General features: G+C 39.9%; 5 protein-coding genes across 12 annotated transcripts; 4 read left to right on the top strand and 1 right to left on the bottom strand.

Moving 5' to 3' along the window:
- The first annotated feature begins 2133 nt into the window (after positions 1-2133).
- Positions 2134-40250, top strand: ablim1a (actin binding LIM protein 1a). Of its 4 annotated transcripts, XM_089011498.1 has the most exons (26): positions 3378-3954; positions 14699-14836; positions 17694-17877; positions 18091-18200; positions 20356-20482; positions 22006-22099; positions 24649-24736; positions 25427-25491; positions 26806-26850; positions 27393-27470; positions 27684-27842; positions 28028-28072; positions 28457-28492; positions 28606-28735; positions 29151-29270; positions 29728-29832; positions 30354-30401; positions 31404-31538; positions 32214-32299; positions 32770-32893; positions 32984-33045; positions 34177-34237; positions 34491-34498; positions 35011-35085; positions 37862-37942; positions 38621-40250. In XM_089011498.1, the coding sequence occupies exons 1-26, from the start codon at positions 3720-3722 to the stop codon at positions 38732-38734; spliced, it is 2553 nt and encodes an 850-aa protein (XP_088867624.1). In that variant the 5' UTR covers positions 3378-3719; the 3' UTR covers positions 38735-40250. The 4 variants fall into 4 exon arrangements, with proteins under 4 accessions (XP_088867623.1, XP_088867624.1, XP_088867620.1 ...); XM_089011497.1 differs by lacking the exons at positions 3378-3954; positions 31404-31538; positions 37862-37942; positions 38621-40250 and adding an exon at positions 2134-2291 and having other exon boundaries at positions 34491-35686; XM_089011494.1 differs by lacking the exons at positions 26806-26850; positions 31404-31538; positions 37862-37942; positions 38621-40250 and having other exon boundaries at positions 3379-3954; positions 34491-35686.
- A 1002-nt stretch (positions 40251-41252) lies between these two features.
- On the top strand, positions 41253-46852 carry LOC148889545 (factor VII-activating protease-like). Of its 2 annotated transcripts, none has more exons than XM_089011499.1 (13): positions 41253-41410; positions 42222-42381; positions 42463-42558; positions 42660-42770; positions 42846-42962; positions 43042-43152; positions 43645-43816; positions 44393-44484; positions 44594-44960; positions 45040-45182; positions 45426-45560; positions 45694-45839; positions 45930-46852. In XM_089011499.1, exons 1-13 carry the CDS (start codon positions 41270-41272, stop codon positions 46092-46094), a joined length of 1956 nt encoding a protein of 651 aa, XP_088867625.1. In that variant the 5' UTR covers positions 41253-41269; the 3' UTR covers positions 46095-46852. The 2 variants fall into 2 exon arrangements, with proteins under 2 accessions (XP_088867625.1, XP_088867626.1); XM_089011500.1 differs by having other exon boundaries at positions 44597-44960.
- A 141-nt stretch (positions 46853-46993) lies between these two features.
- LOC148889546 (tripartite motif-containing protein 72) lies at positions 46994-51972 on the bottom strand. Of its 2 annotated transcripts, XM_089011502.1 has the most exons (7): positions 51771-51972; positions 51408-51626; positions 51233-51328; positions 50883-51116; positions 50782-50804; positions 50576-50709; positions 46994-48696 (listed from the first exon to the last, which is right to left on the bottom strand). In XM_089011502.1, exons 1-7 carry the CDS (start codon positions 51969-51971, stop codon positions 48098-48100), a joined length of 1506 nt encoding a protein of 501 aa, XP_088867628.1. In that variant the 5' UTR covers position 51972; the 3' UTR covers positions 46994-48097. The 2 variants fall into 2 exon arrangements, with proteins under 2 accessions (XP_088867628.1, XP_088867627.1); XM_089011501.1 differs by having other exon boundaries at positions 51408-51972.
- A 1199-nt stretch (positions 51973-53171) lies between these two features.
- Positions 53172-61362, top strand: aldh18a1 (aldehyde dehydrogenase 18 family, member A1). The gene is made up of 17 exons (XM_089012541.1): positions 53172-53317; positions 53756-53863; positions 54484-54635; positions 54714-54863; positions 54945-55049; positions 55133-55291; positions 55674-55764; positions 56026-56150; positions 56245-56389; positions 56487-56560; positions 58111-58210; positions 58451-58671; positions 58740-58877; positions 58945-59140; positions 60226-60347; positions 60420-60702; positions 60777-61362. The coding sequence occupies exons 2-17, from the start codon at positions 53767-53769 to the stop codon at positions 60956-60958; spliced, it is 2340 nt and encodes a 779-aa protein (XP_088868667.1). The 5' UTR covers positions 53172-53317; positions 53756-53766; the 3' UTR covers positions 60959-61362.
- A 1277-nt stretch (positions 61363-62639) lies between these two features.
- On the top strand, positions 62640-93302 carry ate1 (arginyltransferase 1). Of its 3 annotated transcripts, XM_089012424.1 has the most exons (13): positions 62640-62798; positions 64938-65001; positions 65113-65175; positions 65299-65402; positions 65516-65722; positions 66958-67172; positions 69260-69388; positions 70483-70611; positions 72570-72602; positions 77719-77900; positions 81010-81109; positions 87469-87589; positions 91329-93302. In XM_089012424.1, exons 1-13 carry the CDS (start codon positions 62699-62701, stop codon positions 91505-91507), a joined length of 1626 nt encoding a protein of 541 aa, XP_088868550.1. In that variant the 5' UTR covers positions 62640-62698; the 3' UTR covers positions 91508-93302. The 3 variants fall into 3 exon arrangements, with proteins under 3 accessions (XP_088868550.1, XP_088868551.1, XP_088868553.1); XM_089012425.1 differs by lacking the exon at positions 70483-70611; XM_089012427.1 differs by lacking the exon at positions 69260-69388.
- The last annotated feature ends 26148 nt before the right edge of the window (positions 93303-119450 follow it).

The raw sequence follows: 119450 nt of genomic DNA on the forward strand, positions 1-119450 counted from the left end.
TAGTGCCCCGTTTTTTTTTTCACCCTGTGTAACCGGCGGTTATATTGTCATTGGTTGCCATGACAACAACAATATAATTTATTTGGTCTTGTTGTTCTGTAAAAGTGTTTAACGTTTCTATGCGAACCTTTATATGTGTGTTTTTCTTAAAATCATCTTCAATACTTTATTTATAATGTTCTGTCATTATCACTTCCGCTCCCGTGTCATGTGTTTCGATGTACCAGAGTAATCGCTAGAGACAGAACGAGAGTAATGCTAGAGAGAGACAGAACGAGAGTAACTGCTAGAGAGAGAGAATGACAGTCTAAAGTCTACGTCAAAGTTTATCTACTTTCGGTTAATAAGGTCCACACGGTACATTATTAATTTGCTTATTTACTGTATGTCTTGTCGAACTTATTGTAACAGTAATTGTCGTTAAATGTCCTTTCAAGTTGTCACGGTGTTCCAGGTCTTCCAAGTGTTCTACAATAAATGTTTGTGACATCAGTACGGAGTGTCATCCTTGACCGGGGTAGATACACCTTGTATTTCTTGCATTGTAATATGTGAAAATCTACAGTATACTGTATTGGGCTTGCTCACATAATATTGTATTCTAAATAAATAGTACAAGATTGGCAAGAAGTTGCATTCTTGAGCGTTGGTGTAAGAGCGATTGGCCTCCGTTTGTGATTATTTGACATTCCATCAACTGTTCAAGCCATTACTGTGCTCTCAGTCTTTGCCTCACTTTCTAGCCTCCCCCCGGTACAGAATCAGTCCAAGGTCAACCGTCTTTACCTTGGAATTGATTTACTTCCATTAGTGACCCAATAAAAGTAATATACTCCCTTGTGGGCTTGCTGCTCTACCCAAATCATCATATTTTGACTGTGCTGATGTCTTTGATCGATTCTTTGTGTGAAAATGCAATATTTTTTATTCCTGTCCTCATGAAGGGTTTGGATGTCAAGTTTCCACCAAATAATTACAGTTTTACCAACATTTATGATCCTTACAAACCGAATGGATTTTTAATCCTTGGTTACTGCTCAGTATGTAGTTTGGTGGTTCATCAGTGGTCGGGTTTATTGTTTTATTATTTTAGTCTGTCAGATCAGTTCCATTATGGGATCTTCAACTCAGCAGAATCAGAATCGTCTTTATTGGCCAAGTATGTAGAACACAAAAGGAATTTGTCTTCGGTAGAACACGCTGCACTAGTATCATCATAAAAAAATTGCAAGGAGACACTATATAGTTATACTTGGGTTACTGTTCAGAGAGTTAAAGGCTTGGTGCTTAGTGCTCATGGATCGGTAGCGCCTGCCTGAGGGGAGTCGCTGGAAAAGGTGGTGGGCAGGGTGCGGAGGCTCCAGTAGGATTTTCCGCGCCCTTGTTTTGATTGCACTCTGCAATTACTCAAGAGTGAGGAGGGCAGTGCCAATGATTTTTTTTCCACCATCCTTACTGTCCGTTGAAGTTGGATTTTGTCCATTTTTTGTGGCGGCCCCAAACCAAACAGTGATGGAAGAACACAGGATTGATTCGATGACAGCTGTGTAGCCGTCTCGTAAGCCACTGTTTTTTATTTCACTTTGAATTGTGTTTCTGTTGACACGTCATATTTGGTTTCATATACCAACAATCCTCTGTGCTGTGAATGGCGGATGAAAAACCACTTTTTAGTTATGGTTAGTATTGGCATATTTGACCGGTACACTCAAAAACAGGAAAATTCATTGACAAGTGACGTGAATGATAACCGTTACCTTTTGGTACTTTCTCTTCCCCATTTCCCAAAAGGTGCAGGGAAAACATCTCCATTTAATAGGCTGGTTTTCAGTGACTAACGTGCTGCGCGATTCTTCAATAATCTAATTAGCCAGCAAGAGCTTCCTGGTACCCCCTCCAAGTCCACGTTGCCTCCTCAGTGTTAGAACATCATACAAACTTTATCTACTGCACTTAATGGGGCGATCAATGATAGATTACAAAGAAAGCTTTATCCTGCAGTAACACAATCCGTTGCCTCCTCCATATAGGGCCAGACAGTGGAGAGGAATGCACACATCCCTTCAAAACGGTCTGCATAAGGGGGACTCTGCAGGCGCGTGTGCAAGTGTCCTGGCAAAAGCATGAATAATTCATGAGCAGGCAAGAGTGAATGCAGGGCTGGCCGGGACGGCATGTGTGTGTAAGATAACTTGTAGTGACTGGGGAGAGGAACACAGTGATGCAGGACCAAGGCTACGATGGGCTGTGCAATTACGCCCAAAAAATCACCTCCTGCTTCGGACTTGATGGTAAGAACGGCTGAAAAAGGATGATGTTCATGCACAAGGGCGTGATTTGGACTGTGTGTGTATGAATGTGTATTTATGCGTCCAGGCGCAGCTGACTTGTTCTGAACATGCCTGTGTAAGTGCGAGCATGTGGGAAGATGTGTCGTAGCTACATTTGAGAAGTGGGTGACAGTTGAAGGGCAGCGCCTCACTGCAGCACTGTAGCATGTCCTCCTTAACTGTGTTCCTCTAATTGTCTTTATGTGAATTGTTGAAAGCTGAAAGCATTGTCTGAGATGTACATTTTGTGTGTCTATCTATCTATCTATCTATCTATCTATCTATCTATCTATCTATCTATCTATCTATCTATCTATCTATCTATCTATCTATCTATCTATCTATCTATCTATCTATCTATCTATCTATCTATCTATCTATCTATCTATCTATCTATCTATCTATCTATCTAAAACCCGAATGGTAGTTTAGTTTTGTTAGTTTACTCATTATTATCATCATCTGCATTTCATCTCACTCTCAGTGGGCACGTCGTAATATGTCACATAGTGAACCAACACATCAAAATGTTGCATTTTTTGCCGGGATCAAAATTAAGCATATAAATTATGATGAGTTTTATGCACAAAGTCAAATGGCTTAGTGGTGTATTTCCAATAGATGAAATGTCAGTGCCACTGATTTGACTTTTTTTCTGTTCATGAGTTAATCAGGGCTCGTGCACGTTTCTGACCTTGTCATCATGAGTCAGTCCGTCACGGAAGTCTTAGATTATTACGCAATCCATCCATTTGTCCTTACTTGCACTCACCAGTACTCGTTTAAGTCACTTTAATTGCTCTTCGGTGCCTCCAAAACAGCCTGCACACAGTTTTTAAAGTGTCCATTAAGCCAAGCTAGTTTCTGGCAGATGTGTGTAAACAACCGATCGTCCCATCAGGGGAGCAAGTGTCCCACAGTACATTGAACAAACCTGCTGTGGAACTACCTAACCCCACCCAGAAGATAATCATAGGCTCAACGTCAGCCATAAGCAGCTTAAGGCTCCGGTCTGGTTGGGCTGAAGACACTGCAAAGCTCCTTTAACCAGTGTCTCATTGGGCTCCAAATCTTACCTGATGTTTAACTTCTCGTGCGCATCAGCACTCACCTTTTTGCATTTGCATTAGATGTGAAAAGATGAGATCATAACTGGGAGATTTCTTGGGACAAGCTTGGTGGATATCGCTGGATTTTATGATGCAGTTCCTGTGTGGTTGGAGTTCATCATTACATCAGATTTGGAACATTTTGAGGACTTTGTTTACCTCATGTCGAAAGTCGGCTGCGTTTTAGTCAGGGTTTGAATCTAACCCCTCGACGCTGGCTGACGCCTACCTGGAATGCTTCACCCGCCTTTGTGGCACAGTCGAGGGGGAGCAAAGCGTCATGCCAACCCTGCCCAATCTCAACAGCCTCGGGAGGCTATGCAGCTCCAGCCGCAGCCACGACGTAGACCACGTGCGGGTGAAACGCAAGAACTCCATTAAACGCATGTCCATCATTGAAGATGGACAAGTCGCCGAGGTCCTGTACCTCATTCCGAAACAGTACATGGAGCAGCTGCCCTACCTCAACCCAAACGACTATTACCTGAGTGAAAGGCTGCATGATGTTGCTTCAGGTAAGATAGGGAGGGAGATTCAATGTGTTCATTTGCCTTCTGAATTCATCGCACGTCGCACGTCTGTGTGGTTTCTAACCAGTACAGTCAAAATACTTTGTTTATTCGAGCTCTCTGGAAATCTTGTTTGCTCTGAATTCTGCACGTACATGGGCACAATTCAAAAGTTTGAATGTTACCCAGAAATGGCGACATTTTCATTGGATGCTCACATCTGACGCGTGTAAATGCATAAAGACTACTGTGCATGTATTGCGCAATAACCCCCCCCCCCCTTACACCCAAAAGTGTTGCTGCAAATGGTGAAAAGAGAGTAAGTTAATCACCTGCAGTTACATAATATGTGTCCACCGCGCAAGGCCAGACCTGCTGCATTTTGCCAAACAGCAGCGCATGACCATGTGACATGGTGTCTTACATCGGGATTACTCGTGGGCATGAGTACAAATTGAGGTTTCCAAATCGTTACGCATACTCGGAATGCTTCTGACACTAACTCGCAAAAACATTCAAATGACTTCTACTAAGCGTATTTTACAAAGATTCTGTCAGCATATAGCTATATTTTACGTTTTAAGACTCGTGCTGAATATTCAGGAAGTCTTGTTCTTGAGTTGGTGACGAGTCCGTACGTGACGTCACTGAAGGAACGCCCCTATCCAAAAAAAAGACACATTGTAGCAGTCCTTCCATCACGTCAATGTATTTTGCTGTACTTGTTTGGTCTGAAAACCTCGTGTTGCATCAAAACGCCGCCAGAAGGGGGCGACCAATCTCCATGGAAGGAATTTTTCAGCCTTCGGAAACGGACTGATTAATTCCTCAGAGGAGCTTGGACGCCATTTTCTGCCTCTTTTTGGGTGATACATTTCCCCCCAATGTTGCCTCAAAATGGCACGGAATAAATTATTTAATCGATTGCAAACATGTATGCTTTCCTCTTCAGAACTATTTGAATCATATTCATAACTGGATGTGTAACAAGAAAGCATATTCTCCGACTCTGAAACCATTGTTTTGATTCTCCAGCAATGCAAGACGTCTTGGCGTGACGTCAAGAATTGGGGGCGGGACTTTCTGAAAATGCCCAATTCTCAGCTCAATTCGCTTATAAATTAACTGTATTATTATTAAATTTCTCCACTGTGAGACTAATAAAGGCATATCCAATCCAATTATTATTATTATTATTATTATTTAAAAAATTCCAAATTCACGGCACACCTATTTATAAACATGCCTTGTATTTACATTATAGAAAAGTTCAAACTGCTCGAAAACTGCAATGAAGCAAAACTACTCACCATTTAAAGATGCAGAGTACCATATTTTCCAGTGTATAAGGGACACCAGAGTATAAGGCACACCTCCAATGAATTGTGCATTTTCAAACCTTTTCAATATATAAGGCGCACCGGTCTATAATGTGCATCTTTAAAGGATGAAAAAAGTTTTCAAAATATAATATATAAATAAAGTTTTCCAAATATCAGGCACACCACATTATAAGGTGCTACATTAGACGCTGGGGTTACGCCCTACTTCTTCTATCGGGGGAAATGGAGTCGGTGGCTATTGACAGTAGTTGCAACACCTGTTGTGGCTCAAAATTATTTCACATACAATCCACACCTGCGTATAAGGCGCAGAATCATCTTTTGAAGAAAAACAAGGCATTTGGGCGCGCCTTATACATTGGAAAATACAGTACTTGTAGTGGTTCAATAGCATTAGAAACCAAGAAATCAAACTGAGTGGATGACCAAACCCTTATACTGAAAACCAAAAAAACAAAATGAAGTGGCGTTCATATCTGTCTAGTTTAAGCACATGGTAAGAGTATCATAATTATACATAACACACAGTTTTATGAGTGGAGAGAAACAAATAGAGGATTTTCTCTCTCTCTCTCAACATTTCACAAACAAGGCGGAAGTACATTTTATGCATGTGCGTGTTATATTTTCATATTATTCCTATCACATTATTGCATGGTGGCATAAATTTTCATGTGAAGGCAAGCGGGGCTGTATCGGGTTAACACGCTCCTCTGTAGTAAGCAGCTTTATAGGTGGGAACACACCACAAACATTTACACTGGTGTAAAATATATCACGACAAAATATATCTATGTAGCACCGTGTGCAAATATGTGCCATGTGAACACCTGTAAAGACAGCCATTAAAAGCAACAAAGCAGAAGGCAACGCTGTCATGGTTTTCGTGCATGCAGATTGCTTTGTTGGTTACATATTATTCATGACAAGAGCACTTAAACGTCAGAGGATAGACTCTAGAATGCCACTGAGTAACGGCAGTGCACACGACAGGCAAATGTTCTCCCGTGCACTCTTTAATTGGATTCAGAAGGCCCACTAAATATGTTAATTCAAAGCTCATGCGAGAGGTCATGGCCATTTTGACCTCTGACTGAAAATGACCCTTTGTGTCCTCTCTTACAGAGCATCGCCTGTGGAAGCAATTAACTCATTCATGCAAGTTGAATTTCAGAATTTTAAGAGTCTTATCTGTTAATCTCCATTTTGATATTCTGGTCGTTGAAATTGAAATGGTCACAGATTCAGAGGTGCTAATTTTCATTCCTACCGCTCCACACTCAGCTGCTTGCGGCTACTGTCAGGGTTGAAGATCACGGAGGCAAGTACGACTATATCTAGTTGATACTTCTATGCCGAGCATACCAGCTCAGAGGTGACATTCCAGGGTTCCTGACAAATATAAAACACTTACTAATAGTAACCTAGATAACCTGTAAAAATGTCTCATGGTGTAAATTAGTAAAGCTCCTGTGATGGTCTCCCTCTTGTTTCCTGACCTTTTTTGTTATGGTATGTCAATGGTCAGATACCAAAATTTAAATTAAATGGACCTAAGATCCAAGTCTGATGTATTTCAGGATCCACTTTGGGATTTGGGGTTCTGGGTTTAGTTCACACAGAGGCAGCAGCAGCCACCAAATTGCTGCAGTGAGGATGTGGCTGACACAACAGAGGGGGGAGAGAGAGAGTGAGGGAGAGGAGGCAGGAGGAGTGTGCAGAGGAGGCGGAGAAGAAGAAGAGGGATGTGGCAGCGAAGCAGGCGAACCCCTCACTATAGCGGTGTTTTCAGAAGGAGAGCATAACACCTGCACTGCCCCTCTTTCTTTCTCTGCACTTTGAAAATAGCTACTGTGTCATTGCTGTAGGATACTTTGAAGCTTTTTTTGTTGCAGAATCATTGGATTCCAATGGTCATGGTCAAAGAAAAAGGTATTGTGATATTGGTGGTCGTGGACTATGGTGGATTTATGTGCTGATGTGAACCATTGTCTTTTACATTCTATTTATTGTATTCGGCTCTCTCTCATATTGGAATATTTATCGTGTAAATGGGTTGGTTTGTGGGTGTGCGTGCTAACTTTGAAGCAACGTGGCGCGTAAACATGCTCTCTGTAAAGACTTGATGCTCAGACCGTAGTGTGCTTAGTTTGGTAGTGTCAGGCTTTATGTAAATGGATGTTGGAAGAAAGCATCTGGCGTATTATAAGCGGGCATGAGACCATATGGTGAAGAATAGGCAACGAGTGTTTTGACTTAAAGGGATGCCTCTCCGAATGTATGTAATGCAGCTCAGACTATAAAATGTAAAAAAAAGTGGAACAGTTATATAGAGAAGCACATTGCGCAGAGCTCTCTCTCTCTTCGCCTCTCCCTCCAATGCTGTCTGCAGCTGTTGCCATGGTAACCAAGCAAAATGTACACTTCATTGTTATCAGCTGTGGTCTCATTCATAATGGCCCGTTAACACAATCAAGGTCACCGTGCTGTTTTAGAGTGGCATGGAGAATATTTCAGTCATATGAATACAATACAATGCAATACAATACATATTGATTTATATCACGATTTAACATCAGCTGAAGCTGTAACAAGGCGATTAACATGGAAAACTATCATATACAGGAAATAAAGCATTCACAAAGATAGTAGAAAGCACCAGGGAGTAAACGGAATAGTTCATGTCCCTTTACTGTCAGGAAATGCTCCAAAATATCGATACAAATTCCGGAACACAATCTGACATGTTGTACTTTTATTCATCTAAAAATAAAAATATAACTATGCTATAAAAATGCTATCTAGCTGGGTATCTAGCTAGCTACCTAGCTGACTATCTATTTGCTATCCATTTGTTATCTATTGGCTATCTATTTGCTATCTATTAGCTATCTGGCTGGCTAGCCATTCTCTAGCTGGCTATCTATTAGCTATATAGCAAGCTAGCTGTCTAGCTGGCTATCTATTAGCTATCTATTGGCTATCTATTTAGCTAGCTAGCTTTCTATATATTTGAGTTACTTCTGGGTTGAGTATACGCTGAAAAACTTATTCTGTGACTGTAAAGTGACCTTGAGAGTTTTGAAAGGTGCTTAGAAATGAAATGTATTATTATTATTATTATTATTATTATTATTATTATTATTATTATTGGGTTCTATCCTTTCATATTATTGTTTGTAAGAACTTTGCTGCAATACTGATTTCTGATCAGCTGTTCCGTGACACAAAAAAATAGATCGTAGATATGTGTCATGTGACACGTGCATATTGAGCGCAAATTAAATCTGTTAATATCAACATAAATTCTCTGATGTAATTGAAAGAGAAACATCATATTTCCAAACAAAATCTACCTATCAGTCATTGAGATCTGTGTCATATCTTAATTTCCTTGAATAGTCGAATGTCATACTGGCCATGTGTCCTGTGTTTTAGAAAAACACATTTTCGAAATTGAACTTGTATCTTGCGCAGATGGCTTTGTTTGCAACGTGGGTGTAATGTGAGAATCCTGGGCGGGGTTAGAAAAAAATATTTCCTTTGACCCAAAATAAATAAATTACTCATTTCTTGACCCGTGCGTGTGTCGGTTTATTTATTTATCTGACGGCGCTCTACGACCCAGAAGCTGTAACCAGCTCTGAAATCCTTCTCTTGATGTGGACTGAATTGGCCACAAAATAACGGCCTTGCCACTAAGACCCGTGCTGGCAGAACTAGCAAAAATTCTGGAAGCCACATGTTCAGTCAGCACAATGCCGCTGTAAGTTTTCCACAGACTCACATGGCCATTCCCCCTTTGGATTCTTGGAATCTGTCAAAACAAAGATTTATCCACATCCAGAGGCCTTTAGTTGTTGTTTTTAGAATACATAAAGAACGTTAACGTTAATTCATCAACACAATGGTGACACAGTGGAATCCTTCTTTCCCTCATTTGTGTGCATTTGCTTTCTTTCTACTACATTTATTACATACAATAAGCATGCTGTCTTATGCATTCATTCTTGATATCTATTGTATTAAAGCACCACTATGACGAGACATAATTACCCAGAATTCCCTCGACTAAGGAGCTCATCAGTTCTACACAATTTGATCTAATGTAAATCTAATGTAGCGTATTATTTCAGAGCATGGTGACTTCTCTTTGTTCGGGTTTTGTTTTTTCATGCTTGAGTGCCGATAAACCGCTGGCCATGGCCTCTAGTTATGTTTTTTTCCACAAGGGGGCAGCATTTTCCTTCTTTCCATGTTAGCGCTTTGTTCCAGCTTCAGCTGTTGTTCAAGCGCTGTATATAATAGTATGTATTGAATTGTATTTTGGACAGCCACCCTCATTTCAAGATCATATAACTCCAGACCCGTATCATTTAGGAATGAACTTTTTTTCTGATGAAAGAACAGGGTCTAAGGTTTCTAATGCTGTACTGAATGGTTATTTAGTCCGAAAACTCAATATTCTGTGAGTCCTGGAATTTAAGTGACAATGACAAAAACCCTGGCACTGGAGTGGACACATTTTTGCACATGTATGGCAGTGAATGAGTTAATATACCATTATGGACATTCTGACGGCAAAACTAACCCCTCTCCTCCAATATTTACATCAGAATGTGGCATGTCGACCTCTCATACCTGTTGTGCTTTTGGCACCATACTTGTATAGCTGACACACTCGACCAAAATATGCAGATGACATTAGTGGTCAGTCAGGAACGGAAAGTCATTGACATAAAGTATAGATGTTAAACCAACAAAAGACATCATCGCGCTAGTGTCTCGTGGTAACAGGAAACAACGCAGTGGGGTGCAGAGACATAATGGACTGTCAGTTTGATTCCAAAAGTAAATAGCTTTTATCATTTCCACGTAGTCACACGCAGTGGTTCTGTGGTTCATGGACCAGCCATTGTCTCATGACAGACAATGAACTGGTCCCTCAAAGTGTTTATCTGCAAAATGTATGGTACTTGCTTTGCATTGTTATGAATCATTATTCCAAGACAAGGTCCCTGGGGAGTACTTTTGGGGGTCTGGTGGAGTCTGATAGGGTCACACCCCCACCCGCCCTCCACCAGCTCACATTATATGCATGTATTTGAAGCCCTTTGTCTGGGGTGCTGGTAGTGGGGCGGAGAAGCGGGTTGGCTGCCATCCATATTCATTGAATTCAGGGTTAAGAGCTTCTTGTTGGCTCGGCGATAAAGAGCTCTGCACACCCTCCCCCATAGACACACATGTGCATCTCACCATGCATTGGGATTTAATGGTGTCATCACACAACTGTAAATACAGTTTGAGTCAAGTATTGGTGGAAACCAATATAGTGGCAAAATATAAACAGATACTGTATACTTTAAATACTTTTTTGACGAATCCCTGAGTGAATCTAAGTACTAATATGTACAGTACATGCAAGTGTATTATTTTAGTTATCCATTTGATCCCATTCATGAGCGTGTATTATATGATAGTTTATGGTTGTAAACTAATATTTAAACCGGGATCGTGTAAACAGATATTAACTTACAGAGTTGTGACTTTGCTAACATAGTTGACATTTTCTTTGAATGATTACCATGAATATTCTACGTATTCAAAGGTTAACTTTTTTTATACAAATTTCTTCTGGTTAGAGTAGTTTACCCAGAAGAAATTCCTTCCCCATAACTGAATTCCACATCTCCTGTTTGTTTAACTTCCTGCTAGTGCACAGCGGATGTTGAAGATCTGTTTCTTCTCTTTTGCTGAATGGAAACCTAATATTCCACAGTTCAGGTGGTCCAAAGCCAAGGTATTTGGCTTATGGGTACATTTGTCAGTTGGAACATGACCGGTTGAGTATTTGGAATTTCTATCCACTGGAATGTTGCAAGAGTTGATGTGCCCAAAAAAACTGATCCGAAAAATACATCACCCATAGTACTTGTCTTGCCAAGCACCAGGCCTATTATGACCTTGCTGTCACTCCCAATATGGCAATGATTCATGTGATTTATTTTTAATACCAGCAACTACAATGTACTGTAAATTAATAGTCTTGTTACTACCGCGGATTGAACAAATTTAAATCAGTTTACAAAAACAAATACTTGTTTATTACATACGGTGGTGCATCGATGAAAAGGTTTCTTCAGCCGTCATCTGTACTTGTTTGATTGTGTCGGACGTTTTGCTTCGTTAGCGAACTATTTGTTTTTTGCTGGTAGCTCTGGCCCTATATAAATACCCCTACTGAGGTTTAATTTGGATTGTGCTTACAACACACTTCTGAGATTGTTACCACATAGGCTTATTTATGCTGATGAGGTTATAACAGTGCAAATGGGGCAATCAGGCCAGTTATAGACCATAATCAGTCAGGACAATAGAAGTATTCAGTCAGGACAATAGAAGTAATCGGTGTAGCCTCAGGAAATAGTCCTGTGCTCCACCCAACCTTAGAGCAGGGACCTATCAGAGCAGGGGTCTCGCACCGCCACCTCTGGACAGTAGGATTATGTATATAGGGCCAGAGCGACCAGCAAAAAAAAACTTTAGCTGACGAAGCCTCTTGTATGATGGGTGAAATGTCCGACACCTTCAAAGAAGTACAGATGACGGCTGAAGAAACATTTTTATCGATGGACCACTCCTGTACGACTGAGAGCTTACACAGACATACTGCGGTGCAATTCCTTATCTCTACGAAGTTTCTTCTGTTTTCCATGCTTTTTCTTTAAGAATCAAAGTAATTCAAAAACCATAACGTTCACTTTGGGTTATACGCCAATATTTTTTTTCAGCTGGATAATGTGTTATTTGTACAGTATAATAACAAATATAATCGTATTATGGTACTTTTTACTTTTCGGAATTAGCTATCATGATCCTTTGTTGGTCCTGACATGTTTCCCAGCTGTTCCCTCCTTTGTGAAGGTGTCACAAAGAATGCATTTAGAAAATAAGGTCAAGGACTAGTTATCCATGAGTGGTTGAGCATGGGCAGACAGTCACATCTGGGTCCCTGTTTTGTTGGAAGCAACCTCTTTGTCTGTTTTACGACCAACATTCACATACTCCTTTGGGAACATTGTCTGTCTCAGCTGGAGACACTGTACTGTATATCTACCACTCGTAAAAGGCAATGGGCAAATGAATATTTTATTGGAGCTTCCCTCTCATGTCTGAATTCCTTTTTCCCTGGTGTGCTCGCAACTTGCAATTAAAATCATGCATTGCAGTGATTTTAAAGTTGTAATTTAGAGCACTATCACTGTCAATATGTTCATTAATCAACAAGGTATGAGGACGTGTTGCGGGAAAATTAGCTCTCAGGGGACTGAAAGCTTTCCTGCGTTGACAGGTCGCTTTCCCTTTTGTTCTTGCAGACACTGTGATGCTCTCATTTTATGAGTGCAGGGCGGAAGGCCTTTAAGGGTGAGCTGAGAAACCCCCACCCCTAATGCCTCTTCACCAGGCTTCAGGATGCCCTGCTGGTTTTTGCTGCTGCTGGTTTTCACTTTCTCAGCACCCTGTGGTTGCATGCGTGGATGCTTTTGTGTGTGTGTGTGTGTGTGTGTGTGTGTGTGTGTGTGTGTGTGTGTGTGTGTGTGTGTGTGTGTGTGTGTGTGTGTGTGTGTGTGTGTGTGTGTGCTTGTGTGTATTCATTGTGTGTTTACGCTCATATCAGTGACATTATCCCTGTGTGAAGAGCAGGGCGGATCACAAAGTCAGTACAGCTAATACTAACACAACAAGATTAAGGAATGGGTGCACGAAAAGAAAATAAAAACAATATAACAATATATGTGTATATATAATTTTTTTCTATACATATATATATATAGCTAGCTTTATTGTACCATACACTCTTGTTAGGCGGCTGTCATGAGAACAACTAGTTTGCAGCAGAGACATATTAAAAAATCATGTTATTGTTGTTGTTGCAAATGAAGCTGTTGCAAAGAGAGTTTGCATTTAAACCGATTATATGTCTCAATGTGCTTTTAGGTCAAACCTTTTTTTTGTTTTTTAAAATTTTGAAGAACCAGTAGTGTAGCATGCCTTTCTGAGCTCTATTTTGTCACAGAATATCTACCCTGAGTACACTTCTCTGAAAGCCCACAGCTATTTAAAGTGGAGCAAGGACTCTGCATTGATGCGGAAAAAAATCTGCACACCGTCCAAACGTCAGTTCTGAGCTTTGAATCATGGAACTTTTAATGGTGGGAATGGCTCTTTCATGTTATAGGTTGCTAATGATATAGTAGTCTTCCCATTATAATGTTGGAGAATACATAACATGCATGCTTCTTGAACCCGGCTAAAAAGGGAATTTATCACCATTCAACGACAGGAATCTACTTACACAAAAATGATTTTTTTACAATAATATTAGAGTCGATCACTAGTTTTAATTAATCCTCTTTTGATATTGATTTTACAATGCGGTGAATGGTAAAGAGGTGAAAGCAGTTTTGGCAGTGCTCAGTAATCCAGATGGCTTGTGATTGTTTGGAGTTGCAATGTCACACTCGGAGCTGTGTATGGTTCATCCAGAGATGACTCATTGTACTACTGAGTGCATAATTTTGTATCTATTTGCGTTCTCTCTATTCAAGCCATTTTCCTCTCAGCAAATAATATAATTATTATTTCCCCGTAAGAATAAATCAAATCTCAAGCAAAAAAAAAAAAAAAACATCACAACATTCAGTAGCCTTTAAACAGCCTCTCTTGGGCTCTTAACGTGGATCCAAACTTGACAGAAGAAAACGCTGTGAACGTTTTGTTCCTTTCACTCATTCATCCATTCGCTATCTTCACAGGAAGTCTGTTTTCTTCTTATCTGAGCTGATTGCCAGGATCTGCACACTGTCAAATATTTGACACTCTCTCAAACAACCCAAAATTAACACCTCTATAGCCAACAAGAGGGGTGGTGGTTGATAGACAATATTTTTAGAATCTGGTTGAGAGTTAAAACTTTTCCAAGACATTCTATCTTTAACCTTTGACCTGTATTTTCCCGGCTTTGCTGATGACTTACTATATTTAGATTGCTGTTTGCAGCCACTGTGTCGGGGGTGCTGCTTGTGCTGACCCGCTGATTGTTTTCCTGCATGTAGTCCTAAAACTCAATATTCTGTGGGTCCTGGAGTTTGAGTCACAATGACAAAAACCCTGACACTGAAGTGGACACATTTTTGCATATTGTATGGCAGTAAATGAGTTAATGTTAAAAAAAGGATTTTAAATTGCATTTTTTTCCATCAGGCTCATGTAAACTGTTGCATCTACCGTATGTGCTAAGAACAAGAAAAAAAAGGATGAAAAAAAACACACACCGAGCAGCTGAGATGAGTCATCGTCACCAATTTTGAACCCATTAGTCATGCTAATGTGTTTTCTCTTTGCAGTGGCTCATGCGCAGGATACGCAACACCACTCCATGGAGAAACCCCTGATCCAGTGTTACAAGTGCCGACAGCCATGCAAGGGGGAGGTGCTGCGGGTCCAAAACAAACACTTTCATTTAAAGTGCTTCACCTGTAAAGGTACAGTAACACGCTGCTGAAAACACACAGAAACAAACTGCAATACATTTTCTTCTATCACAATATGTTTTACTGTCATCGTGTTTTTCCAAAAGGTATTATGATGCATTATATGTATGAGAAGTAAAAATAAAGAAAACATTGTGACTTTTTTTTCAATTAGGTCATTGGCATTCACATGGTTGAAACTCATTCAGGCTCTTTCACACCAAAATCCTCCTGTACAATACCCTGGATGCTGAAAAGTGCCTTCCTCAAGGCTAAACGCTAAATGTAGTTCAAACGGCAGTTTCTTAGTCATGAAAGTAATTATGCTGACTTTTTCCTGACTCACTGTCCTGTGTCGGCCAAGGAATTGGCTCATCCCTTCCAATCCTCCGGTTTAGGAATGTTTGCCAGGCAATGTGGTGGCGCACGATCTTGATGAAAAATGGGTAATTAAAGGTCATTCAAGGTCACTCCAAAACAGTGGTGGACGGTGCATGTGCACCCAAGGTCAGTCGCGCGATGTCTGAATCAATCTGCAGCTGCGAGTGTGGTATGGCCAGTTTGCTCTTATCACAAGCGGCTAGTGATGCTATGATTGACTAGTGACTAGCCAATCATGTGACTAGCCAATAAGCGAAAACTGACATTTCCAGTGTATTTGAGCAGCGCTGGAGTTGCCGACTCGAACTCTGATTGGTTGAAGCAACAGTCTCGACATTGATTTTTATGCTCCATGGCCTGCAGAACTTATTATGAAGGCGTACAGGTCAATTCCTGACCCTGAATTTTAACAAATGATGGCTGAAATGTGATTGGTTAAATGCTTAAATACAAAAACACACATCTGGAAGCAGCAGTTGAAAAGTAATGAAAGGAAGCTGAATGACAATTTGGAATTATTTAATAGAAATTCATGGAAAAAATATAATCCACATTAGTCTGTGATTTAGATATTTTTAGGCCAGCAGAGGAAGTCTTGCAGGCCCTGATGGCCTACTACTGCAAAGGATTACTGATGCCATTGCCACAATTGAGGAGGCTACGCTACAGCGAACATTGCAAGAAATCGAGTGCAGTCTCGATGTGCTTTGTGCAACTAACAGTACCCATGTAGACGCGTACTAAAAGAGGGAAAACAAAAACGTTTTATTATCCACTACATCAGGGGTGTCAAAGTCATTTTTTGCCGCGGGCCACATTGTAGTTATGGTTTCCTCTCGAGGGCCGTTATGAATTTAGGGAACCCATTAGAATGTTTAAATCCCTTCAAATATTACATATAGAGCACACAGTAAATTAATGAATAACTCGTTTTCAAATCTGAAGTCAAGAATAATGACTTTTATTGTGGTTGACATCCAAAAATATGAAATTTTGGCTCAGATTTTAGCAATCATCATGGAATTTAACAAGTTTGATTTGCTTTCGCAGGCCGAAAAAAATGATGTGGTGGACCAGATTTGGCCCGCGGGCCTTGACTTTGACACCTGTGCACTACATGATCCAACCATGCTGCTATGGGGTGCTGTGTGAATTGAATCCTACATCTGACAGCCCGACTTCAGTGTTAACCCTATTAGTGATGAATTTCAAGCATGGTTACTGCTTTGGTGCCCTCGACTGGCCTAACTGTCTCCTTCTTAAAGGCTCAAGTTGTCGTAGTGAAACATTTGGTGGTTAATCTGTGACTGGTGCACTGTTACAGCTATCACAGAGTACCGAGAATAATGAACTCCTATAAGCAAATGCTGAGATTAGTACCTATTTCTGTCCTCTGCAAGTGGATGTAAATGCCATGGTGGGGTTGTACAGCATGTGTTTGTACTTGCACCTGCAGGAGTTTGCGTGGTTCTTGAATTGGAATGCTGGTTAACTATATTCAAGTGTTTTGGTTTTGCAGACGCTTTTGCACACATGCACACACAGATCATTTCGCAACGATAAGGATGAATTCATTTTAGGTTAATACAGCGATTGATAATTCCCCAACATTACACATGAGATTACCCTTTTGTTGTTAAGAAAATGTGGATGCAATAACGTCAGATCTTTTAGTACAAAATGATGGTCACCATTACAGTATAAAGGCTACTAAATCTCAATTCCCGGGGTCACTCCCCAAATCAGTTAGCTTTCATGTTAATCTTGTCATCACTGAGCCCTAATGCAATTAAATATTGGCCTTTCCCTCACTCTCTTCCATTCATTCATGGGATTTAGTGGGATTTATTGCATAACAATGATTAGAGAAAGTTATCGCAAACATCAAAATATTTCACCATCTTTCGAAAAGCCTTTTGAATCACAAAAGCCACGTGTTGTGGTTCTGAAATTAAGAGTCGCGTGACCCTCGATTACTGTATGATCTGACATACTAAAACAATTTATAACTATATTTATAACTATAAGCATTATGTTGCAATGAATCCAACCGCTTTTATGTTATTTCACTCATGAGGTTGTTTTTTCTCAATGCGGTTCGTGTAAATGACATGGTCATTATTGTATGGACGGAACTAACTGCAGTGTGAAATTTTCAAAGCCAACTTATCTTTTGGGGCAGATTGAGGGTGTTTCCTGAGCTGTACAATTGTTCAATTGTTGCATTGGGGTCTCAACAGTAAAAAAAAGGGACAGAGCTTGAATTGCCATTAACAATAAAGCTAGTAGGTACGTCGCCTTTGGAAAAGAGTAGCGTCACAGATCTCAAAGACACAATTAATATTCGATCTATGTTATTTTCCTCAAGCACCAAGTGATCCTTGTGCACGAGTAAGGAGTTGGGACAACCAAGCACCCTCACTGCGTGTTTCTTGTGCTACGGGCCGAGCAATAAAAGGCCCGTGCCACTGTGTGTGCTTTTGTTCAGCGTGCGGATGTGACTTGGCCCAGGGCGGTTTCTTCATGAAGAACGGAGATTATCTGTGCACGGTGGACTACCAACGCATGCACGGTACTCGCTGCACTGGATGTGGAGATTTTGTGGAGGGGGAAGTGGTCACTGCACTGGGCAAGACCTATCACCCTGCCTGCTTTGTTTGCACTGTTTGCAAGTAAGATTCCAATCTATGTTGTGGTGTCATAAGCAGAATAGCATGGATTACCTCATAATGAATGCAGTCCTATGACAATAAATCGAAAGGTACCAGGAAATACATTTTTGTCAATACTGTATACACTAATTCCTTGTCTGTTGTGACCATGCTCAATGAACTTAAACCATCGCGTCTCTGCTCACTTTGTTATTGATGTAATCCCCTTTATAGACGGCCATTCCCAGCCGGAGACAGGGTGACCTTCAACGGGAAGGACTGTCTATGTCAATACTGTGTTGAGCCCATGTCTCCAGGACCAAAAGACATATTGGGTGCCAGCAGTAAGTCATTTTTCAAAGTTAAAGCATTGATTTGACTTTTACAGTCTATAATTTGACCTTAACTCATTCACTGCCAGATGACGTGCAAAAATGTGTACACTCCAGTGCCAGGGTTTTTGTCATTTTCACTCAAATAGCAAGACCCACAGAATATTGGGTTTTAGGACTACATAAATATTCAATGCAGGGTAAGAAACCTTAGACTCTCTTCTTTCGCCATAAAAAAAATTAATTCCTAAATTATATGGGTCTGGTGTTATGACCTTGAAATGAGGGTGGCTGTCCAAAACACAATGCGATACACATTGCAATACATACATATTGGTTTATATGGCGCTAAAGCTGGCATAAAGTGCTAACATGGAAAAAAGGGAAATGATGCCCCCTCGTGGAACATTGCCAGAGGTCTGACCAGCGCAAGAAAAACCCAAACCTGAACAAATTCGGGAATGGCGCTCCACGCCATATTTTCGATTCCGGAATAAATTTGTGGATGGCAGTGAATGAGTAAATAGCAGCTAATCTATTTCAAAAATATTATCGTCCTATGTGGCTTTTGTTTTGCTGTAAAGAACCGCGCGGGGTGGGGGGTGGAGTGAGGGCAGCGGGGGGAGGGGGCAATCATCACTCAGGATGATACAGTAAAGTTAGTTTCCAGCGCAAACTCTAGTCACAATAATGAAGACATTGTTGACACATCGATGACAAAACGCACACTCAGCAAAAAGCACGGGTTGACAGTGTTTGCTGATGTGTTGCGCCAGGATAATTCTGCATGTCTCATAATGAAGCGAAGAAACAGCTCTGCTGATCATGCAAAGCTTGGATAGCTTGCATAATGCAAGACGCGCAATACCACCAGCAAAATATAACACCGACTCACCCCCGAGTCATGGAAGTATGCACAATTCAGACATTTGAGTGGGGCGAGGGCATGCCACCCTTGGCCAAAATGGCCGCAACGACACTAACCCTTAGCATCAGCCATAGCAATGTCTAAAAAGAAAAAAAAAAACAGCAGACCCCCCCTTCTTTGGGGACAACTTTCACTGGCATTGATTCCCCCCCCCCCCCCCCCCCCCAGTACCAGCCCATTAGGAATTTGAAGATAGAAAATCAGAATCAGAATCAGAAAACCTTTATTCGTCCCACAATGGGGAAATTTGCACAAAAAAAAGCCATGGGCATCATTCAGTTATGCCGCTTAGCTCATGTGACCCCGGGTTATTTATTTTTCTGCTTTGAACATGTTTTATGTAAAAATAGAGGCGAACCAATGATGTAAGACTCAAACATGATTGATGTTTTTTAGGAAGGTTGCTATCTTCTCAAAAATATATTTCGAAATGAAGCATTTTTTATCCGGTAGGGCACATAAATTTGCAACCCCTGCTCCCTCGCCCTTCTTTTCCTCTTCTTTTTCTCTCTCTCCTGCCGTTGCTCCCACCCTCAGCAGTTTCCCTGCTGGCATTTGGAGAGTTTTGCGACAAGGTCATCTATGAATAAGACATGCTTATTCTCTTCACGTCATTCTCCACAACCCCGTTACGCCATACGTGCTCACATCCCCTGCGGTTGCAGCTGGCTCTTCCTCGCTTTCATCCACTATTCATTAAACAAGAGATGTTCATTACTCAAACTAACCTCTCCTTCTCTTTCAACCTTCTGCAGGCTTGTTCCATATGTATGTCGTTTTTAACCCTCATATTATGTTGAAAAAAAAATCACGATTTTGTTGTGGGTGATTTTTACTCATATGTAAAAATCCACACAAAATAGTCAAATAATAGGTGAGATCCGCAACAACTGTTTCTGAGATGCTATGAACGTAATTGAAAAGAGTTTAATTAGCTATCCCATTGGGATATTTTAGAATTGTTTTTGAAGAAAGGAAAAAGAAAGGATATCCAGTGCTTTTGTCAACATGAAAACAGAAACGGGTAAAATTAACCCTTAACATAATATGAGGGTTAAAGTAATTTTCGTGATAGAAGGGGCAGCACCTCTTGGCTGACATCTTTAGTTTTTGATTTCACTTTGCGTACACTATTATCGCTGTTCAGAATCTTAATATTACTTAATCGAGCGTAATTGTGCTCTTGTTTCAAGGTATTTTTTTTGACAGTGACGTTCAATGCATTTTTTGTTTCTTTAGATTGTGCAGGATGCGGTCGAGATATTAAGAATGGACAAGCTCTCCTAGCATTAGACAAACAGTGGCATCTCGGCTGCTTCAGGTGTAAGGCCTGCGGTAAAGTGCTAACCGGAGAGTACATCAGCAAGTAAGTAGCTGTAGCTTAAATTGGTTGGATTTTCTATTTTTGCCATTTTTGATCATATAGGCTACACCAGGGGTGCTCAAACTTTTTCGGTATTGGAGCTACTTCTGAAATGTACCAAGTCAAAATGATCTACCCATTACAGTTATTGAGAAATATATTGACGATTCTTGCAACTTATGTTGATGTATAACCGCATACGTTGCACAACACAACATAATTATGTTCCCACCTTTCAACGCCAAAAAGGCGGGAAAGGTGGGAATCCCCTTTACGCATGCGCATGTTTGGTTTCCGTATTATTTCTATCTCGTGATGGGAATTCGGGCTCTGATGGCTGCCAAATGGATCTCGTTTTTTTTGTTGCTTAAATGAATTTACTCCCCAAAAATGTATAATAATATGCTAAACGAATTACTAATGTAGGAAATATACAATATAACATTTAATTTATATTATATATACATTGCAAATTTCCCCATTGTGGGGCAATTAAAGGCTTTCTGATTCTTCTGAACATACTCAACATGGAATACAACAGAGTGCTACAAAAATACAAAAACAAAGACACATCTCAAAACTGTCAACAAAAATTTACAATCTCTGAATGTGTATATTTATAAACTTTTAACTATTTACAGTAAAACAACTTAAGTTAGCTTTGATTACCACACAACAAATTATAAATTAAAATTAGTAGAAAAGAAATCTATGTAAAAGTATTAGCAAGTCATTCGAGAAGATGGGCATTAAAAATAATCTACCGTACTTTGAGGGGGTTGATCCTAATTGCTCAATGTGCCATTGTCCCCAACCCCTTCCCTTTTGTGTGTGTGTGTGTGTGTGTGTGTGTGTGTGTGTGTGTGTGTGTGTGTGTGTGTGCGTGTGTGTGTGTGTGTGTGCGTCTCTATGTGTATGTGTGTTTGTGTGTGTGTGTATCTGTCTTCCACCACTGATTTTGACCAATCACATGTGGTTTTAACCAAAGTAGGAAAAAAGTCGGCTCCTACAACGGCTCCTTATTAAGAGCCGGTTCCAGTCGTTCACTTCAATGAGCCGTCTTCTAAAGCCGGTTCATTTGCGAACGACAGATCTCTAATACCAATACTTTAACAGTAGTACCTTGGAGATCGACTGGTAGATCGCGATTGACGTATTGAGCACCCCTGGGCTAGACTGACCCAAGAAATGGATTTGGCACATTCCACTTTTTGGGTACTCGACACTTATTTGTTCCCACAACAAAAATTGGTCAAATATACAGACCGATGTTTGCCTCTGATTGTGCTGAAAACTGGCTAATAGATCTATAATACAACATGAACGGAGGTGTGTGTGTGTGTGTGTGTGTGTGTGTGTGTGTGTGTGTGTGTGTGTGTGTGTGTGTGTGTGTGTGTGTGTGTGTGTGTGTGTGTGTGTGCGTGCGTGCGTGCGTGCGTGTGTGTGTGTGTGTGTGTGTGGGTCCGTATTCTGAGTGTGTTTCAAAACACAGTTCCTAATGTTCAACGTTGATTTCCTCCATTTAGGGACGGTGCACCGTACTGCGAGAAGGATTACCAGATACATTTTGGAGTCCAGTGTGAAGCGTGTCATCAATTCATCACAGGCAAAGTGCTTGAGGTAAAAGACACAAAGCCATTTGTATGAGTATAGGGGAATCTGCCAACTAACCTAAAGTCGTTGTTGCTCTGTTTTTATTTCAACGTGAGGATTTACGTAACATGCTGTTCACATCTAAATTTCAGTTTGCCATAAATGTAGTTTGTTAATCTGTGTTGTAATCTCTCCAATGCAGAGCCAAACAGTCTCTTGACATGAAAGTGTTCTGCTAAAAGATTAATTCTGGGAAGCTTTTCAGCTTTTTATAACTCTAAATGCTTGCATACTCAGGCTCCTTTTTGCCATCACTTACATAAATATTACATAAAATTTCTAATGTGATGTTTTGCATCTGTAATGAAACCTGTACCAAAGCATCTCTAAGGCTATTTAATGTAGCAGTTTCTAAAACTCATATTTGTCTGCAAATGTAATTGACGCTTCAAATCTATATTGCCACACGAATGCCCCATTAAGCTCGACTGCCCAGCAGACAATGATCCAATCAGTCTGTAAGTCATTTACTGGTATGAAAATGTTACCGCCAGCTATCTGGGTTTACGTTAATCCGGTATTAAGTCTGGACTATGTGACAATAGGAAAAGATCTCTGCATCTCCCTGCTGATCTGATACCAAAGCAAGAATTCTGCCAAAGTGATGCCAGGCTGTCTGGCAGTTTAATCGGGGACACAAGTGACAGGTTAAACATTTCTTGAACTTGACTGGATTGATGAGTACCACTCTTTCTCAGTACAGTACGAAACCCATGTACTGTGTTCGACCACCATTACTATGGTTTATTGAATATGTTACGAGATTATTATCACTCTTGCGATCTGTTAAAATCAATTTAGTTCAAGTTGGATAAATCCATGATGCTCTGTTTTTTTTTTTTTTTAATGCACGAGGAGCTCCCATTTTAATTTCAGGACAGCTGCCTCTCTTGTTCCTAAAACAAGGAATTACGATTGGGTGGGGGGGCTCATAATGGAGGTCTAGTCCAAGTCTTGATTAATAACTTATTTTTATTAAGACTTTTTTTGCAATATTTTCTGTACTAGTAGCATATTCCCCACTCAAGGTCAATTGCTTTACCCATGGATTTGAATTGCAAGGAGTTCTGCTACCTCCCAAATACTTCTCCGTCAAACTGATTTACAATCTCAAGTAATGTAATAACACATTTCCAATGCACGCTATGAGTCAAATTTAATGAATCATCTGCACTCCATATACAGTATTTTTATTCTAAGGAATGTGTTCTTTTTCCCTCATGAGTGTGTGGTGGGAAAATTATGCAAAAAAAGAAAACAATTACAGATTAATTCAAATACAACTGTGGAGTCACTAAATGTGTTGAACAAGTATGAATGGTATGCTATTAATTGTCAAACTGTCACGGAAAATTCAACACGGCCATCGTTAAATTGAATCATGTGCAGTGTTCCTTAAAAGACAACCGACGTCACCGGACAAGTTGTGTCCATAATTTGTAAAATGGCTTCAAATGACTTCTAGTGAGCGTATTTTAATAAGATTCCACCACATATAGCTATATTTTACGTTTTAAGACTTGCGCTGAATATTCAGAAAGTCTTGTTTTTGAGTTGGTGACGAGTCCGTACGTGACGTCACTAAAGGAACGCCCCTGACCGAAAAAAGACGCATTGTGGCGGTCCTTCCATCACATCAATGTATTTTGCTGTAATGTTTGGTCTGGGCACCCCGTGTTGCACCCAAAAGCCGCCAGAAGAGGGCTTCCAAGCTCCATATAAGGAATTTATCAGCCTGTGGAAACGGAGGTGGCCACAGGAGGTCGCCATTTTGTGCCTCTTTTTCGGTGAGAAATTTCCCCTCAATGTTGCAAAATGACAGGGAATAACTTCTTTAATCGATTGCAAACATGTATGCTTTCCTCTTCAGAACTATTTGAATCATATTCAGAACTTCAGAACTATTTGAATCATATTCATATTCAGAAGCCATTCTTTTGATTCTCCAGTTATGCAAGACGTCTTGCAGTGATGTCACGAACTGGGGGCGGGACTTTCTGAAAATGCCCAATTTTTGGCAGATTTTGGACACTTTAAGTCATTTTTATTGGTGTTTTGCATTTGAATAAAAATATCATACTGCGTGTTTTGGGTATTTTAGATGCTATAAAACGTTTTTCGGATGTCAGTTAAGAAACAAAAAAGTGACGTCGGTTGCCCTTTAAATGTATTAAAGCACCTAGGATCATGGCCCACTCTTGCATTTTCAGTGAGCTTTCGATTTGAACAAGGGGGTTTTCACATTAAATTCACATTTTTATAGCCAAATTTCAACCAGACAACAAACAACGAACGATAGCACTTCACATTTTTTTGCAAGACATTCTAAACGAGCTCTCATAAGTCCCCTTGCTGAATCCGTTGAAACGTGTCAAATTCGAACAGGCTTAGGCAGTTAAAGCATAGCTGAGTGAAGTGAGATTATTGGGTTTATTTCCTGGCTCACTGCCATGGATGTCATTGATCTTGCCGTTTCTCTAAAGTCAAGTCTTTTCTTTGTTCTATATGCTTTGTAGGCAGGGGATAAACATTACCACCCCAGCTGTGCGAGATGCAGCAGGTGCAATCAGATGTTCACGGAAGGAGAGGAGATGTACCTCCAAGGTGAGCGCGCTTCATTGGATTGGATTGGATGTGCCTTTATTCATTTCGCAATGGAGAAATTTACATTTCACTGCAGCAAAGTTATGAAAGGAAAGAAAGAAGTAGAACAACAAAATACAGGAGCAAGCTGCTGTCGTTATCGATAAATTCTTTGAAGCTTTATAGTTTTAATCCCAAGTGTGATTGGTGAATAACACTGAAAGTGCTACAAAATTCTCAACTCACCTGTATTCATAGAGCACTTCAAAACTGCAAATTTCCCCATTGTGCTTGGGATGATTAAAGGCTTTCTGATTCTGAAAAAAAACAACCATCACTGTATACAAAATGCTGTACTTGGAGCAAAAATCATTTATGCAACAAACAATAAAACAATGTCAAAGACAGTAGAAAGCACAAAAACCGTCAAACTAAAAATTAAGTCTCATGCTTAGTTTGGCTTCCACGGGCTCCTTGGCGAATCTCGAATACCATGAAGATAAAGTTACATTCTTTCTATTACTACATTATTTCAAACATACAGGTCCATTGTCTAATAGTCAAGTTTTCCTCATGCCAGTCTCATCACTAATGCAAAGCTTTACTACCTAATTTAGTGACATTTCTCTCATGGTCGATACGAGGCTGACTCTGCAAGAAAGTGATGAGTAGTTAGATTTGGGAAACAATCCTTACTTTGTCTTTCTTCAGGATCAACAGTGTGGCATCCTGGTTGCAAGAACACAACTAGAACAGAGGAGCGACACAGAGACAGGGTAGGAATCTGCATGTTCTACTATCCTCAACTAAACCCTGATAACATTCTATGGGAGTAGGAGGGAAATGCTGCATATGCAACTCAGATTTGTGGGAGAGCAAACCTTTGCTGAATAAAGAAGCTTCATAGTTTTTTTGTGGTGTTCACTGCTGGAAATGTTTGACTTGATGTACACCTATTTGATATTGAATTTGGAACACATTCACAGTCTATTTTGATTCAGTATACAGTTATAGCTTGTGTCAACAGAAAAAAAGTACTTTTTTTTCGATTGACACCTTTTTAAACATGTTAGATTGAGTGCAATGGAACACAAAATTGATTGTAAGCATTAGAAAATAATAATATAAAAATGTGGAGAATCACCGACAAGTGGAAATGCCTACTTCAGTAGATAACCATATGACTGGCACATGAATAGGTTTTCTAGGAAATAAAATTCTCCAGAACCGTGACTGGAAGATAAAGCATCTTAAAGGACTTTTAAGTTATGTTTGTGATGTAATGTAAGGAAAAAGATGTCTATTTCACGGTAAGATCAGAGCCTTGTAGTTGTTGCTTTTTTGAATGTTGCTGTGCCGATGACCATTTTGTGTTTGGGAGCATTTTCCTGAACGAGTTGCTTGATCTGTAGCCACAAAGGGACATAAGTCTTCTTGCGCCATTCCCAAGCCCGGATAAATACAGAGGGTTGTGTCAGGAAGAGCATCCGACATAAAAGCTTGGCCACAACAAACATGCGGATCAAACATCTGAAGATGGAGGATACTGCTTCGCTGTGGCGACCCCTTGAAGGGAAAAGCTGAAAGGAAAATAAGAAGTAGATAGCTATACAGCTAGCTATCTAGCTAGCTAACTATCTATGTGCGTATTTATTTATTTTTATTTATTTATTTATTTAATCCTACTTCCTTCAAACATATAAATGATGGTAAATGACTGTTATTACTTCCTGCTAAATTTCTTTAATCTGTTTATATGTTCAATGAACAAACAAAGCAGTTAATAAAATCTTCAAACCAATTGAATGAACACAATGTATTGCCACCTTGACAGTGTCATTCAACACTCATTACCTTTGTAAGGCTCATACATCCGATTGTTAGGCTGCCCAAGTGTACATCATGTTTTGGCCGTTTCGTGTATCCACCGGCGCCATTAGGAAGAGAGGGTCCTGTGTATGACAAGGATCGCAAGAAAATACATGGTGGGGTCCAAAATCACTTACCGAAGCCACTGAGCATCCGAGTCAAACTGGAGATGAACAACCCCTGTGCGATTTCCTGTGAACACTTTCTCCCTTCCTCCACAGCTACTGCCTCCGTCCCTCTTATTCCTTCAAAAAACAGAAAGGCAGGTACTGTATTCGCTATGGGCTGTGAGGCGCTTCATTGTGTTCCACCATGTTATACATACAGAGCACGACAATGTTTGCTTCCATCTGCTGGAGACAGCTAGCAGTGCCCTTTTCGCGATTCTTCACGAAGCCATTCAGAATAATGACTAATTTGTATTCTGTAAAAGCATCATTTTCCCATTAGCTTAAAAGCTCATTTAATTGTACTACATTCAAGATTGCTTCTGTCATCCAAATAGTTCATTTCTCATAAACAGGCAAAGCAACACAATGGCTACCTCATTCACTTTGCACATTTGCAAATGAATGACCTCATCTTGACATGTTGAAATGATTTGAAATCAATTTTCATAATTTCTGAAACGTAAAGCAGGGGTTGCAAATCTCTACCATCACTCATGCTCATAACGGCTAAATGATGTTGTGTTGGAGGGTTTTGGTTGCTCTGAAGTCAGTGAGGGACTTGTGGGTGAAGACAAGCTAGGTGTGCAAATGAGGTGCTAGGTCTAAATCTTGTGTCTTTATGCCTTTCCCTCCTGCAGCCAACGAGGTCGTCTTCTGAAAGTATTTGTTCCAGACCTGGTTCAAGCATACCTGGTTCACCGGGTCACACAATCTATGTAAGATACATCTCCTGCACATCCTGTGTGTTTCAACAAGCCTGTTTATTCTTTTTCCTCTTTCCGAATGAAAAATTATCCTTTCCGGCCCCATTTACGTACAAGTAACTGTCTGTTATATTTGTGCCTGATTCAAAAACCGAATGGTTTTACATGAGCAGTATCTCTTTGCTTATGTCTGTGTATGCATGTTTGTCTTATTTGTCTCCTTAGGCAAAAGTAGACAATGAGATTCTTGATTACAGAGACCTAGCTGCCATTCCAAAAGTCAAAGCCATTTATGACATTGAGCGCCCTGACCTTATTACCTATGAACCTATGTACACCACTTCCTTGGAAGAGAGAGAGGAGAGACGTGAAAGTGTAGGAGAGGTAAAGCTGACCGCATGTTTCTCACAATGCATGCACGGCATCCTTGTGGTCATGTTGAACAGCAAGAATGCATTCCCTAAGATGATCCTTTGTTTATTTATGAAATGTAAAATAACTGCTTAATGTTTAACATCATGACCGGGGTACCTTTTGAATGTGCTAATGTAGTAAACTGTCCCTCGCAGCTTCTTCATGCCAGGAAGGAGCGTTCGCCCTTGCCTGATGAAAAGGTGAGTTGCATCAGCTGCTGATGTATCTATCCGTTTTCTATCTTGCTTAACCCTGTTCAAGATCGGAAGGAACATAAGGAGTTAGAAAGAGCGGTGTCCATGTACAACCTGGATTCTGACACTAAAGACTGACAAAACACATTCACTCATGTTCTCAAACTGTAGGAGGATCAACATAGTATAGATTTACTTTTTTTTTTGTTTTAATCACATGCAGTGTCCTTGAAGGTCTGCAAAGTTGTTTATAGATACGTACGATTGATTTTTACCATGACCACTCAAACTTTGACAGACACAGCAGCCCACTCACATCTTGCTGTGAGGGACTGTCCAGTTGATGACGAGGCGGAACTTGATTGAAAATATGCTTTGTCTTATTTCCAGTCTTTTAGAACCATGTCTCCAACTCTATCCAATGAGGTGAGTTTAATATTTTGCCAAATTTAAATGTTCTTCTTGTATGTAGATTGAAAGTAAGGCATTGTTCTTACCATCATCAAACACTATGTCGGTCTCTTTGTACTCCATGTCAGGGAAGTTATGACAAAAGAGAACGCATTCTTCAGAGGTCCACCAGTCAGGGATCTTTAGGCTCACCGGTTTATAATCGCCATGGTTACACCCCCACTCTGTCACGGTCCCCGCAGCATTTTCACAGGCCAGGTGAGTCCTTTGTGGACGCTTCCTGCAATTGAATCGATGATTTGCGATTGTTGTAGTGAACTGAAGGGTTCTTGCTTCCAATCCTTTTTGTTTTGTGAAAAGGAAACTTCACTGGAATTGACTGATTGGTTGTTTTCTCTTGTGATTGAATTGAATGAAAAAAAAGTGTTGTTTTTGAATAACAGCCAGACAGCCAATTTTCCTCCTTAATGTCACACTCCCCTTTTAACTATGCTCACGAATGCCATTTGTTTCATTTCTTTTCACCTGGGTTTTCATTTCTTTGTATTTTGAATGCTTGAAAATCTCCCTTTTCCAATTTCCTCCTCACATTTTCAACCTCTATCACCGTCCCACAACCGGTCGCTCTGGTGGCTGCTGCCGGGTGCCTGCCGCACTCGCTTCCCCACTGCAGAAGCTCTGACAGGCATGCAGAAGCTCTGCTCCTCCTTGTGCAGTAACAGTGTGGGCTCCAGAAATAGTGATTCCCGGCCCACCTCTCCTTTTAGACACCACTTCCTCCCCCATAGTCAAGGTAAGGTGCCCACCACCTATGCCCCCCCTCCACCAACCACGCCTCCCTCGCTACCCCTGAGATAGTCCATCCTCTCAATCACAGCCTGGGGTGCAACTTCATGCTGGTCTCTGTCATTTTGGAACCATCGGCATGTCTCGTCAAACATCTTGTGCCTTCCATTCGTGACACTGGCAGATGAAAGGCTCTTAGTGTTGTTTATTTGCTGTTTATATGCCATTGAGAGGTTCTGGTGTTTCACTTTCGACGATGGAAGTTGAATGCCAACAGTCATGTAGCTATAACGAATAACAATCATCTCCATAATGTACCACTCAGCATTCATCTGCGACGGCAAGACTAACAATAACCCCAAATTCGCCCCACTTGTCCATCTGCGTTGTCCCCATCGACACTCAGGATCCCCCTAAGCATCCCTGTTTACATTCCTTTTTTCTTTTGGTTCTTCTCACTGGAGGCACTGACTCACCAAGCGGCCGGAGCTCCCCTCTCCCGCTTAGGCCCGACAGCCGGCCGGGCACCCCGCCTCTCTGTCTGACCCCTAAACATTTTCACCTCCCAGGTAGGAGTTGGAGCACACCCTGCCACTGTTCATCTAGCTATCTACTTACCTACCTACCTACATTCAGTATCTAACGACCTACCTACAGTACCTACCTACCTACCTACCTACCTACCTACCTACCTACCTACCTACCTACCTACCTACCTACATACAAATACCTACCTACAATACCTATCTAATAATAATAATAATAATAATAATACATTACATTTTACATACATTTTACATACATTACATTAACCTTTCAAAGCTCTCAAGAACACTTAACAGTCACTAGTTATCTACCTACCTACCTACCTACCTACCTACCTACCTACCTACCTACCTACCTAGCTATCTACCTACCTATCTGGGAAGCTTGCTTGCTTGCACTTTTATTTTTAACCATACAGAGAGATGAGAACTATGCTGCTCCAGTGGGTAGAACTACGATAATAGTGCAATGTTGATACCTCATAATTGTTGCATAAATGCCAAGGGATCTTTTCATGAAAGTATCTCTATTTTACCAATTTCAGATCAAGGCAGTAACATCTATAGAAAACCACCCATCTACAGACAATACGGTACCTTCTATTTACAGTTTGTTTTCTCTTCTGGATTTTGTCTGAATACTCATGCGAGCGGGTCATAAGTCAAAATGTATGTCACATTTGACTGAGAGCTACCCGTTGTCAGTTTATGTGCACTGTTTGGAGTCTGTCTCTTATCGACTTCTGTCTCGTCTGCAGCATTTATCCATTCCATTAAATAGCACATCGGAGGTTTTCATTGATTCCTGAGAATAACGTTTTGTAATGTGTTCAGTTTGAGCAATTACTGTAAATCAAACTACTATAAGATTTCAGACGGAACCAAAAATACACTTTGGCCATTAGAAGTGAAGCTAATCTTTTTTTTTTTATGGTTTAGTGTTTCAGTAGTTTTGGCACAACCAGTAGTGCTAGTTATTACTAGTTATGGTAAACAGTCATCATCAAGCATCATCATGAGAACAAGATACCAGCTAACAATTGATCAACAGTAGCACACTGTAGCAAGGTTTGTTCCAGACAGGGTGTTGCATTGAACTGAAAGGGAGATAACAAGTTGTGAAAACAATACAGAAATATTAATAGTTTGTCATATGCACTCGAATATGTAGGCAAGGTGAAATCAGGTTCACTTGTAAACATTATCATGCAGTTTTGGTTCATCCTTAAACGTTTTATGAGTAGTATATCTTACATCACAGTAACAATGGCGTGTCCATAAATTTCAGGATGCTACCATATGCCATGTAATATTTTCCTAATTTAACTTACTGAACATCAGTTGTCCCGCTACAATTAACCACGTAGGGTTGTTCATTAGGTTATTTTGAAAAACTCAAGCCCTTCTCAGAAAAAAAAACACTATCCTACTTGTCAACTACAATAACAATAATGAAGCTGCTGACTCTAACATTTCTTGACTTATCTTGTGGAAGAAATGCTTTGCTTTGTGTAAGGCCCACATCGCTAAATGTGCTTGAGCCAGCGTCACAAACGCTGACAGATCAGTTGCTATGGTTACCCACCTACACACAGCAGCCATAGCACGTCAAAGCAAGTCGGCTGATGACATCATCAGATCTGCCACCTTCCCTGCTGCCCATTCTCCCTCTCCAGATGACGGCTCACAGATCGAGGGCAATTGTTGGCCCTCCGCTAACGTTCCATTAGGTACAGTCGGTGCGTAATGGGCATGCTTGCATTGCAGCCATGCAGTGGCAAACCTCAACTCATTTTTGCCTCCCACCCCACGGAGCTGCTCTTAATCCTTAACTGCATCCATGCTTCACATTTAAGCACTGGCTAAATGTATTAAAGGCTTTGTTTCCTTTTGCTACCAAATTATTTATTTATTTTTTGCTCAAGGTACAAGCATATAATCATTTTCGCTTTTTTTACGCTCCTGCCTTCTTTGGCGCAATGTATTGGTTTTACACAATCAAACCACAAATGGCTCAGACAGAGATAATTGAGACTGACTTCAAACTGACATATGTCCATGTGTCTTACGTCTGTGCTGTTCTGTGTATTAGACGTGCAGTAATTCCAGGAAGTACCGTTCATGATTGAAGCCACCAAAGTCAACATCACATGTCAGCGTAACCCAAGATTCCAAAAAGTCATGTCTTTGTCTGTCTTGTCAACTCTGTCTCACATTTGTGTTTCTTTACACCCTGTATATTATTTATTTCATTCGTGTAATACACCTTCTCTTTTTGTTATTTATAATTTTTTATAAGACATGTTGCACTGTCCAATTACATATGCGTTATGACATCCTCCTGCAAGATGTGCATTTTACTTGGAAATGTATTATGTTTTTGAGGGCTGTATTTGGATCCGCAGGTACAGAAGGAAGAAGACGATCCAGAGAAGAGGAGGAGGAAGATGCCTTGAAAAGAAAACAGCTTCAGGAAGAACACCTTAACAAGGTCAATCAAATAATAATAATAATAATAATCATCATCATAATAATACATTTAATTTATAAGCACCTTTCAAAACTATACAGTCACAGGATACGTTTTTCTGTGGTTGACGAGCGGCAGCCACAGGTGCCAGCGTTCACTCCACCTGGAAGTAACTCAAATAGATAAAACGCTAGCTAGCTATTAGCTAGATAACTAACAGCTAAGAGACAGCAAATAGATAGCAAGCTAGATAGATTGACAGGTGGATAGCTAGATAATAAAAAGCAAGGATAGCTAGTGGATAGCTAGATAATAAAAAGCAAGATGGCAACTTTGTGATTTTCATGTTGGAGTAGATGAGCTGACAGTCAGTGAGGCAGTTATTTATTTTAAAAATAAATAAGTCCTAACCACAATAATTATACTGCACATGCTTTGTATCATTAATCTTGTTCTGAATTGTACTTGACTTGGAAAGTGTTTGTTTTTAGATCCAGTCAGGTTTGGGAAAGCTAATTCTCAGGGAGGAAATGGAAAAAGAGCATATTAGGGAACGCTACACAAGGAGTGTCTCTGCTCAACGCTATGACGGCAAGCAGGATAACGGAGATGCAGGTAAAGAGAAGCATTAAATGCTCAATCACTGAATCCAGTCAATTTGGATTTGATGAAACCTAGAAATACATGTTTGTTTGGAACTTTCAGATCCAACTTCTCCAACTAGAACAAACTCTTTGCCTGGATATGGGAGGAATGGCCTTCACCGGGTGAGATCTCAAGCAGTTCCATTGTGACCACAGATGGAAGAAAGAAAAAAATGACTTTGTCTGAAAAATACAAAATCTGACATAGTTATGTGAATATATTAGAAACACTGGATTGGTATGATTTCACCATTGTGATTATTGTGTTCCAGTATTAACTCTATCACTGCCATTCACAAATTTATTCGGGAATTGAAAAGATGATGTACAGCACCATTCACAAATTTGTTCGGGTTTTGGTTTTTCTTGCTCGGGTGCTGATAGAGAATAGACAGAATAGTAGTTACCATATTTAAAAGTTTCATGCTGTTCTATGCTTAGTTGGGCGAACGCAAGGCCCACAATGGAAGCACAGAAAATCTGGGGACAATCTGAGGTGAACAGAGACAGCCTCTTAAACTGTCTTCCTAGGGCAAGAAATCTAGCCTTGGGCGAAATTTAGGACTTCATAAACTCCTGCCAGGTTAGTAATTTATATAATTTAGGAATTAACTATTTTTTTTCTGACGAAAGAAGACAGCCTAACGTTTCTTACGCTGCATTAAATGTTTATGTAGTTCTAGAACTCAATATTCTGTGGGTCCTGGAATTCGAGTGACAATGACAAAAACCCTGGAATGGACACATTTTTGCACATGCCTGGCAGTGAATGAGTTAATGTTATGCCTTATGGAACATGTGTGTGAGTAAACAATTGTTATGTGTGTCATATGGTTTTGATCATGCAGTGATACATACAGTACAGTACATAGTGTACGCCTGTACGGTCTATGGCACAGGTGTCAAAGTCAAGGCCCGCGGGCCACATCATTTTTTTCGACCCGCGAAAGCAAATCAAACTTGTTAAATTCCATGATGATTGCTAAAATCTGAGCCAAAATTTCATATTTTTGGATGTCAACCATAATAAAAGTCATTATTCTTGACTTCAGATTTGAAAACGAGTTATTCATTAATTTGCTGTGTGCTCTATATGTAATATTTGAAGGGATTTAAACATTCTAATGGGTTCCCCAAATTCATAACGGCCGTCGAGAGGAAACCATAACTACAATGTGGCCTGCGGCAAAATATGACTTTGACAACCCTGGTCTATGGTAAACCAAACCCAACCATTTTCCTCTGCCCCTGCAGCCACAGTCAACAGATTTCACACAATACAACAGCTATGGTGACATGTACGGCGGAGGCAGAGGTAAGCACCGCAACCAAAACACGTTAAACAAGCAAATGTCACAATTGATATCCCCATAGTTAAAGATTCAGAGATGCCTTTGCCATGGGTAAGCATACATGAAGTAGTCGTACATTTTTAAACATCTACTTCATGGTGCCCCCAATGTGTCATCAGGGACGCGTCTTATACAGTAGCGAGTTGCCTGACAGGAGACGTGACAAGCAAAACCATTAACTGTGAGTCTCATTTTCTGTCTCATTTTGTCCTGCAGACTTTCAGGTATGTCCCCCATCTGCTTTTTTTCCCACATTGCATGCTTTCTCGTCTCGCGCCACAGATTTGCTTGCAGTATTAATCTTGCCCTGAATGCACACTTTCCACTTGCGCTACATGCTTGCATTGTCGTCGAACATTTTCCTGTATCTCATCTACACTGTAGACGTCACCTACGGGGCATGCAGTCAATTGGAATGCACTGCCCAGTAGCTGAGCAACTGCACTCTATGTGCAACCTCATGCCTTGTTTTGTTTGTCTGTCAACCAATGTCATGCCCCGAGCTAAATGTTAAGAGTTTAGGATTTTTTTTGCTTCAAAATTCACCTCAGGGACACATAAAAATACATTTGAACAGCAACTAAACATCATAAATTATGGGATCCTGAGCGCTAGTTAAGCTCCTTGCTCCATCCAGTGAAAAGTGTGCCCACTGTCATAAAATGACAACATCCTCATGCCAATAACCCCGCAGCCCGTCCCACTATATTACATTTGTGTATGTTCTATTCTTTAGCACATTAAGGACGGCCGTGCAGCTCTTGCAAGAATGGACAGGGGAGTATCTATGCCTAATATGTTGGAACCAAAAGCAAGTATTTTCTTCTTTTCGTACTGATGGCAACAAAGTGAACTGCACGGTATGGACAAAAGTATTGAGACGCACCACTTCATCAGTTGTCCAATCAATCACGGGTTGAACTTGACTATTGAATATCTTCTTCAACCTATGAATTATTGTCTAAAACATTGCAATTGACCTGAAATGGGGCAAAAATGTAATCATCTGACTTATATATTTATTATATGCCTTTGGCAGTTCGCAATTTCAGCATTTGTCTTCATTACAGGTTTTAAACATACATCTCTGATACTGACTGAGAGCCTGTCATGAGCCTGAGCTGTAGTAACATGGCGTCATATCAAGAGGGAAAAATAAAATAGATTAAATAGTACAATAAACACCTGATTTATTATAATCATTCATTTCAGGTCTTGCAATGCATATCATTCTAATGTTTTTGCTCTTAAAAATGGTGGAGAATCCCATTAATTGATCTCCCAAGAAATGTTGGACTCGCTTCCTTGTCTGTGGGAACTGTTTGACCAAGGCCCCTTTCCATTCCAGTTGCAGTGCACAAAGCAAGATCCATAAATAAATACTGTACCGGTATATGAATTTGTTTGGTGTGGAAGAATGAAACACCCTCTTGCAGCAATGATGTAATAACTCGGCCCCAGCTCGCTCACAAATGTTCTCCTGAACAAATGGATGAAAATACCCCCCCCCCTCCATACACTCTAAAATCTTATGCAACTTCAACGACCATGGGTCCCAATACTTCTGTTCATATATTGTATGTTAACAAATGTGCAGTGAACTTCCACAAACACTAGCTAAACGCAAATGTTTCAACGCTCTTATATAAAAAATATTTTGACATAATGCAAGGAGTGCTTGTTAATGGATAGAAGCATATAATGCCAGCCATTTACTGTTTTTACCTGCAGTGCAAAGACATTTTTTGAACAGCTTCATCTGAGGAATTGCAGATTTAGCATGCTGCTATAATAGCTGCAGTCACGTTAGCGCTTGGCATGCCGGCTTCTTCATGTTCATCTGCAAATAACTTTGAAATTTGGGGTCTTGGTGTTGTATGTGCCATACAGTGAAGAACCAGTGCCTAAAAATCCATCTATATTGTGTCTGTGTAAGCTCTCAGTCGTACAGGAGTGGTCCATTGATGAGAAGGTTTCTTCAGCCGTCATCTGTACAAATGTGAAGGTTTCGGACGTTTCGCCTCCTATCCAAGAGGCTTCGTCAGCGAACTAAAGTCTGACTGGTCGTATCGGCCCCATTTATATATCCCTAATGTCCAGACATGGTGGCGCCGGACACAGCTATGATAGGTCCCTACTCTCAGGTTGGGGGGGCAGAGGACCCTTGGATAGCCTCTTGGATAGGAGGCGAAACGTCCGAAACCTTCACTTTTGTACAGATGACGGCTGAAGAAACCTTCTCATCGATCTATATTGTGTGTACAAAGGGTGTCAGAAAAGTTGCAAAATTGGTGTGACAAAAATTATATTTCAAAGTACTGTATTTTCCGGTGTATAAGGCCCACCGGAGTATAAGCCGCACCCCTAATGAATGGTGTATTTTCAAACTTTTTTCCATAGATAAGGCGCACCTTCAATGAATGAAAAAAGTTATTCAAATATAATATAGAAATATATAAAACTTAACCAATTATAAGGCAGACCACAATATGAGGCGCTGCAGTAGAGGCTGGGTTTACGCGTGACTTCTTGCAAGCCATTAGTTGCAAGCCATTGTACTTCACATATAAGTTGCACCTGCGTATAAGGCGCAGGGTTATCATTCGAAGAAAATTAAGGCTTTTGGCTGCGCCTTATACACCAGAAAAAAACGGTCTAATCTACAAGTTTCCCCCTCCAAAGTCAAACATGCTTTCCCAGCCTCTGTGTGACGCCTTCATTGGGGGATTTTTGTCAGCGCTTCTCTGTATCATTCTCCTGGACATGTAGAGCTCACCCACGTCTTTAAAAGGGGACCCTTTGATCATTCCCTTAGGCTTGGGGAAAAGGGGAAAAAAGCACACATAGTTAGGTTTGGTAAATAGGGAGGTTGATTTGTGAGAATATTTATATAAAAGCATATGCACAAACCTTAAAGAGCTCCACATAGCGGAGCTCACTTTAACCATTTCACGACTGATTACAGTGATGGGCGAAAAGTGTACTGCGTGAAATATATTCCTTAAACATTTCTGACACATTCTACACAACATTCCACAACTGTGTGGCTATGACAAGGTCAGAATTAGAAGAACATTCAATCACGTTTTTATCAATCACATCGCCGCAATTTTCATTTTGCTGCTTCTTGCACACGTGAAATTAGTTGTCCAGACTATTGTTAATTTTCCGGTGTGATTTTTCCCATGAGATTCACAAGGCAAGAATGACTGATGTTTTTTTTATTGTATTGTATTGTATTATATTGTATTGTATTGTATTGCATTGTATTGCAATTAATTTATTCATTCAGTAAGTTAGTTTATAATGATCTGTCCTCAAAATGCTCATTTTTTCTTTCTGAATATTTTGCACGTTAGTTATGCACATCATGGCACGCAACCAGCATTTCCCCAACAAACTCAAGGGCCACTTTCACTGTCAATCATCCTCCTGCCACAAACGTGCTCTCCTTCCCAGTCTTTCCTCTGTCACAATTACAAGAACATTTACATACAGTTATTGTTATTTCATAATATACATTTGTTCATAGTTATGCAAATTGGGTGTGTGTGATCCAATGCACTCATGAGTGTTTCCCTTTGTAGGTGTATACCTATGAAATGCTCGTGATAACCAGTAGAGGGAGAGCTAAACTGCCCAGGGATGTGGACAGAACAAGACTGGAGGTATAATCAACGTCATCGATGCTCGATTTTCGAATTTTGTGTCTAAGCATGTGATAGAGATTAGAGAATAAAGTTATCATATTTAAAAGTTTCATGCTGTTGTATGCTTAGTCAACACTTGGGACTCAATACATAAGTGTAGCACGGGCAACCTGGGGTCAATCAGGTCAACGGACACAGCAAGTTAAACGGTCAGCTTCACATGAGTCATTTACGACTTGGGGAAGTCCTTATCACAGGGGTAGTTTAGGAGTTCAAACTCCTTTTCACAGGAAGAGGTCATAAGCCAGGATACAAACGTATTAGTTCATGAGAAACACAATGTTTTATTGCTTACAGCTGTTGGTACTCAGAACGCAGAGGCGTGGTATTATAATCAAGAAAACTATGTTTTACTAATGTATCACTTTAATTTGCATGTATTCTCAATAAATAGCTTTGCAGAAGGGCGCAGAATTCAGACGTATGTCATAGATGACTGTCGTTCCTGCCGGCAGTAGGGACAGTCTTTCTGGTTCCGAGTCTGTGTCCACAGTGTCTGACTGTCATATCTCTGACAGCATGTTACACAAATAAAGCATTGGCAAAAATGTGCAGTATTCATTGCTTCTCATCAATTTTGCTGATATAATTTTGTATGGCTTTAATACTAACCTTTCCCTCCTCTCCATCTTTTAGCGCCACTTAGCACCTGAAACATTTTTTGACATCTTTGGAATGGAGATCCAGGAGTTTGACAGGCTTCCCCTGTGGAAACGCAACGACATGAAAAAGAAGGCCAAGCTTTTCTAGTGCTCACAGCAGCATGCATGCACCCACGTGCACATTCAAACCAATCATTTATGAAAATTAGCATCTAGGCTAGGTTTTGGTTTGTTTCCTTAATTTCTTCTTTTTTTTCTACCTTCTTACATGAACTCTTTTTGCTCTCACACTTCATGAGACTGAGCTGGTGCAACTGATTAGATATGCACAGGGAACTCATATTCACAAATCATTTCATGTTCAAAAATGACAAAGAATGAATGATAGATAGGATGAGAACATATCTATTGCTTGTTTGTTTGTTTTGGGCTTTTTTTTTCTTTTTTTATGCTCGTTGCATCCTGCTATTTGTTGCTGCTAACCCCTGTGGAAATTTGTAAGTCCGTCGAACTTTATGATGCCACAGAATGTCCACTGTAGTAGCCTCAACATATATCTGCTTTCATTTATTAGGACCAAAAATATTTGGTCCAAAGGTTGGATCTGTTGGTTCGGTGAGTCTTTGAATAATAGAAGTATTTAAAAAACATATTGTAAAAGCAGTCAACTGACCAGCCGAAACAGTTTTTCTGCTTCACTATGCTAATGAGCGATCAAAGCATCTACACTCATTCATCAATAGATCCTTCGAAAGAGAAAATGGCCGCCGTCCTCCCAGGCTCTGTGAAACATGGTCAGACATTTACCCCTCAACTTTATTTGAAATATACATCTTAATATATTTTATTTCCGTACCCATTATGCAGTAAGAGATGGGTAAGATACTCTACGTAATGTAAGAAAGCCTGTTGGACAGTATTGTTTTATACAATAATTAAAAAGTCACACTGCCGATTGTTGTTTTCAAAACGAAGCCAATAAAGCTTTAAATCACCATGAAACATGTGAGACCAAAGCAACTCACTGCCTTTTTACTGTTAAATTTGCATTTCTTCGTCAAGCACCTCTGGTGAGAGGTTGTTTGAGGACTTGGTAGCTTTTATGGACTAAATGTGATAGTTTGCATATACAGTACATGCTCATTATTTGGGTTGTTGTATTTAAGTAAATATTGAATATTGTTAAAATGGGTTTGACCTGAGAGTAACAGATCAAACGACAAACAAAAAGTTAATGTGACTTATGGCTATAAGGCGTTTGGTGTCATGTTTCGGTATAATAAGTCAATACAGATTTATTCTAAATACATACTGAACACTTGTACTTGGACACATTGTGACTCGAACTTGACTTTGACTTGCATCTTTGTGGCTCACACTTGACTTTGACTTAATAAACGTGGACTTGACTCCAGCCCTGTTTAAAAGTACAGTTAAACAATTAAATTTAATGCAAATCTTTGTCATCTTATAACCGGGGGGCTTATCATGAATGTATTCATCCATCTGTTGGGATGTTGTGTGTTCAATATGTGCACCATTGTCTGCAGGAGTTGTTAAAAAGTCCTCAAGAATGTATAAAGATAGGTGGTGGTGAAGAACAGATAGAAGAACCTAGCAGCTCATCCCATTCTGCTCATCTCTCCTCGAGGTGACAGTGTCACCTACACGGACACCTGGAAGGAGATCCTACCGTTCTACTCAACCTGGGGAAAACATTGCAAGTAGTGTAATTCATTTGAAGTTTGAGTTCTTAGCTGTTTTACCTTTTCAGACTTAAAAAAATGAACTTTACAGTAAGTGCAGCGTAAACCACAATGAGGGTTTGCAGTCTGGTAGTCTATCAATTGAGTTTCCTGAGGAATTCAAATATTTAACACACAGACTAAACACGTGTCAACCTCAAATATTTTCCAACATTTTTCGTCTTTCTACAAATGTTATTATTACAACTGTTGTAGAAAGAGGTTAGGGCACTTTATTGAACAATCTGGTGCTTGTGTTTCTTTGTTCACAATATGGTTTCATTTGGATCTATACATTCTTCTAAAAATAATGCATATGGTGGGACATTGCAACACAATGCCTTCTCAAGTCTAACACTTCAGAATATTTTACAGTAGTTTGGTGGAACAAAATCATACATGTAATAAAAATACTCTCGCTGTACCCACCAAACTTGATCATACATTAGACTGCACTGAATTTGGGGTGAGGTGAGTTTAAATAGCGGTCCTAGTTTATCATGACAGTCAGCCAGTGTATGTAGAAACAAAGTCTACAGTCAAACAAATAAGTTCCTTGCAAATGAACTTTTGCCTGAGGCACTAAATATCAGAGATCTCGCAGGGCAGACATGCAATGATTCCATGAGATCACAACTCTAATGAACCAAAAACATATCTGATAAGAATACTAGTAGTAGTAATATTTCATTATCACAATGATGTGATTTTTTTGGTAAAAAAAATAGTTACTTGATTGGAAATTCAAAAAAAATATATATAAAACTGAATACAAATCTTTATAAAAAAGATGGTTCTTCATCATTGTTAATATCTAAATGGTTTGATGCACTGAACAATATTGTGTTTTGGTGACTGCATATGAATCCCCAAAATTATAGCAAAAAATCAATATTATTGACCAGCAAGATAAAGGCGAATCAAAGGTTAGTGTACTCATGCAAAGGTTGACAAAGGTGGGAGCGATACTGGTTGTGGACACTTTCATTTATCTGTGTGTCCGCTCATCTGCTGCCATCATGAACTTGAAGCTCCTCTTCTTCTGCCTCTTTGTTGCTGTGATCCTCATACCCGCCGAAGTAAGTCTTCCCTGCTCACTTCTGGTGCTTACTTGTTATAGTTCTCTTTTTACTGTTGTTATGCCTTTTTCTTTTGAATAAAGTTCAGCCATTAATTAGTCATGATTAATTAAAAAGTTGAGTCGCACCACTGCTCTAATTTTCAAAGCTGGAATTGTTCCATAGGAATTCAGGGAAGCTATTGGAAAACACGGAAACTACAGACATAAACACGGGACATCTGAAAAATGTGTGTGTGTTTCCACAGCCAAAAAATATTCAGACACTAACAATAAGTAAGGGTGGTCCTCACTCCTTATCTAGAGTTACCGAGACCTCACAAAAACGTTAAAACAGGAATATGTGTGTGTGTGTGTGTGTATATATATAAACACCCAAAAAATTATTCAGACTCTTACAATAAGTAAGGGTAGTCCTCACTCCTATCTGGAGTTACTTAGACCTCACAAAACATTAAAACAGGAATTTGTGTGCGTGTGTGTGTGTGTGTGTATCAACACCCAAAAATTATTCAGACACTAACAATAAGTAAACAAGTTTAATCATGTTTTTACATCTCCTTTAATTTAATAGAAGTAGGCTATCTTCCAAAATGTCCTAAATTGTCTCTGTAGCAAAATGCCTCATATGTTGACATGTCCTTTAACATAATAGTAAAATAGTCACTTTTCCGAAACGTCCTAAATTATCTAGCAAAATGCCTTTGAGACTCCAAATTTCTATTTAACTAGTGTAAAAAAAAATACCCCTGTAAAAAAAATACTTATTGTCGTTCCCTAAGGAAACGTATTCACCGCCTTTTTTTCTGCAGATGAAACCTAAAAAGCACAAAAAACATCACCATCATCCTCCTCACCATAATCATCATCATCATCATCATCATGACCATAAGCACGGTCCTCGAGAAATCAGGGAGAGTCAGCATGGAAAACGTGCGAAATGGATAGAACGATTTACCGACATACTGAGTGGTAAGTGATTCATATTTCATGTTTTAGCATGTCACAGTTGTGACATGCACACAGATGCATATGTCTATGTCATGTCTTTAGACCCGTTCTTTGGAATTTTGGTTGGGGCTTCGGATGACGAAGATGATGACGATGATGACCCAAGTGAATGGCTTTTTGACCTCCAGGAGCCAACGGGTGAGAAACCCTGAACCGAGATGTTTCAGTTGTTCTTTCTTATGTATCGTATGGTACATTTCTCTGTGGGCTACTCCTTCCTTTTCCCGTTTTTTCCTCAGGTCAATGTAACCCCAACCCTTGCCAAAATAATGGAGTCTGCGAGGAAAAAGGAAAGCGACAATTTAAATGTGACTGCCCAAACCATTTCAAGGGAAGACGCTGCGAGAGAGGTTAGAAGGCTTTTATTGTGTACGGTAAATGTGGTTTGCAAGAAATAAGCAATGAAAACACGATCAATGTTCCAGCACGAAAGTTTTGCACGCGAGGTCTCTGTGGCCGTGGTGAATGTGTATTGACTTCCACTCAACCTTTTTATGAGTGCAAATGCAAGCATCCCTTCCAGCCGCCACATTGTAAAACATGTAAGGAACCGTCACTCTATTCACTTACACCAATGGCTTGTTAAATTCGAGTACATAACGCTGGCTGCTTTTTCTACAGTTGCTCTTTGTGAGCCTAATCCATGTAAGAATGGTGGAAAGTGCATCAAGGATGGAGATGATTTTGACTGTGAGTGTCCTTCGGGATTCAGAGGTCGTTTCTGCCACGTTGGTAAGTGTCACAACAAAGCATAAAGTGACATTAAAGCTAATAATGACGTTGAAAGTACAGTAAAGTCTCGTTATATCGATATTCTCGGGAGTCTGAAAAAATATCGATATAACCGGACTATCGATATACAGTAAAGTCTCGTTATATCGATATTCAAGGGAGTCCGAAAAAATATCGATATAACCGGGACTATCGATATATCCGACCCTGTTTGCATGTAATTTTCTCCGTGCGTGCATAGAAATAGTATCGATATAACCGGGACTATCGATATATCCGATATCGATATAACGAGACTTTACTGTATCCGATCCTGCGGGCATGTAATTTTCTCCTTGAGTTCATAGAAATAGTATCGTAATAAGCAGTACTATCGATATAACCGATATCAATATAACGAGACTTTACAGTAGTTACATTTCAGATTCATTGTTGAATCTGGAGTGCAACTTATAGTGTGAATGTAAAAATGATTGATGTTTTGATTCTCAGGCCCAAATGACTGTTATGAGGATGATGGCGAGTCATATCGTGGCACCGTGAGCGAGACAATTACTGGCAACGAATGCCTCCATTGGAACTCTCACTTCATCCTGAAGAATGGAGTAGATCCTTTCAATTCCTTTGAGGACAGTGATGGCCTTGGCCCTCACAACTTCTGCAGGTTAACCTTTTCTGAAATTGATTCTGTTGAAAATATGTACTTCCTGGAAGCACCAAGGAGTGAAACCAAGTTCGGAATCATGCTGAGTTAAATGCCAAAGAGTACAAGTCAGTTTTCAGACAAGTTTTAAAGATGTTCAGTGGCAGGTCATTCCAGAGAGTTCGACCAGCAATGGAAAAGGCTTGATCACCTCTGACCCTACATTTAGTTTTCGGCACATCTAACAGTGTCTGGTCAGAAGACCTGAGGCGTCGAGACGGTGAGTCGGGGTGGATGAGCTCGGATGTGTAGGGAGGAGCCAGGCCATCAAAAAAATTTGAAGACAAATAATAAGATCTTGAAAAGAACTCTAAAACATATAGGGAGTCAGTAAAGGGATGCCAGAGTAGGAGTGAGTGTATGTGCTACCTCTTACGAGTACCAGTCAAGATGCTTCATGGAGGATTGGCTGTCTCCAAAGTGAAGCGCATTAAAGTAATCGAGCCAAGTTATGACAAACGCATGAATTCACGGTGCTCATGAGAAAGAGGTTTTATTCTAGCCAGGATGCTAAATCAGATGTTTTCTATGTCCCAGGAACCCAGATGGCGACTTGATGCCATGGTGTTTCTACAGAAAAAAGCAAAAGCTGCTGTGGAACTACTGTGATGTCAGTGACTGTTCTGAAGGTACGTAGACTTGAGTTGTTTGCACAAAATTAATTTTTCAGTGCATATAACACAAAAATAATACTTTTACTGTACTTCCTGAACGCTTAATTCCTCCGGGTCACACCAGAAGGAATAGCTCCTCCAACTTCTCCACCCCAACCACCTCCCCCAGCCCCTCCAGCTCCTCCTCAGCCTCCTGCTCCAAAACCCCAGCCAACAAAACCTGCCCCAGACGAAAAACCCATCCAGCCTCCGCAACCAAGTGACCCCAAACCTACTCCCACCTCTTCTGCAAAACTGTTCAACACTTGTGGGAAGCCTCAACCAAAGAAAGTCGTAACCCGAATTTTTGGGGGATTGAAGGTATCCCCTGGAGCATTACCTTGGCAGGTGTCGTTGCAAGTGAGACATACAAGAACCCATCGGCCCTACAAGCACATCTGTGGAGGTGTTCTCATTGACAGCTGCTGGGTACTGACAGCTGGACACTGCATGTAAGAGCAATTTTGACATGTGCATCTTTTTTAAAAACACTGTAAACATTCCAGATGTCATGGTTATGTGTTTGAACAGTGAGCAGGGAAATGACATGCAGGTTGTTATGGGACGACTTTCCCTGGACACCGATGAGCCCAGTGAGCAGATCATTAATGTTGAAGAGGCTATTGTGCATGAGAACTACAGGGAGACTCCAGTCTCAGTTCATAATGACATTGGTGAGCACTTTTTGATGGGACCTGCTGTCTCTACCAAATTCCTGTAGTTTGCAGTTAACCCACACCGATTTTTTTTAAATGGTGTTCAGCCTATCCAGGGCTGTTCATGGATTGTTTCGAAAACAACCTGCAACCCGTTTATTTAACTTATACATTCAGTTTCAAATAAAACGAGTGTTTTAGACTCATAGTTTATATGTTAAATGTAACCTAATGATATATACTACAATTGCATTTGTACAGCATTGCTACGACTGGCAGGCGTTGATGGTGTTTGTGCCAATGAGACGCAATTTGTGAAGGCAGCCTGTCTGCCTGAAGGGGAGTTCGCTGATGGGGAGGAATGTACTATTTCTGGATGGGGTGCCACTGAGGAATGTAAGTCGAATTTTCTTCAAGTTAAATGGTACAACCTATATTCTGCTTATGTTCGAATAATCGTGGTGGTTAAATTCAAAATGATTGTACACTTTAAAGCCAAACCATTGTCTTGTTCTGTTTCTACTTTCAGCCGACTATGGTTCGAACCATTTGCTGGAAGCTAATGTTCTGCTGATCAATCAAGCTAAATGCTCTGACAGCAACATTTATGGCGGAGTTTTGGATAACACCATGTTTTGTGCTGGCCATCTACAAGGAGGGATCGATTCCTGCCAGGTAAGTGAGGAGAAAATGAAACACTAATACTCATACAGTGATTGAGTCATTGAAATTGTTGGCCGTGGCTGAGGACGTTTGTTGTTTCAGGGTGATTCTGGAGGGCCGCTGACCTGTGAGCAGAACAATACTCATATCGTTTATGGTTTGGTGAGCTGGGGAGATCAATGTGGACAGAAAAATAAGCCAGGGGTGTATGCACGAGTCTCTCACTTCTTGGACTGGATCAAATCAAAGACTCAAGCGTCATCTTAATAAGAAGCATCTACTGTATTACTCCATCGATTAGAACTTGGAACCTGAACCTCACTCATTAGGAATTGGGTTTGGTTGTCATAGTTTTGACTGTGAATGTAATTATATATAACTCACTCATGTACTTATAAGGATGACATCTTGAAGTGTTCTGATCGCCTACACAACAGGTTGGATTAATTAACGCCTGGAACACAGCTTAACTTGTTTGGTTTAATTAACTGAAAATGACTTCAGGTCCAATTTGGTTATGTTCACACACGTAGGCATGAAAGATACATTTTATTCATTTGTACATGAACAAATGGGCACATTCAAAGTACAACTCAATAGGATACCATTTCTTATTTTCTCTTTCGAGATATCGAGATAAACAAGAAGACATCGTAAAGATGCAATGGGACACCTATATCTAGGCTTAACTAGGTAGATTTTTCATACAGGTCGCCATTGCGATGTAGACTGACATGTGACACCGTAGGTATGAATGACCTCGGTGTTGTGCTGTGCCGAGGGTCATGTGGAGAAAAGAACAAACAATGGACGAGTCATGAACTCTGTCAACTGCATGACAGTAGTTTTCCCCAGAAATGAATGGATTAAATATTTACAGTGTTCAGTGGTGTCATTTACTTTCTAACAGTGGTGGGCTGTCAGGCCCTGCAAGGTCTTCTCTGCTGGCCTAAAAATATCTGAATCACAGACTAATGTGAATTATATTTTGTCCATGAATTCTTATTAAATAATTCCAAATTGTCTTTCAGCTTCCTTTCATTGCTTTTCCCCTATTGTGCTGCTTCCAGATATGTGTTTTCGTATTTAAGCATTTAACCAATCACACACATTTCAGCCATCAGGGTCAGAAATCTACCGGGACGCCTTCACAATCAGTTCTGCAGGCCTCGGAGCATAACATCAATGTCGATGAAACTGTTGCTTTAACCAATCGGAGTTCGAGTTCGCAACCCGAGGCCTGCTGGAAGGCGCTGGAAAGGTCAGAGTTTTTGCAAACTATGATTGACTAGTCACATGATTGACTAGTTTATTGACTAGTATTGGCTCGTCACTAGCCAATCATAGTATCGCTAGCCGCTAGGTGATAAGAGCATACTGTCAAGAGCTAGCACACTGTATTTGTAGCAAGTTGCATAAGAAAATGAATGTTTATGTTGATTTAATAGTAGTTTTGTCAACCTACAATGGCTTAAGGAGAACAAGAAAAGGATTTGGTTGCAGATATACTGTTAGAGCCATTTTCAAGACGGACTTTTCAAGAATAAATGGACATCATTAAGAAAAGTTGGACAGCTCCAAAGCTAGCAAAAATAGCAAATAATATTGCAATGTTATGAGGTTATCATGAATCCACACGTTCATAGTAAAAATGAAAACAGTTTAATGACATTATTTCTTACATTTCTTCAAATCACAAGTTCTTTCCTGGCCATTGGTACCCTCTAGTGCACAGGTGTCAAAGTCAAGGCCCGCGGGCCAAATCCGGCCCGCCACATCATTTTTTTTCGGCCCGCGAAAGCAAATCAAACTTGTTAAATTCTATGATGATTGCTAAAATCTGAGCCAAAATTTCATATTTTTGGATGTCAACCACAATAAAAGTCATTATTCTTGACTTCAGATTTGAAAACGAGTTATTCATTAATTTGCTGTGTGCTCTACATGTAATATTTGAAGGGATTTAAACATTCTAATGGGTTCCCCAAATTCATAACGGCCCTCGAGAGGAAACCATAACTACAATGTGGCCCGCGGCAAAAAATGACTTTGACACCCCTGCTCTAGTGGATGTGTAGTAAATCAGACCATATTCGCAGGTGTAGCACTACTGAAGGCCTAGGTCGGAGTGACATGCACAGCCTGCCACTCATTTCTAATCATGTCAAACACCAAAATCAAACACACAAACTTAATACTCATATTATACCAGACTCAATTATATCCAACAAATAACATCCTTTTTGGATTGTAAGTATGACGTGGTAAAATCACTCATCACATCCATCTGTGCGAATGGTCCAATCCCAAGGATCCTTGATCCAAAACATGGTCAAAGGCTGCCCGTTCAGGCCATTAACATCAATACAGGGGTTAAACATTGGGAACATGGGCTCTTTGGACTCCACACAGAAAGAGTGAAGCAGACTCATGGTATCTGCATTATAGAACGACAGCTCCCCCTTGGGAAGATTTGCCAGTATTCCCAATTTTCTGACTTTGTTCCCAACTTGTAGTTGCTTCTCCTGTGTGTCGTGGCACGCCATGTACTGTCCATCACCGTGGTAGATACACCAGGAAGTCTTATTCACACCCAGACCAGAAGGCCTCAGACTCAGACCAACATCTCCATTGACTGCACCGGTAGTCACACCGATCAGCCAATATGGTTTGTCCTGTACGATGACTTCCCAGTAGTGTCGGCCAGTCGTAAAACTCTTCTTAGCCAAGACACTGTATTGGGAATCATATGGATGAATGAGAGGAGAACCACTGTCAGGTTGAACTCCCCAGCACACTTGCCTCCCATCCTGGGACACCTCCAACTTTGGATGGGCTGTTTTGAAATCGAGTGCAGGGCAACTTAGATCTGAAAGGACAAACACAATCATTCAGAACATATGTTGATTTTTAAGAATTTTAAATCATATCTTCATCATTTCCCTTTGGTTTATCCTGTTTGGAGTCAGTGCGGTATGCGGTTTCTTCTTGAAGACTCATGGCTTCCCTCTGGTTCCATATCTATCAACCTTTTCTTGTGTCTTCCAAGCTATCTTGCCTGAAATCTCCATTGTTGTCTTTGTTTTCACAATATACTCATAATACAGTGAGACCTCAACTTACGAACTTAATTGGTTCCCAGACAGTGTAAGGCGAAAAGTGTTTATCTCAAAAAAATGATGAACGTGTTGCTCCAAAAAATAACTCCACCATTTTTTTATTGCTTTCATAAAACCTCCCATTGTTTTTTTCAGTTACATTGAGCTGTACATCATGTCTGGTCTCACCTTTGCTACCAAAAGTGGCATAATTTAGATTTCATTCAAAAAACTGAGAAAAAGCACGCCTCAAAATTGAAGCGGATTTATGTGGGACAGGAGATGTGAGGCAATCTCTTTTCGCCAATGGATGCTACAGCTTTGCTTTCAACATTTAGCTTGTAGTAGACGTGCACATTCCACCATGACGTCCCTGATCCACTGCTGAAAAGGATGCTTTGATCCTCTCCTCTTTCATCTAGAACTGCTATATGTCACAAAGACAGTACAGCAAGTGATGAAGAATGAATGACTGTGTTTTCGTGTTGTCATATTATTTGTTATTTAGTTTTTTTTGTTTGTTTGTTTGTTTTTACTTCAAGATGGCGCCGCGAGAGTGGCTAGTGGCTGCCTTTCCAGCAGCTCCTGTATTTTGTTTTTCTACTTCTTTCTTTCCTTTCCTCTTCCTTTCAGAACTTTGCTGCTGTGTTACTTCCGGGCAGAGCGAACGCTGGCGCAAATGGCTGTCGCTGCTCACCCGCACATAAAAAAAATCCCGTGACTGTAAAGTGTCCTTAAGAGTTTTGAAAGGATTATTATTATTATAAAATGATATTATTATAAATGATAGATATAATATATATGAAAAAAATGAAATTAATGATTTGAATTATAAATGATTATTATTATTTTATTTTTTTTTTCAAAATTCGAACAAAATCCTCCACGTGTGATACCATGTGACAATCAAACATGAATTTATTGGATTGGATTGGATATGCCTTTATTAGTCTCACAGTGGAGAAATTTACATTTCACAGCAGCAAAGTGATGAAAGGAATGAAAGTAGAAAAACGAAATACATGAGCTACTGGAAAGGCAGCCACTCTCGCGGCGCCGTCTTCAAGTCAAAAGAACAAAAAAAAACTAAATAACAAATAATATGACAGCATAGAGACAATATGACAAAACAAAGACACAGAGAGACATTAATTCTTCAGGACTTGCTGTACCCTCTTTGTGATGACATGAAACAGTTCTAGATGAAAGAGGAGAGGATCAAAGCCTCTTTCCACCAGTGGATCAGGGACATCATGGTGGAATGTGCATGTCAACTACAAGCTAAATGTTGAAAGCAAACACGCAGCTGTAGCATCCATTGACGAAAAGAGATTGTCTCACATCTCCTGTTCCACATAAATTTGCTTCAATTCCAAGCCGCAACAGTTCCACATACGCATCGGCGCTTTGCGCTGACGCTCCTTTCTTCTTCAGACTCCTCATTAGAATGGAGCATGCTATATTATGTTTTATAGCGTGGCAGACTGGTAGTGCCGTGGTTAGCATGTCGACTTCACAGTGCAGAGGTCTTGGGTTCAATGGATTATGGACGTCGAAATAACATTGGCTGTTTAGTCGAAAATATTCTACAAAGTCTTCCAGCGTGTGTCAGATTTAGGACGCTCCAATGGAAAAGATAATTTTACTTACAGGACCACATTCGAGGAAAGTGCTGCGACAGAGCCACTGACAGATCATCCACCAGTTTCTCTACTGTTCTCATCTTGTCAAGCTCACACAGGTCTTTGTCTATTTTCTGAATGGGTGCCAATCCTGGAGGGTCACTACAATCAAACAGAAAGCACACGTCAAAAAGACATCCATCAATTATGACAATGAATGACAAATGTACTAACCACATATTCTGAGCTGTGATTTGCTGTTAACAGAAAATAAAACTAGGTCATCTACTCGAAGTGTGTCCATGACATTGAAGCAAACGATCGTTCCACCTTACCTGTATGAAGCTCAAGTCATGTGTTTCTTGTAAGAGTAGTTTACTGGAAACTCTGAGTTTGTCTATCTCCTTGATGCGAGCATCTACGATTTCTCTTTGCGCTTCTAGCCACTCGCTCATGCATTCTTCTTCTGCATCAATGATCTGCATCATTAGACGCTCGTCGCCATCCAGCACAACGCGGATCCTGTTATACTTGTCTGAGATTCTCTCTCGGAAATCCATTGCAGACATCTAAAAAGTATTTTTTAATGATATAACATGCTAAAATATCAATTCAAATATTTATTTTTTACAGATGACGGCTGAAGAAACCTATTCATCGAATATTTATTTTACAATGACCGTACCACTGTTTGCGTATACATGAACTCCAAGTCTTTAATAGCGTTCTCTGCGTCACATCTCATCTCCAGTAGTTGTTTCACAGTTGTCTCCAACATGCTCTAAAACAAACACACAAATCGTTCTTTTGCGTGGAATCCTGGCATAGAAATATTTGACGCAATTCCATTATTTCATTACCTTTAGATCTGTGCAGGCGTCGTGTAGCAGTGCTGCTTTGTGATTCTTGTGTGCACCAACCAGGACACACAAACAGCAAACAGGGACTCTCTCCTCCAAGCAAAAGAACTTCAGCTCATCACGGTGCTCCTTGCATTTTAAAGACAGCAGATCTGGCGTCACATCCACCACGGTGTGCTCCCTCAATACAGATCTTTCCTGGTGCAACAACGCGTGGGCCTGGCACAAAGAGGCGTCACAGGTCAGGCAGGTCCTAATAGCTTCTGATGGCGTCTCAATACAGTGGTCGCAGTGGATCACTGATGAAGATTCGGTTTTTGACTGTAGCGCCAACGTTGATGATTGGATAAAGAACTCATTCACTTTGCTTTGTAGGCTTGCATCTATCTCCAGGGTGATGTTGGATGGTAGCAGGATTTGACACTCTGGGCAGAAAAAAGGACCCTCTTCACAGACAGCCTGGATGCAGGTCAGACAAAAGTTATGTCTGCATGGAAGTGTGACAGGATCTGTGAAAAAATCCTGGCAAGCAGGACACTTTAGAGTTTCTTCGACAGTCCCCATAGCTCCACTTGGATGTGCTATGGTGGCTCAGTGAGAATGCCCGGTGCTACATGTCCTGCTCATTAATGTTTCACAGACCTCTTTCTTCATGCACAGCCAATCACATGCACCAGTATCACATTACGAAACATGTACTGATATTTGTTCGTGTGTGTACATGCACAAACATCATGAATATTGTGTACAAATCATCAATTTTCATCAATCAAATTACTGTACGTTGAATGTGTATTATACTGTATTATTCAAGTTTCAAATGTAAATATACGTCTGGACACAATACGTCTGTGTAAGCTCTCAGTCGTACAGGAGTGATCCATCGATGAGAAGGTTTCTTCAGCCGTCATCTGTACAAAAGTGAAGGTTTCGGACGTTTCGCCTCCTATCCAAGAGGCTTCGTCAGCGAACTAAAGTCTGCCTGGTCGTATCGGCCCCATTTATATATCCCTAATGTCCAGACATGGTGGCGCCGGACACAGCTATGATAGGTCCCTACTCTCAGATGGGGGGGGGGGGGGGCAGAGGACCCCTCCCTGTGGCCCCACTGATTGTTCCTACATTCCTGACTAACGACTGGCCTATTACCCCCACTCCCACCGGTATCACCTCATCAGCATTGTGAAAGTTGCCTAACCTGTTTTGCCTAAGCAGGCTATTGTATGAACGATCCAAATTGAACCTCACCCCACCAGACTGGTTTAATGAAGGATCTTTTTGTTTTATAAGAATCGCTTCTTTTACCCCCCTTTTCAAACCATCTATGTTCTTTCGCTAAGATTTTAACCTCATTGTCATCAAATGAGTGGTTGCTAGCTTTTAGGTGCAAATGTACTGCCGATTGAGGTCCACTTATATTATCCCTGCGATGTTGATAAAGTATTTTTTTGAGAATTTGTTGAGTCTCCCCAATGTACTGCTCTTTACAATTTTCATTCTTACAATGTATGGAATAAACTACATTACTTTGTTTTTCATTTGGTAGCCTATCTTTTGGATGCACTAATTTTTGCCTTAACGTGTTTATCGGTTTGAAAATGGTCTGGACACAATACATTTATGTGAGTATATATATGGTAACATCAAGTAATTTGTGTTTTCTGGGACACTTACGTGATAAAATTCAGTTGCTGTTAAAGATTGCCATCGTTGCGTCATTTTCCGTCAACAATTTTGCGTACGCTAAAAAGACTCGCAAATGATCGTTGTGAATTGCAGTCCCGTCGCTCTAACCGTGAACGTAGGCTGTGGATGTGGCAGCAAAGTGCCGCCAGCTGATTACGTGTCTTTACTCCACAAGTTTTCCCACGTGTATTTAGGCTAGCTTTCTTGATTTTGATTCTTGAGAGGTAAGGATTGACGCATTTATTTTTTTCTCCCCTGACTTTCTTGCTCTATTCTTGTATCGGCAAAATAACTTGTTAAGCTAATGCTAAGCTAGCGACTATGGAAAGCTTTGCATGTTAAAAATAGTGTGACATGCAAGCTTGCAATAAAGACGCTGCTTCTGTTTTGCACCAATAGATGTATTCCTTTGAACAGCACCCATTGTTTGGATATTTTAATTCAATATGTTTTGTTTGCTTTATCAGCCCATCAACATCCTGATTAGTATGTCACTGTCAACTTCTTTTTGTCAAGTTCAAGCAGCATCACTGTTGTTGAGATAAAAAAAAAAAAACAAATTATTCTGTCTGTACTCAGACTTTCCCGAAAAGTATTTAACCAAGTAAGCCACGTGTCCTGTATTAAATGTGCATTTCTCTGTTTCTCACACTTAATTTTAGGTTTTGTTGCCATGTTTGCCAGACTGCACTTGTGCTCTCATTTGCCACCCAGAATACGGCAAGTGAAGGTCAATCCTGCCTCTATAAGAACATTTTCTCAAGCCAAGTGTAAGTAACACAAATCTTGTGTCGTTGATAAAATACTTGGTTGCATTTTCATTGACAGCAACCATAGGACCTGCACAATATTATAGTTTTTTTTTTACTTGTTAGCAAGTCGTATGGCCAAAATATAATATGTTTGTGTACGCCTAATTTAATTTATGATACGTGCTGATATTTTTTCTGATGTGCACTTCACTCTAAAGAGAGCACAGAGATGAAACGGAACATTGCAACCAGTTTTATTTGACTATAAACATGTTAGAATCAAAAACCTTCTGTACTTTTGACATTCAAAATTGGAAGCCGGTATGAACTCTCATACATGAAAGACCCAATCAATTGGAGTTACAGTGATTCAATGCAAACATAGTGTTTTCAATTATATTTCTGTCAAAGAATTCGGCGAACAAAAGCAAATAAATGGAATCACAAATGTTTATTTTCCATCATAGGGATCTAATTTAAGCTGCCAATATTCACACTTATTTTACTCATGAATTGAAGTCGTTCATTCAACCTTTTACTCGCTCAAAGATTACCAGTACACCATGAACTATTTCATTCCTGTAATGTACTTACTGTTGCGTTAATGTTGTTCTTCTAACAAATTCTAACACTTACAGTCTCACACCCTCGCTCCCAAGGCAAGTCTTTTGCCCATCGGAGTGAGTTGAAGCAAGCCAAACGCATAGTGGTCAAACTCGGGAGTGCCGTGGTAACACGGGGAGATGAGTGCGGCCTGGCGTTGGGGCGACTGGCCTCCATTGTGGAGCAGGTAAAGCACTATTTAACTCATTGATCCCTAAAGAGTTAATTTTGTTCAAGACTCATTATAATTCTTGTATTGTGTCAGGTGGCCATGCTGCAGAATCAAGGGAGGGAGATGATGATTGTCACCAGTGGCGCTGTGGCATTTGGGAAGCAGAGATTAAGACATGAAATCCTGCTCTCTCAAAGTGTCAGACAAGCTTTGCATTCGGGCCAGAACCAGTTGAAGGAAATGGTGATCGATAATTTTTTTGGTTGGATCTGCGTGTGCTCATTAGAAGATAAATCATGCTTACACGTGTGACTTTTTTTCCAGGCTATTCCAGTTTTGGAGGCAAGAGCATGTGCAGCTGCTGGACAGAGCGGTCTGATGGCGTTGTATGAAGCTATGTTTACTCAGTATAGCATCTGCACTGCACAAGTATGCACCTCTTTTTTTATTCCTGAAAGCAGTTTGAAAGTGACTGTCACTAAAGGCTTTGTAACGTGTGTGCACTTCTGCAGATTTTAGTCACAAACTTGGATTTTCATGACGAGCAGAAGCGGCGCAACCTTAACAGCACTCTCCTGGAACTTCTGCGGATGAACATTGTCCCCATCATTAACACCAATGATGCTGTTGTGCCCCCTCCGGTTCCCAGCAGTGACCTACAGGGAGTTAATGTGGGTACTGTGTGAAGGATGTGCTCGGAATGCTCAGTGTGGTTCAGGTTGTGTGTGTCGGGATGTCCTAACCTTCCATTAATTACCTTTCGGCGCATTGCAACATTCATTTCTGAGGCGGATGCGTTTTAATTTCTTTCCCTCGGGGATTCTATTCATGTGTTTACCCAGTACTTTGGTGATATTTATGTCATGTTCCCTTCAAACCACATGGTAAACATTCCCACTTACCTCAAAAGAGGTGAAATTCTAACCACCTCATAGGATTTTTTTGATGTATCGTACATCATCGCCTTTTTTTTTCCTAAACTACATTTTCAACTTATAGTCCGATTTTTTTTTTTTTCTGATGGCTTGACTAAACTGATTTTATATCTTTCAGGTAATAAGCATCAAAGATAATGACAGCTTATCTGCCCGTCTGGCTGTTGAAATGAAAGTGGACCTCCTGATTGCTCTCTCAGATGTTCAAGGTGCAGAATGATCAGATTCTTGATTTGAATTCATAGTGAACTCATTCACCGCCATTCACGAATGTATTCCGGAATTGTGAATATAACATACAGCGCCATTCCTGAATTAGTTCGTTTTTTTTTTAAATGCTTGGGTGCCGATGAAGCACTGGCCATGGCCTCTGGCAATGTTTTTCTTTTCCGCAAGGGGGCAGCATTTCCCCCTTTTCCGTGTTGGTTACATTACCGCTACAGCTCACCTTCCACCTTTTTCTTCCACAGGCCTATATGACAATCCACCTGGGACAGATGATGCTAAACTCATTGATATCTTCTATCCCGGAGACCAACAATCAGTCACTTATGGAACCAAGTCTCGAGTTGGCATTGGTGGCATGGAAGCCAAGGTTGATGCAACACACACAATGCTTCATCACAAATTGTATGCAATTAAATAAAGGAGGGCTCTTGACTAAATCCCACCATTTTTTCCTTATACAGGTTAAAGCAGCATTGTGGGCACTACAAGGTGGGTCGTCTGTGGTCATTGCCAACGGCACAGACCCCAAAGTCACAGGCCATGTTATCACTGACATTGTGGAGGGGAAGAAAGTCGGTACCTTTTTCTCTGAAGTCAAACCAGCAGGTGCTTTGAACTAAATACTTCTGGAAATTGTTCATGATTCTGCATTTTAATCATGAGCGATTTCATAATTTGTGGTTTCTATTCTTGACACCATCAGGTCCCACTGTGGAGCAACAGACAGAGATGGCTCGTAATGCTGGAAGAACTCTGGCTTCACTGCTGCCAGAGCAGGTGAAGTTCTCCTTTACTCATTAATTTAATGCTTAAAATCCAATTTAGCTATTAAAGGACAACAAACGTTACTTTTTTTGTTTCCTAACTGACATCACATCAGAAAAACGTTTTATAGCATCTAAAATACCCAAAACACGCAGTATGATATTTTTATTCAAATGCAAAACACCAATAAAAATGACTTAAAGTGTCCAAAATCTGCAAAAAAATTGAGCTGCGAATTGGACATTTTCAGAAAGTCTCGCCCCTAGTTCGTGACGTCACGCCAAGACGTCTTGCATTTCTGGAGAATCAAAACAATGGCTTCAGATTCGGAGAATATGCTTTCTTGTTACACATCCAGTTATGAATATGATTCAAATAGTTCTGAAGAGGAAAGCATACATGTTTGCAATCGATTAAATAATTTATTCTGTGCCATTTTGAGGCAACATTGGGGGGAATGTCTCACCCAAATTCCTGTGAGGAATGAATCAGCCCATTTCCACAGGGTGATAAATTCCTTACATGGAGCTTGGACGCCCTCTTCTGGCTCTTTCTGGTGCAACACGAGGTTTTCAGACCAAACAAGCATTGACGTGATGGACGGACTGCTACAATGTGTCCTTTTTTCGGTCAGGGGCGTTCATTCAGTGACATCACGTACGGACTCGTCACCAACTCAAAAACGAGACTTATATTATAACTAATATTCGGCACGAGTCTTAAACGTAAAATATAGCTATATGCGGTGGAATCTTTGTAAAATACGCTCAGTAGAAGTCATTTGAAGCCATTTACAAATTATGGGCACAACTTGTCCAGAGACGTCGGTTGTCCTTTAAGAACATGGCATGGCATTGAGCGCATCTATGAGAAATTATTGTCGATTTGATATCTTTTGGGATACTTATGAACAAAGCAAAGAACCCCAAAACCTGTGCTACTACAGTGGAACCCCAGTTCACAAATGTAATTCATGATGAAACTCTGGGAATAGAATCAGTTTTTCACATTTTAAAAAATGGTTCCATCCGAAGGTACAGTGATACCTCATCTTATGAACTTACTTACCCACCTATTTAAACACCTATTTAAAATTGCATTTTCTGTGTAGCTTTATCTCTTGTTTCTATTTATAATTGTACTTTTATGGGAACCTGGGAACGGATTATTCTTATTTTTAATGGTTTCTTGGGGAAATAAATGTTTGGCAGACGAACTTTTCGCCTTACACACACAGTACAGTTTATTTGTTTAATTCCAATACAATAGCACATTTATTATGCATAAAATAAGATATATTTTGTGTAGTTTTAATGCTTATTTAGTAGAATATTATTATTAAATGAGTCCAAACATTAACTAATTTAACACAACAAGATAAGTCAGCTAATCAAAAACAACAAGCTAAATCAGCTAATAATAATAGCACAAAATAAATCTTTCATGTATATGTTTCTAAATTGGATATTTGGGTGCCATTTTTTTAAAAAAAATCAATAATTCTTGTAGCATCAAAGTGGTTTCACCTCATATACACATTGTGCACATCTTATTCGTTTTAGAGAGGAGAAATAATCTGCAGTCTTTCTGAGTTGCTGACAGAGAAGAAGGAAGAGATTCTCAGTGCCAACAAGAGAGATATGGAGATGGCAACAACATCAGGTAAACATGACAAACTGGTAACATTAATGACTAAAATCCACCTTTACGTGTGTTCCACAAACTTATACTGTAGATGTGTCAGTTTGTGAAACTCATTCAAACTCTTCTGTTATGGTATGAATAAGTGTGTGATTAGATTGCACATAATGAGAAATAAATAAATAAAAATCTCCACATGAATCGAGGAAATCTGGTATTTTAAAATGATTCCCCTCGTGTGTTCACCGGAATTCTTCACAGGCCGTTTCTCCCAGGCTCTGATCGACCGGTTGAGTCTGTCAACAGCTAAACTTAACAGCCTCGCCATCGGCTTGCGTCAACTGGCTGCGTCCTCGAGGGATAGTGTGGGGCGGGTACTGCGGAGGACCAGAATTGCACACAACTTGGAGTTGGAGCAGATCACTGTCCCCATTGGTGTCCTACTGGTCATCTTTGAGTCACGTCCTGACTGTCTCCCACAAGTAATTAGCTCTTGAGTCTTTGATTGCTCACGATTCTGAATGTTGATGATTTGTAATGTGTGTTTCAGGTTTCAGCTTTGGCTATTGCAAGCGGCAATGCTTTGCTGCTGAAGGGAGGCAAGGAAGCTTCCAACACCAACAGAATTCTGCATCAACTCACGCAAGAAGCACTTTCCATTCATGGAGTGGCTGATGCTATTCAACTGGTAAGATTGAATGGGTTGAATGATATAAATGCTGAATTCTATAAAAGATCTTCTTGCTTTCATTCAGGTTAGCACACGAGAAGAAGTTGAAGATTTATGCAGGCTGAATAAGATCATTGACTTGATCATTCCGAGAGGGTCTTCCCAATTGGTGCGGGACATCCAAAGAGCAGCAAAGGGTATTCCTGTACTAGGTCACAGCGAGGGTGTCTGTCATGTCTACATTGACAGTGAAGCAAGCATTGATAAAGCTATTGACATTGGTATGTACCCCGTTTTTGTGTCTGAATAGTCACTATTTTAGTTATGGTTAGCTGGCTTTTAAGGCTTGTGTGTGTCATATTGTATCGCATAGTGTTTTCCAACCTCAGCGGCATGGATTGGATTTACCTTCATTAGTCTCGTAGTGGAGAAAATGACGTACAGTGATACCTTGGCTTACGAACTTAATTGGTTCCCAGGGTGTGTAAGGCGAAAAGTGTGTATCCCAAAAATTAATTTCCCATAGGAAACCATTAAAATTCTCGTTTTAATGGTTTCCTATGGGAAATTAATTAATCCGTTCCCAGGTCCCCATAAAACATAATTTTCTAAGCCTTAAAACTACATAAAATATACCTTATTTAATGTATGATAAATGTGCTATGGTATTATAATTAAAGAAATAAATTGTAATGTATAATAAAGTCATTTTATTTACCTTTGTGATGGTTGTTGATGGCTTGATGGAATGGAGTGGCCGGTTTCATCAGCATTAAACACTGGATGAGGAACGTAACCTTCTTTCACCATCTTGAGGAATGATCCATTGTAGATGCTTTCTCTGTGATAATTGTATCTAGTTCCTCATCAATTGTGTTCTGTTTAGCTGGGTTGATAGCTTTTTGCATCAAGTGTACAGATGGCTTGATGGGATATTTTAACCTTCCAGTCTACACTCTGCCTTAGAACTATCAAAGTTGAAACTCTCTCGCTGCCGTCTGCCTGTCTCTTTAATGTTTAAACCACCCCGCCTCACTGCTGCGTTCTTGACCAATCACGTGGCTTTACCCGAAGACTGGGGGCGGGGAAAAGAGGACAAAATACAGTCGGATGCCATTTTGTTGTTAGAAGAACGGGCTTGTTCGCGAACGACACATCACTCATTGAGGCAGCTCCGTGTACGAAAAAAGTTTGTATGCCAAGGTAAAATTTTCATAAATGTAACGTTCGTAAACCGAAAAGTTCGTAAGCCAAGGGGTTCGTAACCGAGGTATCACACCAGCAAAGTTATTAAAGGAAGATGAAATGGGATCTTGAAGTGTTTGTCAACAAATGTATATTTGTACACGTATGCATTTGATTCCAGTCCGAGACTCTAAATGTGACTACCCGGCGGCCTGCAACGCCATGGAAACCCTCCTCATCCATAGAGACTTATTGCGAACTCCGATATTTGACCAGATCATCGATATGCTAAGGACAGAACATGTAAGATAAGTGTTCATTCATTTTACCATATTTAAAAGAATTTCTCTGATTTCCCCATGTTCATTTCTTCAGGTAAAGATACACGCTGGTCCCCGGTTTGCATCGTTTTTAACATTCAGCCCATCTGAGGTGAAATCCCTGCGGACGGAGTATGGGGATTTAGAGTGCTGTATCGAAGTGGTGGACAGTATGCAGGATGCTGTGGACCATATCCATAAATACGGCAGCTCCCACACTGATGTCATTGTGACAGAAAATGAAGAGACAGCTGAACAGTTCCTACAACAAGTGGATAGTGCTTGCGTATTTTTCAACTCAAGCTCTCGCTTTGCTGATGGCTACCGCTTTGGTCTAGGTATTGATTTAACATTATAATGAAATCTTTTTCAACAAAATAGTGAAAGTCAAATTGGGTATTTATATTTCCAGGTGCCGAGGTGGGGATTAGCACAGCACGCATCCATGCCAGAGGTCCAGTGGGTTTAGAGGGACTACTGACCACCAAATGGGTCCTTCGAGGCGAAGGCCATACTGTGGCTGACTTTTCTGAGCAAGGAAGTATGAAATACCTTCATGAAAACATCCCCGTTCCCCAGGGGAGCTTCATTTAGGATCAGGCCCAAAGTCATCAATGACTCAAGATTGCAAATAACAGCCGCATCCTAAGGTTTGCGCCTGTAAATAGCACTTAGCCGCTACCACTTCATTTCTTGTAAAATAAGTGTTTAACAGAACAAAGGCTCCTTATATCAAAGAATGGATTTTTAAAACATGCACTGTTTTGAATTCAAATAAATGATGACCAAAAATGCAGTAAACATCCGGCAATTTATATTTTTTCACAGTGATGAAAAGGTTATCACTGACACAGTGGGGATTTTTAACTTATTTTTCTACAAACGCTCTCATTGCATTTTGGAATTTACTGCTTTTACAGATCTGTGTTGTACATTTATTTAGCGGCCTATCTTCCTGTTACCAATTATTTGAATAAATACCTACAATGGTAATGTGATGGATTTATCCTTGTGTTTTATGGCTATTGGTTATTGTATTTCTTCTTTCCCATTTCACACAAATCAGACTATAGTCATTACACATGGCAAAACAGTTGCGGTTATTCCTGCATTTTATATGTAAAGTGGTGTGAAATTACAGTGTAGGCTTCAAGTACATACATCTAAAATTACAACCACTGTGTTACGGTACTCGGGAAGTATATTTTTCAGTTGCTACTCCTTTGAAGGCCTGAGTATTTATTTTTCTGATGATCTTAAATTTGATTAAACATATCTGTAACTTCTGTTCCTTGCAATACAAAATCGGCTGGTTACCTTTCTCCACCTTTATGGATGATGACAAACAAAATGCAATAAAATATATACATAGAGAGAGGTAAATGCTACAGTGAATGTGGTTATGATTGAGATCTTGTAAAGTAAAACTTGTACTTGTAAAAACTTGGACTTGTAAAGTAAAAAAAACAACAGTATCATGAACATGGAACAACATTGTCTCCCTTTTAGCATCTTAATAAGATAAGAAAGTAGCCATCTTATGGTGTTCAAAAATTCTTAATTTAGTCTGAAGAAAAATACATACAGGTAATTTGCAATTTTTGTTGGCTCACGCCTGTCATGTCAGTACGGTCCTGATTATTCTGTCGGAGTTTAGCTTGCAGCAAAGCAGGACCATAGTCATTTTTTCTTCCTTTTTGGTAAAAAAACTGCAAAATAATAAAAGTGCGTGCAACACACCTTCCTGTTGTGACAAATTATTGGATTGGATTGGATTGGATATGCCTTTATTAGTCTCACAGTGGAGAAATTTACATTTCACAGCAGCAAAATTATCAAGACAGTTTTCCTTTTTCACATCAAATTACGTTCAAGTGGCATTCATTCTGTGCACCAACACTTTAAAAAAAGACTTTTAAAAATCAATACTTAAAATGTTTTTCACCACAGTGTTTTTACACAATTACCTGTACTTGTACTTAAATACGAGACTCAGTACTGTATTGTGACTTGTGTGTCTGTTTACATTTCTCGAAGAGGAAGCAACCCTCAGTCGCTTGTTAATGACGTCACGTGCGCGTGGCGATATAAATTCGAAACGCGATTAAAATATTGAAATCTAAACCGCCATTATTTATTTTACAACAAACATACTACTTAACCAAAATAAAAGTTGTTTCATTTTTTTGCCAGCACGGTAAAGCATCTTTGAACTGTTGTTGCAGTATCAATAAAGTTTTTCCCCCTTGCACCACTATAGTGAGCAATCATACTTGTCTGATCGGCGATTCACCCCTCACCCACTCTCATCTGTCATCGGTTTTTGGACTCAACATGGCTGGGAACAGTTGCTATACGATTGTAGAATATTTGGGTGGGGACGACGGTTACCGCTGTGGTTACTGCAAAAGTGAAAAAGGAAATCGTTCTCATGGTAAGTGTTGAATCAGAGATCCCAGTCTATAAATTACCATTCGAACATACTGACTCTTCATGTCATCTTCTTTTCGCAATAGATGTTATCAGACATTAAAATGCGATCAGGATATTTTAAATGGAAATCACTGTATTAACAAGCGTTGGTTGGGCCCGACTGTGAAGGTTATTTTAGCCTTTCTTCTCTCTTAGCATAACGTTTTTAATTCGATCCCGAAAACGGGATTCAAGGTGCACCGGGAAAATGTGAGCTGCATCAAATCAGTACAATCTTTGTGTACAATGTTGATTTGGCAGCGACGCTTTCGTTTCCTCACGATAAACGGTGAAACATGAGCAGTTAGAGTGACATGTTGTGTTACCAACTAGCATCGAGCTATCAACTGCTCGCACCATTTAGAAATATGTTTCCGCCGGTGAAGCACTCTGACCAGTGTATGCCTTCCAAGCTTTGTGATAGTTCAGAGTTTCAGTAAGATTTGTTTACCATGCAGAGTCTTGTCTTTCCTGACTACTGTACTTGTTTCAAAGTAAGCTTTCCGGCACAGTACATGAATGTGCAGTATTAATCCGTTGACGTGCCTGCACCTCTGGCCCAAATTATAGTTGCCTGCATCAGAGTGACGTCATATGGGTAAATTCAATTCATTCGAGGACAGTGGGCAAATTAATGGATTACAGAATTATTGTTCATAAAAGCGAACCTCATGAAAAATACATAACTTGTTCAAGCAGTGATTTCAAATATATATTTTCATTAACATCGTGCTTGTTTTCGGCAGCATAGAGATGGGGTGGTTTATACACGCTGCACTAGTATCGTCGTCAAAAAAAACTAAGTGGCACTATACTGTTCCATTTTGGCTACTGTTGAAAAAAACAGGTAATCTTTTTCGATATGCCTGTAATTTATCCTGAATATGTTGTGTTATTTCCTTTTATGCAAATAAATGGGTCTCATAGAAGACTGAACTTACATAATGGGAACAGCCTAAATTGTTCAGGGATGGAAAAGTTATGTGCTAAAAATGTTATCAGTCACTACCATTTTCAATGAAGAAAATATTGGGTGCATATAACATGTCAATTGTGTAACCTAATTATTATATAAAATTGCTGTAGATTAGATGTAGTATACAGTAATGTGCTGGTCAATGTAGCTATCAAGATGTGTGTTTATAATTTTAGCAGACACGGTCAGAGGTTGCGAAGGGATCTTTGCCCGCAGTCTTGGGAACCGGGAAGGAAGATCCTGTTTATACAGTTAATAAATATACATGTTTTTATTGGGGGATGATGAGAATATTTCTTTGCTAGATGACAAAATACACTGCATATGCCACCATGGAAGACTTGAGGGATACAAAGTAATTCATTGTCGTAATGTACCGAAAATACACTTCTATTTTATTTGGATTGTTCTGATTTTTGAAAAAGTCATGACGTTTTTTTCCCAAGATTTCATTCATTTGAATACATAGTGGTAAATGACGACTGCCATATTACCATATTTTAATCATGCACAACCGACATGCAGTACAAATTAGAGCTATAAATCTAAAGATTTAGGAATTGGGAATAGCATACATAACTATTCTCATATTATTCCCTTGGCTCTGTTGTAAAATAATCCTATTATGTACTTGACCAATGTTACGTGATGATCAATTTGTATCAATGTGTATGTGGACCTGTTGCGGATTGGATTTGAAGCAGATTTAAGTGGGACAGATGTGAGGCAGTGTCTTTTCATCAATGGACACGACAGCTTTGTGTTTGCTTTCAACATTTAGCTTGTAGCAGACGTTCACTATGACGTCCCTGATCCACTCCTAAAGAGGACGCTTTGATCCTCTCCTCTTTCAACTAGAATTGCTTCATACAACAAAGAGGGTGCAGAAAATGCTTACGATTGAATGACTATCTGTGTCTTTTGTGTTATGTCACATTATCTGTTGTTTAGTTTTTTGTTGTTGTTTTGACTTGATGGCGCCGCAAGAGTGGCTGCCTTTACAGCAGCTCCTGTTTTTTTGTTTTTCTACTTATTCCTTTCATTTACTCTTCCTTTATTAACTTTGCTGCTGTGAAATGCAAATGTCTCCACTGCAAAGCTAATACAATCCAATTTTTGCTTCAGGTATGTGGTCTCACACCATGACAGTCCAAGACTACCAAGACCTTATAGACAGAGGATGGAGGAGGTACAAAGCAAAGTCTTTCTGCTTTTCAACCAATTTCAACCATAAATAATCGCACACTTCTACTGTTCTATAGTTTTATCCAAACTTCACACGTATTTTTGTTTTCAATAGAAGTGGAAAATATGTTTACAAGCCCACAATGAACAAGACCTGCTGTCCACAATATACCATCAGGTAATGAATTCCAAACATGGTGGTGTAAGCATCTATGCTCATTGTCATTTATATTCATTTTGTGGACTGAAAATATTTGTTTAGAGCACTTGTAACCAAAAATGCTAAACTGTGCTTTTCAAGATGCCATGCTGCAAAATTCCAGCCTTCCAAATCTCATAAGAAAATCTTGAAGAAAGTCAATAAATTTATTTGCAAAGGAGTATTACCAAAAGAAAGTGAACCCGGTGAGTGTATTTTTTTGTTTGTTTTAGAAGATGGTTTTATTTCAGAATTTTATCCCTCGTGTGTTGTGTTATTATTTATTATTTACTCCCCCCACCCACTACACTTTCTATAGGGGAAATAATGCATTCAGTGTGTGAAGTTGAAGGTCCTCAAGAACCAAGTAAAGGAATGGAGTGTGCTATTACAGACATTCAGAAGGAGGTCGCAGAGTTTCCTGCTCTCACAAATGTTGAGTGGAATCATGCAGATGGCACACCCACTGTCTCAGAGCCACCTCGGAAAGAGGATGGCAGACCAGCAGCCACAGCTCCTAAACCTGGTACAAAATCAGATGATTTATGTCAGGGGTGTCAAAATCATTTTTTGCCGCGGGCCACATTGTAGTTATGGTTTCCTCTCGAGGGCCGTTATGAATTTGGGGAACCCATTAGAATGTTTAAATCCCTTCAAATATTACATATAGAGCACACAGCAAATTAATGAATAACTCGTTTTCAAATCTGAAGTCAAGAATAATGACTTTTATTGTGGTTGACATCCAAAAATATGAAATTTTGGCTCAGATTTTAGCAATCATCATGGAATTTAACAGGTTTGATTTGCTTTCGCGGGCCGAAAAAAATGATGTGGCGGGCCGGATTTGGCCCGCGGGCCTTGACTTTGACACCTGTGATTTATGTGATGGTTCTGCCTGTGTGGAGATTGCATGTTCTCCCCCTTGTCTACTTGAAATGTCATTGGACATTGTGGTATACTCCCATATTCAAAAAACATTCACAGCGGGTTAATCAAGCACACTAAATTGTCCTTAGGTGTGATTGTTTGCGTGAAACGTTCTGGAAACCAGTTCAACGTGTACCCCACCCTCTGCTCGAATTTGAATAGCAGACCAAATGATTGGTGGGTGGATGGCTGCTCTCCATTGAACATCCATCCATGCCAGATTTTCCCTTTTACTGAAGTCAAGATGGGGGTATCCCTTGCTTACGTTGATGGCGGCGCTGTTGGAAAGTGATCTGCTGGTTGAGTTTGGCAATTTGACAAGCAGGAAATAGTCTCCATTTCCTTATTGCTCCAAACAGGATGTGGGCCTATAAATTGTTGACATGGGATGCCCGGAGAGCTGGAGGGTTTTGCAAGGGATCGGGTTAGAAAAGGTAGATGAGGAAAGAGTGGGTCAGGTGGGGGCAAGATTGCATTTCCACAGAGAATATTCATTCACATCAAGACGTAGAAAATTCTACTGGATCGTCCACACCCCGCCCACCACCTTTTCCAGCTCCTCCCCTCAGACAGGAATTAGATTGAATATGAATCGATTAGCTTTTATTCGTGTCCTCCATAGTAATTTGTCATGTCTTTTTTATGATAATACAAGTGCAGTGTTTTCTCCCGGAGACAAATTCTTTGAGTGGTTTACATACTTGGCCAATAAAGACGATTCTGATTCTGATACACAGCGCGAATGATGTTACCAGCCAAAAATACTGGACTGTCATTGGAAATGGAGTGTTGCATCTTCAACACTTTCATTACTGTCTTCCTTCTCTGCAGGTATAGGACTCGACCCCAATCGACCCCCTTGTCGAAAAGCCAAAGATTTAAGAAAAGAACGACGACATCAGAAGGAGCAGTTGAAACACAGCAATGTTGGGGTCTCTTCCACCTCGACCATCTGTCCTCCTACTGCCACTCAGACAAACCAAACCAAAACCTTGGAAGATTTCCTTACAGAGACATGCCCTGATAGTTCATCTCATTGCCTTGAGGTAAGTAGAGTGGTTTTTAAATCTATTTTATATCTTACTTGAAATAATGGATTGCAACAAGGCTGAATTGCCGCTTCCATCATCATGAACCTCAGTGACTTCACCATGTTTATTACGTATAGCGCCAAATTGCCAAAGTAGGCTTAGATCCCAGTCTAAGATCAATGGAATTGCAGACACACCACAGAATTTGTCATGTTACCCCGATGATGACATTCAAACCGTGGTTACCACATCACTCGGAATGAAAATGAACCAATGGTAGGCGGAGGGCGCCTGAGCGGTTTTGGAGCTGTCCCTGGCAAAGTTCCGAAAATGAGGTTGGCAAAGTCGGATCACTTTTGGTCTTGACCAAGACTTAAAACAGATGCAAACGCTGTCTTTTCTCAACCCACTCTTCTCACGAGTGTTTGGGAATGTGTCATTAATCCTGATGCAAAGCATGAAGATTTATAGTTGCGCGCTCAGAATGTGTACCTCTGGCGAAGCACAATGCTTTCTACTGAAAAGTATAGTGTGCAATTATGAGTTTTACTTTGAGAGCTGTACTGTTTAAAACGTCTTGTTATTCTTTGACAGTTACGTCTCAAATACCATATTTTCTGGTGTAACAGGGGCACCGGAGTATAAGGCGCAACCCCAATGAATGGTGTATGTTCAAACTTTTTCCATATATAAGGCGCACCTTCAATTAATGAAAAAAAAATAAAAATAAAATATGGTATATAAAAATATATACGTTTTTCAAATATAAGTCATGGCACATAAAGCGCTCCAGTAGAGGCTGGAGTAACACACTACTTTACACACTACTTCTTCGACATGGTCGTTGCGAGACCTATTTTGGCTCAATATTACTTCACATATAAAACGCAGGGTCATCTGTTGAAGAAAATCAAGGTTTTTGGGTGCTCCTTATACACCAAAAAATATGGATACGATTTGCAACTATAAGTAGGGCCAGACTTTTGATTCAAAACACACAGTGTTTTTAATAAATGCTTTAGAAATAATTTCATGGTACCCTAATATATACACGTCTGTATTTTTCAGGCATGTACAGCACTTACTTTAATGACTTGTATGAACAAGAATAGATAGGCAGTAATAACAAAACACAAAAGTGACTGGGCTGAATATTAAAGTGGCATTCACGCTTTTTATGTGACTCCTGTTATGCCCGTGTTGTTAATCTTGGTAATTAATTTTACCATTTTAAATAAGTATCTGAATCGAAATCTATATTTTTTGCATTGTGTTGTTCAGTTCTCACCCACCAGAGGGCAATGTAATAACACGATTCTGTGTCCTCATGGCGCACTGGCCGCACACTTAATAGTTTGCTTTTATTTTTTAAAAATAAATAATTTGCAAAAAGTGGAGGCAAAATAGTTAGGTTACAGATTTGTAGATAATGTGAATATTCACAATAATGAAGCCTAATGGATTCCATTGACTAAAACCTACAATATGGTAAAAAAAGCAAATAACATTCAAGTGGAGTGTGAAATACATTAAATGTGTGTATTTTATTTCCCTCCACCAGTATAGAAAATTCAGATTTTATTCTCTTAGCAGACTGAAAATGTGTCCATCCATGGTTAGGGAAAAGTGCAAGTTGGATGACAGTTTTATTAAAATGAATTCTCATTGTAATTAAACTTAGATAAGTCTACTTTTTTTCAAACATCATTCTTGGGCAGTCAATTATCCAACTATTTGTGTAATGTTGTAGTGCTGTTATGACAGCCCCCAATAAAATTCTCACTACTACGGTGTGACTTGCGGTGTGCCTCAAGTAATTTATCGTGTCAAAACACATCTTCATCACTAAAGCATAATTAAAACGATTGAACTTGAAAAATGTCCTTTTGTTTATAGGGGTATGTTTAACTCAGAAAAGTGAATGGCAATAGTCACATGCCCTCTTCTGTCCAATTCTGTTTGTGTGACACAATGCCTTCATAATGGTTCTCTCTTTGAGTTGTTAATTTTTTTTATTGTACTTGTGATACTTTCTGTACCCTCCACACTTCCATGTTGATGTTAACTATTGCCTGCACGTATTTTATTGTATTTTTTTGAAGGTGAGGCTAGTGCGCACCAATCCCCCTTGCCCGCAGTTCAAAGCCTCTTTCGACGCTTCCTACCAGGTGTACAAACTCTACCAGATGGCAATTCACAAGGACCCTCCTGACAAACCCTCCGAGAGCCAGGTCAGGGGGTGGCAGGCATAGGTCAAGCTGTTGTTGGCCTTCTCACAGCGTGTGGGAGGTGATAGATATGCATTCAGAAGAACATTTACAAACAGCAGCAATAACACATCTATGCAATGGTGCTTATTTCAATTTGCAACGTAGAAACATGCCTTTACGAAATAAAGAAGTATTGTCTCCAAATCACAGTCAGGCTAATGGACTAGACATTTGTAGATGTGTCATACATCTATCAAAGATGTCAGCGGAAGTGATAACCATTAGGTTAAAATCTGAAATCACATGTATGTGTCAAAGAATGGGGGATAATGAGGCAAAAATGTTTCCATACGCTACGGTTGAGAGCAGTGTTTCTTCAGGTGTCTTGAATTGGCCTTAGGGTGTAGTCGGTACGGTTTTTATTCTTTTTTTTTTCCTTCTCGGGGGCATCTTGACAACCCGCCTGCTCCGTCACACTCTGGATTTCACAGTTTAATCTCATCAATGCCTCATTTACAGCCAAAAATCATGCTATAGTACAGGGGTGCTCAATACGCCGATTGCGAGCGACCAGTCGATCTCCAAATTACGATTGGTCGATCGCTTGACAAGGTGGTGTGACATTGTCATGGTCTGACGCTGTACAAATACATTTAAGGAGTTTTGAATGAAAACGAGACATCAACCAATCAGCTATCCCGTAACTTGATTGATACACCGGACGACCAATCATATCACACATCATTATTAGGTACTCAAACGACGCCCCTGAACGTTGCAAAGTTAACAGTTACTAGTTGTTAGTTACATCCTAATTTTTCGCTTGTTTTTTCCCCTCTTAACGTAAGAGAGAGTAAAATATAGGGCCATGCGCTAGCCTCATCTTCAAGTTTGCTGTTCAACAGGTGTTAACAATTTAAACACATAGTCTCCATTCAGTCTCCTAGACTCTTATCATCTTATTCCGTTCGTTTGTACTTGTACAAGGAATCTGTACATTAATTGAAATTGCGGCTAAAACCAAGATCTAAGAGACTGATGTGACGTCTCAAAGCAACATCAAACAGCACTCATTGACCCTCATTGCTCTTCCCTTTTACACTTTGTTCTTGAAGGTGAGGCTAGTACCGGTCAGCTTTGAGGACCCCCACTTTACAGCATCATATCAGCAGTCTGTGGCACTGTACACCCGATACCAGATGGCCATTCATGGGGATGACCCCAGCGAATGTAGTGAGAGTGAGGTACTGCCTCGTTTTTATTCTGTAAGCTATAGAATATAAATACCAGGTTTTAAAGGACAACCGACGTCTCCGGACAAGTTGTGTCCATAATTTGTAAGATGGCTTCAAATGACTTCTACTGAGTGTATTTTACAAAGATTCCACCGCATATAGCTATATTTTACATTTTAAGACTTGCGCGGAATATTCCAGAAGTCTTGTTTTTGAGTTGGTGACGGGTCCGTACGTGACGTCACTGAAGGAACGCCCCTGACTGAAAAAAAGGACACATTGTAGCAGTCCTTCTATCACATCAATGCATTTTGCTGTGCATGTTTGGTCTGAAAACGTTGTGCTGCACCAAAAAGAGCCAGAAGAGGGCGACCAAGCTCCATATAAGGAATTTATCAGCCTGTGGAAACGGGCTGATTAATTCCTCACAGGAGGTTGGTCGCCATTTTCTGCCTCTTTTTTGGTGATACATTTACCCCCAATGTTGCCTCAAAATGGCACGGAATAAATTCTTTAATCGGTTGCAAACATGTATGCTTTCATCTTCAGAACTATTTGAATCATATTCATAACTGGATGTGTAACAAGAAAGCATATTCTCCGAATCTGAAGCCATTGTTTTGATTCTCCAGCAATGCAAGATGTCTTGGCGTGACGGCACGAACTGGGGACGGGACTTTCTGAAAATGCCCAATTCGCAGCTCAATTTTTTGCAGATTTTAGACACTTTAAGTCATTTTTATTGGTGTTTTGCATTGAATACATGTTTGCAATTGATTAAATAATTTATTTGGGCCATTTTGAGGCAACAGACCAAACAACTACAGCAAAATACATTGACGTGATGGAAGGACAATGCGACAATGCGTCCTTTTCACGGTCAGTGGGTGGTCCTTTCGTGACGTCACGTACTGACTCGTCACCAACTCAAAAACAAGACTTCCTGAATATTCAGCATGAGTCTTAAAACGTAAAATCTAGCTATATGCGGTGGAATCTTTGTAAAATACGCTCAGTAGAAGTCATTTGAAGTGATTTTACAAATTATGGACACAACTTGTCCGGGGACGTCGGTTGTCCTTTAAGGATGGATATGGCAGAGAAGAAAGCTGAATTTTATCGTATATTTATGTATTTGTGTGCGAGTTATACATTTTGGATTTCAATAAACCCAAATTACATGCCCTATTCGTATAACATTTACAATGCACTTATGAGTTTAATGCTGCCCCACCAGCAGCACTTTGCCAATGACTCTGCAAGCCCAGGTTTTACCCAAACTTGCCTTCGATAAAATCTGAAATCTGGCTTCAGCCGTAAGCTAATTTTATAGGATAGCAAGAATACCCACTTGTGCTTTGCATGGGACCTTTTTTGTTCAATGTAATTGTTCGAATGGTGGATTGAAGCAAAATTGGGAAATTGTCATCATACTCAGAAGGGCTGTTCTGTTGTTGGTTATTCTTTTTGGAGTTACTGTATGTCCTCAAGATGGACATCTTCTGCAAACACTGCTCTCAACTCTAGCACATAACATTCAAACAGGAAATTGACAAAAAAATTGCAAATATGGTATCCTTTATTGTTGTTGTGCAATGTGATTCTGCTAGCGGCAAAGCTCATTTTTGTTGGCACTGTTTTGACAGGTACAAGTATACTATAAAATATTTCTCCAAAAGCATTATAAATCTTCCTGAAGAAATGGCAACCATTAGTGTCCAAAGAAAATATCTACGACTAAAAGAATGGAGAAAATAGAAGCCTGGTTGAAACATTTCAGCCTGTCCCTATTTCCTCATGTGTAGTTAATTGGCCTATTTTTTTAATTTCTGTAAACAGTCTTATTTTTTTTCTTAGCCCCTTGTTATTGTATTGGATACACAACTGTTAGGTCAAGATTTTCATAAACTATATATTTTGGAAAAAATGACAACTTTTTTTCTGCTCTGTCCTGCATCCCACTATAGTTCCGGCGATTTCTCTGCGATTCACCGTTAGAGGTATGGATATCCTTTACCTTTTCACTGTTTTTCTTTTCAGTCAGTTTCCTTGTAGCATTGCTTTTTTATTTTCTTACTCTGCATTTTTTTCTTTGCCACCACCTTACCATAACAGATTAATTAAAATTTCATTTCCTCCCCACTTTTACATATTGAATCACTCTCTAAGCTCCATTTTCAAGGCCTCCGGCGAGATTGAGTGGTGTTAAAGGGATACAGGAAAGGGGTTATTTTTTCATATAGAGGAGTTATCTCTCCTAGTATGAATACAAAAGTGACTTCAAGGTTAAATTGAAATGTGGTGTCCAGATTGCATCTGGTTGGAAAAAATGCCAAACCCTGTCTGTTTTGTGGTTCAGTATCCAAGGGATGGCTAATGGATGTTTCAAGATTCTCCATATACAGTGTCAACATTCAACGTGTTCTCATACCAAACCACCAATTGGTGAATTCTGCGATAGTAAGATACTGCCATCCCCAAATGACACATCTTATTTAATATTCAGATTAAAAACACAAAAATATATTCAGAGTGAAGCTCATTTACATATACAGTAATAACACCTGACGCCAAAGCTCCTTTATAATGCATTATAGTCAAAAATATTTTGGCCATATATCATCAAGCTCTACCATGCACAATATGTTTAAAAAGTGTTCAATCTTTCTGTCGATCACTTTATTTGGCTTTTTCATAGCTGCGTTAACCGACAATAAAAGGTAAAGTATTTTATGTTACTGTAATGTTGCTTGAATTGAGCATTTTTTTTCTTTAGGTCATTCTTTTCAAGAGTAAGCAAACAAAGCGGACCAAAAAAATCAGTCTATATCCATCAACCAATATAAAGTTTTAACTCATTCATTGCCGTTCACAAGTTTATTCAGGAATTGAAAATATGACGTAGAGCACCATTCCTGAATTTGTTGTTTTTTTTGGGTGCCGATAAAGAGCTGGCCATGGCCTCTGGCGCTGTTTTTCCATTTCTTCAAGGGGGCAGCATTTCCCTTTTTTCCATGTTAGCTTTGTTCCAGCTTCAGCTGTTGTTAAAGCGCTATATAAACCCTAATGAAGATATTACATTGTATTTTGGCCAGCCGCCCTCAGTTCAAGCTCATATAACTCCAGATCCATATAATTTAGGAATTTACAATTTTTCTTCTAAAAGAAGAGAGTCTAAGGTTTCTAACACTGCATTGAATGTTTATTTAGTCCTAAAACTCAATATTCTGCGGGTTCTGGAATTCGAGTGACAATGACAAAAACCCTGGCGCTGGAGTGGACACATTTTTGCACGTCTGGCAGTAAATGAGTTAATATTGTGATATACTTTTAAGTCAAATTGTCCAGACGGACGTTTCCAACCCAATCAATCTTGCAAACCACATAAAAGGACATCAAAGATGACTCATGCTGGCTTTTGCGGAATTCATCCAAAGCTTTATTCATTCCTCGTCTAAGTTGAGTGTAATTGTGGCTACCAATATTTAAGCATTACCAGTGGTTTGATGGTACAACTTCAATACACCTTATCACATTGAGTGACATGCATTTTCAGCCAGTTATCACTGAGCACTGAAAACTTTTTGAACTTCAGGCCGCTAGAAACACAAGTGGACATTTTAGTTCATGACAACAGGACTTAAATCCAGGAGGGTCGGAACAGCAACGTTGATTAGATTGAGGTGCACGTAGAACGCTTTTGTTTTGCTCTGTGGCCTCGCTTGGGACCTCCTTAATGAGCGTCATTAGTGTTTTTAGGGTACAAGCTTTTCTCACCTCATCAAAGCTGGCCACGCGCATTGAACAGCCCCGTCCTATGCGCACACACTCTGGCACACTCCCTCATGCGCTGCTTTTACTCAACTCTCCTCGGATGCATTTAAGACGCCGTCTCTGCTCATCTGACCCGCTGTTGCCCACCCTGTTTTTATTCCTGTCTCTGAACTACCACCCGGTCCGCCCCGCCCGCTCATGTCAAAGTTATTGTATGTGGCTTTCCTTTTCTGCGTCTGCCTCTCGGCTACCATCTGTTTCCAATCGGAGGACTATTAAAATACTCACTACGTCGTGTGTATGTGTGTGTGTGGTTCGCATCGTGTTGCATTTCTTTTAATTTACGCAAAAACTATCATTTAACTGCAGCAACTTAGGACCTATTTTTGCAGAGCAATTAGAATAGAGGTGTTGTTTGTTTGAAAAATACACGTACATCCAATGACTATCAATTATTTTGTGCTGTCAGATACACTCAGTTGTACCTGTTCATGTGATGAACAGCAGCCATGCATGCGACATTTCACATGACCCTTGTGAAGTGAGATGGGGCGTGTGTGTGCAAGTACAAGCCAGATGTTCGTATTGTGACTGAAGGCAACGCACCCAGACTTGACCAGTCAATGAAAACTCCCCTTGTTTTGAACCAAAACTTGTTTTGATGTTGGCAGTGATTGCGATTCCAAAATTGAATATGAACAATTTTTCTGCTTTTATTTCATAGACACACACACACACATGCACACACACACACACATAACACACACCCTCAAGCAAGGCCAACCCTTCTTGGGACCTCTTACAAAGACTGCAGTGTTTTTCATGGAACTTGTGCCAAGAAATAACAGACTTGCCGCTTACTTAGATGAACAGTTCACACAAATTTAAACACACGTGCACACACACATTTAACTCATTCACTGCCATTCACAAATTTATTCGGGGATTGAAAACATGATATAGAGCGCCATTCCTGAATTTGTTTAGGTTTTGGTTTTTTCTTCCTGGGGTGCCAATAAATCGCTGGCCATGGCCTCTGGCAATGTTTTTTCTTTTCCACAAGGGTTCAGCATTTCCCCTTTTTCCATGTTAGCGCTTTGTTCCAGCTTCAGCTGTTTTTAAAGCGCTATATAAACAAATATGTATGTATTGCATTGTCTTTTGGACTGCCACCCTCATTTCAAAATTATATAACTCCATAACCATATCATTTCGGAATTCATTCTTTTTTTTTCTAATGAAAGAAAAGTGACTAAGGTTTCTAATGCTGTATTGAATGTTTATATAGTCCTAAAACTCAATATTCTAGGGGTACTGGAATTTGAGTGACAATGACAAAAACCCTGCTGGAATTGACACATTTTTGTACATATCTGGCAGTGAATGAGTTAAAAATGTTCCCCTCATAGATTGTCTCCTTGCCAGTTAGTCAATTTGGAGTGGAGTGAGCTTACTGGACAGCGCAAACTTTAATATTGTTAGCCTCTGTCATACAACCCAAAATAATTGGCATTCAGATATCAAGCAAAATGAAAGGAAAAAAGGATTGGAGTTGATGTGAGTAACTGGCCGAGTTCAGTGCTGCCTTTTTTTGAAACTGTAGGACAACAAACTACAGTAATTAGATTGCTCCAGTTGCATTTTGAAGGCATTGTGTCATTAGGGATTTTTTTCCTGACGAAAAGTTGAATAAAATAGACACAAACTCAAAATTTGCACATTGGCAACTGTGTAATTTAAACCATGACGGTACATTTACCTAGATCGTAACATATCGTAACACAATTTTATGCATTTGTTTGCTTTGCTTCTTTTGGAAATTAATTTCTAATAGTTAAAGCCTATTGGACTGGAATGGTGAGAGCAATAACTGTTTTAATGAATGAAAATGAGAACTTTCTCATGCACGAGAATGATACACCCATAAACATAAAGCTGAAGAAAATAGTCCGAACAAGCCAACCACACTCTTTGATAAATAACACAGAGCATGTGTGGCGATTATATTGCGCCGTACATCATCCCCCATGCGCCATTAACAGATGAAACACAAGTAAGCATGTGCTCTCTGACACACGTTGTTTAATACCACATGAAGTGAGCACACACGGATACTACAGGAGAAAGTTTGCCGTCAATGCACCGCTGGCTGGTTACATGACTTCTCATTAAAAAGCTTCTCTTCTGTAGTGTTTCTGAAGTACCAATTTTAAGCCAACTATGCTTTGCTATTGCACTCATTCCACATTTGGGAGCCATTAGCAGACTGAATGTGAGGCTACTGTATACCCCCCAATCCCCGCACGTAATTTACAAGGCCTGGCAGAAATAAATCGTATAATATGGATTTGTAATTAACTCATTCACTTCCAGACATGCAAAAATGTGTCCACACCAGTGCCAGGGTTTTTGTCATTGTCACTCAAATTCCAGGACCCACAGCATATTGAGTTTTAGGACTACATCAACATTCAATGCACCTTAAAAAAACCCTAGACTCTCTTCTTTCATCAGAAAAAAGAGTTAATTCATATATTATATGGGTCATCTAGAGTTATTTGAGCTTTAAATGGGGGCGGTTGTCCAAAATACAATGGAATCCAGACATATTGATTTTTCCATTTTCAACAGCTGAAGCTGGAATAAAGCGCCAACATGGAAAAAAGGGAAATTCTACCCTCTTGTGGAAGGGACAACTTTGCAAGAGGCCATGGCTAGCGCTTTATTAGTGCCCAAGCATGGAAAAAAAAAAAACTTCAATAAATTTGAGAATGGCGCTCGACGTCATATTTTCCATTCCTGAATAAATTTGTAAATGGCAGTGAATGAGTTAAAAATGATTGTGATTTTTTTTAATTCTGTATATGGATGGTATCACTCAACATATAGTTGAACCCTGTTGCCCCTACAGCTGCAAATACAAATTCTGCCATTTATTCAGAAATTGATCATATGATGTGGAGCGCCATTCCCGAATTTGTTCGGGTTTTGCAATGTTTTTCCTTATCACAAGGGGACAACATTTGCCTTTTGTACAGCCGCCCCCACTTGCACCTCATATTACTGTGGACCTATATAATTTAGGAATTAACTCTTTTTTTTCTGATGAAAGAAGAGAGTCCATGGTTTCTTACGCTGCATTGAATCTTGATGTACTCCTAAAACTCAATATTCTGTGTGTCCTGGAATTTGAGTGACAATGACACAACCCCTATTACTTTAGTGGACACATTTTTGCACATCGTCCAGCAGTGAATGAGTTAATCCAGATGAAAAACTATGCTTTTTACTCATATTTTTGGATGAAATAATTTCTTATCCACTTTCTGTATTCCCTCCAAGGCAGAGTACTCAGCCGACGGGCCCGAGATGGGTTATGGCTCCTTTCACCAGCAATACTGGCTCGATGGCCAGATAGTGGCAGTTGGTGTGATCGATATCCTCCCTACCTGCGTGTCGTCTGTCTACCTGTACTACCACCCAGAATTTGCCTTCTTATCTCTGGGCTCCTACTCTGCACTCAGGTTAGTTCACAAAACTTGATCTTTGCACATTCATTCTCATTTTCTAAACTCAATCATAATTAGTCTTCAAAAATGAACTTAGAATGACACGTATCTAGAAAATGTCACCGGTAGATCATTTTTATGAGCCTGTATTTTATTAGAGTTGTTTTGGCCGATTTTTATCCTATGATTTTCATTTTTCATAGCCTCCTTTCCCTGCCATACATAAACAAACACACATAAGAAATATTATTCACCACATGTTGGTGAGAAACATTCCTCTGTCTTCGCATTTGAGTAGCTGAGGCAGCTTTTCTATTGTGGTTTCACTGGCGACGGTTCTCTCTGCCAAGACGAAATTAGAGCACACACACATGCATACACTAAACTCGCTATGGACACATTTCTGGCAATTCCAGTAAAATGTACATCAATAAAGTGGGTAAACGTTTTAAAATAATTCACAGATGTTGGGTTGATGATGATGATGATGATGATGATGATGATGATGATGTATAGTATGCATTTGTGGGTGATATTGTGTGTAGTCAGTCCACAAAAAAAGTAAAACCAGTTGAGACAGGTGGGCGTTGCTCATCTTGAAGGTACTTGATGATTCAGAGTGTGCTGCTTCCCATCACTTTTGTATTTTTAATCTTAAGTAGAATTCAAGACTTAATCTAAATGATTGGGTCTGGAGTAGGTTTTCGCCTCCTGTACTTAATAATAAGTACAGGAAGCCCACTGTACTGTCCTCCTGCTTGTTTACAGTCACAGAGAACAGATCTTTCATCATTTCTCCTCCTTGGTCTACTTGCTGTGGCTGCCTGTGCTGAAAACCTTCATGGCATTGCCAAGTGTCCATTAATCCCGATGACTCTTTGATTAGATTTTTTTAAGGCCTTCATTATTGAAAATCCCAAATTAAGTCTCATCTTGTGCTTTAAATGGCCCAACTTTTTATGATTACTAGTACAATATAGATGGATAGATAGATAGCTGGAGGGATGGATAGATAGATGGATAGCTAGCTAGGTGGATGGAAGGATAGCTAGCTAGCTGGATGGATGAATGGATGTATGTATGTATGGATGGATGGATAGCTAGCTAGATGGATGGATGGATGGATAGCTAGCTAGCTAGATGGATGGATGGCTGGATGGATGGATGGATGGATAGCTAGCTAGATGGATCGATGGATAGCTGGCTGGATGGATGGATAGCTAGCTAGATGGATGGATAGCTAGCTCGATGGATGATAGGTAGCTGGATGGATGGATGGATGGATGGATGGATTGCTAGCTAGCTGGATGGATGGATGGATGGATGGATGGATGGATAGCTAGCTAGATGGATGGATAGCTAGCTCGATGGATGATAGGTGGATGGATGGATGGATGGATTGCTAGCTAGCTGGATGGATGGATGGATGGATGGCTAGCTAGATGGATGGATAGATGGATACATTTTTTTAATTGAGTAAATTCCCCTACACACTCATCATATCTACAATTTAAATACAACCCTAATCAGGTAATTAACGTACTTGTGTTTGAAAAAAACAAACGTTTTTGTTCATATGAGAGTGTACCTCCCCCTGTGTGTGTGCGTGTGTGTGTGTGTGTGTGTGTGTGTGTGTGTGTGTGTGTGTGTGTGTGTGTGTGTGTGTGTGTGTGTGTGTGTGTGTGTGTGTGTGTGTGTGTGTGTGTGTGTGTGTGTGTGTGTGTGCATGCGCTCATCAGGGCTTGATAATTGGCTTGTGCTGGAGTGTCAGATGGCTGAAGAGGGGATAATGCTAAACTCAAGCTGCTCCCATTGATGTGAGATTGGGGGTGTGAAGGGCGCGAGAGAAGGAGGGGGGGCATCTGCATTATTTTTTTGGGGGGGTGAATGGACCCCTTGCTTTTCTTAGCCCCCCTGCCCCCTTCACTCAATTCACGCCTTTTGTGGCGATGGGATGGGAACCCGGGAACCTGGCAGCAAGTGGGTGACCTTCTAGCACCTCACTGGAGCTGCTTCTCCTCAGGCTTCTTTTTGCTTTCTCCAACATGGTGTTTTATATTCTCTTCCTGCTCTCTCCACTTTTCTCTCCCCTCTCACCCGTATTCCCTTGGCCCGCCTTTTGTCCCATGTCTTATTTTTCAGAGCATCTATTTTATGTTAAAGCCTCTTTCTCTTACTCAAAACTCTTGAAAGAAAGGGAATTCTCCCCCTTCATCTGGGTGGAATAAAGGTGGTAGAAGGAAAGTGAAACAAAAGACGCTGGAATTTAGTTATGGAATGGCGAAAGAAATGGCAGATGCAAGGAGAAAATGAATGGTTTGTAAAAGGATGCAATTAAGGAAGAAACTACTGAGGGTGGGAAATAAAGGAAGGAAAGACATTCACTGTATTTGAAGAACCTGTATAAATCCTCTCCTTTTTTACCACCTGCTTTTGTGCTTAACGGTTCACTGATTCTAAAGAAAGACGGACGGTTGTTGTTTTTGTCTAATGAAATGAGACAAGAAAAGCTGCCTCCTTGTGTTTAGGTGTTTATTTCCTCATCTTAGATACCAGTTTTAAATGTGTTGGACACTTTTTTTTCGGAACTTGCATTATGTACTCATTTTTTTAATGTTTATTTTTAAAAATGGGTATGTTTAAGAAATAGAGAAATAGAGAAATGATTTGGAGCACTTTGCTTTTTGAAGAACCTTGTATCCTATTTTTGAGAAACTATGTTTCATTCAATTTCAACAAATTTGTAGATAGGGACGTTTAAATTGTGTATGGCTACTTTCATTCCTTTCATCACTTTGCTGCTGTAAAATGTAAATTTCTCCATTGTGAGACTAATAAAGGCAAATCCAAATCCAATCCAATCCAATCCAAAACCTTCCATATACACACCAGCCTAAATGTTCCAGAATTTTCTTGCCAAGCAATGTATTCAGTATTTGGGTGAGTAATTACCTGGTTGATTTAAATCAATGTAATCTGGTATGATATTTCAATCATATCATTTGTAACAATTGTTTTGCGTTGTTAGAGCAAACTATATTTTACATTATACTGTACGTTCTCAGGAGCTAAAATGTGCAGTCATCTAAAAATGTAAAAATGTTCACCTCTTTTTCCATTTTAGGGAGATTGCTTTCACAAGGCAGCTACATAAAAAGTCCCCAAAGCTGTCTCACTACTACATGGGCTTTTACATTCACTCCTGTCCCAAGATGCGATATAAGGTATTGTTTCTCTCACATCTACACATCTTTCTCTCGATGTAATGTTCAGTGCATGTTTTTTTTTGCTTACAAATTTTTTAAAGTGCAAAATGAAATATATGCTTTTAACTCATTCACTGCCAGACGTGCAAACATGTGTCCACTCCAGTGCCAGGGTTTTTGTCATTGTCACTCAAATTCCGACATAAACATTCAATGAAGTGTAAAAACCCTGAGACTCTCTCATCAGAAAAAAAAGAGTTATTTTCTAAATTATATGGGTCTGGAATTATATGAGTTTGAAATGAGCGCTTTAACAACAGCTGGAGCTGGAATAAAGCGCTAAAATGAAAAAAAAAAAAAGAAAATACTGCCCCCTTGTGGAAAAGGAAAAATACAGTGAGACCTCAATTTACGAACTTAATTGGTTCCCAGACAGAGTGTGTAAGGCGAAAGGTGTGTATCTAAAAAAAAATTCCCATAGGAAACCATTAAAATGGGAATAATCCGTTCCCGGGTTTCCATAAAATATACTTTTCAACTAAATAAGCCTAAAAAACTACACACAACATACCTTATTGTATGTATAATAAATGTGCTATTGTATTGTAATGAAAGAAATACACTGCATTGTATCATAAAGTCACTTTATTTACATTTGTGATGGTCATTTATGGCTTGATGGAATGGCGTTAGAGGTCGAAGGCTGTTTGGAAAGAGAGGCGCATTACATGAGGACTGTAATTAAAGAAATAAACTGTGCTGTAAAAGAAAGTTTTATTTACCTTTTTGATGGTCGTTAATGGCTTATGGAAGGAGAGTCACCTTCCATATGGACTGTTGGTAACTATTCACAACAAAGCTCTGGTGCTTCCGCCAAAGATCACTCCGCCAGCCGTGGTGGGTGTGTATTATGAAAATAGTGCTTATTATAAGGTTTAATTTTCATAAATTTGACCTTTGTAAGACGAAAAGTTTGTAAGATAAGGTGTTTGTAAATTGAGGTCTCACTGTACATTGCCAAAAGGTCTGGCCAGCGCTTTATCGGCACTCCAGCAAGACAAACTAAAAACCTGTACAAATGGCGCTCTATGAGAGAGAGACACATCATTTTTTTTATCAATTATTTTTTACTTGGGTTCTGCTCAATATCAATCACATCACATTCTCTGTCATGTTTTGTCTGAAGCCACCGTTTCCACAACACTTGCATTGGAATTTCCTACCCCTTTCGCCCCATATTTGATCCGCAGCATCTTGTTCCGAACAACCCCACTTCTCCCTTTTGGAGAACACAGAACAAGGGTGAGAAGGTTGCCGAGTTCCCACCTTGGGCTCTTACACTCCCTAAGAAACCCTCCCATGCAGACACTTTCTCCCCTGATGTCATTCATTTGCATATGAGCCCAAGCAATTCATTAATATACACTGTGTTGAAGATGGGGTGGGCTGAAAATCCATCACCATTGTATTGGAGCTTTACCCATTTTTGAACATCATTCCTGTTGTTTATCTTAATCTGTCAATTGAAACAGCAATGCAGCTTGCTGGACTCCACTCAAAGCACTTCAATACAGCTCTTTGTCATTTTACTCTCCATCATCCCTTTCTTCTGCATGAGACCATGTTAATGTGATACACTGCAGCACGAAAAAAATGCTGACAAAATTGTGTGCAGATAATCATCAAGCTGTTTCTCTCGGGTGTTCTATCATTTTTACTTTGCTACCATTAATGGCCCGTGTTCGTGTGCTCTTTCAAGTTGCTCACCCACAGAAAAACTTATCCTGTGACTGTAAAGTGACCTTGATAGTTTTGAAAGGCGCTTGTAAATGAAATTGATGATGATTATTATTATTAATGCCTTCAACATGAACACATTATATGGACATACATGTGAAATCTTTGTAATGTTTGATCAGAGTAGTGCCAGCACCCAAGAGTGGGGCCACTCAACATTTGGAGGCCAGCCCAGAAAAGAAAAAGGAGGTTGCCTGGCCAGTGTTAGGCCATCTCATTTGTTGTTAAACTGGAGAGTTCGTGTCCCACAGGGGCTTCCTGGTTTGGCTGGTGGTTTTGTGGCTGGACGTGACATCCTGCCCTTGGCTCTTGTCCTTATCCCTTTGGCACCGTCTGGCCTTCTGTTGTTGAGCTGTGGAGAGCAGAAGGTGAAACTCTTGGATGTTAAATAAGCCCAGAGGTCTCAGCCCTTCGGACACGTGTTTTTCTCCCAAGTGCCTCATGTGCAACATAAGTTATCTGAATAAAACTCTCTTGAGATGAACTCAGCTGAAATGATGTTTTTGGATGAAGAGTCAAATACATGAAATACATGTTTTTATGTTTGAAATAATTCAGGTTGAAATTCCAGGTTTCTGAAACTTATCAACAGGCATGAGTTGTTTGCATTTATGTGGTAACTGTGATCAGTTGGAATGTCTCGATCTGAAACGTGACAATGGGACGTCTTACTCTCTGCTGTCAATTAAAGACATTAAAATGATCTATTCATATCTTTCACCACGTTGATAACATATTTGGGTTCCTTAATTGATTCCACTTTTTTTTGTTAAATTGTTTATGGATTGAGAATTTGCAGTATGATTTGTGTGTGTTTTGATCTCAGCAAATTTACGAGACATTAGAAAAGTCTTATCAAGCTTATTAACCTAAGGTCCGCACCCATCAGCAGACTTGTATTGCCGTTCATGAGTGTTTTTTTAACTACAGTGCCATCTGTAGTTCACTCTCAAGCCGTGTCTTTTCTACTCGTACAAAGTTGCATGTTATAACGTGCCAGAGGTCTCAGTTAGCCAACTGAATGCTTATCCCCCACCCCGAGATCTCCATTCATGCAGTATGTTTTGTGTATGGGAATGTGTGTGCCACTTGCACATCTTAAGAAAGCTGAAGAATGACTGAGTATGTGGAATCGATCTGTGGACTTTCCACAGATGCTCACATCTTTGGTACAAGCCTTTATTTATTTGTTTTTTTTTCGTCTTTTTTTTCCTTGACAATGTAAGACTTCTAGACATATTGTCATACTTCTCAGGTCAGACAGGTCCAGACAACAGACTTTTCCCTTCTTGTTTTCCCAAAAAAAGCCACTACCATTTTGGTTTGGATGAAAGACTGATGAGAAGCAAGCAAACAGGTGACGCAATCGAATATGGTTCCATTCAGTAGTAGTTGACAGCAGATTTCTTTCAGTCTTTTCCGGGCCTTATTACAAGCGTTGTTGGCACAGTACTTCTGCAGCAGTGAGGATCTTGTTTTTCCATTTGTCATGTCCTCATGATTGGATCACTTGTGCAATTCTGAAGTCGACTGATGTGTTTACCTTTGTACAATAAATGATTCGACTCACCTTGCTTTTGCTAGCACCTCCGCTATTGGTATTTTTCATTTAATCTTGTGTGAACATTTTCCATCGAAAGAAAAAGGCCTTCAGATCCATTTTCAACTTGTCTTGATGTAAAGCTTTATTACCTCACACTCTACCCTGCCTTGCTGACAAATTCTCCAACTGTATTCGATTTAACTCAGTCGGAGACCACCAATGGTGTACCTTTCAACAGACTTTACCATTTTCCCTCTTTTTGCCACATCAACACTTTTCTTCTGGCCTTGTTGCAGTTGTGTATATAACAAATCGCTAACAGACTATGACCTGATCTTGTGGCAACCAGCACTTGGCATCCCCCGGGAGTATTGCTGACAGGGTGAGGTTCTGACAGAGCAAGGTTCAAGGGGTCAGGTCAGGGGTAGATTCCGTCGCACTGTGGATTGAATGATGCAGTTGGGAGTTGGAGTGGTTAAATGGTTGGAGCGGAGGGAGGGTCGGGTGCGAAGGTCTCAGAGCTGAAAGTGAGAGTTTAGAAATGTTATCATGCTGAGCAGATCCAGGGCCTTCTATCTGCCATCCAGACGTGTTTTCCTTGCCATTACCTTCATTATTGGTTTTTAAAACCACCGCAGCTGCCCCTGATCTTTTGATAAACACTTATGAACTGCAATCTATAATACATGTTTTTGTGTTTCTGGGAGTGTCGAGATGGATGCACAAGCTGGGCTTTTAATATTAGTCACTGTTCCACTTGTCACGAAAATGTAGCGAGTTTGAGACAGATGTCAAGGTAGCCTCCAAAGACCAAATGTGATAAAGTGATAAAGGTTACAAAGCTGTGAACTGATATACATAAAGGCTCTACCATGAGTCGTGAGTCAGTTGAAATGTAATCCTATAAAAATATTTTCTCCTCATTAACCTGTCATTCGAGGAGCCATGACGCTTTACTGGGCGAGGCAGAGCAAGGAGTTGAGTGGGTTGGTGTTGTGATTTTTAGGCCTGTCTTGGGGCCCACAGTCTGGATACTTTATTTGAAGACTATGCTGTGGTTTTGTGTTGACTAAGGTGAAACAGTCTTGGCGGACACTGTTTAAACTGCTGCCCAAGGTATAAATCTACCCAAAAGCATTGACTCCAGACATGTTCAGGCTATTTCTAAAAGGACCCCCAACACTACATAAATACACACATTGTTGCAGACTGCAGGGAGAGCGTGGGTTGCTGTGGGTCTCTATTCAGAATCCTGTCTTGTTTGGACACGTCTTTCAGTGGTGCAACCCTTATGTCCAAGCTGCTTAAATCTAAGCATTTGTCTAGCTGCGTGTGTATGTTTATGCATCTTGCTGTTTACGAATGTCCATCACCATCTTCATGGCCCGACTATGCCCCCGTGTCTGACCGTATTGTGTACATTTCCGCATCTGTTAAAATGGTGAATTGGATTGGATTGGATATGCCTTTATTAGTCTCACAGTGGAGAAATTTACATTTCACAGCAGCAAAGTGATGAAAGGAATGAAAGTAGAAAAACAAAATACAATAGTTGTATGTTTGTGAGGGTGCACAGATACAAGTATCCTGGCCCATGTTTATTGTGTATTTCATTTTTGGGCACTGAACTTGGCTGAATCTGACCTTTTGGTCAGAGCAAAAACCCCAGCGGACCAGACTGGCATTGCAAACTTCACTCTGAGAGTTCAAGAATTCCACAAAGCAGTCATTGGTTGGTCATGCACACTGCACATTGCCCTGGGGACAGCAAGTTTGAGGCTAATGGAGAAGGAGATTGTGTCATGGAACTTGACAGGCTGTAGTGTGCTGGTCAAGAAATCCAGGTCCGAAATCCCCCGTGACTCAGCCTGAGAAGGTCCTGCTTTTGCATCAGATTTTTTTCCTGGAGTCATCAGATGAAGTTGTATTGTTTTGTTCTCGACTGTATAATTTTTAAGGGTTTCAAAAGTTCTCAGTCTGCTGACATTTTTTACTATGCTATTTTTTACTATTTATCTTGTTTTTCTATCCTTTCACCCCCACCCCATCCCCTTTCAAATTGCTGCTGTGGACTGCAAATTTCCCCATTGTGGGACGAATAAAGGTTTTCTGATTCTGATTTTCTGAAGTTAATCAAATTCCTTCATTTTCGTCAAATGTTTAATTTATTTTACTTTGAAATTATGTCTTCAGATTGTCGTCTGGAAATTGAGACTGTAAAAGAACCAGAAAGTTGCCATTGCCTGTGTTCACATTGGGCTTAGAAATATCACTCATGAGAAATGCTAAAAAGTAGTAAATATTAATACAAAAGTGACATTATTTAGTAAAAATGTATACTTTGCATTAAGAAAAATAACTCATTTACCCATAAAATGAGAGTGAGATCAGTATCAAGGCCTGTTATTTCTTCTTTTTTTGCAGAGCTACACAGCAGTTAGTCTATCATAGAGACTAGCCAAAACAGGACGAAGGTTCACGTTCACTTCAGAACTATCGTTTAGCCTTCCTTTTACAAAGCTTCCATAACTAAATATCATTTTGAACTGAAGACAACAGCATGAAAAGAAGTCTAAAAAAAGAGCATGTCTCTCACCTCCCTCATTGTTCTCTTCCGTACTTCCTGCTTGATTTGCGCTGCTGAGACCTGCAGAAATAAGTCTGCTTTTATAGCCAATCAGGTGTGTGTGTGGGTTTGTATGTATGCCTATTTAGAAGTGTGTTCCACAGCAGTGTTGAAGGAGTCCATAGATGTGAGCTGGAGTGTGTGAGTGTCAATCCACCTGTGCTGACAGTTTTAGAAAGCTGAAGGCTGTTGGGACATGGTGAGCTTCAGATCCGTGCGTGTCCATTACGAATACACTGTTGCAAAACATTCCACCAATGGCCTTCTGTTAGCACAAGCACTTGAATTTTGGAATATGTTGACAATTTCCAAACCTGTTTTTGCCTCAAGTAAAATTGTTTTCAGACATGTTTTTTATGAAGTATGACAAAACCCCATATTTGATCTGTATTTTCCTTATTATCATTTCAGGGACAATACCGGCCTTCAGACCTGCTCTGCCCAGAAACCTATGTCTGGGTAACCATTGAGCAATGCCTTCCACACTTGGAGAATTCACGATATGCTCGTTTCAACCCAAATCCTGATGAAGGTACAATTCAACATTATAGTTTAGCAACATGTTTGCTTTTGAAGGTGTGTATTTATTTATTTATTAAAACATTGGGACAACACATTGCAGAAGCAAATTAGAAAAAGAAAAGTTGTGAACAGAATTAGGCTGGAAAAGGAGCCAGGCTGATTCTTCTCTGACACTTCAAGACAAACTGAGAGATGTTATGAAAGTACAGCTATACTGGCAGGAAAATAGAGAAGCAAGTGGGAATTTATAAATGCAATAAACTGCTTCAAATGTTCTTATAGTGAGATCACAACTTGAAAACCTTCCATTTAGAAGTAACTAAATGTTTAGGTATCGGTTGCCTTATTGCTTATATGCTTTGTCTAATCATAAATAACCTGCTTTCGTTTTTGAGAGACTTGAAGTGAGTTATTAGTTTCATAGTTACACCTTCTGAAGAATTAAAAGAATTATTGTGGTTACTTGTAATCAACACGAGTTTCAACAAAAGTCTTGTTAGGAATTATAATTTCATTATTCGCCTTAATCCATTTGGCAAAAACACCAATAATGTGTCATGGTCAGAGTTTATATACGCTATGATAAGTTTATGTTTGTGGTGCCTTCATTCTTCCGTGGCCTGTTGATCTTGGCCTGAGATAGACATTACATCGGGCCTAACTGTCCAAACTCACTGTCAACATGTTTCAGTGCTGGGTGTTTGGATATTTCACCCTCAGGCACGTTGTTCGAACCAGCTCAGTGGTATAATGTTAATAATAATAATAATCATCATCATCATCATAATAAATAATACATTTTATTTTAAGCGCCTGTCAAAGCTCTCAAGGACACTTTACAGTCACAGACAAGCGCCTTGAAAGGCGCTTAAAATGTCATGTATTATTATTATTATTAATAAATAAAATACAATCACAAAGACAATACAATAAATAAAATACAATTCTAAATAGAAGCAAGAGAAAGAGCTACACAGAAAATGCAATTTTAAATAGGTGGGTTTTGAGATGGTATGACCCAAAATAACACACAATTTAAGCATTTATCTTGGACATATGCGTGGTAAGAAAAAGACATGTCATTTTATCACTGAATAAAAGAATAGTTATGAATAATAAAATGGAAGCAAAAAATAGGAACATTTTTTAACAACCAGTCAAAGAAGACCCATGTTGATCACATTGCTTTCACTTCTAATGTCTTAAGACTGCTACGTGGCCTCTCATGAGTGTATGTGCAATATTTATTCATTCTGAACAAGGCATACGAACAATGTCACACATTCGCTATCATTGTTTATATGAGAGAGTGAAAAAAGCCAGGGTCATTGTCCATTCTGCTGGATAAACAGCAGAAAATGTTTCTATTACGGGGTCAACCTCTTAAACTAAACTGTGTACTGACCAAACGTGTGACATACACAAACGTTGACTTGGAATTTTCAAGATAGTGACTTCTCATATGGCTCCTGACTTTTGTTGTTGTTGAAGTTCAAAATTTTCACACCAGGTGGTCGACTCACGCATACCATCCATGTGTATCGCTTTTTTTAATCATACTATAAACGCGCCTGACATGAAGTATGTCAGGAAGTTCTCCAGGACCGGTGACACAAAGGGTACATTTCAAATCCAAATCAGCAACGTCAAGTGTTCTCAAGTCATCACCCTGCAGTCGAATGCACTTTCCCAGTCCTCCACTTCTTCCACTGGAAGGGGTTCTTCCGGGATACATTGCAACACATCCAGCTGAAAAGATAGCTTACTGACATGAGGTCTTGAACCTCCGTACTACGCTGACATGTTGGCCTTTTATTTGCTTTCATACCCAAAATAAAATTGAATTTTCAACAAGAGGTTAAAGGAAGTGGTCACATCCAAAGAAGTCGCCCATGGTGTGCCTTTGACCAACATCCGGTGGTCAAAGGCACAAGATGAATGAAAGAAGTAAGAAGTGTGGCTACATGTCAAGGCCTCAAACTCCATCCCTGACCTCACTCGATCCTGGATCCTCAGCCCTCCTTTTCCACCCGACCCTTGAACTCAGATGCTTAAGTAACATCAACTCAAAGCCAGTTTGTCACTGAACGTCCGGTAGATAGATGGAAAAAAGGCATTGGAAGATGCTGTCTGGAGTTACTCAAACTGAGTGTGGTGCATCAATAAGGGGACAAGTGAGCATAGAAGCGAAAGGAAGTTGTTTATGTTCTTAGCGGATGTTTGGGTCGCTGCAAGTCAAAGGAGGCAAATGGCCGTATGTCTCCACTCTGAGTTCTGCTTTGTACAAAAGTGGAGGTTAATAGACTATCTTAAAGATGTGCAGGAGGACACACCATGAGGGTCTGTGTAATGTTCACAGAAAATAATCTGCACAAAAGGACAGTGATACTTAACACTGGTGTCATGCACACACCAGAGGAGTAACTTGAAGTCGCTCGTGACTCTGATCATGAATTTAGAGGCAATTTAGCTGGTGAATTCTATGAGACTTTGAATTTTTAAATGCTGCACATTTTTTACCTTTGCTGCACATTTTTTACCTTTTAAAATTTAAACTGCTGATTTTTGTTAAAGGAAATTTTGCATCAAATGGTTCTGGAATACTCATGATGCGAACATGACATCTGTCTGCGAAACCTGCGAAATTTACTGGAGACTGCTGACCTTAATGTTGGTGCCTTCCAGTTGTATATGTCTTACCACGGTCCCAAGAAAATCACATAAATGGCTCAAGGAAACAAAGAAAGGAGTTCAAGATGTTTATTTGGCCATCAAATTTTGACTCAAATGAAAATGCGGTGGACTGTTGGGGATACATAATGGCAATGGAATGTTTAACCCAAGACCAACAGTGGAATCAATGACTGCAAAAACTGCAAATTCACATGAACTGTGGTTACTCTGATGGAAGTTTGGAACCCCTGGAATGTGATTTTTAAAATGAGAACCAGGGCCAGTGGTGTTACATCAACATTTATAGATACTGTATAAACAGGCAACTTTTTACTTTTCCAACAGTATTGTGAAATCGGTTTCTGAAGGTTTATTTGTGAACCTATTGCAAGGTGTGTGCCGTAATTAGTATTGGAACAATGATTTGCAAAAATGTGTGGGTCATTTGAATGGGTAGATAAATCTAATCAGCAATCTTATTGGCAAGACCATGAGCCAATTTTTGCATTTCTTCTGTATTGTAGAGTGCAAAGTATCATGCGCATAGTTCCGTCGTTTTCCTGCTTTCTGTGACTCCTTCCTCTTCTCACTGACGTCTGCTTTGGGTACTTTGGCTCAGCGTTTCTATCCAGGAGGTGACGATTTTAATATCAAAGGGAAGATCAGCATTTTCCTCCCTTTTTCCAACCACCTCTCCAGAGGAGCACTCTTTGCAATGTATGCACATTTGAGAATCACTGTGTTTTCATAGGCCTAATAGATGCTGGCAGTGCTTGAGACATGACCTAATGAGATGCTGAGTTTGACAAGCCAGCAGTGAGCAAGGCCATATAAACACGGCACGCTAACTAGCCTGCTCATGCAATTCCATGACTTCAAGTTTAGGTCAGGTGTAGTTAGTGTTGTCTGAACCTAAATTACTTTCTGCTCCCTCAACTGCTTCTCGGAATAATGAAGCAACTTTCGCAAGTCACTCAGTGGTAAGTCACAGGAAGGGAAAAGGAGGCGGGTTTGTGTTGCACTGCATTTTCTTCTGGAGTTCCTTAACATACACATCTGTATGTCTTTGTTTACAGGAGATGCTCGGGTCTTGAAAGACGTGGGCAGAGCTCTGGTGCTGCACAAACGGACGGTCATGCCCTATGCGGTCTATTCCCGCAAACAGAAAGGCTCTCGTGATGAGACGGAAGTCAGAGAATATGCTAGTTTGGTCGGTCAAAATTGTGCTGAAAGAATGTTGCTTTACCGCGCCTAATTCTGATGAATCACACCACTTGAGGCATTGAAAAGCCACCTCCAAGCAACAGTGTCACTTAAACATAATTTCAACCAAGCAGTACAATCAAGTTTCAGTACAGTACAGATACTTTTGCCACGTTTGGTAAACAATTGCCATGTTTTTTTTCCCCTAGCAGCCTGCCATAGTTCCTAACCACAGTACTACACTACTGATGACATGGCACTAGGTGGACTGCTTTGCCATGATTGAAACTAGGGTCCCAGATTTTAAGGCAACTGTTGAACCTAATTGTTCTTTCCCCCAATTTAACCTGGCTCCTTTATCAAATGCTCTCTTACACAGCAGTATTAATACCAACACGAGTCAGTTCTGAATTGCTCGAATCCTCTGCTGGTTTATGACATGAAATCATGATGCCGCCATTTCTTGGAGTCACAGCATTGTGTAACCTTTTACATTTGAATGGTGGTTTTAACAAGTTTGACACATATGATGCTTCTGCCAAAATGGAATCATCAAAGTGTATTTTCGAATTGTAAGTTAACATGTTGACTTCACAACCTCATTGGAAAGGCAAGCCAGACCAGGTATTGAGTACCAGTCAGCTGCTGAACCAAACCACTTGCAAGATGAACTATATTGGACTGTTTGGTGGTAATGTAGGTTTATGGGCTTTTACTATTTGTCAGTGAGATCTGTGCCAGCTGTCCATGTATTGTCGTTTTTTTTTTTTTTAATATGCATACACTTGATGTGTGACCCTCTGACCTCACCTGGATCAGTCCCTTAAATGTACTTTTGATTCTGTGTATGCTTAAAGGACAACCGACACCACTTTTTTGTTTCCTAACTGACATCAGAAAAACGTTTTATAGCATCTAAAATACCCAAAACATGCAGGATGATATTTTTAGTCAAATGCAAAACACCAATAAAAATTACTTAGTGTAAAAACTACTTCAAATTGAAACCGGAAGTGGCCAGTATCAGAAGTTCCCGCCACCTTGTTCGTGGCGTCACGCCAAGACGTCTTGCCTTGCTCGACTATCAAAACAACGGCTTCGGAACGGAAAGCATAAATGTTTGCAATCGATTAAAGAAGTCCTCCCGTATCAATTCGAGCCATCAGGACTCCAATGTAGCGTCCCAGAAAATGCACAAGATGGCGCCCAAGCTCCGTTGGAAATGGGCTGATTTTTCTGCTGGGAATTTGTGTCAACCAGTATCAAATAGTAGTGTTGGTGCAACACACAACGATTCACCATCGCGTTACATTTATGTGTTTTCCTTCTAATTTTGCCATCAACACGGATCATCACGAAGTTTTCAGACCAAACAAAGTACCCAAAATGCATTGCGTGTCGCTTTCTCGGTCAGGGGCGTTCCAGATGTGACGTCACGTCAGGCATCGTCATCAACTCGAAAACAAGACTTCCTGAATATTCAGCGTGAGTCTTAAAATGTAAAGTATAGCTTTATGCCGTGGAATCTTTGTAAAATACGCTCGGTAGAAGTCATTTGAAGTGATTTTACAAATTATGGACACAACTTGTCCGGGGGCGTCGGTTGTCCTTTAAGTTATGTTGAAAATAGACACGTGCAAGCTCACAACTATTAGAACGCTTCCATTTATTGTCACTGATGGAGCAACTGACTTTTAATTGTCTTTCACCATTTAAAGTACCTTTATCCTTTTAAAGCCAGACCTCTGTATTTATGTTCATAAACATCTGTGCTTTTATGTTCATAAATATCTGTTCTTTTCTTTTAATATCAGCTCTTATGTTCACCAAATAAAGGATTGCCTCAAGTATTGCCTCATAAACTATTATTTTTTTTTAGCCAAAACTTGCTATACAGCTGTCTTATCTGTGCTTTCTGAGGAATGAGCACTATGAAGAACTCTAAAAAAACGAGCAAAGGGAATGTTGGTGTGAGGTAAGGGGTGGAGTGGAAGATTTATGTTTTTCTTTCGCTGACAGCTCTGCACAAGTTCAAACTCGTCTGCTGACTTCAACCAAACCCAAGAACACTGTTGACAGTCAGTCTTCACCACCATAACGTCCTCTTTAAACTCAACCAAGTAAGAATACATCTATGCCCTTAGCAATTAGAACTGATGGACAGGCTTTTCCTCCAGGATTGCAGCAACGGTGTGAATGTGTGTCCCATCACTGGACAGGACAGGATTTTTCTTTCACTGAAACCCAATCATAACCCAAGACCTTAATCTGGGTTCACTTATGCTTTAGTCCTTCCTGAACTGGAGTCTCACCAAGATTGTCAGGTTTCATGAGGCAACATAGAAATACACACACACTTGGCACTGTCATGAAAAGTTAGTCTTGGTGGAGGCCACGTAGCATATTCAGCGTTAATTCCTTGGCCTACCTCCTGTCAAAATAAGTGACTTGGATGGCTGAGCTGGTTTATTGTGAGTTCATGATGTTGCATGACACAGCATAGCAGACCTTGGACATGACTGGGATATAATTGCCTCACTAAGTTTGAAGTCTGGATTGACCTTTTGGAAAATAAACTAGGGAAAAAGTGAAGTATCTCCCCGCAATGACATTTCAAGCTGCAAATGGGTGTACTTTTAATGTGAAAGGAGCAGGTGTGAACAAAAACAGGAGTTAACCAGAAGTTAAAATCTCAGAAATGAAGAGGAGATGACCAAACTATTTGTCCATATTTTGCACACAAAAAAAGCATTCTACTTTCTCACTGAGATATACAAACACTGCGGTGATGGATTGGGTGATCATCATATTCCTCGCGTCAGAGGGAGCTTCAACCATGCATGAAGCTTCCTCTCTCTTTGTAGATACAGAGTGTAGTAGGCCGTGACATGTTTTGAGCTTCATTCGTTCTCTCCATAACATGCGCTCTGTATTTCACCATTGGAACAGAAAGAACCCCCTAGTCCCACCCTCCTCCCCCATAATTTTGGTAAAATAAATCATTGTGTACTTGTGCCTCAATGTGTGGGCTCCTTGTTTAGTTTCTCCCCTTACAGCTAAGTTATTTTGTTCACGTTTCTACGTCTATGTATGTTTAAACTGTACATCTGTTGTATGCTCCATTGTGATTCCGACGTGTATTATTGCCTCCCCCAACCAGCGGAAGCTCCCAAGCCAGCGGAAGTGCCGGGGTCCTTTTGTGAACTGGGCCACCCTGGATTAAGCATATCTCACTCTAAATGCCCAGTCTTTCTTTTGGGGATTATTAAAGAGGTCCAGGGGGGGGGCGGTGAGGGAACCCTCTTGTGTCGGACCTCTGTCACCCGCATTCAACACACTGTCACCAGACAGCTCTTGGGGAGACAATTGTATTTGTGGAGACAATCATGAGGACGATTTTGTCATGGGCCACTTGGTATGTGGTCGAAATATAAGCGTCAAGTAGTTGTGTTTGGGATTAAATAAAGTATTAACCTTACAATGCCATTCGTATCATATTTGATACACGCGTTTCTGAGACCTCTATCTCACCAGCATGATGAATGTTTTCATTAAAAAAAATCCCTTTGTATGTGATAAAGTGTCCTTGAGAGTGTAGAAAGGCACTTAGAAAATAAATGTATTATTATTATTATTATTATTATTATTATTATCTGATACATGTACAGGAGTCTAACAGATTTTTCTGTTTTTGCTGATTATTAAAAACATTTATAAAGCGTACTTTTAAAAAACAACAATACAGTTCTTGTTTATGAGCTTGTGAACATATGTTCACGTTTGACTTTTGACGTATCATATTCAACACTGTAAAACCCAATAAGTTAAAAGTACTCAAATTTTTTATGGCAACTGATTACGTCAAAATTTTTGAGTACAGTTTACTCAAAAGTTTTGAGTAACCTGTACAGGTTACTCAAAACAGGTTACAGGTTACTCAAAACTTTTGAGTAAACTGTACTCAAAAATTTTGACGTAATCAGTTGCCATAAAAAATGTGAGTACTTTCAACTTGTTGGGTTTTACAGTGAAAGACTGTCCACAAAAATGCTATCTATTAGCTATATAGCTATCTAGCTGGCTATCTATTAGCTAGCTAGCTCGCTTTCTATCTTTTTGAGTTACTTCCTGGTTGAGTGGATGCTGGCGCGTGTGGGTGCCACTGCTCACCCACAGAAAAACTGATCCTGTGACTGTAAAGTGACCTTGAGAGTTTTGAAAGGCGCTTATAAATGAAAGTTATTATTATTATTATTATTATTATTATTGCCCTCTGATGCATGATCATGCCTCTACCGGAAGCTCAAGTCGTGTTTTGGTCATTTCCAATACGGTTGCTCCCAGTGTATCATGCTTTTGGCTTTTTCAGAAAAATGCTAATTTTTGGGAAGTTGCGTTGAGAATAACATGAAAATACTCCGCCATTTTTAAAGATAAGTGTTTTCCTTATTGAAACAATGCATATTTGTTAACTCATTGTGTATATTACAATTATATTGTGTTAAAATGTCTGTCAAATTTGATACTCCAGTTACAAAATAGGCGAGGGACACCCTGAACCGGTTGCCAGCCTATCCCAGGGCCCGGATAGATTTTAGTAATTGTTGACTCTGGGGGATAAATGGGGTATCAAGATGTGCTGGACAATGTGGCTTTCTATATGACTTCTATGTCTGTCAAGTTGCAGAAAAAAAAGTTGCCAAAAGCGGCCATTGTATTAAAGGTGATACAAAAAGTATTGCATAAACAACATGATTTTGGTGGATTTTGATATAAGAGTTAATTAACATTTTCTGGCTATTCTTTGATGGATCAGATCTTTAAGGGTTAATTTAGAAGAAGTTTAGATATGTAATACTCATTGGTGAATTCTGTCTTGGTGAATTGTTCAATATACAAGTGCACAACTCCAATAAGTAAAAGCCATATTTCTCTACGGGGTTTACTTTTTGCGTTGAACTTCTTAAATAATGTCATTTGTCAATTTAACCCTTGGATGTTTTGAGATCTGTACATCTTTGAATACAAACAGTATCATAACATCAAATGTCAATCTCCCAATCTTTGTGGAAGTGCATCAGAGTGTAGATATTCTACATGACAGCACCCCCTCTCTTCTAATACGTCCCAAAACTAATAGAGACAGGCCAACTTTTGCAAGGTCAATGTTATTTATCACCCTCAACTTCTTTGTGCTCCACTCGCTCCCAAACTCATAAACGTCTCTCCTTGTCTTCATTGTCTTTTTCCTCTCTGGATCAGGCCCGTGCATCTTATTCTCTCAATGGCAGTCATACATATTGGCAGTGACATTAGAATACTAATGGGTCTGTGTGAATAGTCAAATCTTTAGGCAGTGGTGGGAGCTGACCAACTAGCCTCCTCTCATGTGTGTTGTCTTCTCCGGGGATTTTAAATCTTCTTTCACTCCCTCTCTCCCTGCTGTTTTTCCTGACCTAAATCTCATTTATCTCCCAGCGAGGAAACTGCCCTCGTGTGTTTTAGTTGAAGCCGCTGACAAAACAGGTGGAGGTTGGAGTCGTTCTCTCTTTGGCACAGCGCATGAAAGCCATGGCGCAGTCAATATTTGCAGAGCTTTAAATCGTCACCCCTTTGAATGCTGTTCTTGTTGAGGGGAGTTCTTGGCATGATGGGAACTTGGACTGTGGAGGAAGACTGAAAATGGGTGTCTAATTAAGATGATAAAACTCGTAATATTTATGGCCTCACAAAGCTGACGCAACCCCAATGGTGTGAATGACGTCATTGCAGGAAAAACTCACACGGCGGAAAGTTAATTCATTTATTTTTTTTCCCCTTAAAGGACAACCGACGTCTCCGGACAAGTTGTGTCCATAATTTGTAAAATGGCTTTAAATGACTTCTACTGAGCGTATTTTAATAAGATTCCACCGCATATAGCTATATTTTACGCTTTAAGACTCGCGCTGAATATTCAGAAAGTCTTTTTTTTGATTTGGTGAGGAGTCCGTACGTGACGTCACGAAAGGAACGCCCCTGACCGAAAAAAAAATGACGCATTGTGGCAGTCCTTCCATCACGTCAATGTATTTTGCTGTACTTGTTTGCTCTGGGGACCTCGTGTTGCACCCAAAAGCCACCAGAAGAGGGCGTCAAAGCTCCATATAAGGAATTTATCAGCCTGTGGAAACGGAGGTGGTCACAGGAGGTCGCCATTTTGTGCCTCTTTTTCGGTGAGACATTTCCCCTCAATGTTGCCTCAAAATGGCACGGAATAAATTATTTAATCGATTGCAAACATGTATGCTTTCCTCTTCAGAACTATTTGAATCATATTCATGACAGAAAGCATATTTTCCGAATTTGAAGCCATTGTTTTGATTCTCCAGCAATGCAAGACGTCTTGGCATCACATCATGCACTGGGGGCGGGACTGAAAATGCCCAATTCGCAGATCTTTTTTTTTTGCAGATTTTGGACACTTTAAGTCATTTTTATTGGTGTTTTGCATTTGAATAAAAATATCATACTGCGTGTTTTGGGTATTTTAGATGCTATAAAACGTTTTTCCTGATGTCAGTTAAGAAACAAAAAAGTGACGTCGGTTGTCTTCTAATCTTGCTCTCTTGCCCTTGAGAGGTAAATATTCATACCACAAAAAGTAAAATATTTTAACCAAATTCACTACAGGAGTGAGGACTTTGAATGTACCCATTCAGAAACCTCACTCCTGCTGTTATTTCAGTTTGTCATGTTATGTTAACTGCTCTGCTGAAGGCGGCGTGGGCGCCCGCAGTGGCTCCTCCCTTTCCTGTGGTTGAGAAGAAAGATATTTAATCTGTGCTGTATGTTGCATGTAGTGCACATTTGACAATAAAGTTGACTTGAACTTGAACCAAAGAAAGACAAGGTGGACCAGAAAGCCATTTGTGCAGAATCGACAGACCCTTACTCTGGTCACCATTCAAGGCCGTAGCAAAGCAAGTTGTGGTTTGAAGGAATTTCTTGGAAATGGCCTAAAAACCACAAAACCCTATTTTGGACTGATGCCTTTGCTGAATGCTCAAAAATCAGTGGGTTTCGAATGGCAATAAGAGAAGAAAAAATGAAAGGCAGATTCTGTTTATATGATTTTTTGAGGGGTTAAAAGTAAGGAAAAGAGGGAAAAATGAAGAATGAGGAGAAATAAACATCTTCGGACTGCCTGGCCTCTTGTTTCATTTGGCCAATTGAGGCTCATGGCTATTACAGCCCAGTCATTACTCAGGAATCTGGAGTTGGGAAAATAAAACCTCTCTTTCTGTACCACTTTCCTGCACCTCTTTTACAATGGCTACACTATTTCCCACATTGCCTGTTTTACTTACTTTCTTAGTATACTTTGTCTTTTTGCCCACAGACAGTTTTATAGCCTCTTCTACTCCTAGTGTATGTATGTGCTGCAGTGTCAGACAAAGTCCGTGTATTTGAATTGATGAATCAGATGACTCAGGTTGGTGTTGAAAAGCCACTTGGACATCAGAATCAGAAAACTTTTATTCGTCCCACAATGGGGAAATTTGCAATCCACAGCAGCCATTTAAAAGGGATGGGGTTGGGGTGGGGGTGAAAGGATAGAAAACAAGATATTCTAAGCATAACAAAATAAAAATGTCAATTGTATACTGTGCAAATGTAAATGTGCAAAACCGTTCCATAAATCACATCACATTCAATGGTAAGACAAACAGGACGAAAATCTGTTGTGGAAAAACGTAGTTGAAACATTCCTGTTTTAGTTCAGTTCGTGGAATTATCCCTTTATCATTTGCCGGCTAATGGCTATCTACGCTAGCTAATAGCTATCTATTCGCTGGCTAATGGTTATCTATTTGCTGGCTAATGGCTATCTGTTTGCTGGCTATTGGCTATCTATTTGCTAGCTATTAGCCATTTATTCACTAGCTGTTGGCTATCTATTCGCTAGCTAATGGCTATTCGCTGGCTGATGGCTATCTATTCGCTGGCTATTAGCTATCTATTCGCTAGATATTGGCTATCTATTCGCTGGCTCATAGCTTTCTACTCGCTAGCTATTGGCTATCTATTCGCTAGCTAATGGCTATCTATTCGCTGGCTGCTGGCTATCTATTCGCTGGCTAATGGCTATCTATTCATGAGCTAATGGCTATCTATTCGCTGGCTACTGGCTATTTGCTGGCTAATGGCCTTCTGTTTGCTGGCTATTCGCTATCTGTTTGCTAGCTATTAGCTATCTATTCACTAGCTATTGGCTATGTATTCGCTAGGTAATGACTATCTATATGCTGGCTGATGGCTATTCGCTGGCTAATGGCTATTCGCTGGCTAATTGCTATCTATTTTCTAGCTAATGGCTATCTATTCGCTGGCTAATGGCTATCTATTTGCTGGCTAATGGCTATCTGTTTGCTGGCTATTGGCTATCTGTTGGCTAGCTATTAGCTATCTATCCGCTGGCATATGGCTATCTATTTGCTGGCTAATGGCTATCTATTCACTGGCTAATGGCCATCTATTCGTTAGCTAATGGCTATCTATTCACTGGCTAATGGCTATCTATTTGCTGGCTAATGGCTATCTGTTTGCTGGCTGATGGCTATCTATTCGCTGGCTAATCACTATCTATTCACTAGCTAATGGCTATCTATTTGCTGGCTAATGGCTTTCTATTTGCTGACTATTGGCTATATGTTTGTTAGCTATTAGCTATTTGCTGGCTAATAGCTATCTATTCGCTGGCTATTAGATGTATATTTGCCATCTATTAGCTATGTTTTCGCTAGCTAGCTAGCTTGTTATCTATTTGAGTTACTTCGGGGTTGAGTGAACTTCGCGTGTGGCTGTAAAGTGACCTTGAGAGTTTTGAAAGGCGTTTTCAGAAATCAAATGTATTGTTATTATTAAGAATGAGGAGCCGCATTGGTCTGCGGTCTTGCTTCTAACTGCTCGGTAAATAGAAAAGGGAAGAATATTGTCCCCACCACACATGGCGAGAATGCCAGAAGGATCAGCATCAGAATCAAAAACGTCTGTGCAGGAAACCGCTCGAAGCCCAGTGCCCATAAGGATGTGGGATGGATGAGGAAGCAGCCGCAGCAGCAATACTTGCTTTGAGATGGATAGATAGACATTTTTAAAAAGTATTTTGCACAAAAAGATGTGGCCAGTGATATATCAGTGGCTCTTAAACTGAGTTCGAAGAACCCTAGGGGTTCGGTGAGTCGGTCTCAGGGGTTCGGTGGATCCTCCGCCGCAGTGGTCCACCCCTCAGTCTAGTCTGCAGTTTGGTGAATATTAAATATATTAAACTGATCTGGTTCGGTGCCTCCAACAAGATTAAGAACCACTACTACATCGAAGCAGATCGAGTGAGAGGTACAGAGTTATTCAGGATTTTTCTGGTGGGGTTGATCAACGCCTCCCGACAAGTTGTGTCCATAATTTGTAAAATCACTTCAAATGACTTCTACTGAGCGTATTTTACAAAGATTCCACGGCATATAGCTATATTTTACGTTTTAAGACTTGCGCTGAATATTCAGGAAGTCTTGTTTTTGAGTTGATGACGATGCCTGAAGTGACGTCACGTCTGGAACGCCCCTGACCGAGAAAGCGACACGCAATGCATTTTGGGTACTTTGTTTGGTCTGAAAACTTCGTGTTGATCCGTGTTGATGGGGAAATTAGAAGGAAAACATAAATAACGCGATGGTGAATCGTGTGTTGCACCAAGACTACTATTTGATACTAGTTGACACAAATTCCCAGCAGACAAATCAGCCCATTTCCAATGGAGCTTGGGCGCCATCTTGTATATTCTGATGGCTCGAATTGATACGCAAGTACTTCTTTAATCGATTGCAAACATTTATGCTTTCCTCTTCAGAACTATTAGAATCATATTCATAACTGGATGAGTAACAAGAAAGCATCTTCACCAAATCTGAAGCCATTGTTTTGATTATAAAGCAAGGCAAAGACGTCCTGGCGCGACGTCACAAACAAGGGGGCGGGACCTTCTGAAACTCGCAATTTCCGGCGTCATTTTGAAATAGTTTTGGGACACTTCAACTCATTTTTATTGGTGTTTTTCATTTGACGAAAAATATCAGCCTGTGTGTTTTGGGTATTTCAGATGCTATAATACACATGTGTCAAAGTCAAGGCCCGCGGGCCAAATCCGGTCCGCCACATCATTTTTTTTGGCCCGCGAAAGCAAATCAAACTTGTTAAATTCCATGATGATTGTTAAATCTGAGCCAAAATTTCATATTTTTGGATGTCAACCACAATAAAAGTCATTATTCTTGACTTCAGATTTGAAAACGAGTTATTCATTAATTTGCTGTGTGCTCTATATGTAATATTTGAAGGGATTTAAACATTCTAATGGGTTCCCCAAATTCATAACGGCCCTGGAGAGGAAACCATAACTACAATCACAAAGTCATTCATTCTTTCGGACTTGCTGTACCCTCTTTGTGATGACATGAAGCAGCCTGTCATCCTTTCACGTGTGTGTTAATTTCACTTCAATTTAACCTTCACCTCATAAAAGTAGCACGCTTCAGGGGTGCTGGACTGAGATCTTGGCCCAAGAGACAACTTTCCGTCAATCAAATGTGCGTCTGGCTTAGACATCCGCCTGCAGCTTTCAGAGGGGTGAGACTCAGAGCTGTGGTCTGTTTCCTGGCTTTGAGAAATGTTCGTTCAATTTCAAGTTCAAGTGAACTTCATTGTCAAACGTGTTCTGTGTGTAACATACTGCACAGATGACATTTCTAAACATAGCACATGGGGAACATTTCTATTGTGGAACATATTCATGTGTTGCATAGTAATCTTAATTTGATGAACTGTCTTAATTTGAAAACTGTGTTTTTTTTATTCATTATTCTTCGATGGCCTGTGTGTCGCAATGACAAGGGTATATTTGCCGGCCTACGTGTCATTCTCATTGGTAGATAGTTGATTAATTATTAAGTCATTCACTGACATTCACAAATTTATTCAGGAATTGAAAATATGACGTAGAGCGCCATTCCCGAATTTGTTTGTTCATGCTTGCATGCTGATAAAGCGCCGGCCATGGCCTCTGGCAATTTTTTTCTATTCCACAATGGGGCAGCATTTCCTTTTTTCCATGTTAATAAAAAAAAAGTCAAAGTCAGCTTTATTGTCAAATATGCTAATATGCATGACATACAGCCCAGATGAAATTACTGTCCTCTCGGACCCAGCATGCAAGGCACTCATAATTACTTAACAAACATAAACATGAAAACGCCAATTTGCCGGGAGAGGGGAGCCGCTGCGTGTTCACACGCCGCCATCTTGGGGAATTTTTTTTTTTGAAAAAATAACAAATATGACAACACAAAGACACAGAGTCATTCTCATCTAAAAATCTAAATCAATATGATGCTGAAGATAGCTATCTCAGCTATCTTCCGGGGACAACATGCTAACTCCATGCAGGAAGGCCCGAGCTGGAATTGAACCTATGAACTCTAACGCTACAGAAAAGCTGTGGGGAGGCGGAGGCCATCCAGGCACGAATGGAGTAGCCTTTTATATGTTCATCAAACTGGTCACCCAGCCATCTCTTCATGCTCAGGAAGCGCATTGACAGATGAATGGAGAGATCATGTCACCAAGGAGGATACAGCCAGTGGGGTTTGGCGACGGGGGTCGGGGCATGATGCTGAACTTGATAGGATGATAGGAGGTAGAGCCATGGAAGTTGAAGTATTATTTTTTTTCATTTTAATCTGCCCACAGCTTTCGGGATCATTCGTGCTGGCCAAAGTAACTTCAACTATATTAGCCAAGATATCACTTCTTGACGCAGTGGTCCTCCACTTTTGCAACCTCTGAATACAGACCCTCCCCAACTTACAAACAAGATGTGTTCCGAATGGTCGTTCGTAAGGTGAATTTGTTCATAAATTGCTTCAGTGCTATACGTATTTTAATCATCATAATAATAATGCATTTCATTTATAAGCGCCTTTCAAAACTCTCAAGGTCACTTTACAGTCACAGGATATGTCTGTGTAAGCTCTCAGTCGTACAGGAGTGGTCCATCGATGAGAAGGTTTCTTCAGCCGTCATCTGTACAAAAGTGAAGGTTTCGGACGTTTCGCCTCCTATCCAAGAGGCTGGAATTGAACCTATGAATTCTAACGCTACAGAAAAGCTGTGGGGAGGCGGAGGCCATCCAGGCACGAATGGAGTAGCCTTTTATATGTTCATCAAAAATTACAAAGAGTCCTTTGGCAACATAAAATTCCTACTTATTTCAAACCGATAAACACGTTAAGGCAAAAATTAGTGCATCCAAAAGATAGGCTACCAAATGAAAAACAAAGTAATGTAGTTTATTCCATACATTGTAAGAATGAAAATTGTAAAGAGCAGTACATTGGGGAGACTCAACAAATTCTCAAAAAAAGACTTTATCAACATCGCAGGGATAACACTAGTGGGCCTCAATCGGCAGTACATTTGCACCTAAAAGCTAGCAACCACTCATTTGACGACAATGAGGTTAAAATCTTAGCGAAAGAACATAGATGGTTTGAAAGGGGCGTAAAAGAAGCGATTCTTATAAAACAACAAAATCCTTCGTTAAATCGGTCTGGTGGGGTGAGGTTCAATTTGGATCGTTCATACAATAGCCTGCTCAGGCAAAACAGGTTAGGCAACTTTCGCAATGCTGATGAGGGTCGTTATGCTGATGAGGTGATACCGGGGGCAGTGGGGGTAATAGGCCAATCGTTAGTCAGGAATGTAGGAACTATCAGTGGGGCCACAGGGAGGGGTCCCCCGCCCCTCCCAACCTGAGAGTAGGGACCTATCATAGCTGTGTCCGGCGCCACCAGGTCTGGACATTAGGGATATATAAATGGGGCCGATACGACCAGTCAGACTTTAGTTCGCTGACGAAGCCTCTTGGATAGGAGGCGAAACGTCCGAAACCTTCACTTTTGTACAGATGACGGCTGAAGAAAACTTCTCATCGACAGTCACAGGATATGTTTTTCTGTGGGTGAAACGCTAGCAGCCACACACTTCAACGTTCACTCAGCCTGGAAACAACTCAAATAGAAAAAAGCTACCTTGCTAGCTAATAGATAGCTATCGAGATAACTAGCTAGGTATATACTGTATATAATAGATTGTTAATAGATAGCTAATAGATGATTGCTAGCTAGCTAGATAGCGATATAGCTAACAGATAACTAAAAAATGCTACATTTAACAAAAACTTCCCAAAAGGATACTATAATGCAATTTTCGGGGAGATTGGGGAGGGGATGAGGTACTTACTACTAGATAGCTAGCCAACCAGCTAGCTAGCTAGCCAGCTAATAAATAGCAAATAGACAGCAAATAGCTAGCTCTCTTGAAGTAAGGGACAAGCAAGACCCGATACCGGGCGTCTATCATAGATTTTGTATGGAATGTATGTTTAAGGTTTATATAAGTATATTTATGGCTTGTATAAGTGACCTGGATTAGGTTATACTGAAAAAAAAACATTTCATAAAATATATGCTCTATAAAGATATGCGCATGTACAACTGGAGAGAATACTACATATGTTCCTACAAAAATGTTCGTATGTACCGTTGTCCGTAACTCGAATGTTCGTAAGTAGAGGTGCGTCTTACAGCCAAACATGTCTAACGGATAGATTTTTTTTTCTAACTCAAAATCTGACAATTTAGGGGTGTACACTGTAAATTGACTTGATTCGCATATTTAGATGGAATTAGATGGAGGATACTGATTCGCTGTGTCGACCCCTGAAGGGAAAATTGACTTGCAAAGTACAAATGAGCTCTGTAATACATCCTTCCATCCATTTTCCAGACTGTTTTTATCCTCAGTGGGGTCGCGGGGGATGCTGCAGCCTATCCCAGGCGTTTTCGGGCACAAGGCGGAGGAACCCCTGAACCGGTTGCCAGCCAATCGCAGGGCACACAGAGACAAACAACCATTCGCTCTCACAATCACACCTAGGGACAATTTTAAGTGTTGAATCATCCTGTCATGCATGTTTTTGGAGTGTGGGAGGAAACCGGAGGACCCGGAGAAAACCCACGCGGGCCCGGAGGAGAACATGTAAACTCCACTTGGCTACAGGGCCACCCAAGCCCTGTAATATATTAAATAATCAACCTCTCAATGTTTAATTTGATGAATTTATTAAAATGGTTCGAGGTATTTTTTTCGTATTTTTATTAGCTAGATTTTTAAATTAGATTTTACAGTTGCGTACTGTTATATTGCATTTTTATAGAATGGATGGGTTCAATTATTGTAGCGTGAAAGCACCGCCTGTCACTGCTATGTACCAAGAACTGTTTTTAATATTTTACTCTGAAGTGGCGCCACACCAAATAAAAAAAAAGTCTCCCACAGTCACTTCAAACTAACAGTCGCGAAGGCAAACTTTTTGATACAGTTCTTATTGTGGTTGTCATAAGTGTGTCTGTGTTCGTGTTCTTGCAAGTGAATGAACTTTATACGTTGTCGTAACATGATCACATAGTATTGTAGGTAAGAACAAAAATAGGCTAAAAGTTAACATGGGGATTTAATATGACAGATTTGAAACATTCTCAAAAAAACGATTGGAAACATTGTCAAAAGTTTTCGGAAAGAATTTCCGACGCTGACGATGTTCCCTGCAAAGCTCAGTGTGGCTTGTTTAAATCCAAATTGTAACGCTGTAGTCAGCAGTATCATGCAAGAAAAAAAAACAAGACTCCTAATCATAGTCAGCCTTTGTGGTTCGTCACCACATACGTCTCTATAAATCAACTTGTAGCTCCTTCTTTTCAAACACCCAAGATAATAACGTAAGATGTTCCTTCTGTGTAGGCTCTTAGGCGTACAGGAGTGATCCATCGATGAAAAGGTTTCTTCAGCCGTCATCTGTACTTCATTGAAGGTGTCAGACGTTCTGCTCCTCATCCGAAAAGCTTCGTCAGCGAACTAAAGTTTTGCTGGTATTTTTGGCCCTATATTTTAGTTCGCTTACGAAGCTTTTCGGATGAGGAGCGAAACCTTCAAAGAAGTAGAGATGACGGCTGAAGAATCCTTTTCATCGATGAAATATTCCTGTGGACCAAACAGGCCATGCACATTTCAATGTGGTCGACCTTTCACCTCTGTAACTGGTGTGTTAAAGTGAGTGAAAGTGAGCTGCTAGGTAGTTGTGTGTTTGTGTTTTTGTGTGGGTGTCTGTCATGTTTTTTTTTGGGGTCTAAACCAGGCTGTCTGGCCTCTATATGGCCCATGTACTGCGCGTCTCCATGTCTGCTGTTACTTGTCCTGCGCTTTAAACAGCCTCTTATTTATGACCTGACTAGATCTCAGTCCAAGTGCCTGAGGCAGAGGCGAGGTAAGAGAGCGCATAACCATCGCACAATACATTCCTCTGCACATGACTGACAGACAACTTGACTTTATTGGACGACTCAGAAATAACTGTGAAAATTGCTGATTCAACTGCCCAAAGTTGCTCTTAATGCTTTGTCATCAATTATATTTTTGTGGTACGTTCCCCCATATAAATCTTTCTACGTTAAATGTATACCGTATTTTCCAGTGTATAAGGCGCACCCAAAAGCCTTGATTATCTTCAAAAGATGGCCCTGAGCCTTATATGCAGGTGCGCCTTATATGTGAAGTATTTTTAGTCAAATGCAAAACACCAATAAAAATGAGTTAAAGTGTCCCAAAACTACTTCAAAATGACCTCGGAGATGCCGAGTTTCAGAAGGTCCCGCCCCCTTGTTCGTGACGTCACGTCAGCACGTCTTCGCCTTGCTCTACAATCAAAACAATGGCTTCAGATTCGGAGAAGATGCTTTCTTGTTACTCATCCAGTTATGAATATGATTCAAATAGTTCTGAAGAGGAAAGAATAAATGTTTGAAATCGATTAAAGAAGTCCTTTCGTATCAATTCGAGCCGTCAGGTCTCCAATTTAGCGTCCCAGAAAATTCACAAGATGGCGCCCAAGCTCCGTTGGAAATGGGCTGATTTGTCTGCTGGGAATTTGTGTCAACTCGTATCAAATAGTAGTCTTGGTGCAACACACAACGATTCACCATCGCGTTTTTTTATGTGTTTTCCTTCTAATTTCAACATCAACATGGATCAACACAAAGTTTTCAGACCAAATAAAGTACCCAAAATGCATTGTGGGTCGCTTTCTCGGTCAGACGTGATGTCACGTCAGGCATCGTCAACTCGAAAACAAGACTTCTTGAATATTCAGCGCGAGTCTTAAAACGTAAAATATAGCTATATGCCTTGGAATCTTTGTAAAATACGCTCTGTAGAAGTCATTTGAAGTCATTTTACAAATTATGGACACAACTTCGGTTGTCGGTTGTCCTTTAAGGGCATACAAAAAACTTGTGTGATGCCACATGCATACTTTAATTGGCGCTTTCCTTCATGTGAACGCAACTGCCATTGCCGATTTTTTTTTTTATGCGAGGCAGGCAAGAGAAAGAGGGATGGGTGCTTTGAGCACATCCCTCTCTCTTTTTTAGACTCACTCCTCCTTTTTTTGTGGTTAAATGCTGCGGAAAATTGGACGTCCCGGCAAAGCAGAGGTGGATGTTTTTTTTCCCCAAAGTAGAGTGCGGATGAAGCACATTCCAGGGGAAAGCTGTGTAAATCCCTCCATTGATTTGGTGCGAAACCTTCCTGACCTCTGGAATACATTAGATTAACTATAGAGGCCATGTGCACACATTTCTCTCGGCTCAACCGTCAGCCTATTCAAACTCGGTGGCAGTAGCAGGCTGCCCGTCCACCCCGTCCCAAACACACAGCCCGGATACCAGAGGCAGATGGGCCCACACCCACTCTTATACTCCAAACCCGATTACACTTTTGTGCGTGATTGTGTATTCATTCATGTGCTAGTAGCTTAAAAACATATTTACCGGTACTTCTTTTCCAACTGAAGCCCCTAAACTGTAAATTAACGACTCAATTCTTTCACATTAGTGTTCGTGATTTAGATTTAAGTTAACGCTATACCCCTCCCCCGAAAAAAATCTCGATTTCTTGCTCAGAATAAATTAGGTGAACCTGTTTTTCAAACATGTAAATTGAGTGCAGACTGATGACATTTTTAGGAGGCCAACTTTAGACGCTAACCCACAGCTATTTATGTATATTGTATGCCACCTCTCAGATAAACAATTAACTTAACTCAGCAACAAATCATCTAACTAACTAACTAACTAACTAACTAACTAACTAACTAACTAACTAACTAACTAACTAACTAACTAACGTAGCGAATAAATGGCCAACTAACTAACTAACTGACCGACTAACTGACCAACTAGCTAACTAACTAGCTAACTAAGCAGCTAACCAACTCGTTGATCAACTAACCAACTAACTAACTAACTAACTAACTAACTAATCAATCAGCTAACTAACCAACTAGGTTACTAGCCAACTAACTAACTAACAGGCAGGCAGACATAAACATATTTTGAAAAAAAAATATTTGCTTCACTGGTATGAAAAAGGTTATTAAAATTCAGTGGCGCGCCGTGCATGTCACTACTAGGCCTTCAGTAGTGCTATGTCTGAATCACTCCACAGCTGCGAGTGTGGTGTGATTTATTACACATCCACTACAGATTGACGTTGGCCAGGAATTAACTAGTGACTTAAAGAAACTTAAGAAATACTGTCACCAAACTGATCAAAATTTTACCAGGAATGTGTAGATTGACGATAACCTCACAAAATGGCAATATTATTTGCTATTTTTGCTAGCTTCGGAGCTGTCTAACTTTTATGATGTCCACGTATTCTTGAAAAGTCCGTCTTGAAAATGGCTAGAACAGTATATCTGCAACCAAATCAATTTATTTTCCTCCTTCAGCCATTGTGGGTTAAACAAAAACTCTATTAAATCAACAAAACAGTTTATTTGCTTATGAAGCTCGCTACAGATACAGTGTGCTAGCACTGGCCAGTATGCGCTTACCATAGCGGCTAGTGATACTATGATTGGCTAGTGACTTGCCAATCATGTGACTAGCCAATCATAATTTGCATTGGGTTGCCAACTCAAACTCTGATTGGTTAAAGCGACTGTTTCATCGACGTTGATTTTTATCCTCCAGAGCCTGCAGAACTGATTGTGAAGGCGTCCAGGTAGATTTCTGACCGATGGCTGAAATGTGATTGGTTAAATGCTTAAATACGAAAAGACACATCCGGAAGCAACGCGACAAGGGAAAAGCAATCAAAGGAAGCTGAATGACAATTTGGAATTATTTAATAAGAATTCATGGACAAAATATAATTCACATTAGTCCATGATTCAGATATTTTTAGGCCAGCAGAGAAGGCCTTGCAGGCCCTAAAGGCCCAACACTGTTCAAATTCCCTTTTATATGAAATACTACAGACATTTTGTTCAAACCAGCACCTATAGTTTACTTACTAAGCTGTTTTCATGCATATTTTTATACATGCATTGACTTCTTTATCTGGTTATCTCTTCTTTATTTGTTTTTTTCTAGATCATGCCATCCATTGAATTCTACTGTTACGCTTATCTTCAGTTTGACTGCATAGCAAACTGATCTAATCTTTCCTGTTGCATGAAGTAACATGACTTTCCACGCTTGTGTCCGTACCGCTGGATCATATTGCACATTCTACCAAAAAGTCATATTGTCATATTTGAACTAAAACAAACACGTATTTGTCAAATGGTTCCGTTGCTATTTTGATTGTATCCAGGTTTAGACTGAAAAAGTACCCCTGTGTTATGTTGATGCCGCAGACCAAGGACGGTTTTGCTAAATAATAATAAACTGGTACTCCGATTGCATTGCCACACTTCCAGTATTTATGTATTTATTATTTGTTCTTAAACAGGTTGCCCACCATGTGTGTATAAAATCCTTTAACAAAATCTAAATGCACCAACTGCTACAGTATCTCTGTGCACACTGCAGTTCATGTTTTCATTGCAATTTATTTATTTGTTTATGTATGTATGTATGTATGTATGTATGTATGTATGTATGTATGTGTGTGTGTGTGTGTGTGTGTGTGTGTGTGTGTGTGTGTGTGTGTGTGTGTGTGTGTGTGTGTGTGTGTATCTATGTATGTATCTATGTATGTATGTATGTATGTATGTATGTATGTATGTATGTATGTATGTATGTATGTATGTAGATAGGTAGGTAGGTAGGTAGGTACGTATGTAAGTAAAAATATAAACAACAAATAAATAAATAAGTGTGTGTGTGTGTGTGTGTGTGTGTGTGTGTGTGTGCGTGCGTGCGTACTTACGTACGTACGTACTTATGTATGTATGTAAGTAAGTAAGTAAGTAAGTAAGTAAGTAAGTAAGTAAATAAGTAAATAAGTAAATAAATAAACAACAAATAAATAAATAAATAAGTGCGTGAGTGCGTGTGTACTTGCGCATTTATTTATTTATGTATTTATTCATTTATTTATGTGTATTTTTTTTTTATTTATGGGTGTGTTTATTTATTTATTTATTTATTTATTTATTTATTTATTTATTTATTTTATCTGAGAGTATCCCTCCTCACATTTCCTACACCTTTTCTTTTTCTCTGCCAATAGAGTATTCTTCCTTTTGCTGTCCCCTTCGCTCCATCGGTTTATTGTTAGTGCACTCGGCCGCGCATGGAAGAAGCAATTGCACAAAACCGCCGACCCAGCTTGGCATTTGACAAAAAGGGTGTGAAACGTAGACAAGGCCCCTCTCAACCATTTGCTGTCTTTGCTTTGCGTCAAGGTGTCAGAGGTCACCGACCCTACAATTTTTCAGCCTATCATCTCCTATGACAGGACCATTTCAAATGTTAGGAGTGTTGTTTGTTCTCCCAAGGGCAAATTGAAGTTTATTTTAAAACGTCGGCATTGGCGAACCGCAAATTCACACCCAACAAATCTGTTTATTGTCGGGGCTCGGAGTTTCTGAATGGTGAAAGGTTGATTGGGATGGCAGGGGTGACGGGGTGACGGGGTGAAGGGCGGGGATCTCTTCTGCTGCTGGAGTTTGTCACTGCAGTAGCAATTGGGATGGATAGCATTAGGATTTTCAGGGATCAGCTTGCAAGTTGTGTCTCACTCCCTGACTTTCACTCTTCCAGTAATTCTCAATCAGGTTTCTCTTTTTCTCCACATTGACAACAAACACTGACAAGTTTTGAGGGTGAGAGATTAGAGTATATGTCGGTTTCAGCGGCAGGTTGTGCCTTCAATAGTGCTATGTCTGAATCCATCCACAGCTGCGAGTGTGGTGTGATTTACTACACATTCACTAGAGGGTACCGTTGGCCAGGAAATAACTTGTGACTTCAAGAAACTTAAGGAATACTTTCTTAATGATCTATCAATTCCTGCAAAATCCGTCTTAAAAATGGCTTTAACGATAAATCTCCAACCAAATCAACACAACAATCTATTTGCTTATGCAGCTTGCTACAGATATGCTAGCTCTGGCCAGTATGCGCTTATCACTAGCGGCTAGTGATACTATGATTGGCTAGTGACTAGCTATTTAAGTGACTAGCCAATCATAGTTAGCGAAAACTCTGATGTTTCCACCTCCTTCCAACCTTCCCTTGTCCAACTTGAATGATGTCCACGTGTTCTTGAAAAGTCCGTCTTGAAAATGGCTTTCACAGTATATCTGCAACCAAATCCATTTATTTTCCTCCTTCAGCCATTGTGGGTTGACAAAAACTGCTATTAAATCAACTAAACAATTTATTTGCTTATGCAGTTCACTACAGTTACATTGTGCTAGCACTGGCCAGTATGCGCTAATCACTAGCGGCTAGTGATACTATGATTGGCGAGTGACTTGCCAATCATATGACTAGCCAATCATAATTTGCTTTGGGTTGCTAATTCGAAATCTTATTAGTTAAAGCAACAGTTTCATCATTATGCTCCAGAGCCTGCAGAACTGATTGTGAAGGCGTCCACTGAGATTTCTGACACTGGTTACAAATGATGCCTCAAATGTGATTGGTTAAATGCTTAAATATGAAAACACACATCTGTAAGCAGCACAACAGGGGAAAGTCAAAGAAAAGAAGCTGTAAGACAAATTGGAATTATTGAAGAATAATTCATGGACAAAATATCATTCACATTAGTCTGTGATTCAGATATTTTAGGCCAGCAGAGAAGTCCTTGCAGGCCCACCACTAGTAGGTTTTCACGTTGACGATTCAGCGTCACATGGAATCCATTGTTTTGGGTATTGAACTACAGTGCTTTGAAACGATGTGAGGACATCCTTTAGTCATCACCCGTTCAGACATACAGTGAGACCTCAACTTACGAACTTAATTGGTTCCCAGACAGAGTGTGTAAGGCGAAAAGTGTGTATCTCAAAAAAAATTCCCATAGGAAACCATTAAAATGGGAATAATCCGTTCCCAGGTTTCCATAAAATATACTTTTCAACTAAATAAGCCTTAAAACTACACACAACCTATCTTATTCTATGTATAATAAATGTGCTATTGTATTGTAATGAAATAAATACACTGCATTGTATCATAAAGTCACTTTATTTACATTTGTGATGGTCATTGATGGCTTGATGGAATGGCGTTGGAGGTCGAAGGTCAAAGGGAATTGCTGTTTGGAAAGAGAGGACATGAGGACTGTAATTAAAGAAATAAACTGTGCTGTAAAATAGTTTTATTTACCTTTTTGATGGTCGTTGATGGCTTATGGAAGGAGAGCCACCTTCCATAAGGACTGTTGGTAACTTAACCTCTGGTGCTGTTCGGTCGTGTGCTTCCGCCGAAGATCACTCCGCCAGCCGTGGTGGGTGTGTATTATGAAAATAGTGCTTATTATAAGGTTTAATTTTCAGAAATTTGACGTTTGTAAGACGAAAAGTTTGTAAGATAAGGTGTTTGTAAGTTGAGGTCTCACTGTACAGTATAAGTATGTTCATTCAAATAAGGACTCCATATATTTTCCCTGGCATGGTTCAGAGGTGAATTTAAACGTATTTTTTTTTATGACTGAGAAAAACGCTGCTTTGTCTTGAAGTCGATTCAGCTCTGCAGATCAGCATGTCCAGGTGCATCCAGTTCCCTCCTTAGTTTACATGCCCGTGGGAAGATTTTTAATCCAACCTGCATTGCACAACTCATAGCTTCAGACATTGCTGAAGGTGAGTGCGTGTTGGAAATAGAACCTGGCAAATGATGACAGATGAGGTTTTTTTTCGGCGGAAGATGCCAGAACTCAAGCGCATGATTAGAATTTGCAAGATGTGGGACATAACAATGTAAAACTGTCAGGCTGAGCTGCTCAAGGGGGCATGCTGCAACCTGACGCACTGAGTGGAACCAGAGTTGAGCCTTTCCAGGAAGCACAGGAAATCCTATAAACATTAAGCATAAACTGATAATGGAACGTTTTGTTAATTTGGATTTCCAGAGCAAAGGTCATTTGTACCTGTAGCTATCCTAGGCATACAGAATATACTGTATGAAGTCGTATTTTCCAAACTGCCCTAAATGCAGCTTTTTTTTATAGGGAAAAATATTTGCTGAAATACGAACCATAAAAAAAACAACAATAAAAATCTGTCAAATTGATTCATTGACTCAGAACTCATTCAACAGAAGTTATTATGCACTATGGCACTATAGACCTTTTATCTCATTTTACTTTGTAGAAAACATTGTATATTTATTTAATTTATTTATTTCCATTCTTACTGGATGTAGTGCAGATGCACTTATCCCAGGGGTCAAAGGGCAGGGCCCTGGCGAGAAGGTTCCACCTCAGGAGACCGCTCAGCCCAAATTAGACTGTAGATTGGCATTCATGGTCATATTAATTAACTTTAGCAGCTCAACTCGCTATCCCCAAAGAAAACGTATGCTTTGCCTCAATAGCTCTGTTTCATTTTAGCAAGGACAAAAGTCTACAAATACCCTTTTTCTATATAGCTAGCTATTTATCTAGTTAGCTAGCCCTTTTATCTATCTATCTGGGCTTTAGCTATCTATCTATCTATCTATCTATCTATCTATCTATCTATCTATCTATCTATCTATCTATCTATCTATCTATCTATCTATCTATCTATCTATCTATCTATCTATCTATCTATCTATCCATCCATCCATCCATCCATCCATCCATCCATCCATCCATCCATCCATCCATCCATCCATCCATCCATCCATCCATCCATCCATCCATCTATCTATCTATCTATCTATCTATCTATCTATCTATCTATCTATCTATCTATCTATCTATCTATCTATCTATCTATCTATCTATCTATCTATCTATCTATCTATCTATCTATCCATCCATCCACCCATCTAGCTAGCTCTTCAGCTATCTATTTATCTAGTCACCTATTTAGCTATTCAGCTATCTATTTAGCTAGCAAGCTATTTAGCTATTCAGCTATCTATTTAGCTATAAAGCTATTTAGCTATCTATTTAGCTAGCAAGCTAGCTATCTAGCTATATCATTTAATCAGAACATGTTCTTTATTCCATCAATTACCTACTTTTTCCCATTTTCCTGCCACAAGGCTCACCAATATATAGAGTTGTGAAAAGCACAATTAAATGTGTGGGTGTGGTGTGGAAAACACCACACAGCCAAGGTCAAGTCTGTAACTGCCACCATGGGCAGTAATTTAGGTGCTGCGGCCAGGGTTTTCTTCCAATAGCAACCAAGCAGAATGAGTTAAGGTGGGACACTGGAGGTGTTGAGGGCGCTGGTGGTAATGACTTGTTGATGACATCAGAACATAGAGCAGAGTCTTTTCGAGGCTCTGGGGTTAAAGGTCAGACAGCCCATTGCCTGACCTTGTGATTTATTCCCGGGGCCCCTTCAATTTATAAATACAATAAGAGCTATGTGTATACTGGGAATGTGCATCTCTCTGAGGTGATCACGTCCAAATATCCTGAAGAAACACATAGTTTGTTTCCACAGGTCTATTTAACACTCATTTTGTCACAAACACCCAGCATAAAATGGAGGCAAGAACGACAATCTGCAGTCAATTGCTTCAGATGAAAATACTCGCAAATGCACACAAATGCTTTGACTACAAAGTGAAAGTCCATCACATTGGTCTTTGCCGTAGAACTAGTGTATCAGAGTAGTATTAAGAATAACTCGTCTTAGGACCTATTATGTTTAAATGGTGGTTATTTAGGACGGGCTGTCCAACTTTTAATATTTAACCTGGCATCCTGTTGCTCCCAGGAAAGAAATTCCATGGGACCACTGTTGTCAGCACAAATGTCTAACCTCCCCCGCGTCCCTCCAACAATGGATGAAGACCAGTCGCTAAATCAAACCCATTTCTCTAAACCATGTAAAATTACCTAAGTCCATTACATGATCTGACTGTTTTTTTAAATTCATCATCATCTTTTTTTTGTGTGTGTGTGTGTCCGGTGTTCTTGTTGATAGCCGCTTTCACTTTAGCCTCTTTTGGACATCAACCCTTTTAGTCTTAGGCACATGTTAGTCGGACGTGATCATTGTAGCGCAGTTTTAATCAAGAACAACTCAAAAAAGGTTCTTGACTCGCATTAATCAATGAAAATTTGAAAATGTTTTCGTCTAGTTTTTGTCAGATTTGTCAATAATAATTGATAGTAATCAATAATATTTGATATTTGTTTAATAACAGTTGTAATAAGTGGCATTGAAAAATACCACATTAAGAAAATAGAATGACCAATCTAAGATAATTCAATCATCTTGGATACCCCCCACAAAAATATCTATCTATCTATCTATCTATCTATCTATCTATCTATCTATCTATCTATCTATCTATCTATCTATCTATCTATCTATCTATATATATATATATATATATATATATATATATATATATATATATATATATATATATATATATACAGGTAACATCCGACTTACGACCACCTGTACTTACGACCATGACCTCCATTTATACCTCCATATTCAACATTTTGAATGGATTTCGACTTACGACCGTTTGGTCGGAACGGTCCTCGGTCGTAAGTCGGATGTTACCTGTATATACATACTTTAACATTAACAACTCTCATTCTGAAGTATATTATTCCCATTTGTTGGTTACACCAGAGCATCAAAATGATATTTTGTTATTGCATTGAATAATGGTTTTATGATGACCATTTGAAGGGATTATTCCCATTACTTGTTTCATCAAAATTTGGACAAATGGATCATAAATATTCATACTACTCAAAGCACTCGATGAGAAGGTTTCTTCAGTCGTCATCTGTACTTTTTTGAAGGTGTAAGATGTAGGAACAATGTATGTATCGATGTAGGAACAATCAGTGGGGCCACAGGGAGTGGTCCTCTGCTCCCCCCAACCTGAGAGTAGGGACCTATCATCTGGCGCCGCCATGTATGGATATTAGGGATAAATAAATAGGGTCGATGCGACCAGTAAGACTTTAGTTCGCTGACGAAGCCTCTTGGATAGGAGGCGAAACGTCCGACACCTTCAAAAAAGTACAGATGACGGCTGAAGAAACCTTCTCATCGATGGACCACTCCTGTACGACTGAGAGCTTACACAGACGTACTCAAAGCACTATTCTTACCAAAACATTTCCCCTGTTTAGAACCTATATATGGTTCACATTAAATCTGATTTGTGTGTCTACCTACCGTCTCACTACATTTGGCCCTCATCCCTCAGCCGCATACAGCTTTGCGCATTTGTTTCATATTTTGCACAGGATGTGACTCACTAGTGTTTGATGTTTTAATTACACTCCAGTCAGTGATGTGTAATGGCAGCGCAAGGAAAGGCCTCGGTAAAATTTGGTGTAGTACAATTACAATAACACATCGATGCCATTCATGATCAAGGGTAGCACTATTGAAGTCGACAAGCTTGCACAGGACAAGCGTGATTCGTCAAGCATGTTTTGCTTTTCTGGCCTAGTTCATTGAAATAGAGTAGAGTGTATATATGCAGCAATGCGGTAAAAGACATTACAGAAGCAACTCCACAATCTCCAACTGTGATTTGTGTCAAACACAAGTCTTCAGATATACTATATAGCTTATGCAGCTCACTACCAATACAGTGTGCTAGCTCTGGCCAGTATGCGCTTATCACCGGTTAGTGATACTATGATTGGCTAGTGACTAGCCATTTAAGTGACTAGACAATCATAGTTTGCGAAAACTCTGATGTTTCCACCTCCGTCCAACAGGGCTTGGGTTGCAAACTTGGACTGTGATTGGTTAAAGCAACAGTTTCAACGACTTTGATTTTTATGCTCCAGAGCCTGCAGAACTGTTTGTGAAGGTGTCAGGTAGATTTCTGACCCTGGTAACAAATAGTGGCTGAAATGTGATTGCTTAAATGCTTTAATGCTTAAATATGAAAACGCACATCTGGAAGCAGCAGTTGAAAAGTAATGAAAGGAAGCTGAAAGTCAATTTGGAATTATTTAATAAGAATTAATGGACATAGCTTAAGTCTGTGACTGAGATATTTTTAGGCCAGCAGAGAAGGCTTTGCAGGCCTTGAAAATCTGCCACTGGTTTAAACGCATTCTTTCCATGGACAGTGCAAAGTGAGAGAGCCAATGTGTTGCTTTCAAATGCTGCTAAGATTGCATTGCCACGTTCTTTCCCTTTCACTGCCGTTTCTTGTTTTCAAACAGTGGACCAGCAGGACGAAGGAAGCTAGCGGTCCGAATAAGAACATCAATGGCACTGTGATTGATGGACCACCACAGTGCCTGGCATTGACTCCATGTAGTTTGTAGTCAACAGCTCTTGAGACTCTGCTCACCCCTGCTAACCCGCTACCCAAAAGCCAAGCCGTGGAGAATAATGATGGAGGAGAAAAATCTAATCGTGTTTGTCTTAAGTCAATAAAAATCTCCCTATCCATATGTTTGTTGGTATAATGGGAGAGAATGAGCAGAATTCAGCTCAAAGATTAGGTACAACTTGGATTGCAGAAAAACCAACACATTTGAGATTAATACCTACAGATAATTTTCGAGCACGATTGTCAAAACCAAGGCACTGGGGCCAAATCTGGCTCGCCACATCATTTTATTCGGCCCGCGACAGCAAATGAAATGTGTGAAATTCCATGATGCTTGCTAAAGTCCGAACCAAAATTTCAAATTGCCCCACATAAACCACAATAACAGTCATTATTATTGGCTTCAGATTTGAAAACTAGTTATTCATTACTAATGTGTGGAGGGGATTAAACATTCTAATGGTTTTCCCAAATTCATAACATCCTTCATTATGATTGGCTAGTCACATGATGGACTAGCCGCGAGTCAGTAGCTAGTGATACTAGCCGCTAGTCACTAGCCAATCATAGTATCGCTAGCCGTGAGTGAAAATAGCATACTGGCCAGAGCTAGCACACTGTATCGGTTCCCTTGATTTAATAGAAATGGATTTGGTTGCAAATTTACTGTTAAAGCCATTTGCAAGATGAACTTTTCAAGAAAAAAATTCACATCATTAAGTAAGGTCGGTCAGTTATTTCCTGGCACATTTATTATACATAAAATAAGGTATATTTTCTGTAGTTTTAAGGCTTATTTAGTAGAAATTTATGTTTTATGGGGACCTAGGAACGGATTATTCTCATTTTTAATGGTTTCTTATGGGAAATAAATGTTTGGCAGACGATTTTGCCTTATACACACGTTCTAGGAACCAATTAAGTTCGTAAACTGAGGTATCACTGTATTGTGATGATTTAATAGCATTTTTGTCAACCCACAATGGCTGAAGGAGGAGAAGAAAAGGATTTGTTTGCAGATATATCGTTAAAACGGTTTTCAAGACGGACTTTTCTAGAAAAGTTGGCCATCATTAAGAAAGGTCGGTCAGTTATTTCCTGGCTAAT

Source organism: Hippocampus bargibanti, linkage group LG13 (genome assembly GCF_051943395.1).
Source record: "Hippocampus bargibanti isolate YZ-2025 linkage group LG13, ASM5194339v1, whole genome shotgun sequence".
NCBI classification, from domain to species: domain Eukaryota; kingdom Metazoa; phylum Chordata; class Actinopteri; order Syngnathiformes; family Syngnathidae; genus Hippocampus; species Hippocampus bargibanti.

Excerpts from the sequence above, each read along its gene's own strand:
- ate1 (XM_089012424.1), top strand. The coding sequence starts at position 62,699 with ATGGCTGGGAACAGTTGCTATACGATTGTAGAATATTTGGGTGGGGAC. Across the intron at positions 65,002-65,112 it reads ATAGACAGAGGATGGAGGAG|AAGTGGAAAATATGTTTACA; the intron begins GTACAAAGCAAA and ends TGTTTTCAATAG. Across the intron at positions 81,110-87,468 it reads GTCCCAAGATGCGATATAAG|GGACAATACCGGCCTTCAGA; the intron begins GTATTGTTTCTC and ends TTATCATTTCAG.
- LOC148889545 (XM_089011499.1), top strand. The coding sequence starts at position 41,270 with ATGCAAAGGTTGACAAAGGTGGGAGCGATACTGGTTGTGGACACTTTC. Across the intron at positions 42,771-42,845 it reads GGGAAGACGCTGCGAGAGAG|CACGAAAGTTTTGCACGCGA; the intron begins GTTAGAAGGCTT and ends TCAATGTTCCAG. Across the intron at positions 45,561-45,693 it reads ATGGGGTGCCACTGAGGAAT|CCGACTATGGTTCGAACCAT; the intron begins GTAAGTCGAATT and ends TTCTACTTTCAG.
- ablim1a (XM_089011498.1), top strand. The coding sequence starts at position 3,720 with ATGCCAACCCTGCCCAATCTCAACAGCCTCGGGAGGCTATGCAGCTCC. Across the intron at positions 20,483-22,005 it reads ACCGGAGAGTACATCAGCAA|GGACGGTGCACCGTACTGCG; the intron begins GTAAGTAGCTGT and ends TCCTCCATTTAG. Across the intron at positions 28,073-28,456 it reads CGCCCTTGCCTGATGAAAAG|TCTTTTAGAACCATGTCTCC; the intron begins GTGAGTTGCATC and ends TCTTATTTCCAG.
- aldh18a1 (XM_089012541.1), top strand. The coding sequence starts at position 53,767 with ATGTTTGCCAGACTGCACTTGTGCTCTCATTTGCCACCCAGAATACGG. Across the intron at positions 56,151-56,244 it reads TTGGTGGCATGGAAGCCAAG|GTTAAAGCAGCATTGTGGGC; the intron begins GTTGATGCAACA and ends TTCCTTATACAG. Across the intron at positions 59,141-60,225 it reads TGATAAAGCTATTGACATTG|TCCGAGACTCTAAATGTGAC; the intron begins GTATGTACCCCG and ends ATTTGATTCCAG.
- LOC148889546 (XM_089011501.1), bottom strand. The coding sequence starts at position 51,971 with ATGGGGACTGTCGAAGAAACTCTAAAGTGTCCTGCTTGCCAGGATTTT. Across the intron at positions 50,805-50,882 it reads ATGACTTGAGCTTCATACAG|CAAATCACAGCTCAGAATAT; the intron begins GTAAGGTGGAAC and ends TTCTGTTAACAG. Across the intron at positions 50,710-50,781 it reads ATCACAGCTCAGAATATGTG|TGACCCTCCAGGATTGGCAC; the intron begins GTTAGTACATTT and ends GTTTGATTGTAG.